Source organism: Primulina eburnea, chromosome 15, assembly GCF_022965805.1.
Source record: "Primulina eburnea isolate SZY01 chromosome 15, ASM2296580v1, whole genome shotgun sequence".
Taxonomy (NCBI): Eukaryota; Viridiplantae; Streptophyta; class Magnoliopsida; order Lamiales; family Gesneriaceae; genus Primulina; species Primulina eburnea.
In genome coordinates, this window is record NC_133115.1 from 30,492,095 (window position 1) to 30,604,256 (window position 112,162).

At 35.1% G+C, this 112,162-nt stretch overlaps 11 protein-coding genes, 2 long non-coding RNA genes and 3 pseudogenes across 17 annotated transcripts; 8 read left to right on the forward strand and 8 right to left on the reverse strand.

The window, feature by feature from the left end:
• Positions 1-16,854: 16,854 nt before the first annotated feature.
• LOC140815145 (uncharacterized) lies at positions 16,855-19,368 on the forward strand. Of its 2 annotated transcripts, none has more exons than XR_012114271.1 (3): positions 16,855-17,553; positions 18,665-18,726; positions 19,256-19,368. It is a non-coding gene; the product is annotated as an uncharacterized lncRNA (long non-coding RNA). The 2 variants fall into 2 exon arrangements; XR_012114272.1 differs by lacking the exon at positions 16,855-17,553 and adding an exon at positions 18,011-18,138.
• Positions 19,369-22,652: 3,284 nt separating this feature from the next.
• Positions 22,653-24,035, forward strand: LOC140814395 (endochitinase EP3-like; annotated as a pseudogene).
• Positions 24,036-25,110: 1,075 nt separating this feature from the next.
• Positions 25,111-26,940, forward strand: LOC140815010 (probable ribose-5-phosphate isomerase 3, chloroplastic). 2 transcript variants are annotated; one of them, XR_012114235.1, is made up of 3 exons: positions 25,111-26,084; positions 26,436-26,518; positions 26,730-26,940. XR_012114235.1 is itself a non-coding variant. In XM_073174105.1 (2 exons), exon 1 carries the CDS (start codon positions 25,239-25,241, stop codon positions 26,064-26,066), a length of 828 nt encoding a protein of 275 aa, XP_073030206.1. In that variant the 5' UTR covers positions 25,111-25,238; the 3' UTR covers positions 26,067-26,084; positions 26,679-26,940. The 2 variants fall into 2 exon arrangements, 1 of the variants encoding a protein (XP_073030206.1); XM_073174105.1 differs by lacking the exon at positions 26,436-26,518 and having other exon boundaries at positions 26,679-26,940.
• A 282-nt stretch (positions 26,941-27,222) lies between these two features.
• On the reverse strand, positions 27,223-29,512 carry LOC140815111 (uncharacterized). Its single transcript, XM_073174224.1, has 6 exons — positions 29,398-29,512; positions 28,979-29,140; positions 28,502-28,576; positions 27,970-28,095; positions 27,752-27,844; positions 27,223-27,360 (listed from the first exon to the last, which is right to left on the reverse strand). Exons 1-6 carry the CDS (start codon positions 29,495-29,497, stop codon positions 27,281-27,283), a joined length of 636 nt encoding a protein of 211 aa, XP_073030325.1. The 5' UTR covers positions 29,498-29,512; the 3' UTR covers positions 27,223-27,280.
• Positions 29,513-31,929: 2,417 nt separating this feature from the next.
• LOC140815634 (uncharacterized) lies at positions 31,930-33,958 on the forward strand. The gene is made up of 2 exons (XM_073174711.1): positions 31,930-32,625; positions 32,741-33,958. Exons 1-2 carry the CDS (start codon positions 32,230-32,232, stop codon positions 33,281-33,283), a joined length of 939 nt encoding a protein of 312 aa, XP_073030812.1. The 5' UTR covers positions 31,930-32,229; the 3' UTR covers positions 33,284-33,958.
• On the reverse strand, positions 33,744-36,241 carry LOC140815635 (signal recognition particle 43 kDa protein, chloroplastic-like; annotated as a pseudogene).
• A 1,076-nt stretch (positions 36,242-37,317) lies between these two features.
• Positions 37,318-38,085, reverse strand: LOC140815636 (uncharacterized). The gene has a single exon (XM_073174712.1). It carries the CDS (start codon positions 38,083-38,085, stop codon positions 37,318-37,320), a length of 768 nt encoding a protein of 255 aa, XP_073030813.1.
• A 693-nt stretch (positions 38,086-38,778) lies between these two features.
• Positions 38,779-39,694, forward strand: LOC140815637 (uncharacterized). Its single transcript, XM_073174713.1, has 2 exons — positions 38,779-38,910; positions 38,996-39,694. The coding sequence occupies exons 1-2, from the start codon at positions 38,779-38,781 to the stop codon at positions 39,692-39,694; spliced, it is 831 nt and encodes a 276-aa protein (XP_073030814.1).
• A 3,396-nt stretch (positions 39,695-43,090) lies between these two features.
• On the reverse strand, positions 43,091-59,525 carry LOC140813458 (multisubstrate pseudouridine synthase 7-like). 2 transcript variants are annotated; one of them, XM_073171926.1, is made up of 20 exons: positions 59,344-59,525; positions 59,186-59,264; positions 58,752-58,949; positions 58,433-58,647; positions 56,269-56,341; positions 55,919-55,975; positions 54,600-54,679; positions 54,458-54,520; positions 54,286-54,373; positions 52,326-52,429; positions 52,114-52,216; positions 51,230-51,303; positions 49,102-49,166; positions 48,491-48,657; positions 47,451-47,518; positions 47,226-47,286; positions 45,775-45,812; positions 44,526-44,594; positions 44,103-44,433; positions 43,091-43,639 (listed from the first exon to the last, which is right to left on the reverse strand). In XM_073171926.1, exons 1-20 carry the CDS (start codon positions 59,424-59,426, stop codon positions 43,613-43,615), a joined length of 2,043 nt encoding a protein of 680 aa, XP_073028027.1. In that variant the 5' UTR covers positions 59,427-59,525; the 3' UTR covers positions 43,091-43,612. The 2 variants fall into 2 exon arrangements, with proteins under 2 accessions (XP_073028027.1, XP_073028028.1); XM_073171927.1 differs by lacking the exon at positions 59,344-59,525 and having other exon boundaries at positions 58,739-58,949.
• Positions 59,526-59,675: 150 nt separating this feature from the next.
• LOC140813460 (uncharacterized) lies at positions 59,676-62,338 on the forward strand. Its single transcript, XR_012113957.1, has 3 exons — positions 59,676-60,210; positions 60,681-61,700; positions 61,838-62,338. It is a non-coding gene; the product is annotated as an uncharacterized lncRNA (long non-coding RNA).
• A 417-nt stretch (positions 62,339-62,755) lies between these two features.
• On the reverse strand, positions 62,756-63,933 carry LOC140813459 (uncharacterized). Its single transcript, XM_073171928.1, has 2 exons — positions 63,554-63,933; positions 62,756-63,479 (listed from the first exon to the last, which is right to left on the reverse strand). Exons 1-2 carry the CDS (start codon positions 63,914-63,916, stop codon positions 62,910-62,912), a joined length of 933 nt encoding a protein of 310 aa, XP_073028029.1. The 5' UTR covers positions 63,917-63,933; the 3' UTR covers positions 62,756-62,909.
• Positions 63,934-64,176: 243 nt separating this feature from the next.
• LOC140815639 (uncharacterized) lies at positions 64,177-66,151 on the reverse strand. The gene is made up of 3 exons (XM_073174714.1): positions 65,059-66,151; positions 64,739-64,964; positions 64,177-64,619 (listed from the first exon to the last, which is right to left on the reverse strand). Exons 1-3 carry the CDS (start codon positions 65,581-65,583, stop codon positions 64,177-64,179), a joined length of 1,194 nt encoding a protein of 397 aa, XP_073030815.1. The 5' UTR covers positions 65,584-66,151.
• A 4,508-nt stretch (positions 66,152-70,659) lies between these two features.
• Positions 70,660-88,843, forward strand: LOC140813525 (phototropin-2-like). The gene is made up of 23 exons (XM_073172041.1): positions 70,660-70,818; positions 71,161-71,638; positions 71,821-72,003; positions 72,857-72,948; positions 73,025-73,283; positions 74,196-74,409; positions 74,630-74,700; positions 75,102-75,208; positions 75,311-75,360; positions 75,457-75,561; positions 76,156-76,215; positions 76,443-76,532; positions 77,195-77,271; positions 81,300-81,384; positions 82,736-82,816; positions 84,001-84,104; positions 84,470-84,519; positions 84,932-85,038; positions 85,509-85,628; positions 86,644-86,695; positions 87,401-87,513; positions 88,141-88,281; positions 88,582-88,843. The coding sequence occupies exons 2-23, from the start codon at positions 71,187-71,189 to the stop codon at positions 88,690-88,692; spliced, it is 2,724 nt and encodes a 907-aa protein (XP_073028142.1). The 5' UTR covers positions 70,660-70,818; positions 71,161-71,186; the 3' UTR covers positions 88,693-88,843.
• Positions 88,844-89,658: 815 nt separating this feature from the next.
• LOC140813526 (uncharacterized) lies at positions 89,659-97,303 on the reverse strand. 2 transcript variants are annotated; one of them, XM_073172043.1, is made up of 9 exons: positions 96,918-97,303; positions 95,169-95,233; positions 94,348-94,396; positions 93,313-93,411; positions 93,087-93,168; positions 92,942-93,001; positions 92,612-92,693; positions 90,633-90,746; positions 89,659-90,160 (listed from the first exon to the last, which is right to left on the reverse strand). In XM_073172043.1, exons 1-9 carry the CDS (start codon positions 97,102-97,104, stop codon positions 89,990-89,992), a joined length of 909 nt encoding a protein of 302 aa, XP_073028144.1. In that variant the 5' UTR covers positions 97,105-97,303; the 3' UTR covers positions 89,659-89,989. The 2 variants fall into 2 exon arrangements, with proteins under 2 accessions (XP_073028144.1, XP_073028143.1); XM_073172042.1 differs by having other exon boundaries at positions 93,087-93,172; positions 93,317-93,411; positions 96,918-97,298.
• A 3,448-nt stretch (positions 97,304-100,751) lies between these two features.
• Positions 100,752-106,437, forward strand: LOC140813726 (aspartic proteinase 36-like). The gene is made up of 12 exons (XM_073172388.1): positions 100,752-101,532; positions 101,660-101,780; positions 102,324-102,751; positions 102,858-103,014; positions 103,402-103,484; positions 103,577-103,673; positions 103,821-103,893; positions 103,959-104,165; positions 105,106-105,230; positions 105,392-105,493; positions 105,584-105,681; positions 105,975-106,437. The coding sequence occupies exons 1-12, from the start codon at positions 101,288-101,290 to the stop codon at positions 106,147-106,149; spliced, it is 1,911 nt and encodes a 636-aa protein (XP_073028489.1). The 5' UTR covers positions 100,752-101,287; the 3' UTR covers positions 106,150-106,437.
• A 1,129-nt stretch (positions 106,438-107,566) lies between these two features.
• On the reverse strand, positions 107,567-110,832 carry LOC140813727 (uncharacterized; annotated as a pseudogene).
• Between the last annotated feature and the right edge of the window lie 1,330 nt (positions 110,833-112,162).

The window sequence follows — 112,162 nt, forward strand, 5'->3', positions numbered from 1 at the left end:
GATGATTCTTATTGCATCAGATACTTGGTACAAATGGATGTGGATCTTGCTGTTGGGTAGTTGAATCTTCATTGATATCTGAATCATCCTCTTATAGAGATATATATGGCTGAAGATTGCTCACGACCTCAACTTCTTCAGCGGCTTGATTCTATGCCATTACTTTATGTCCAACTGGACTTACTTCAGGAGTGGCTCCAACTGTTCTTGTGGAACCTATCTCATTATCATTTCTTGAATTAAGGTTAGTAGAATCCAATCTATTGTTTAAATAATGTACATCATTGTTATTATTATCATGACATATGGAAGATTCATCGAAAACAATATGCACATATTCATCAAGATTTAGAATTCTATAGTTATAAAACATATATGCTTTACTAATAGAAAAATAACCTAAGAACACATCAACATCAAATTTAGCATAAAAAACGATTGTATGTGTTTTAACATTATTGTGAATGAAGTACTTACAACCAGACATGTGAAAGTATGATATTTTTTGCTATTTCCATTCTAGATCTCGTAGGGGATTATCCATGATTCTTGTTAATCATTGATTTCTTATGTGTATATCATGAAATTTTCACATCTTCTGACCAATTTTTTTGAGAGATACCAGATTCAACTAGCATGATTCAAGCCGTTTCTTTGATTGATTTATTTCTTCTCTCCACAACACCATTTTTCTAGGTGATCTTGTAGATGAAACTCAAGATTGAATCCATTGTCATCTAGATATGTTGAAAGGAGTGTTTTGGTGAACTCAATTCATCTTTCTCTCATTATCCTATCCACCACTGAAATTCTCTCATTTTGAAGTCTCTTTATAATTTTGCTAAGCTGGGCAGCAGTCCGATATTTGGGACTCAGGAAGATGACCCGTGAAATCTTGAAAAATCATCAATAATCACCAAAGTGTATTTTTTCCCCTAGGCTCATAAGGTTATGGAAACGAATAGATTCATCTGAAGAAGTTCCAAAAATCGAGCCGTTGAATTGCTTCCCTAGTTCTTAGTTGTTAATCTAACATGATTTCATAACTGACATGCAGAACAAACTTTATATTTGGTAAATCAATGTTACGCAACATTGAGACCAATTTTTACTTACTCAAATCAGCAATAGATCTGAAATATAAGTGATTGATCCGTTTATGCTATAACCAGTTCTTATTACCTTGTAATGCAACAAAAAATGAACGAGCAACAAGATTATCATCATTCCAGATAACTTTACAAATATTTAATTCTCTTAATCTTGTTAGCATAATATCTCCATTTGATGATTTAACAGTACATGTGTGTTTGTGAAACTCAACAAAATTACCAATGTCATATAATTGATTGATACTAATCAAGTTGTTGCAAAAATTATCAACTAACATGACATATTTAACAATTATCTTTCCGTGGATAATCATATCTTTACGCAGAACATTACCCTTGGAGAAAGTGATTCTTGGTGCCTTTTGACTGATTATTTCAGACAACATCTTGATATTTCCTATCAAATTTCTGTAGCATCCATTGTCCAGATTCCAGATAGATTCTTTAAGAATCTTTTCTTTAATACTTACAATCATTCAAAAAACCTTCTCTACCCATGTCTATTTGGGTCCTGATAGGATTAACCCTCTCAGGACCACACTTGAATTGGTCTCACAAACTTATTAGTGTGTTTATCCAAAAGAGTGCATGCTTGTGCAAAACCATGTAATATTATGTGATGTGTTCTCTCTTTGAAAAGATGTATTTTAAGCCATTCATTATTCCAATTTATTCTGTATCTCTTTTGAACAACATGCAGTTGTGGTAACAGCTAGGTTTCTCTTGCGTAGAATAATGTCCGGTTGGACTTATTTTTGCGAGACCAATTCGAATCACTATAACAAGAATGTCATGTCTAGTTAGACTTATAAATCTTCGGTTCAACATATCCGAGACCGTGATGCTTTGACCTCTTCTCATAAGGCACATTCTAGCATGTTGAATTTATGGCTTATCATGTTCGATTGGAAAGAACAAAATTTATCATATTAGATTTGCCCTTATCCAGAAATTATTTGTTCCCTGCATTAGAAGATTTACACTCATTATTTCAAGCCCTAATCCATCTTGTCTCCGACCGGTTTTTGCAACTCATGCATTTTTCGATGGAAGCAGAAGATTTATTCGAAGAATTGATTAACTGCATCAATATTTTATTTTCATTAATAGTGACTTGGAGTAATCTACACAAGTCATCATTTTATGTTGACAATAAAATCAATTTTACCATCAGAATGTTAAGTTTCTTTCACCGGGAGCAGCTAGAGTTTCCTGAATTGTCTATTAGGCTTTTGTTTGCTGCCTTCACTTCCTCGAATGACTACGATAATGTTTTAAACTCATCTAGTCATGCAGTTTCATGACAAGATACTCTCATGTTAATTCACTAGAGTTGAAGTAAAATACTATGTCATCGAGAGTTTGCAGCTCGAGTTATTCAGTTTCTGGCTCAACATCCGCCATGAGGCACTGAACTTGTTCTTCTTCATTCTCACTGGAAGAAATTTCTGAGCTTGAATTTTCTGAAACTGTATCAACCCACTTGATCTTGATTTTCTCAAAAATGAGCACCTTTTGATCATTTTCTTCTTATAGTATCTTATTTCATCCTTGGACCATCTCTTATCAAATTGCTTTTTATCATATTTTTTGGGCCTGTGCAATATGCAATAAAATGCCATTTTTTCTCACAATAAAACAAACCTAATTATTATCAGCACGATATTTTTATGGTAAGAGTTAAAATTAAACTAATTTTTCCTCACAAATTTGTAATTTTTTTCACAAATAAATACATGACCTCATTGTTTTTCTGATCATCAGATTTTCTGCTAGAAGACTTTTCACCAACGGTCAGATTTGGGGTTTTCATGGCTAGAGCTTTGATAGGTTGTGCAATAGATGACTCCTCTTCTGTCTAGATCCCAGCTCGAACTCGTATGCTTTTAGGTCTGCAAATAAGTAATGAAGCTCGAGTTTGTTGAGTACCTTGGACTTCCTCATATCCACCGTCTTTACAACTCACTCTCTGGGTAGTGTTCTCATTACCTTCAATGCTAGTTCACGTTTAGAGTATTCTCCCAAATTTATTTTGCGGGTGAACATTTCTTGATATTGTTGAACATGTTCTTATCAAGGGTATTGTATAGAATGTCATTGGCCATGTTATCCAATTTTGTTTTCTTCGGTGGTCCATTCAATCTATGCTTTTAAATCATTTGAGGCGCATCTTCTAATGTTGTTGTTGATGTGTTGGATTTCAGTATCTTCAGTAGATTGTCTGTGATGATATACCACATGTCATCATCTTGCACTGCTAAGTGTGATTTTTGCTCTTACGTTATTCTATGATTTAACTTGGATTAGGCTAGTTGTTGAGAATATTTACGTGTTTTGGTAGTAGTTACGTAGTTTGTAGGAATCAAACCGTAGCACATAATTTGCGACCGAATGGAAGTGAATTAGAATGGAAACGATGAGCCGAGGAAAGGAAACCAAGTCCAAGATGTAAGAATGAAGGTGCATGAAAACAAAAAGTGCACAGCTGCGCGATATCCTTGTGCAACCACACACCCTTGCTACCAAGACGAAGTAGAACACAACACGTAGCCGCGCGGTTTCCTCGCGCAACTGTGGGCACATGATGAAGCAGTGCAGCACATGAATAGGAGTGGACCAGCGCACCATTGTTGCGCAACTACATGGCCAAATAAGATGAATACACAAAATAGAAAGATGTGTTCAATTGCGCGTTCTCCAATCGCACGTGTGCGCGACGCAAACCTACAGAACTAGAAATCTTGAATTTTGGGGGTTTTTCATGGATATAAAAAAAAGAAGCCTCAACTACACACAAGAAAAAAGGAGAGCCGCATACCATACAAAATACAGAGAGCAAGAAACCTGAAGAACGAAGACGAAAGGTGTATATTTCGAGGACCTAGTCACAAATTCGGACTCAATCTTTCTCCTTATTTTCCTCTTAGTTTCTATTTGACTAGTTGATGTTGAGAAACCTGATCTATTATTGTTTTTATTGCATCATGAACTAATTTATTTATCTAGGAGACGACGTAGCTTGGTCAAACCTATATTTTTTAATCATTGATTTATATATTCAATTCACTTCTTCGTTTATTTTGGTTTTCTTGAATTAACCGAGTTCACTTAATTGATCATTAATTAAATTGTAATATTTATTTGAAATCTATCACTCAGGAGACAGGATTTTAGATAGGACCATAAGAAAATTTTTCGTTGGTATTATAGAGTTCTGGTGACCTATAAATCCATTGAAACCAATGAAAAAATTATTGTGCAGTTTAAATTATTTGATATTTGTATTTTAATAGTGATATTGAAATTGATATTAGATGATTAATTTCTAATTATCACTTGGGAAAGAGAGTAGGAATAATTTCAAATTCTTGATTAGTAAACGGGTTGAACTAATGACTATAGATGTCAATAATAATTAATTATAGTAGAGATCAAGTGAAATAAAATCTCTAAATACTTTCTATAATTTATTTTTCAATGTTTGTGTGTTCAAATTTATTTTATTTATTAGTTAATAATCAAACAATATCCTTGTTTAATTTCTAAATAAAGTGAGACTATTCTAATTACAGTAATTAATATAATTTTAAATATTTACTCTCCGTGAAAACGATATTCATACTCAATTTTGTACTAAAACTTGACACCGTATACTTGTGGATAAAAAAATCGTGCAACAGTGTGCCTGCATGCGTATTTTCCAAATTATTTTCTAACCCATCATGCTTCCGTAAATATAAATTAAACATCATACGTTTTTAAAAAAAATTGTCATGTCATTTCTGTCAGATTTTACAAACTGCTCTTCACAGTCTAGCCACACAGTCGTAACTGCTGATTCATGTCATGGGTTCTTTCAAAAACATTACCACAACCTTTTTTCATTTCCTACCTCAAGATGTAAACTAATAGATTTAATTTAAAATGAGCATAACATGAGATGGATAAAAACCTGGTGATTTTATTCAGATATACATATTATTACATTAGTAATCTCTTGTAGAGGAGGAGATAACTTTGTAGCTAATAATTTTAGTTGAAAATATGATTTGCATAAAGAAAATTCAAGAGAATGATAGATGCCTTCAACTTTCCGTTGTCTTGACATATATAGATGATATGAATCTGTATGGATGATATGAATCTGATCGGGCATTATGTGCGAATATTTGAAAAGAATTTCAAGAAGATTTGTTGTCTCGAATGTACAAGCATGACAGTGATTGAAGATGAAACATCAAGCATATTCAAGCGATTAAAGAATTTCAAGGCAGCGCTTTGTGGTATCTTATCAAGAAACCAAACATTTGAGTCCAAATTGACTCGGGAGATTAGAAGCTGGTGCGCACTCGCGCAACACGAATGCACAGCCGTGCGCCCAGAAGAAGAAATGTGTGCATGGAAAAAACCAGACCCGCACTAGCGTGCCGCAGCCTGTCCAAGATAAAGAATTGCAGAACCATGCGGGCAACCACACAATTTCAGCATGCACCTATCCACGTGCAGCGACACGGATATTAGGAAGAAAGCACTAACTTTAAAGATTTACATGAATTATTGCCTTTCTTGTATATAAATAAATTGTAAACAATATTAGAACATGATTATTGAGTTTATCCTATATTTGAGAATATTTTCTCTCCATAAGGATGCAAATGTAACTTATTACAAGAGCTTCCAGTATTTTACATGTCTTCATCTTATGCATCGGGCCCATCATCTTTCATTCTTGATCTCTCACTATTTCTAATAATTACATTTGAATAGTCATGACACATAAGATATACATCTCATGGGGTGAGAACAAACCATAAACCAGACTCACTTTAATAATATCAAATATTAACAAAATGAATAAAACAGTAAAATATCCTAGCATGCACCGCACCAATCACATTGGTCAAAACTTTTGATCATCATTCATGCAGTTAATATCATATATTAAAATCAATTAATTAAAAAATTTAATTAATTGACTAAATCACGCATCTAGTAATTTTATTACTAACCATCACAATTATTAAAGAAGTTAATAAATTAAATAAAAATATTTTATTTAATTTCCAATTTATTAAATAATAATTGATTTTTTGTGAAACTCATTTACCATAAATAATCAAAATCATATTCTAATTATTTATTTTACCATAAAATTATTAAATTCCCAAAATTTGATTTTAAGGAAAATTTAATAAATTTTCAGAAAATAACAAATTTATTCAAAATTTCGTAAAATCAGAAAATTGCACCCTATGTTCGAACAATTCAAGCCCATGACCCAGGACGGTGCCCGAGACGTTCCCGGACACCTGCCCGCGCTGCCCACTAGCTGGGAGATCAAATCGGGCGCTGGCAGGCACACTGTGCGCGCCTGTGGACAGGGCCGCACACAGTCTGCCTGGAATAGTTCCGGGCAGTTCGAATTTTTTTTTTAGTTTTTTGATTAAAATCAAAATTTAATGGTGCATCAATTTTCTGTAGAGAACATGGCTCTTATAACACTGTTAGATCACCGTTTACTCACACCCAAGGCGCATCGAAAGTTTTAAAATTTTTGTTTCGATGTTCGAAACGCTTCTTGGGTGTGGTATGAAATAAACATCCATATAGTGTTTAGATTATTACATTTGCGTATAAAACACTGGCTCCAAGCTATTCTGGATTTCAATCGAAGATAGTCCTTCTTGTAAACCTCTTCGAACGGATCTTCCTTATCTTGATATACTAATTAAATCCACGATCAGAAGTTGTCTCTTGTTTGGATTGCACTAGTAATCACAAACAATTTTGCTTTGAGATTATGTTGCCCGAATTCCCAAAATCCGAAAGTGGCGCAGCGGCGGCGGGGCGACGGTCACCGAGGTGCATGATAAGCACGAATTCTATAGCATTTTAGGGACTTTTTTTTGTCATATTCATGCTTATCTGGCGTTTTTATTCCGAGTTTTGCGCTTAATTTGTTTTATTATTGCTATTTGCAGGTTTGACCAAAAAGTGATAAAAGCCAAAGAAAGGGAAAGAAAGTCAAGCTTCGCAATGTCATGTCAGTAATACCCGGAAAAATAGGAAATAACACAAAGAGCTGACACAGACCCCGTGTAAGGGTCCGCGTCATAGAAGCCCAAAGAAGAGAACTACAGAGTCTACACGGACCCCACTCCGAACCTGTACCCGAGGTCCGTGTCCATTATCTTTCGAGAATGAAAATTAGAGAGTCTACACGGACCCCACTCCGAATCCTTACAAGGGGTCCGTTTCCATGGTTTCTCGAACGAAATTTTGCAGCGAAGAGGCACGGACCCTGACCCTGAGGTATACAAGGGATCCGTGCCCTTTGATATCAGCTTAAGATTCGGTGCAGATTTTTAGAAATTTTGGAAGATATTGGAAAGTATTTATATCGAGAATTTCCACAATATTACACATGGATCAAATATGGAAAAAAATGGATTCGTCGAAGAAGCAACAATAAAGTGGTTGGAAGAGTATATGTCGTGTCGCTATCTGAAGGTGAAAGGTTTTATCTTCGTATCCTTTTAAATCATGTCAGGGGCCCTACATCTTTTGAAGATATAATGACTGTGAATGAGGTAACATATTCAACATTTAATGATTCTGCTCAAATGAGGGGACTTCTCCAACAGGATGATTATGTGAAACACTGTCTGCAAGAAGCACGCTCTGCTAGAATGTCATCTTCATTGAGAAGGCTATTTGTATCCATACTGATGTTCTGTCAACCAACAATTGTTCGAGAACTCTGGGATGAGTTCCATCCTTGATATACGAAGGTTATGTGAAGATTATGGTATTGAAATTTCATCAAGTAACTTAATCATCAATAAGTTATTGCTTGATATACGAAGGTTGTTGCATCAGTACAAAAAGAAACTTGATGATTTTGATTTGCCATCAATAAGTGCTAAGTTTTTAGATGACACGCCGCTACCCAGAATAATTGAGGACGAGCTTTCTTATCATAATTTTGATGATGATTTGAGATCTATTGAACGTTTGAATGCTCAACAGAGGATTGCATTTGATACCATCATAGAAAGTATTATGCATAACCAATCAAAACTTTTCTTCATTGATGGTCCTGGAGGTACTGGTAAAACTTTTTTATACCGCTCAATATTGGCACATTTAAGAAAAATGGGTAAAATTATAATTGCGGTAGCAACATCTGGAATAGCTGCGACATTGTTGCCAGGTGGAAGAACTGCACATTCACATTTTTAAATTCCACTTAGACCAACCGCATCAACACTTTGCAAAATAAAAAAACAGACATAACTTGTAGATCTAATAAGACGTGCATGAGGCACCAATGGAAAATCGCTATGCTTTTGAATCCGTTAGTAAGAGTTTTCAAGATATTTTGGAAAATCAAATAGCATTTGATGGGAAGACAATGGTTTTTGGTGGCGATTTTCGAAAAGTGTTACCGATTGTTAAACGAGGATCAAAGGCAGAACAAATTGCTGCAAGTTTTTCAAGGTCAACATTCTGGCAAAGCGTAAAGATAATACGACTTCAACAAAATATGAGATCTGCTAAAGATATTGACTTCTCGCAATTTCTCTTGCGCATAGGTGATGGATTACAACGTACTGTGAATCATGATTTCATAAAATTACCAGAATCAATTGTCATACCATGGGAAAGTGAACAATCAATTCAGATATTGATTGATTCTGTTTTTCCTGATATGATAAATCATGTTCATGATGAAAAATATATTGTTGATAGAGCCATCATCACACCAAAAAAATGTTGATGTCGACAACATTAATCAAATGTTCATTCTCAAGTTTCCTGGAGATGAAAAAGAGTATACATCTTGGGATAGTGTAGAAGACGATAATCACAACCTTTTTCAAGAAGAATTTTTGAATTCCCTTAGTCCAAGTGGTTTGCCACCACATAAAATCATATTGAAAGTAGGAAGTCCTATCATGCTCTTGAGAAATGTTGCGCCCGAACTTGGTCTGTGCAATGGAACAAGATTAATATGCCACAGTCTTGGTAGAAATTTTATATATGCCGAGATCATAACAGGTCCTCACAAGGCTACCATAATCTTTCTACATATAATGCCCTTGAAAAGTGAAGATAACTCTGGATTATCATTTGAGTTGACATGTCGACAGTTTCCCATAAGGCTTAGTTTTGCTTTGACAATAAACAAAGCACAAGGTCAAACAATCCCAAATATTGACATATTTTGCGTAATCATGTGGTCAGTCACAGTCAGCTGTGTGTGGCACTTTCAAGAGGAGTCTCACAAAATTCTACAAAAAATTTGGTAAAAGATGGGAATTTACAGCGTCGATCTGGTGTATTCACAAGAAACGTGGCTTTCAGAGACGTATTGATACCTAATAGAGAATGATAAAGTGTAAGTAAATCAACTCTCTTTATTGTACATTTTTAATTCATAAATTATGAACAAATAGATACAATAATCGTTAAATGCATGCTATATGTTAAATTTTAGAATTTGGGAGATGCTAATATAAATTCCATTATCTGTGTTAAACCACATGCAACTTATACTTGGCACCCTATATTTTGTCCATGTTTTTATATCTACAATGTTTCTCTATTTCTCATCATCTATCTTATCACGTCTCCCGAATAACCATTTTTGGCATGTGTATTACACTTTCTATATTTATTAATTCAAAATTGATCAGTACTTTGTTAGTGTTTAATGGATTAACATATTATTTATTATTTTTTGTTTGTTGGTATACGTTGAATTTTTTTGCTGATTATGAATTTGTTTTGTGTTTTGTTTTCTCAAAAGCTCAAGGATATATGTTGCAAACAAAGTATTTGTAAAAATGACATGCTCAATTCAATGGATCATATCTACTCGCCCACATCTTCATCTGGTTTGTTTGTATCAATGAATGAGTTTGTGTTCTATGAAATATTATGTTGCTTTATATTAGTGATCAAATTATTTTATTCGTTTTGATCTTGCAGGTGATAATATATTTAATACGATCTTCAAGTTATTATGATCTAATCTCTCACATATTCCCAACAAAGTCACTAAATTATTATCTTACGGCTTCTTATACATTATTTTATTATAAAATTTAAAATCAAATTTAAATTTTGGTAATAGATTTTAAACTCAAATGTTTCATGATCTAGCAAGGTTCCGATAAAAAAATCCAAACTTTTGTTGATATTTTGATATTTTTTGGACAATCTTTTGACTATTAATTTACTTTTTTTACATTGAAGTTTAACGTTATCTCACATGAGATGATAATACGTTTTCAAAACGATATTATTTTCAATGATAAAAAACTTTATCATATAAGGTAACAAATTGATGTTGACAGATTTATTTAAGTTTTGGAATTCATTGTCTTTCATGAATATATTCATGATACAAAAAATTTTGGTGTCATGGTGTTATAATATCATAAATATTTAATATATTAGGCTAATATATTCATGACACACGCAACACGTGTGCCTCGGTGGCTAGTGTTTAATTATAGCTGCTCATATTGTAGTGTCATTCATAATATTTTTATATTTTAAGATGTAATTTTGTAGAGAATAAAATTATTTTGTATTTTAAAAATAAAAACATATATAAATTCTTACATACTAATTCTATGACAAAATTAATTATTAACCCAATCAAAATAGGTAAAAAATAATATATTATTATTAATCCATGTTATTTCATTAGAATTGGAACACAATCCCTTGTGTTCTCAAATTGATGATTGAACAAGGTTGCTGACCAAATAGAATGTAATGCCTGAAGTAATTATCACAAGTTGTTGATTTAGTAATGTTATATTACTAAATAATTAATTATTTTTAACGACTGAAATATGACATATCTTGGTCATATGAAGTCCAAATGATTTGAGATTTGGATATAATGTAGAAAACTCAAAGATATAGAAGTTTCATGTTTTGAGTTTTGAAAAATTTGATCGTTTGACTGGTCCAAAGGAATGTACCGGTGTTAAAAAGTTAAATTTTATATATTATATTATATTATATTATATTATATTATATTATTACTATAATATAATATAATATTTAAAAAAAATTAAATTAAAAAAATACATAAAATGAAGGCGGTGGATTCATTTCCTTGTGTTACGTACAAGAGCGAGAAAGGTAGGGAGGAGAGAAGAAATAATAGGTTTTCGATTTTCTTTTCGATCGTGCGAGTTATCGGTTTATCCAATTGACGAACCGACTTCAGTTTTGGAATCGTTGACACGAGGTCTTCGATTTGAGGTATAAATTTTATAGTTTTGGTGATGTTTGAAATTCGTCGATTTTTAGAATCAATCTGATAAATTGTTAAATCATACAGAAACTTAAGATTGTTGAGTAGTGTATGATCTTAACGAAGTAGAGAAGATTATTGTGTGGTTGTTTTGAATTATTCCTAATTTCTTATAATTAAGGATTTTAATTGTTGGATTGAGATTGGAGAGTTGTTTGTCAGTTGTTATTAATTCTGAGTATGTATTCGGAGTCTACGAAGTATAGGCTACATTATGATATAAAATTTCCGTAATTTGACGGATGTTGTAAAATAGCCTATTATTTGATGTTAAATGAATTATAGTGTATTTGATAGTAGTATGGTGACTTAAATACACCGGAATATTAAATTGTTGAATAATACGAATTTATAATCGAGTTTTATATTTTGTTGCATTAATTGTTGTTGGGCTATTTGATGTGATATATTGAGGTTGTTATGATTGTGTTGCTATTGTGACAATGATCTGATAATTATTGTTGAATTATTTAGATACGTCACAAGCCTCAGGATCAAAGAAGTAGCCAGATTTTGTATATATACTCGATTATCAGGTACGTGTTGACGTACGAGCATATGTTGTTATTGTTTAGTATTGATAAATACTATTGTGTTGAACGACGATAAATCACTAAATTGGGTTATTTGATATTATAGTTGTTGTTGATTATTATTGTTGATGTTGTTGGCTATCGTTGTTGGGAGACGTTTCGTCGATATTGTCTCGTTGTTGTTGTTCGTTCAACGATATTGCTGTCGCCGGAGTTGGGGTGCGACGTATCGTTGATGTTATTCGTTCGACGATATTGCTGTCGCCGGTGTTGGGGTGCGACGTATCGTCGATGTTGTTGTTCGTTCGACGATATTGCTGTCGCCGGTGTTGGGGTACGACATATCGTCGATTTTATAGTCGCGATGTTATGTTGTTGAGGTTGTTGATGGTGCGATTGTCCAGAAACAACAATAGGGGGTATTTCTGTTATCATTTTCGTTATATTACTGTTGTTGATAATATAACTGTCATGTATTACGATGATGATTGTTGTATATGCTCACCCTTTAGGGGCTGTTTCTGTTGGACAGGTTACAGGACTATGCCGTGAGACAGGATAGTGGTGAAGGACTATGTGTGTCTAGTCAAACAATCCTGTAGTTGCTAGTAGATAGAGACATTGTAGTTTATTGTCTTATGTGAGTTGTGTGTATGTATTTATTATATTGTTTCTGCTGCACTGATGTAGATAGTGTGATGATTGCACTATTTTGTCGTATATGCATTATATTATTACGTCGTTTGAAAAGAAAATTTTTAATGCATATGACGTCACATGTTGTATGATTACGTGGCGAGGTTTGGGGCGCCACATTGGTGGTATCAGAGCATATGTTAGATGTCTGGGATGGTTAGGAGTTGGGTTTGTGATGAGGGAGTTGGATGGCGATATTATCTGCGTGTGTCTGTGCATTTGACTTGTTTTTGATGATTTATCGGTATGACTGATTGTTCTTTAGTTGCGTATGCTTTCGTGCGAAAGATGATGATGATTACTGGATTGTAATTGTTAAATGTTATGATTAACAATTTTATTTCCAGTGATGGCAGCTAGAGAACAGGTACAACCACGCGAGGATGCGGGAGAGGTTGACAGTGGGTTTGACAGATGAATCCATTGCCACCTCCTCCTATGGGACAGGCACCTGCAGATCAGCCTTTATTGCCTGGTGAGTTGACTTTGGCACAGTTTAGCAGTTATCTTCCGCCGACATTTGATAGCTCTGAGACTGGTGAGCAATCAGAGGAGTGGATTGAGAGTATAGAGCAGATATTTGTGACTGCTCCGTGTGCTAGGTCTGCTTGGTTATGATTGGCTACATTTCAGCTTTCAAGGAATGTCTTATTGTGGTGGCAGACGACTGAGGCCGGATTGAGAGCTCAGGGCCGTACTGTTGATTGGGATGTGTTTCGGTCTCGTTTTCTTGACAAATATTTTTCTATAGCAGCCAGACAAAAGAAAGAGAGAGAATTCGATGATTTGAGACAGGGTAGTATGTCTGTTGCTGAGTATGAGACTTGATTTTCTTCATTGTTGAAATATGTGCCACATGTTGCTACGAATGTTCATGCGAAGATGAGGCATTTCTTGAAAGGATTGAAGTTAGAGTTATTTGATCGTGTGCAATCAAATAACCCGGTGTCATTTGAGGATGCAGTGACGAGAGCTGAGATGACTGAGTTGGTTATGCAGGAGTATGGGGCTCAGGGACGAGTATCAGAGCCGACTAGGGAGTCATTGCGACCGCAGGGAAAGTCTTTTAAATATCAGAAGGGTTCATCTTCTTCTTCAGCATCCTCTGGGAAGCGCAGATTTGATTCACGACGTGTTGAGAGTCGTGGGGGCAGTTCCCAGTCTGTTCAAGGGCAGAGAAGGGAGTCCAGAGAAGTGAGATGTTTTCGTTGTGGTGGACCTCATCTGATCAGACAGTGTACACAGACCGAGATCACCTGTTTTGAGTGTGGTGGTGTCGGCCATATAGCGAGACAGTGTCCTAGTCGTGAGGGACAGCGAGAGCCAAGGGGTGGTAGAGGTAGATCCTCAGAGAGAGGAGGACGACAGCCTCAACAGTCTACACCACGACCTTCTGGAGGACAGCCACGTATGCAGGGAGCTGGTCCGCCTCAGGCACAGGTGTATGCTTTGACACGAGAGCAGGCAGAGGAGGCACGAGAGGAGATGATAGCGGGTAAGTGTTATTTAAGTTCTTATCCTGCTTATATTCTTGTTGATACAGGTGCCTCGCATACTTTCATATCGAAGAGGTTTGTGGTTGAGCATTATATGCGTTCATCTCCATTGTCTACGCCTCTTTCTGTTTCGACACCTTCTGGAGTTGATATATCAGTTGTATCTATGATAACAGATGCTATTATTTCTTATGAGGGTTACGAGCTGATATCTGATATGATTATTTTGGAGATGACTGATTTTGATTGTATTATGGGAATTAATGTGCTGAGGAGATATGGTGCGACTGTTGATTGCTATCAGCGGGTAGTATATTTTTACACCGATGAGAAAGAGCGTTGGACATTTTATGGGAAGGGTTCTCGTCCCCCTGTTCCGTTGGTATCTGCTATCCGGATGTCTCGATTATTGGCGCATGGCCATGAGGGTTATCTTATTTATGCTGTAGATGTGACAGAGAAGAAGGAGGTGGGAATAGAAGAGATACATGTAGTTGCTGAGTTTGCTGATGTATTTCCTGATGAGATTCCATGCTTCCCACCAGCTCGTGAGGTGGAGTTTGGAATTGAGTTGATGCCAGGTACTTCCCCTATTTATCGTGCTCCTTACAGGATGGCACCAACAGAGTTGAGAGAGTTGAAAGCCCAGTTACAGGACTTGCTGGACAAGGGATACATTCGTCCTAGTGTATCGCCTTGGGGTGCACCAGTCTTATTTGTGAGAAAGAAAGATGGAACGATGCGGCTTTGTATTGACTATCGACAGCTGAATAAGGTAACGATTAAGAATAAATATCCCCTCCCTCGTATTGATGATTTGTTTGATCAGTTGCAGGGAACCTCAGTATATTCGAAGATTGATTTGAGGTCAGGATATCATCAGATACGAGTTAGAGAGGAGGATATCCAGAAGACAGCATTCAGGACCAGATATGGGCATTATGAGTTTTTGGTTATGCCGTTTGGGTTGACGAATGCTCCAGCTGTGTTCATGAGTTTGATGAATAGGGTATTTCAGCCTTATCTCGATCGGTTTGTTATGGTATTTATTGATGATATATTGATATATTCCAGGAGTGAGGCTGAGCATGTTGGGCATTTGCGTTCAGTGTTACATGTGCTACGAGATAGAAAGTTGTATGCCAAACTCAGTAAGTGTGAGTTTTGGTTGGATCGAGTGGTCTTCTTGGGTCATGTTATATCGAGAGATGGAATTTCTGTTGATCTAACGAAGGTTGAAGCTGTGTTACAGTGGTCTGCACCTACATCTGTACCAGAGATCCGTAGTTTCTTGGGTTTAGCGGGTTATTATCGTCGATTTATCGAAGGATTTTCAAAGATTGCTAGACCTTTGACACAGTTGACTCAGAAATGTGTGCGATTTCAGTGGTCTGAAGCATGTGAGAGGAATTTTCAGGAGTTGAAGCACCGACTGACGACTGCACCGGTGTTATCAATCCCTACAGAAAACGAGAGGTTGGTTGTTTATACTGATGCATCATTACATGGTTTGGGATGTGTTTTGATGCAGGATCGACATGTTGTGGCATATGCCTCGAGACAGCTGAAACCACATGAAACAAGGTACCCTGTGCATGATTTGGAGTTGGCAGCCATTATCTTTGCCTTGAAGATATGGCGACACTATTTATATGGTACCTCGTTTACGATTTATACGGATCATAAGAGTTTGAGATTTTTGTTTACCCAGACAGAGTTGAATATGAGACAAAGGCGGTGGCTAGATCTGTTGAAAGATTATGATTGTGAGATTGAATGTCATCCTGGTCGAGCCAATCTTACAGCTGATGCATTGAGTCGGAAAGTGAGTTGTACTGCAGAGGATGTCAGTCGTTTATCAGCTATGATGATGTCTTGTTGTTCTTTGGGATATGATTTTGATATGTCGACGACTCCTATCCAGGTATCTACCTTATTAGCTGAACCTGATATATATGGTTGTATTCGTGATGCACAGATGACAGATGAGAGAGTTCAGGGATGGAAGGAGTTAGTTTCTCGGAGACAAGGTACTCATTTTAGAGTGGCTGATGATGGCAGTTTGAGGATGAATGATAGATGGGTAGTTCCTGATACACCTGAGTTGCGCCAGGGCCTGTTGCGACGTGCACATTGTAGTCGATATTCTATCCACCCTGGTGGCAAGAAGATGTATAAGGATCTACGTTCTCAGTTTTGGTGGAAAGGAATGAAACGTGATATGATTGATTTTGTACGTCGATGTCTAAATTGTCAACAGATCAAAGCTGAGAGGAGAAGGCCAGGAGGCGAATTGAGGAGTTTAGAAGTGCCGACTTGGAAATGGGAGCACATATCGATGGATTTTGTGACTCATTTGCCAAGAAGCACTGGAACTATTGATGCTATTTGGGTGATTGTTGATCGATTGACGAAAGTTACCCATTTTATACCCTATAGCATGAGTAGTACGTACTTGACGATGGCACAATTGTATATACGAGAGATTGTACGACTGCATGGGATTCCAGTGTCTATTATTTCTGATAGAGATCCTCGATTTACTTCTCATTTTTGGGAAGGATTGCAGACGGCGATGGGGACAGAGTTGAGATTGAGTACAGCTTATCATCATCAAGCAGATGGTCAGACCGAGCGTACTATTCAGACGCTGGAGGATATGTTACGTGCTTATGTTATGGATTTTAAATCTGGTTGGCAGTCATCTATTCCATTGGTGGAGTTTGCGTATAACAACAGTTATCAGAGTAGTATTCAGATGGCTCCATTTGAGGCATTGTATGGGAGACGTTGTCGATCTCCGTTATATTGGGATGATGTTGATCGAGCTGCAGTTACCGGTCCTGATATGATTCATGAGATGGAACAAAAAGTAAAGTTGATACAGCAACGATTGAAAGCAGCTCAAGATAGACAGGCCGCCTATGCAAATAAAAGAAGAAGACTGTTGGAGTTTCAGCAGGGCGATCGAGTATTTTTTAAAGTTTCTCCTTTTCGTGGCACAGTACGATTTGGTTGAAAGGAAAGTTGGCACCGAGATATGTTGGCCCGTATGAGATATTGCAGCGGATAGGCACTTTGGCTTATCGATTGGCTCTACCTCCATCTTTATCCGGTATTCATGATGTGTTTCATGTGTCGATGTTGCGGAAGTATGAGCCAGATCCTTCACATGTGTTGGATATTTCTGATGTTCAGTTAGATCCTGATGTGTCTTATGTTGAGAGACCAGTTTGTATTTTGGATCGATCTGAACGGAAGCTTTGTAGTAAGCTTATACCGATGGTGAAGGTTCAGTGGGAGCATAGAGGTGTCGAAGAGGCCACTTGGGAGACAGAGCGGCATATGAGGGAGCTCTACCCCTACTTATTCTGATGGTATGACGTATCATTAATTACGCATGTTATTGTTGCTTTTACTTAATTTCGGGGTCGAAATTCTTTTAAGGGGGGTAGAAATGTAATGCCTGAAGTAATTATCACAAGTTGTTGATTTAGTAATGTTATATTACTAAATAATTAATGATTTTTAACGACTGAAATATGACATATCTTGGTCATATGAAGTCCAAATGATTTGAGATTTGGATATAATGTAGAAAACTCAAAGATATAGAAGTTTCATGTTTTGAGTTTTGAAAAATTTGATCGTTTGACTGGTCCAAAGGAATGTACCGGTGTTAAAAAGTTAAATTTTATATATTATATTATATTATATTATATTATATTATATTATTACTATAATATAATATAATATTTAAAAAAAATTAAATTAAAAAAAATACATAAAATGAAGGCGGTGGATTCATTTCCTTGTGTTACGTACAGAGAGCGAGAAAGGTAGGGAGGAGAGAAGAAATAATAGGGTTTCGATTTTCTTTTCGATCGTGCGAGTTATCGGTTTATCCAATCGACGAACCGACTTCAGTTTTGGAATCGTTGACACGAGGTCTTCGATTTGAGGTATAAATTTTATAGTTTTGGTGATGTTTGAAATTCGTCGATTTTTAGAATAAATCTGATAAATTGTTAAATCATACAGAAACTGAAGATTGTTGAGTAGTGTATGATCTTAACGAAGTAGAGAAGATTATTGTGTTGTTGTTTTGAATTATTCCTAATTTCTTATAATTAGGGATTTTAATTGTTGGATTGAGATTGGAGAGTTGTTTGTCAGTTGTTATTAATTTTGAGTATGTATTCGGAGTGTACGAAGTATAGGCTACATGTTGATATAAAATTTCCGTAATTTGACGGATGTTGTAAAATAGCCTATTATTTGATGTTAAATGAATTATAGTGTATTTGATAGTAGTATGGTGACTTAAATGCACCGGAATATTAAATTGTTGAATAATACGAATTTATAATCGAGTTTTATATTTTGTTGCATTAATTGTTGTTGGGCTATTTGATGTGATATATTGAGGTTGTTATGATTGTGTTGCTATTGTGACAATGATCTGATAATTATTGTTGAATTATTTAGATACGTCACAAGCCTCAGGATCAAAGAAGTAGCCAGATTTTGTATATATACTCGATTATCAGGTACGTGTTGACGTACGAGCATATGTTGTTATTGTTTAGTATTGATAAATACTATTGTGTCGAACGACGATAAATCACTGAATTGGGTGATTTGATATTATAGTTGTTGTTGATTATTATTGTTGATGTTGTTGGCTATCGTTGTTGGGAGACGTTTCGTCGATGTTGTCTCGTTGTTGTTGTTCGTTCAACGATATTGTTGTCGCCGGAGTTGGGGTGAGACGTATCGTTGATGTTATTCGTTCGACGATATTGTTGTCGCCGGTGTTGGGGTGTGACGTATCGTCGATGTTGTTGTTCGTTCGACGATATTGTTGTCGCCGGTGTTGGGGTGCGACGTATCGTCGATGTTATAGTCGCGATGTTATGTTGTTGAGGTTGTTGATGGTGCGATTGTCCAGAAACAACAAAAGGGGGTATTTCTGTTATCATTTCCGTTATATTACTGTTGTTGATAATATAACTGTCATGTATTACGATGATGATTGTTGTATATGCTCACCCTTTGGGGGCTGTTTCTGTTGGACAGGTTACAGGACTATGCCGTGAGACAGGATAGTGGTGAAGGACTAGATGTGTCTAGTCAAACATTCCTGTAGTTGCTAGTAGATAGAGACATTGTAGTTTATTGTCTTATGTGAGTTGTGTGTATGTATTTATTATATTGTTTCTGCTGCACTGATGTAGATAGTGTGATGATTGCACTATTTTGTCGTATATGCATTATATTATTACGTCGTTTGAAAAGAAAATTTTTAATGCATATGACGTCACATGTTGTATGATTACATGGCGAGGTTTGGGGCGCCACATAGAGTATCCTTCCGTTCCATATAGGAGAAGGAAATGCTCTCGTTGTAGTTGTTCTGAAAGGGTTGGGCTTGAATTAGCGTGAGAAGACGCTAAATGTTGCTAGAGCTTGATACTATTATTTGTGATGTAAATGTCATGTTTTATTGATAAGGATATGAATATATCCATTCATACAGATATGTGATAATTTGATGATGCTGAACAACCGTCCCTCGAACTTTTCAAGTGGTTATCGCTTTTCGAGTGGGAAAGTCTGCGGTTATTGACTCGGGACAACGTCGAGGTTTTACGTATTAGCATGCACTTCGATCAATTTACCAAATCCATTGAGGGTCATTATTTGGTGAGATTTGATATAGTTTCGAAATGCGTAAGAGTCAATGAATTGTAGTCGGGGATTCACCGCTTACTCATAGATAAATATATCATATGTAATATGATGAGTTAATAGTCTAAGGAATCTATGGTCAGAGTAAGACATGTGCATTTTAAAAAAGAGTTTTCTTAGTTACACATACCATGTCACTATTATTACTCAAAGATACATCACATTGTTATCGAATTCATTCGCAACTCTCGATATACCAATAGTTGCAGATTCAATAGGGATATATGAGTTGAAGGCACTTTATTGTACACTAATCATAACTTAATGTTCTTGCAGATACTCTCAGTGATACCTAGAGGAACATGGGGCGATGCTACTAGACGCTCTTACGATGATCCAATGGTGCAATCAAACTTTAGTTCTGATGTTCTTTATCAAGGGGTTGATGAAAAGAATGAAGCTAATTGAGGTAAGCCCGAATGGGAACAAATGTTGCTCTAAATCACATGAAGTCGTGAACTCACAACTGGCTGTAATCATGAACCATTAAGGGTCACACAAGTATTGGATTTTGTGTTCCCGTTGAGATAGTTAAATTCAAGTTGTTGAATTTGGCGAGTGTAGTTTGATGGAGATTAAATACTTATAACAACTTGGTTTAACAATTTTTGTAAAGTAAATATGATATATCTGCTATAAAAACATTTTGTCGAATCGTGCTTGTGTTGGCCTGAACCTAAGACATAATAAAATAATATCAGACATGGTCACCGACCGGAATATCATAGAATAAGTGTTATGAGAAGGATATCGTATCGTTTCTGTAATCGAAAAAATGGAAAGGAAGGTTGTTGGCCAAGATTCGAGTAGTCGATGAACTGAAAATATAATGGAGAAAAGTCGTGCATGGTTAATTCGGAGGGTAACATCAGTTTCTACTCAATACTTGTCATTGTATTCTTTGTATTCCATTCCATTATTAATGTCGAAAAAGAATAGCTAGCAAGTTTTAAAATTGCCCAATTTGATCTTATTTTCCTTGTTCTTTCATTATTTTCGGTGATTTTAGATTTGGATTTGAAAATATTGAGTACATATAGATTTGAAATTTATATTATGCCATCTTCTCTTAGTTTTTGGAACAGATAGTTAAGCAAAAACGAAGTTAATATGAAAATTAAGAAAAACTTTTATTTGGGGTAATTGATTTCAAATAAAAAATATTTCGAAATATTATTTTATACAAAATATAATATTTTCTTCAAATTACCTTGACTACTATAATTCGAAAATTATAAATTTTGACTAAAAATATCAAAATTTGTTTGAAATTATTCTAACTTAATTCTTAGAAAACAAATTATAATGAGAATGTTATTAGTTAATAAATTTAAATACAAAATAATAATTGATAAAAAAGTAATACAGCAACATTAAATTAAATTAGTAAATTGAATACATTTTTAGTGAAATATAAAAAAAATTAGACACAATTTATGATTAAAAAATTCAAAATATTAATAGTTTTAAATCTGAATTCAATATTCAACAATGAATATATATGCTTTTAGTTATATGTGATCGTCCCATAAATTTCAGCATTTAATGTAAAAAATGATATTATATTATTTTTAAATATATAGATATTAAAAATTTTAATTTAAGAATATATTTCCTATTAAAATTTATACTAAAATCCAATACTAGACATTATATGAGGATGATTGTTGGAAAATTTTAAGATTTGATTATTGAACAAGGTTGCTGACCAAATAGAGTATCATTCCGTTCGTATAGGGGAAGGAAAGGCTCTCGTTGTAGTTGTTCTGAAAGGACTAGGCTTGAATTAGCGTGAGAAGGCGGTAAAAGGATCAAGCAGATCATTACAAAACCTAAACGAATTGAATTCAACGAGGAAAACGAACTTTCATAAGAAAAAATTTCTTAAGAAGTTTAACTGATTATAAAGTCAAACTGATAAAACATAAGTAGGTTATTGATAGCCAAACCGATTCAAAGTTGACTGATGAAACCCAACTGACAGTCTATCTAGTTGATCAGTCATTCCAAATAAATATATTCCATGAAGAATCAGCGATTAAAGATCAGAGTCCAGCAGAAATAGCGGATAAAACTTTCAGTGCTAACAGTCACTGAACCTTAACAGAATATCAGGTTTCGGTGCACTGCCAGAATATGCTAGAAATGACGATGACATGACAACAGCGATATCTGCTTTTGGAAAGGTTTCACGTGTTTTTGGAGCATCTTTATGTAAGTAGGCTTATAGAAATGAAGAAGAATGGCCCCGATGATGTTATTTATTTTAAATCATGTTTTTTTGTCCGATGTGTATTAGATAAGATTTATACTTTGTTTTAAATTTCCACTATTGTAAAACAATGGTAAAAGTTGTATCAAACAATGTATTACGATTTTATGAATGAATGGACTGATTTCTGAAATTTGCAATTATGAGTCATGATGTTTTCGAATGTATAATTGAAGAACGACACCGATGTCACACACGTCTCGGTATCGGAACATGACACGCAACATATAAAACTATATATACATATATATATATATATATATACTCCCCTCTCAAATAAATGTCAATTTCTTCATATAATAGATACGTAGCAAAGTTGTATTCGTTAATATTTTTATACCGATAAAAATGAAATAAACATGGGCAGCACACACCGACGCACACCACGTGAGTAGATAATAAATGAAATAACAATGGCGACAAAGATACACACACACAAGTGGATAAATGAAATAGCATGGCAACTAATTACTATAAATACCACACATTACCTCCACATAAACTCATCATTTTGTCTCTCCGATCAATATTTCTTTCTTACCAAAATGATATCGCCACAAAAAAGAGTTCTTATGTCACATTTTGCACGCTTGTAGCCATAGTTCTCGCACTTTCCGGAGAGACAGCTTTCGGCCAAAACTGCGGTTGCGCAACCAAATTCTGCTGTAGCAAGTGGGGTTATTGTGGTTTGGGCGACCTTTATTGTGGCGAAGGATGTCAATCTGGCCCATGCTATAACGAAACGACGCGGAATATCTCGGTTGCTGACGTAGTGACCGATGCATTTTTCAATGGGATCGCTAGCATTAATGATGGTGACAACTGCCCCGGGAAAGAGTTCTACTCTCGAACGGCCTTCCTCGAGTCTCTTGATCCCTATCCAAGGTTCGCTTCGGGGTCGAACGACGTTGCTAAGCGTGAGATTGCTGCATTCTTCGCACATGTCACCCACGAGACTGGAAGTAAGTTCATATATGCATACTGATTGCAAAATTCCTGTATAATTTATTTGGTTAAAAGTACTATCAAGCGATCAATTTTGTCGATCCAATGCAGGTCTGTGCTATATAGAGGAAACTAATGGGGCATCTTACGACTATTGTGACTCGGGTAATACACAGTATCCATGTGTGCCTGGCAAGAAGTACTTCGGACGAGGTCTCATTCAACTTTCATGGAACTATAATTACGGGGCAGCCGGCCAAAGCATCGGGTTCGATGGACTAGACTTCCCCGATATCGTGGCCCGTTATATCTTTCGAGACGGCCCTTTGGTTTTGGATGAACAATAATTGTCATAATGCAATAACATCAGGGCAGGGATTCGGGGCGACTATTCGAGCCATTAACAGTATGGAATGTGATGGAGGAAATCAGGCCACCGTTAACTCTCGTGTTAAGTATTTTAAAAACTATTGTAGTCAATTTGGAGTTGAGCCTGGTGCCAATCTATATTGCTAATGATCCCCTGGAAAAATAATAAATGAAATAAGCCAACATGGTATTTAATAATCCATTTAATTGCTTGCTTTCTTAAATTTTTGGTAGATATAATATCAATTATGATGGATTTGTCGTTTTATTTTAAATTCATGATCGTTCAAATATATCCTAACGCCTTGGAAATCTATTTTGAAAACTATGTCTATCCATAGCATACAAGGGGGAAAAAGGCAGCGTAAAAGTCCATACATGTTTAATTATAGGTGTTCATGATATTGTAGTGGCATTCATAAATAATATTTTAAGATGTAATTTTGTAGAGAATAAAATTATTTTGTATGATAAAAATAAAAACATATATATACATTCTTACATACTAATGCTATGACAAAATTAATTATTAACCCAATCAAAATAGGTAATATATATATATATATATATATATATATATATATATAATCCCTAGCTGTTATTTCATTAGAATTGCAGCATAATCCCAATAACTTGTTGAAAAGATTTTGTGCACCATCGGAATAGTATAGCTGTCATACCAGAGCTAGTCACAATTTGTAATTTAATATCTTGTAAATATATCCATTTTTTTAAAAAAGATAAAATATATTTTTGAGTGATGCTAAAGATACATCAAGTATATGTACATCAACTCTTACACTCATCTGTACGATAAATTATCTTGTTAAATCAAACAATTAGAAGTCAATTTTCTTAGTCGTTGTGTAGCCAAAAAACACACTCGCACTCAAGCATATGTCCCTAAAGTTTTTCTTCACTTATGATTTGCATGAGAAATGTGATATTGATGTTCAAGAAATTAACTCAATTGATAATATGGCCGATATTTTCGCAAAATCATTGCCACATCAACTTTTGAGAAATTGGCAAACAAGATCGAAGTGCGGCGACTTTGAGATTTGAAGTGATACTTGCAATAGGGGGAGTAAATCTAAATTGTATTATTCTTCTCTTGTTCATGATTTTTCCAATGTGGTTTTTCATGAAAAAGTTTTTAACAATGCAGTTAAGAAACTACTAAGGATGCCGTACTCTCTCTTCTTCTCTAGGTCTTCTTTTTTATCAAATTGAGTTTTTCTTCGTAAGGTTATAACGAGACGCATATGTTGAAAGACATCCAAAAAAAAGTGTTGCAATATTATGGATGTTAAGATAATCAAATATTAGGATGATCGAAGAAAAACGTAAACATGTTTTTGAGATATGGTAAAGAGTCACGATTATATCAAATTTTTGTAATATCATAGTTATCGTATTTGAGAACTTGTTGTACATATAAATCTCACTTATATAATCCTTTCATATATTAAATTTATTGTATTATTCTATAGTAAATCTTTAGTTTATTTTATAATAAATATATATTTATTTTGTTTGAAGTATATAATATTTTATTAGGAAAATAGTGTAGATATACAAAAATAAAAATGTTTGGATAAATTTAATTTTAATGTAAGAACTCCCCACCCCCAATTGCTCGGCCACCACCAAGAGGCAGATCAGATTCAGTTGTGCTCGTTATATATCTGATCAGTTATTATTTCCGCCACCCATTCTCCTACAATGGTCGCCGCCGCCTTTCTTCCCTCCGTCACTTCAACATCCTCCCTTCAACGTGCCACCTCCCGCTTCAACCTACGTACCACCCCGTCCAAGTTCTCAATCAAGTGCCTCTCCGCCCCAATTCTCACTCAAGACGACCTTAAAAAACTAGCCGCCGATAAAGCCATCGAGTATGTGAAAAGCGGCATGGTACTCGGCCTCGGCACTGGGTCAACCGCCGCCTTCGTGGTCGACAAGCTTGGAGCTTTGCTCAAATCCGGCGCACTCACGGATATCGTCGGTGTGCCTACATCCAAGAGAACCCAAGAACAAGCCGCTTCACTAGGAATCCCACTTTCCACTCTCGACGCGCATCCTCACCTGGACCTCGCCATTGACGGAGCGGACGAGGTTGACCCAAATCTCGACCTTGTGAAGGGCCGAGGTGGAGCCCTTTTGCGTGAAAAAATGGTTGAAGCCGCTTCGGATAAATTCGTCGTAGTGGTGGATGACTCTAAGCTGGTATTTGGGCTCGGCGGATCGGGTCTCGCAATGCCTGTGGAGGTTGTTCAGTTCTGCTGGAACTACAATTTGGTGAGACTACAGGAAATGTTTAAGGGAGAAGGGTGTGATGCGAAGCTCAGACTGGATGGAAATGGGAAGCCATATGTTACTGACAATTCGAACTATATTGTGGATTTGTATTTCAAGACTCCGATTAAGGATTCGGGTGCGGCGGGGAAGGAGATTGCGGCACTTGAAGGAGTGGTGGAGCATGGCTTGTTCTTAGATATGACAACTGCTGTGATCATTGCAGGTGGGGAAGGAGTGAGTATCAAAACCAAGTGAAGATAATTTTGATATTGGGTGAGAAGAAATTTTGAAGATTTTTTTGGGAATTTATTTGTATCTTTAATCTACATTGTCTCGATACAATTATCGTAGCTGCAAATTTTGTTGTAACTCAGGTTGAATAAGCTGATGAAAATGAAAAAGATTATCTTGTTGAAAGAAAATGCTTCGGATCCTCTGTTTTTGGATGCAATTTGTTCAGATTAACTAATGAGTATTTTCAAGAACATGGTTTCATTGACTTGTATTCTTGTGTGGCACACATCATTATCCTTCTTTGTGTGTCAAACATGTTCTGGTGAAAGGAACTTTGCTTGAGCCGTGGATATGTTTTAGTGAGTGAATTATGATATATCCATGCGGTAGGTGGAGGCAAGTCCGAAACTGCAGGTAGGTGATAGCCTGATAGGCGTCCACCAAGTCTGTGGATCCATTGCTGGGTGCCAACGGTACAGGGACTTGCGTTGGGTTACACTCTAAACCATGCGATGCACGAATTCCATATCTATCTTTGATTTACTAAAATAACGACCCAGAAGTGGCTTCTGTGTATGTAGTACTTTGTTAGGTTTATCACTAAAATCTCTGTGGTTCTAATATTCTTAAAAGGTTTACACATGGTGAAAATCCACTATACGAGTCAGAGGCCTCTTGACCCAGAAGAGAAGGTAAATCCAGAGATGTGCACGAGTAGGCAAAGATCCGAGGGAGAGGACAGCAAACACCGACCCCCGAGCATATTTCATCCATACGAAAATCGACCCATTAGATATTGGCACATATGCCTCTGTGAAAGTTGACAAGTTTTTGAGGAACTCCGATTGCCTGAAATTGTGGCATAATCGTGTAAAACCATCTACAGCATTCCAAATTTTGAGTTGCAGGAAGTAGTATAGTCGATTGACTGTCGTATATCTTCCACATGTTCGAAAAATGGACGGCATATAATGTGTATGGATCTCCTACTAAATTATCATAACGCAATGTGATCAGTACTATTAATTTATCCAGACTAAAATCTTAAACTATGAAATCTTTTGGTACAAAAGTGATATTTATTTATGAATCGAGTTTGATCGAAGACTTGTCTCATAAAATTAACTCGTACAATCGGTCTGAACATTATTATACACGAAAATTCTTTTTATTTAAATTTATTTCACATGCTGAAAAAATAAATAATAATGTGAAAATATAAAATAAAAGTACCCCTAGTACTTGAAGTAGATAAATGCAGTAGGTATAATCAACGTAGCCACCCAGCTTAATATTCCCATCGAAAGAGCTGTTGCTGCACATATGAAATTAAAGCAAATCAATTAAAAGTTTACTAATAATATATGATATTACTATTCAGATATACACATGATAAAAACAAAGTAATAATTAAAAAATAATATATTAATTCTGAGAAATTAATGATTATTGAAATTTATGGTTCTAATTTTTATTAATTTGAAAGTGACTAATCACAAAAAATGTCAAATATTCAAACCTAAAATATTCCGATCAATCAATAATATTTATATAAATGAATTAAATCCATGTTTCAAGAAACATTTTTTATATATGAATATGCATTTAAATTATATCTTACTTTAAATGAAATTCTTAGCTTATCCAATATAAATTTAATCTTGTGAAACTGTTCATATTATTTTAAAAAAAAAACGAGAACCGACCTCCGCTATCATCGTTCGAGTTCGAAGATGGAACCGAAGTTGATTTCGACACCCTTATTCCAAGTCTTTGACAGTCTTCTGCTTGTACAGCACCTAAATTCATTCGATCAAAATAAACTACACGTTATACTATTATATACATACATATATAGAGTTCGAAATATATATAAAATCGTGCGATAGCGAAAATATATAATGATGAATAAAATTAATCTTACAATCGGAGTAGCATGGAAATGCTGAGATATTCAGGAGATTTGAGTATCCAGGGTTGCATTGGCATGTGTGTGTGCGCGATGAGTTCTTCGTGCATGTCCCTTCTCCGCAATAGATCCAATAGCAAGCTGAAGCACTCAGATTTTTTTTATTATAAATATTTACTTATTTAAAATCATATATCCAACAAAAAAATCAAAAAATTGGATAAATAAATAAATTATACTAGCTACTCTGCACACGCGGTGCGTGTGTGTACAATTTTTTTTTATAATTATTTATGGACTAAAATGAAATTTGACAAATTATCGAGGTACTAAAGTGCTATTTGAATAATTGTAATAAAAAAAATAAAAACAAAAATGTTTTTTGAAATTAAAAAAAAAACAAAAATGTAATTTTAATATCAAATAGGGGCAAAATAGAGAAATCAAAAAACAGACCAAAGACACCAAAAACAGTTATTCTAATATGCTTAATCTTAATAAATAGTAAAAGATATATTTTGATTTTAGAGGTGGAAAAATTGCTTACGATCAAAGAAAGATGAGTTGTATGGAACTGCTGGTGCTGGCGGAGCTGCTGGCATACATGAATAATCAAGGGAGCCTGTGTGTATATATCACATGCAAAAATTAAAATGGTGTGGCTAAATTTCATAATATTATAAAGTTGGTCGCTAAATTTCAATAAAAAAAATTATTTATCTCGAATATTATATGTAACGATCATGGATCATTAGGCTGAACCAACATAAGCCTCACTCATACTCATTCACATAACGACCCATGACCAGCAGTGTTGCATGGATATGGGTTGAGGGTCATGTTGATTCAGTCTGGCTCATGATCATTACATTATAGTTGGACAAAATGATACGCAATATAATCAGAACTCTCCTAAATATTCGAAATTTCGAATTAAAAGATGCATGATTGATTAATCGTGCATTTTGAGTTTGATTATAATATAAAAAAAAGTTTATATATATATGTAGACACATATACATACAATTTGGTATGATGCAAGGTAGGTAGAGTAGATCTTGCTCATCGGAATCATCAAGCCTCGTGCGCTTCCAGCCAGGCTCGCATTCGCACTTGAACCCAAATGGGTAACTCCGGTCTGACTCGCAGCTTCCCTTTCCACATTGCACTTCATTACATATATTATCTAAATTTCACAAAAATAAAAACCACAAACTCAGTACATTTGTATGCAAAAATATAAGCATGAAACCAAATATAAATATAGATCCCTATACATATTATTTTTTATATCTGCACGCAAAATTAAATTCAATTCTAAACTCGGCTCGAATATAATAAATCTTCTCTGATTAAATGATCATGTACGAAAATCACATGACTCGAACCCAAAACATAAAACTCATAATCTTTTCTATTGAGGAAGTTGATACAACTTCTTACCGTAGAAGGGATCAAGAATATCAGCCTCCGTAATTGATATTATGGGTAATAAGAGGACCACCAATATTGTTAGAAAACGAAGAGAATTAAAGGAACCCATTATTATTATTATTATAAAGTAATCTTAAAATATTATTGTGTGTGCCTCTCTCGCTATATATATATATATATATATATATATATATATATATATATATATATATATATATATATATATATATATATATATATATATATATATAAACTGGACATGACTTGTAAAATTTCTTTATAGAAGATTCTGGGACCGTGCACTAATTTCAAATATAACAGCGATTTAAGTCTCTCCAAAGGTCAAGTTCATACAAAAATTTGTGATATTTTTATCAATTTATGCCAACTTTGTTGAAACTAATTAGTTTCATATATATATATATATATATATATATATATATATATATATATATATATATATATATATATATATATATATTGAATTTTGGTATTTAGTTGGTAGAGAAAAGGTCAGAGATTAATTAGCTATTGAAAAGCAGTGTGCAAATGTTGTAAGTAGGCATTTGAAATATGCCATACTATTTTAAAAGAAATGGAATGGGTCATCTCTTCTCGTTGGTGGATTGGAAAATGATGTATGATTCCAGAAGGTCGTCGTGGAGTACCATTACATTACACATGGAACAATCATATGAATTAAAGCCATGATTATTATTAAATTCCAATTTTGGTTGTGTATTTGTTCATGTTTTGATATTTTGATCATCTATGTTGTAAAGTTTTAGTCGACTTAGTATTATCATTCAATTTTTTGCTATTTAAGTTCTCTTCCAGTGTCCCTTGTGAAAGTAGAGTAAAATCATAAGGAAAAAAACAAAAATAGTATACTAAGACTCAAATTTAACGAATCATAATGAAACAAACAAATATGACAAAATTATAATTTTCTGTTAATAATTTAATTAATATATGTAGGTCAGTATTTATTTATGTGTATATGCATGTATGGAACAGAATTTGATCTCCAATTTTAAACTAAAGAATTTGTGAAGATTTGGTGTTATTTCCTAGACAATTTCGTCTTCGCGTCAACATACATAACAGATTGCTCTTCGCAAGATATGATATTTATATTTAAGCAATAAGTGATGTTATCATTTAAGTTTGCATTAGTTTTGTTTGTTTACGTAACCTTTGTTTTAGTTTCAACTGTTTGAGAATATATATATATATATATATATATATATATATATATATATATATATATATATATATAATGGGTATCATCTGAGACCGTCTCACATATCTTAATTTGTGAGACAGGTCAACCCTACCCATATTCACAATAAAAAATAACACTTTTTCATGGATGACCCAAATAAGAGACACGTCTCACAAATACGACCCGTGAGCCGGGTCGAGTGCTCCACCGAATCTACTATCAAGATGTTGGGAAAAATAAGAACAAGACATTTGGATGAACAACTTGCTTCCCGGGATAGATGTGAATCTGCAACCAAGATGATAACCACGCGAATGGGCGTCGGAGGGGTGTCCGGCGTGACCACTCCGATGCTTAAGTCAGTGAATAACTCAAGCAAAGAACCAACGTAACCAAGTGATGGTTATGAGATTGGTGTGGAAGGTGAGTAGTAAATGCACAATAAATGAGTATATTCAATATCTGAATAGGGAGTAAATGCAAAGAAGGAATCTGATATTTATAGTAGGAAATGTAATGATGACCTCATTCTTTGTGCTGCTCATTAATTATAGTAGAGCGACTGATTATACCATATTATTCTGACATGTCAAATCTCATACTAATCACATCCAGCCTACTTGACTTTTTCAACCACTTGCATTTGGTGTCGGATATAGGTCGACCGCACACACCCTACTTCATCGGCGTAATTAAATGGGGCACGTTTATCGAAATGGCCCGGGTAGAATGCCTCTCGGGCATTTTTATGAGAGCCCGGGTAGCCTAAGTCCGGGTGCTTTAATGGCTCGGCCTTTTAACTGGCCTCTCCATACATTCTCCTTGTTAAGTCATACTCCCAACGTCCCGAACAGTTTGAGATCTAGATTTCTACTCAAATTATCATATTATGAATCCGAGAATCATCCGTCTCCCTTACCCGAGCACCACTCATGGCCCGGTTTCTAAGGCGCGGGACATCACGGGCGTTATTCTTAACCCAGGGCATCCCGGGGTATCAATATATATATATGTTCAAATTCCATTTTTCATCATAGCTGCGAATTCCATATTCTGAATTCATTCCTCTTTCGTTATTTATAAATTTAATTTTTTTATTTTAAGGATATATATCACCAACTCATTAAATTTTAATTTAATATAATTGATAGATTTAGAGTCTTCCAAAGCCTTGCTGTTATCAAAGCCAAGATGAGAGGTATATTTTGACGAAGATTATTTTGCTAACTATTCCGGGAAAAATAAAACCTTCTCGGCTCAGCTAAGTAAACCAAACGAATGGGGGAAGTATATCAACAAACAACATAGAAGTGGCAAATGGCAGCTCAAAACGGAGAGTCACTGCAGGCCTATATTTTAAAAATTCTCTTAATTAATTAGTTAACATACATACATACATACATATAAGTTCTTTTTGAAAATCCCATCTCAGAATTAAATTCTTTGGTGTGTTGATTGGTATAATCTAAACATGGGCAAGGCAGGTAAATGGATCAGAAATTTGTTACTAGGGAAAGGAACAGATGAGGCCATTGTAGGAGAAGGGCCTAAAGTAATACGGAGATGGAGCTTCAAAAGATCACACAAAACCATTAAATCCTTTGATTCTGCCGAACATGGACACAACCACAACCTTGTCATCGTACCTCTTCTTCCATCAACTAATGCAGCTGCTACCAAAATACAAGCCGCATATCGTTCTTACTTGGTACGCGTATTCATATTTACTCCGGAACTTCCTCTTTTTGTCGGTGAATCATGCGTTCAACTGGTCGACATATGAACAGGCAAGGAGAGCATTGCGGGCTTTAAGAGGGTTAGTTAAATTGCAAGCCCTGGTGAAGGGTTACTTGGTTAGGAAACAGATGAATTATGTTCTAAGGTCTATGCATGCTGTCATGATGATTCAAGTTCGAGCCCGAATTCAAAGGGTTCAAAAAACAGACCAACCCAGAAAAATATCTTACAGACAAACATCAGCTTCTGATGCTCAGATAGCACAACAAACTAGAGTATGTCTTGTCTAGTTCTTTTATGGAAATTGCATCTTTGTTGGCAAATATTTATGTACAGCCAATTGATTAATTGGCGACAGAATAAGACGAGTTTTCCTATTGCTCGTTCTAATCAACTTCATTACAGGAGAACAGGGTTGATCATGGAACAAGGGAAGTACTTACTAGGAGGATAAGTGAGCGCATGGATCACAGACAAACTCAAAGAGTGGAAGACTATGGTTGCAGCCGTCTCTCAGTCTCGCAACGAGAATACAAGCTTAATCCGAGCCCTACTCTGTCAGCATTATCCTTCACAAATTCGAGTTCTTTGTCCTTTGATGGCAGACAAGAGACAATGGCACCTACAAATTCCAAACATTTCTCGATTTGGCACGAAAACAAACCATTTATTCCTAATCTAAGAGATTGCCCAGATCATGTCACATCCGACTCCAGCTTCCAACCAAATTACATGAGCAATACTAAATCTTCAAAAGCGAAAGCCAGATCGCACAGCGAACCTAAGCAACGACCTTTACCCGTCAATGATCAGAAAAACAGACGATCATCATCAATGAACTGGAGTGGCAAAAATCAGCGCCACTGGTTGATCAAGATTTACCGGTCAGGCAAATCCACTGATGACAAGACTAAAACCATTAATTCCATTTGAAGCAAGTGCTACTGCTATGATTGGAGACAGACACGACAAGGATGATTTCTCTCCCCTTTCAAATAAAAATATATAGACTCGCCCCTCAAATGATTTATTCTCTCACACACCCTTTTATCCTGCTCTCACGATTTATTGGCTAAAGACATTTCAAAGATGTTATTAAAATGGAAAAAAAGTAAATTGCTAATTTTGCTAATGTAATATGTGCTAGATTGTGGATTGCACCAACCCATTTTATGGTGAAGTAGATTTTTGAAATCCAAGGACATGCATGTATACACATATCTACATACGTATATACATAATTACATCAATTAAAAATATAAGATCAAGTATAAATTAATTTACGGTTACCCAACCATATTTCGGTATAATTATAATTGACCACCAACACAATATAGAGTTGCTCAATGAAAAAATGATTACTTTACATTAAACAACATGCATGGGAACTGCAAGTAACTCAAGAGAACACTTGCATAAAAAATAAAGCATTTGAATCAAATGCCGCACAGGCTTTGAACGAAAAGAATTTCGATTATGATTACATAATTCAGCTAGGGATCTCAACAAATAAATCATACTTCACAGGAATCACAGCTCAAGCACTTAGTATACAGAAGTAATTACTATTTTCAGGTGCACAGGCAGATATGGTAGTTGAGAAAGAAATTTGCTACACAATTATTTGTTTAGAAAAATTGCAGTTTATGCAAACTGCAATATAGTCCGAACATACCAGTGAATAGGGTGAATTGATCAGATTTTTCCCAAACAATTTAAAACGATGGCTCAGTAACCTGCAGGTACGAATGATAGAATAGAAGTTAGTTATTCATTTGAACTAAGTTAATTAAGCGGGAAAATTAGACATCCTCCAGAAAAGAAAGGGCCACAGGAAGAAGTTACATGGCTTTAGCATGCACGCATTCACTAAATTATGATTACAAGATTATGAAACTATTGTGTATTGAAAGCAGAATCCGTGCATCTTTTCAGTTCAGAAAATTTCACATTGCTCGTGCAATTTGAGGTCAATCTTTGAGAATTTTGAATCGTGTAAATCACAATGGGACAGTTGCAGTTTTCTATTTTCGAGTTCTTTGACTTTCAACCTCTGGAATATATTTATTTCCACATACAGCATAGATGGATAAACCACAAGATGCAACTAAGTCGTTAAACTCAGAATCTCTTTCCTGGAACAAAGGCTAATATCTCTCCACTCTGACGAAGTATCCCACAGGCCACAAGAAGCTCCCGGAACCAGAAGTAAATGTCCTCAAGGGAGAAAACAAGCTTGATCTCAGTGGCCAGATAGAGCAAGTGGTCATTGGCAGTTTTGCATCAACTGGTCACCATTTGCACTATGTGAGAAATCAGATTTAGTTAGTTCTCCCACCTTAGGACTGACTATAGAACGCTCATGACTCCAACATATTCGTCCATGTGGCACCGAAATTCATAAAACACTCCACAAATGTCCAGTTAATGTGATCGATCATCCATTAATATATCCATTCATGCATCATTGACGTAACCAAGAAAACTTTTGAGGTTAAAAATTAATGAAACAAACACAATTGATCAGCCAAAGAAAAGAATGAAACAAGTTTCAGCATGAAATCTAATTATCTGAAACTAAAACATTGTCTAGCTAAAAATTTGATTTCAAGAATCAAAATTGAATTTTTTAATCCCGTCACAATTTCTACTAAGATAATATTTGAACATAACACCAATATAGGACATGAAAATAAGAATCAGTCATGCCACACACTAAAGGCAGTGCTAATCAACAATGGCACCTACTTTACTTGACTGGCCCTTCCCGAACTCCATAATCAAATCAGGATCAACATTCTCCTCAGGTTCCCAAGTGGGCTCCTCCATATCAGTCCATTTTACAAAACACTCTTTCTTCCCTTCTTCTCCTTCCCTCTCATCCAAAATGCTTTCCGCCACGGCATATTCAAGCCCCGCCTCAAAATCTTTAACCAAATCCTCCCCTATCATACCTTTCTTCACCCACTCATTCGCCTCTCCATCTTTCCACATCACTAGATATTCCATATTCACGCCCTTCCCTCTTCTCTCTAATATCACCTCCACCTCCGAATACTCGTATATTGCATCCTCCAATATCTTTATCACATTTTCGAGCCCCAATCTCTTAGCAAACTGCACAGGATTTCCCTTTGGTGTCACCCTAAGAATACTCCTCGCCAACTCCAACGGAGTCTGCTTTCTACCATCTTCCGATTCCGGATCCGCCCCAAAATCTAGCAATAATTTCGCCACCCCAGGCCTCACATAGCCGGCGGCCATGTGCAACGCCGTCAAGCCGCCGCTGTTATCCCTATGGTTTATATTAGCTCCAGCCTTCGCCAGCAGTCTAACGCACTCTTCCGAGCCAAGCCCAGATACAAACAAAAGTGCAGTGCGACCATCTTGATCGACGGCATCAATGTCCCTTCCATAATCGGATTCAATCAACCGCTCCAGAGCTGCGGCGTCAGCCTTCTTGGCAGCGGTCCACTAAGGAGAGTCGTACTCTGCAACCACGTCTTTTGCTATATAGTCGGAGGGAACCCAAGTTGGAGCATGGTCGTCTTTCCACTCAATCAAATACTTCATTCCGCGGCCATTTTGAAGCGCTCTGCTGCCGATTATCTTGTTCACCTCACCATAACTTTCGTCTCCATCGTATTCATCAAATTCTTCAGCTGCAACAGCTGCTGATGCGCGGCTCTCTAGGGTGGCGAAAAGAGATAAATTACAAGTCTTGGAGTGGTCAAGACTAGTTTTAACGGAAATTGAGAAGTGGGTTTGGGAGGGAAGGGGAGATTGAAGATTGAGTGAGCAAATGTGAAGAGTTGCAATGTTACCACCTCGGTCTCTCTGAAACGAAGAGTTGATTTGACCAATGTCAACATTTCTACAGGTTTGAGACATTATTTATGTGGATAGGATCGACTCTAAGTTACTATCTTATCTTAGTGTCGCACTAATTTTAAAATAATATAATTCTTATAACAAATACAAAATTCATTTTCATCTCATCAACTCTAAATTCTACACTAAAAAAAAATATTCTCTATTATTTTATTAATAACAAATAATTTATTTCACAAAATATTTATAAACACAATAATTAAAATATCACTAACATCTAAACTCATTTCTATATTAAAATTCATTATATATATATATATATATTAATGAATTAAAATTTTAATTAAATATATATTTATAATTACTTTTAAAAAATTTAATATTTACTATTATTATTTTAAATACTTAAACTTATTACTTAATTAAATGTAATTAACTAATCATTCAAAAAAATTACAATCACACATATAAATATTTTGAACATAAATTACTAACATACAACCAATATTCAAATGATGCTTATAAAATAGAAATGACACACAAATATCCAACTTTTAATTAAGGGAATTATTATATAAATCCCATAAATGGTCGATTAGTGCATCTCGTAGTGCGAAGTGAGCCTCTCTGTCTCTTATTTTTTTATACCGAGCAAGAAATTCTTGAAATCTTATATTTTGATCTGTAGCCATTTCCACATTTGGAGTTGGTGCTTCCAACGCATCTTGGATTGGTGTATCCAAGTCACGCTCATCTTCGATAATTATATTGTGCATTATAATACATGCAGTCATTATATCTTGCAAGTGTTTCTTCTGCCAAGCACGTGCTGGAGATGCTACAATTGCAAATCGTGATTGAAGTATTCCAAATGCGCGTTCGACATCTTTCCTACATGACTCTTGTTTCATTTCAAAATATTTTTTTTTTGGACCGCGTGGATCATGAATTGTTTGCACAAGAGTTGACCATTTAGGATATATATTATCGGCTAAGTAATATCCTTGATGATACTCTTTTCCACCAATAAAGTAATTTGCTGGAGGAGCGATACCTTGCGCAAGATTTGAAAAAATATTTGATGCCTCGAGAACATTGATGTCATTGTTAGACCCTGGCATACCAAAAAATGCATGTCATATCCAAAGATCATAATCAGCAACCGCTTCCAAAATAATGGTCGGAGAACCACTACGACCCGCGTATTGTCCTGCCCATGTTGTTGGGCAATTTTTCCATCTCCAATGCATATAGTCCAAGCTTCCCAACATTCCAGGAAATCCAGGTTTTTCACCAACACGCAGCAGTCTATCAATATCAATAGAGGTAGGCGACCTTAGGTATCGCTCTGCAAACACCTCTACAATATCCCGACAAAAACGTTGAAGGCATTGAATTGTAGTTGATTCTCCTATCTTAATATATTCATCAGCAGCATCCGCCGGTGTAATGTATGCCAACATCCGCATTGCAGCAGCAACTTTTTGATTAGTAGAGAGTCCCAGCCGACCAAGACCATCTACTCGTTGTATGAAATAACGATCATGATTCTTTATAGCTTCAACAATATGAAAAAAAATGCCTCGTGACATTCGAAAACATCTTCGAAACATTGCTTCATTGTATCTTTGATTATCAGCAAAATAATCGTTGAAAAGATTACGATCTGCCAATTCTCGATCACGCGGAATTACAATATGGCCGAGAATCGACCCTCCATGTTTGACTTCAACTTCATGTTGCTCAGCATATGAAGCCGCTAAAATTGTGTTATTGGTTGCTAGACTCCCCAATAAATTTTCTGTTTCGTTGATGGACCCAAATTGATCTTGAACATGTGAATCAAATTCATCAGATGAGCTAGATGATGCTGAATTAAGAAAATGAAAATTTTGAAAATTCATGCTATATTGATAGTTGGAAATTTTGAAGTGCGAGTTGGATAACTTAATATGATTGATATTATATAACAAAACCAAATCTATTCACATTATCTTTATCATCTATCCAAAAATTCTGAACCGATTTATACACCGTCGGATTAGATTTCATTTAATCCGAACCATAGGATCTTTAACATATATCCAAAAAAATCTGATCTGATTTATTCACCGTCGGATTAGATTTCATTTCATCAAAACCATAAGATCTTTATTTATCATTTATAAAACTTATCATATTTTGATCCAATTTATACTTCGTCGGATTAGATTTCATTTAATCGGAACCGCAGGATCTTTAACCTATATACAAAAAATCTGATCTGATTTGTTCACCATTGGATTAGATTTCATTCAATCACAACCATCAACTTCATATCATCTAGTATCACTCATTCTATATATAGATATAACATAATTTCATTTCGAGTCACCATTATCATTCTCTATATAATAAATATTATACTTATCTCCCAACATATTTTTGTTTCAATGGCTTCGAATGCACGAACTGCTTCTTATTCATATCAAGAAGACATACACCTATGTCATGTTTATCTTGACACTTCCCAAGATCCTATCATAGGCATAAACCAATCTCGAAATCAATTTTGGAGTCGTGTCGAGCAAAGCTACAACAGTTCCAGAGCACCCGACATGACTGAAGTTCGTAACAAAAGATCTGTGCAATCTCGTATGTGCTTAATATTGACGGCGATTAGTAAATTAAAAGAATGCATCCAACAAGTTGAACAACTCCATCCAAGCGGTGCTTCAGATATGGATATTGTGAGTTTTGTTTTGATAGAATATCTATACTTATAGTATTATCAGTTTTTTATATTATTTAACTTAACTTTGATTGTATATACAGATAATTCGCGCAAAAGAGTTAATGAAACAGGATTCTAATTTCAAGAAAGGTTTTAAGTTTGATCATGTATGGTCTATTATAAAAGATATGGAGAAATTTGCAACTTCGTCAAATCATTCACGGTCAACAATTCAAAGAGGTATTGAATTTTTCGACTCTCAACAATCGGACACACAAGCAACGGATTCCCCCAAATCAGCGTCCCCTGGCTTATCACCATTTGAGATTAATTTAAGTGATGAAAATATTGGTGGTATTTCATCACAGCGGCCACTTGGAGTGAAAAAAGCAAAATTGAAAAAGGAAAAAGATGAATATATTTCACAGACAATTGAATCAATGAGATTAGGACAAGAAAAAATTCTCGAAATAATCCAAACTGGAAATGCTTATCGTGAACATAACAAAGAATTACAGATAAAACGTACGCAACAAACTGAACGAAAATTGGAACAAAATGGAACAAAAATAGAAAAAAATCGACAAATGTTGGATTTAACTAGGTTTCAAGAAGAAAACAAAATTTTGGTAATCGATCTCAACTCAATTCAAAATCCATCTTTGCGTGAAAATTTTAGGGCCAAACAGTCAAGAATTTTGAGTGAGAGAGAAGAAAGGAAACGTGCACGTGATAGTCTCGACTATGGAAAATATTTTGGAGACATTGGAGGATCTGGATCCAGCTTACCTCCGTTTTAAATTTAAGTGCTTGTCATCCTTATTTTATTGTATTGTGGTATGATTTTTAATAGTTTGTTGTTTATTATCTTGTTTAGGTTTATGTTGTATCATTATCTTTGATTTTAAGTGTTGTCATCTTATTTTATTTTATGTTGTATTGTAATGTCAATTTTAATAATTTAGTGTTTTTTTATGTTTGTTTATTTAATTTTGTATCATTTTCTTTGATTTTAAAAAAATTAGTGTTTGAAATCTTAATTTTTTTATACTTGTATCTTTGTATTCAATATTAATTAATTTAATTATAACTACATAATTAAGATATTCATGACATATTTTATACTATTTTATTTACTACAAGCAATTTATCAAAAATAATTTATTAACATAATAATATTATCTTTATTAATTATGTATGAAATTAAAATATCCAAGTTTTTTAAATCACTTTGTTAAAATTTATTGTTTGAAATAATACATTTTAATAATTAAATTAGATTATAAAACTAATTATATAATATTTAGAGTTTAAGTAATATAACATAAAAAAACAATTAAAAAAAAAAAAAAATCAACGCTATTGCTATAGTGTTGCACCAAATTTGGTGCAACACTGTAGCAAATCTTTATCTTGGCGTCAAACATAGCGCTGGGTTGAAGAAGGAACAAACTACACCATCTTGTTTTTTACGCTAATTTAGAGCTCGATTGGAGAAGCTCTTTGTGAAGATAGAAGCATACTTACTTAGACCATCATGATGGGAAAAAGAGAGGTATTATGTTCGTGTAGGTGTTGGAGATAAGAAATAACATCCAGGGTTTAAGGTATTTGCCGGTCGATCCTTATATTTATGGAAAATAGTTTTTTCTCACCAACTTGTTCAATTTTATATTTTGATCTACCAAACTGTAAAAGTTTAGTTTTAGTACATTAATTTTTTATTTTTGACTATTTTGGTTGACTTTCTTATTTGACGCGAAAAAATGATGATTTGACATCCCAAATTGCTGACATTAAATCATAAATTCTTGATTTTTCAGATGTCACGTTAGCAATTAAACTAACACAATCGAAAATTAATAGTTTATATATCAAACCAAACTTTTGACAATTTAATATACCAAAACTCAAAATTATACAAATTATTGGACCAAAAAATCATTTATATATATCTATATGTGTGTGTGTGTGTGTGTTTAGCTTTGTTATGCTGCCTACCAATCAATTAACTTTTGTGTTCACCAATAAGATGACACTCACCAATTAGATATACAATATTGATATGTTTCATCATATCCAATAGATAAATATCACCCAATTGATAGACACGGAAATAAACACGATTAGTTGACAACACAACAAAATGTATATATATGTATATAACAGATAATGACAAACTAAAATTTTAAGCCGCGTTTCAGGTTTTAAAATAATTTTATTTTGTGAATACTAAAAATGGACTATTATATTTTTGTTATGCAATTTACATGTTTTTCACTTTTCGTTTTGAATTTGATGATAGTAACCCCTACTTTATTTTAATTTTTTTTCAGTTTAATTATTTTTCATCGAAACACTAGCTTGTTTATTGGGTTAAGCGTGTATGAGTGAAAGTAGTATTGAGATTGATGACCTCCTAGGAAGTTCTCATGCGTCAAGTTGGTGATGTTATGTCGCTTGATCTGGTTGGCTAAGTGAGCCGTAAAAGAGTGACACCAGATCTTAACGGGTAATACTATCTCTGTTGGGGACAGGGCTGACGGTAGGAAAAGGGTTAGACTGATCTATGAGGTATATGAGACAGCACCAGCAGATAGACACGCACATCTCCGGACTCATGGGCCTAACAGTCTGATCCATTAGCACTCAAGTAGTTAAATTTTGCGCTGCCACAAGTATAAGGAAATAAAGTTGCGTCTTGGCTAACAACTATAGCTTTTGACCCAGTGGTAAGCGCTTGATCATAACAATTGGTATCAGAGCAAGGTCATGGGTTCAAGTCTCCGAAGAAGTATATGAAGGGGAATGTTGGGTTAAGCGTGCATGAGTGAGAGTAGTACTGAGATGAGTGGCTTCCTGAGAAGTTCATATGAATTAAGTTGCCAACGTTATGACGCTTGATCTCGTTGGCTAAATGGACCGTAAAAGAGTAATATCAGATCTTAATGGGCAATACTGTCTCAGCTGGGAACAAGACTGACGGTAGAGAAAAGATAAGAATGATCTCTAAGAGATATGAGACAGTACCAACAGATTGGACCCATGGGTCTAACAGCCAACCAATTAGCACTCTACGCTGCCACAAGTATGAGAAAATAAAGTTAGTCTTGGCTAACAACTATAGCTTTTGGCCTAATGGTAAGCGATTGATTCTAACAATTGATATCAAAACGAGGTCATGTGTTCAAGTCTCCCAAGAATCATATTTTTATACGTCTTGGGGGGATGTTGGGTTAAGCATGCATGAGTGAGAGTAGTACTGAGATGTGTGACCTCCTGAGAAGTTCTCATGTGTCAAGTTGCTGACATTACGCCGCTTGATTTGGTTAGTTAAGTGGGTCGTAAAAGAGTTACACCAGATCTTAACGTGTAATAATGTCTCTGTTGAGAACAGGGTCGACGGTAGGGAAATGGTAAGACTGGTCTCTAAGAGATATGAGACAGCACCAGCAGATAGACACGCACCTCTCCGACTCATGAGCCTAACAGCCCGACCCATTAGCACCCAAGTAGGTGCATTCTGCGATGTCACAAGTATGAGGAAATAAAATTGCGTCTTGACTAATAGCTATAGGTTTTGACTTAATGGTAAACGCTTGATCCTAACATTATAACTCAAGAATGTTGACATTGTATTAACATTGCTGGTGCATTCGATGTTATGTCGGATTTTGATGAAAAATTACTATTAAAAAAAGAAGTTGATGAATTGATCGATAACATAACAAAAATTGAAAAACGTGCAACTTTTGCATGACAAAAAACATTTGAGTTTTTAAGATTCAAAATTTCTTTTTCCCACATTTTGACATTTGAAAATTAATTATTTTTATACATTTATAATTACCCTTCATAAAACATCGACTATAAATAAGTATTGTATTCATCGCACATGAATTTCTAAATTAGTTTCAAGATTCAACCTTTTCCATCTAAAAATCTTGCCATTCGTCTAATTTATTCTTTTTTTATCTTGGCATATATTATTATGCGACAAATCTTGTTTTTAAATTTTTTAAAGCTGTTTGTTTTAAAAGTTTAATTGATTTTATTTGTTTAACGTACCTTTCTAAGAGCTCAAAAGACTATTCCATAACAAAGAGACTATTTCATAAATTATCGATTTTGACCGCGTGGAACACTTCTTTGGTACATGTTTTAAAGATTTAAACAATGCAAAGAATACAAAGATTCTACAAACTCCTTTTTATAATATAAAATGGGAACCAAATAATTATTTCAAATGATTTCAAATCCCATGTCTTCATCGTCGAATACCACACAACTGAAGAAAATCGAAACTTTCTTCTGGGGGAAGTAATTCTAATGTTTAAAGGTCAGATGTTAACATCTACATCTAAAAAGCATTGTTGACAGTCAGAGGGCATCAAACAGATGACAATAATTTAAATATTTTATAACATAAATAAAATGGGTAGGTACATAAGAATTCGCTAGTTCAAAACTTTGTGCCCATGCAAGCAATAAAGGACTTGCGCAAATCATACCTTAGAGCAGGAAATAACCATAATGGTAATAAATAGACTCTTATCTCCAGTTCCATTTTGACGTTTTCTTCTTCAGCAGCAGATTGTTTAGGGCGTGGCCGAACCAGTAATCCAAGTATCAGAATTTACCTCATAAAATAGCTCAGCATTACAGATTAGTGCAAACTTGATTAGTCAGGAAAGTGTTGAAATTTCTCCTTCGAGATCCTAATTTAATGTTTTGTGAAAGGCAACCTAAGCAGCAAAAAAGGTATAAGTCGTCCTTGCAGCAGTACAATGAAGCATAAACTAGACAGATTTTAATTGATCGTCTTATAAAAAACAATATCAGTATATCAGAAAAAGTATATTCTAAATCTACTGCTGTTGGAAGAATTTATGTTATGCCCATTAATAAACTACGTTTGATCACGTTTGTATACCAAGACAAGCTGCTTATTCATCTTTAATAATATCATTCATGTTTCATCTAATAGAGAAATGTATCCTGATCAAGATTACCAGAAAATAATCCCAGAGAAAGGAATTATGAATCAAACATTTGAATAAATCAGCTATCATGTAATTATAGATTTTTTTCGGAACAAGGATCTTATCCAATAAGTAGCATTTTATAATATAAAGAAACACATTTATATATGTATTGCCTAGGACTAAAATTTTGATACAGGGCTAAAGTTCAATTGCAGATGCTTACAGATGTTGATGTCTTCAGCAGTTCTCTTACTGCCATGGTAGCATAACAGGAAGATGGGAGAGTAAAGCTCAACTTGAGAGCTGTTAGGTTCTCCTGTGTCTTGGAGACATCCTCTGGTTGCATATCCTCCCCTCTATCACCCACCATTTCTCCACTTTCTGTAGACATCTCTATCTCATTCCCGACTTTGTATGGCTTCAGCTTCAAATCAGCTTGCCACTTGTTTTGTACCTTCTCATCTCTACCATAGGTAACTGGAAATGACTCGGCAACAATTTCCCAATCTGTCTTTGCCAAAGGTGCATCCATATCTTTGTATTTGACCAATTCCCTATGACAAATGAAAAAGAAAAATCTAGTAAAAGTAACCAACTTTCAGTAAATGATATTGCAGGAAAAGTAAACAAAAAAGGTCAAGCAGACCATTCAAAGTCCTTAGGCCTTTCAAATACACGCCTATATGCCCCTGTAATCTTAATCATTGAGAACTCCCTGCAAGAAGTAATACCAATTATCAGAAAAATGAAGCCAAACTCTACAGAAGCATTTGCTTGTCACAACAAAATGGAAAGCAAGCAAGTATTAAACATATAAGGAGATGTGAGATTCCATTCCAAGTTGAATATGATACAAATGTTAAGTCGATTATAAACTTTGGCTTAGAAATTTTAGTGTGAAGTTGGAAATCCGATTTTAAATGGTTCTTAAAATCGTGATCATTATAAGCCCACAAAAAATGTGAGTATGTGACTATGCTTATAAGGCACACGAGGCTGAGCCATTGTACTTACATGCATGCTAAGGTACAGCTCTACAATGAAGTGCATGTCTCGGACAAAAAACACTAGCTTTGGTATGCTTTAAAGATGCTTTCTAAGTGTGCCTTAAATGCAGGATGTTGAATCTAAATAGAAATGCAAGATGTTCTGTCGTTTTTGTCTATAAACTAATGAATTTATGTTTTATTTTGGTTAATTGTTCGTAAAGTACATATTTGATATGTGGTGAAATTTTCTTGTAAATTTTATATTTTATTTTATTATTTCTCAATGTGTTTCATTTCAATTAGCATGTGTCTTGCCTAGTGCCTAGACTCTAGAATACTATCTTATTACTTATACACCTTGCACCCTTTAATAGTAATATTTAGAATAGTTGAATTTCCATCTGTAAGAGATCCATAGATTGTGACACACACTGACCAATTCGTACCATTTCGAGTGACTGTTTGGTCCTACCACAGATCAAACGTGAATGAAAAGCTTGAGCAAGTTATACTGCCTGTTCAAGGAACTCTTTTGCGCACTTAGATTTCTAAATTGGTTGTGATTAACAAATGGAATTTCGGACTATAACCCCCAAATACTGAGGCAACTCGAATCCACGGACTTTTGTGGCCGAGTGTTAGATGTGGGTTGAAACTCAAAAGTATGGAGAACAATGAGATCCCGAAATGTTATGATAACTGGTTCCCTTTGTTAACATCGTCAGTCAAAGAAGATGAAAGATGATGATAGACAAAAGAAAAAATACCAAATTCAAGAGCTTGAAATGCTAAGTACATTCAGTTCCATTTTTATGCCCTTCTGTCCTCTCCTTTTGATGAATTAACTATCTACTCAATAACAAAATCTTGGACAATTTCTATGACCCGTAACTTTAACTAACTCACTTGGTATTGTGCAAGCTCTCTGTCAAGCTGATACCATCCTGAAAAGTTTAAAAATAAGAATAAGCAGGAAGTTGTAAAAAGAAAACTAACCATGAAAAGCAGGAAAAAAGGTCAATCACGAGCACTAATGGTAGAAATATTATGTCATGTGTATTGACATGTCATCACTACATTAGTTTGATCCATGTACCCAACAGCCATTATCCATTTCTCATACACATGCATAACATTGAGCAACCACATGTAAAACCCCAATTTTTAGAATCAAAAAATTTGTTTCTGAAGACCCTCCAGAATAAGTGTACCGTTTTCAAACTTGTAATACGGAAACGATGTCGGTTGGATTGGACCATAGATATATCAATGGAAATATAAAAATCTTATCTGTCTGTGGAATGATCTAAGCCCAATATAGTTCTTCGTGCATTCAAAAATGTTGGTATCTTCATTATATCAGTTAATATTATTGTGGTACCTTACCACAATCACATGGTTAATACCCAAGACAAGACCACATTAAAGATTCCGAATACTTAGGTCCTAAAGGATTTATAGTAAAATAAAAATAAAAAGTTAGATCCAAAAAAAAAAAACAAGCAAGCAAGAAGTATGTGAAGAGGTCTGATTCATTACTCCTCTTCTTATCTCCGCTTACTGCATAAACATTTTCTTCGTGAGATAAAAATAAGCTAATCTGATGTTGTGAGTTTAAAAAAGTTTAATTAGAAATGTTACAAGTGTCCAAAAGGAAGTAATAATTAAAAAAAGGTTTTTACTGTTGAAATAAATGAAAATGGCATTTATGATGTATTTTTTTCATCTAAGTTTTTATTATAGAAAAAATAATTTATAATACATTTAATAATAAAAATGGTAAATTAAATATTAATTTAGAATAATATAAAATATAATTAAATAAAATAAAAAAAAAATTATTTGTAGAAAAAGACATTCGTAAATGTATGAAAAACATCGTTATTTGTCAGTTAAAAAAAATTTGTTATTTTTTGACAACATTTCCTTAAAAATAATTTTGATAATTAGATCACTGACGTAATCAAAATATAATATTTATAAATAATAATAAAAAAAGAAGAATAGATATGGAATAAATGAAGTGAGGTAAAAAGAGTAAGATATTGGTAAAATTCGAAAAGGTAGACAACGCATTTTAATTAGTAAAAACAATAAATAAAAACAGCCCAACAACACGAGGAGCTTTGGTTCTATTCTGTTCATAAATGCTCTAGACATATGTTCCAAAACAGAACCCTTTACCTGTTCACTGTTCCTGAAGGAACAAAAAACATAAACAAATTGTTTTGGGTATTGTAAGCAGAACCAAAATTGTTTTTACTCAAAAATGGTAGATCTAGATCGGCATCCCAAAAAATGAATCTACAAACTGAAAAAACCAAACAAACAAACAAGATCAGAAACGAGTATCTCACCTTTTCTGCTAAGTCATGATAGACTTTTTCAATATCATTTGTTGGATAAGTTATCCTCGACCTGCCAATATCAGAGCATCAAAAAGGTTGCTGGCAACTACACCTCCTACCCTTTGTAAAAAGGGGAATATTTATGAATATTTTAAATAAATAATTAGATAAACTAGAGATTAGGGAAAGGAACTTTAGCCACATTACAAGGTGTCAGGTTCTACTAAACTTTACCCAGGTAAAGGAAGGATAATATCATCAACAGTGTAATCTCCGGTGCCTATATCATCTTCCTTAATTACCTGCTCAGAAGAAACATCTTAGATTCTTACAAGTAAAAATAATCATACATAGAGAATACGAAGACGGCCATTCCAATGTTATACAGCAGATTAAACGTGATAATTAATAGGAATGTTTAGTCTTGCCTATGGGTCACAAACAACCATGTTTAAACATCCTGATTTATATCTCGTAGAACAATAACAACACGAAGTCCATAAATTAATATATGGATGAAATGCAGCTAAAAGTACAGTTTGAAGAAATTTGGAATAGTTTACAACTTTAAAAAGCAAAAAGACTATTCCAACATATATAAGATCAATTCTAAACCCAAAAATCCTATTCTAGGTCCAGATCATCAGTGATACAGAAAGCCAAATCGACACTAATTCGATGGGATAATATATACTAAAGGCAGAGCATTTTCTAATTGTTTGAAAGATGATTTAAGAATGGGTATTCAACACAGTTAAACAATGATCGTTTCAAGGTTTCTCTTAGAAGATAATAATTTTTGGAGATGCCATCCATTTACCTTTTACTTCAGAATCAATTAATGAAATAGCTTATCGCAAATTTAAAGTAGATACCTTCACTATGATATATCTTTCACATGAAAGGGTAGAAATGATAAAAGAGAAGATATTTCTGTTTGTATTATATGTACATAAACTTAGGGTCGGTCAGCCATAGGTGGTATCGTACAGTGCCGTTGCAATATCAATACTTCGTATACATTAACTGCTTTCTGATAACAAAGTTCATACGCGGTTTAATTGTCTTTCATACAATTCCTACAAGCAAGTCCTTAAAGCCTAAAAGCAAAGAAAATTTACATATATGCCCAACACGAGTGCATCATATGGCAAAAGTGTGTGCTCTCATACTAAACAATAAGAAGATTTGAAGTGAATGAATAAGATTTGTTCCCAATTTTTTCGAAAAGATATTAAGTGAATAAATGAAATATGGACAGTAGAAGAAAATACCTTGATCAATGTGGATGTTAAATCTGGAGCATCAGTTATGCCACCTAGATCATCATCTACATGATCGCATCCGTCATTTTTACTCTCCAAATACAATATTTTTACTTTGTCCGCAGCATTTGCATCTTTGCAGTACACCAAATCACCCAACACAATCTGGTGAACCCCTACATAAGGATAATTAGCAAACAAAGAGATATAAGTTGAGGTCTCGGTTGTATTCTCCTTCTTATGCAGTTCAATATAGAAACTTCGCAACTAACAGTGAGCAGAAAAGGGAGGAAAGACAAAACGAAAAGGAGAAAGCGGCCAGAGTGAAGACGGTGGCTCCAGAGGAGAGGAAATAAAGGAATAAAAATGCTTTTTGCACTCCATTTTTGACTTCTCACACTCCAAATAAGACGTATACATTAAACGAGATGTCGAAACTATATCAGAACGATCATGGGTAAACCTAATGCGATTCATTAGAAGTTTTCCACAGTTTCACTTATAACAATCATTAGTAAACTTGCGGGAGTTTGTTAATCAAAAACTTTCTGCAGAAAACCAATAAAATATTATTTCTCCATGGCCAAAATATAACATAGAATGCAGAAAACTACACATACCATATTTTTGAACTCTTATACTTGCTGCGTGGTTCCATAGATAGCTCTGATAACTATGCACAAACCTAAAAGTTGAAAATGAAGCATCTTCACAGATTATGAGATGTAAATTTTTATTCGAAGGGACAAAAGTTAGTTTGCCAACAAAACACTGCATCAGTGCTTTGTCTACAACATTGTTTCCATTTTATCTAACCTCATATCATACCATACAAAGGCCTCACTGCATCAAAAATTGACGAAGCACGCACCATTGGAAAACTAACATCAAATAATATTGGCAATAATAATCATCAAGTCTTACGATGTAGACCAATCAAGTTCATATAAAAGTTGAAAAAAAAAACAGTCAATATGCTATCAGGTTGTTAGAGTAAAGGGACATGCAATCTGGAGAGTAAGCATAACAGAAGCTTTCTCAAATTCTGCCAAATCATATGACAAACGTATGCATGAGTAATGACTAAGAATTTGTTCTACACTAGAATACAAGGACTAATTATAATTTTTTAATGAGAGAGAAAATCATAATTTTGCCGCAAAATGTCTACTGCCTACCAGGGAGGTGGGAAGAAAATGTGGAGAAGGGAGGTATTCTGGAGTATATTCGGTGAGGAATAAGAAACTACAAAACCATTGACATATTTTTAGAATCAAAAGAGAGAACAAGAAAGATCCAACCAATAAAGATTCATAATCTTTCTAAGTTGATAAATCTCAACTATGGCATCCTCTCGTTAATTTGGATAGACTGCCCTATCCTTCCATGTCAGATAAAATTACAGAAGCAGACCGGGTATCAAAATAAAGTCAACATGCAGCATCTTCAAGCCATAACAAGAATGGAGCTACAACATGAATAATGTATTTTCATATTCATGATTCAGCAAAAGTGAAAATGATGGTAAAATGGAATCAGGCTGAAGTAGTTAAAAATAGGATACCATAATAACAGTTGCAGGGACAAAACAAGAAAAGAGGAAAAATCTTCACAGTTCATACAAACAATGGTACAAATGGACTTTACAGAAAATAAAGGGGGTACAGTTTTTTGTGAAGTTCAAATGGGCTGTTCGCAACTCTTAAGGAGTAACTCCACACATTCTCTCAGCTTAGGATATTTTGGAATCATTTCAAATGAATGATGTTTTTGTTTCTTGTTTCTCCGTATTGGAGAAAGCCTGTTTGAAGGCTAAAAAATCTTTAATCAAGAAAAGAAGTAATTGTTTGACAAAATCAGTAACAAAGCAAATTGTAATTTTTTGAAATGACTGAAAATGTCTTAAGTTATTAGTATTTTATTTCGTTAAACGGAACTTTTCAAATAAATAATTAACAATACATGTAATGAATAAAGGATAAAATTGATATTAGCAAATATTAAATTAAAAATATAAATTGTATTAAATAAAAACAATAAGTTAAATAACATCCAAAAAAAGATATATAAAATTTACGAACAAAGTTATATTTTATGAATCATATAAAAATAAAAAGAGGATGTTGAATAAATTTGTTTAAAAATAAAATATGTAACATTTGCAAACAAATAAAAGAGGAAAACCTATTTGTGAAATACATGAATTAAGTAAGGATAGTAAAACTTTTGTAAAACATAGAAGATTGAAAAGGTTTTTTAGCTTATAAACAACAAACAGCAATGGCTCACATTGTTTCTTGCTATAGCTTTTCCAGAAACAGAACTGTTTACCCATTTATTGTTTCCAAAAAAAATAGAATATAAACGCCCTCGTTTTTATGAGCCTCCCAAATAAACCCTTTATAGTTCTTTTTGATTCAAGGTGGTAATAATTTCCAACTTTTTAATCAGCACAAAACTTTAGACTACACCAACAAACACATAGCCGTAAACCACCAAAACCAAGCTGAATTAAGAAGAGATGCACTAGTACAGAAGTAACTAGCAGAACTAGGATGGATTGATTTGCTAGGGGGAGAGCAAATAGTAAGATTAGTAACAAATATAATCAATTTGTGGTCTTGCTTCATAATAACCATGAATCAAAATTACATGCAAACCAAATTAATAAAATTAGATTGTGGTAGTGAAAAAAAAGTAGACACGTGTAAGTTTTAAATAAAACCTTGATCAGTTAAAATCACTTACATCATTCTCAATGTCCTGGGTATAGCCAACAAAGCTTGCAAGTAATTTCCAGGAGATTTTTGGAAACAATGCAGCTGAATTTTCAAAAAAAGAAAATGCTAATTATGAGCAGGAAAATAAGTTATCTGCGTAAAAACAAAAAGGAAAAACTAAGAAGTTCACAATGAAAGGAGCTTATTGTTGCTTTTTAAGTAGAATGAACGAAAAAATATCAATGGTCAAACCAAAAAAGCTGCATATTTAGCCCAATACTTAACGAAGGTAATTGACAGGAGGAACTTCTAGTATTTTAAAACAAAACCTTGAAATAAACTAAATCCATTATGATGCCTCTTGACTCTTGGAAACTATTCATATACGAGAATTTTGGGGAGCATAACCAAATTCCATAGTATTTCAATGTATATCATTTAGGTGTACACTGTAATAATCCTGTGACTGGATTCCGCTATTTGAATTATAAATCCTATGAGGTTGAGTAGAAAATAGGAGTTGAGTCCTGCAGAGTCTGCGACATCTTCAAATTCCCTTCAATTGGCTCAACAACTTGGGCCTTGGCGTACATTTCAGACGCAGTTGTAAATTTTGATCTGGTAGACATAATTTTAGAGATCCAGCCCAAAATGTGTCATTTTTACGGAATTTGACTAGTGAAGGCAATATTTGATACAGATTGTAAATTCCAAAATATTTATAGAAAACTACTAGTGATTGTGATTTGATCCGACACATTTAATTTGTCTACACTTCTATCCCAAAATTTCCAAATTTTTTTATTCCCATCCAATGAAGGCTTAAACATTAACAAATAAATATTGGCAGGTGATAGTAAAATCTGTTGCATTAAAAAAAGGAAGACTGTAAATGCAAAACAGGATCCTTACAATAGCACGCTCTGCAACTAGATGACGAGGTAACTGTCTTAGAGTTCCTTCAATGTCGCCACTCTCCTTGTAATATTCCCGTATCTTTTTTATAGCATCCCTTTGTGATCAATATATTAGTCAAGATAAACCTATTGTCAAGTCTAGACCCAGAACCCTTCAAGTTAAACCATATATATGTATGTATGTGCAAGGAGAAAAGAAAAAGGATATCCCCTTCTCTTGGATCAAGAATCAAGTTAACCGCAGTTTTCCATTCTCCACGCAGTAATGCAGCTCCAATGAGATGAGTAGGCACAGAACTGCTTCCAAAACGCTAAAACATGTGGGATGAAATGAGATAACAATCCATACAGGAAAAAGGTAAAAAATCCAAACAATGTTCATGTTTACATTTTAGTAAACATCAACCTTCATGGAAATAAAGAACGACTCATATGCATGAGCATGTCCCACCAAATATCTCAGCAATATAGGTAAGTATTACATACAGCGCTGCAAAGTAAATATACAAGTACACAACTACAGTGGTCATCAAATACCAAGGCCATTCTCTTTCGACACTATTAATTGCAAAAATATTATGGCATGTGTTATGAAACATGGAATGTTGCAAATGTTATTTCAAATTTTAATGTAGCATATATGCAATTACAGTTCATAAACAAGTTTAATTAGCTAAGGCTTGTCTTCGCCTAAATGCTTGTGACTTTGTTCAAATCAGGCCAATGAATTACGAGAGTGCATGATATACTATGGATTTGGTTTCCATTGATTTTTTGTTGCTCGGGGACGGGTAAAGGTTTGACACAGTTCATTAGTATACCGAAAAGAATTTTCAGTCTACAACAGTACAAGAATATCATCACATGTGATTAACTTCAAGTTACCGTACATTAAATTATAACTCATTCGTTGAGTAATTTGCCTGGACTTGGAGGACTTCAAAATTTGGCACATACCAGACCTTAACTGAGACAACGGCCTGGTGTTCGCTTTTGCTCAAAAATAGGTATTTGGTTCAGCTCTGGTGTTTAGTGCCAGTTTAGCCCAACGCAAAGGGTTTATTTCTTTCTGGTTTTGTTTTTATATAAACACATAATATCACATTACCATAATAACCTCTATTATTTGATTACTCAAACGCATATTAATAATATCATTAGTAATTTTAAGGCAAGTATATCAGTAGATAAAGTGTTTTAAACTCTACGTAACATTTACAACCGATTGTTTGGTTTAGGAATTCTAAGTTAATTAGGATGAATGACGTTGCTAGATATGAATCCTCAATGTGTAACCAAAAATGTATTGAGTATTAACAGAATATTTGTAACGACCATGGGTTATCCCGATCTTCCTCTGAGGCCTTCTCCCGTAAACGGGCTCCTTTCTACGATATTCTACATCACGGGCTTTCCCATGCTTCACTAATCATAAGATATCCCAATCCCTGAAATCGGTACCAACTCTCTAGGAATCTAGGTATTTATCCTGAAGGTCATGGGTTTGAGTATTGGAAAGACGAAAGAAACTCATTCTCAAGGATGGGGATTGGAGTGCATGGGTTCAAGTGTTAGGCAAAGTGAAAGAAACTCAATTTCAAATGATGAAGATATACTATGAGTGATGGCGCGTGGCTTGCCCAATTGGTACTAACACTCATAGGTATTTATCCTGGAGATATTGGATTCGAGCGTCAGGGAAGGCGAAAAAAACTCATTTTCCAATGATGAGGAAATTATATGAGGAACGGTGCATGGGAAAGTCTGTGAAAGAGAAGGCTCCAGAGAGAGCCAGTTTACGGAAGAAAATCCCAAAAATAACCCAAGATCAAGATAGTACATGATCGTTACAATATTGGCCTTATCAAGTTCTTTAGACAACAAATTTCCCACCAGTTTTAGAGTGCTTGAAATTTAGAAGAGGCAGAACAAACATCAGTGAAAAATTTTCTTACAGTTCTCAATAATGTAGATTATAGACAAGTCATGGTGAAGCCAGCATCTATCACCAGAAACTATGATAAACTAACCTGTAGTACTATATCCTTACTCCTTGGTGTCTTCCAAATAATCATTCCGTTGTTCACGGTTATTATGATGTTCAGCATTATGTTTAGCCATTTAGAGTTTAATTTAGAGCAAGTAAATAATTTTATCAAACATTAACCTGCAAACCGAAGTAGTTGATAAATCCATTCTTTCCCAAGGCACTCGTAGATTCTCTGATAATATCCTCATTTTCAGCTATTACACTTCTGGAAGAATTAAAAACACAACCAAGGATTGAATATGCGTAAACCTACTGAAATTGCGCCCATACTAGATATTGATGTTCATACCTTAGAGTAATTGTAAATCGATTTCCTTGGAGTTGCCCAAGAAGAAGACCATCATGAACGTGGCTGTACGAGATATTCAAAAAGTTATAGAGTCAACTTCAGAAAATGCATGTGGATACAACTTGCATGGTGAGGCACGTACCAAAAGTTTCCGACTTTAATACCAATTAATCTTTCATTCAGTGCCGCTAATATATTAGCACGCTGCTTAAAAACGGTAACCTGTAAGCAATGACAAAGGTACAATACTTTGCATGATAAGAATAATAGAACAGCAAAAATTCCATAATTATGTTGTAAATTTAACTGTAAGCTAATGTAGAAATTACCTCATCTTAGATATCTAGAATGGGATTACCTTATTTACATACTTTCTAAGCTACGTATATGTGATCATTGTGTGTTCTTGGTTTAGTTTTATTGTGCAATCCATGAAATAACCTTCTTCTTCAAGAAGTTTTAGCCCACTAACACTCAAATAAATAGGTAGGGGTCTATCAAACCCCCTATTACAGCTCTGGCACCGTTTTTAAAAGAATAACAGCCAATGTGCAAAAAAAAGCAAGAATGTGACTTAGTTTTGATGGATGATAGAGTGGATATAATTTTTGGGAGACTATTATTTAGCCAATGTGGTCGGGGAACTAATGCAAAGAAAAGTCCTTAACTAGGCAAATGGGGCAAAGAAAGTGGAACTCTGGATGAGATATCACCAATATAAGAACAAACAACTCTGTCCACAAAGAGATAAAGAAGCCACCCCGTGCTCATCCACAAACAGCAGCAACGAAGGACTTGCTTTTGGTGACAATTTAGCATCTTGCTATACCAAGTGAAGCTGACTTCATGCTTCGCTACAAAATCTTACCATGCTCAACACCGTCAAAACAGGTTGGAGAAGCCCAAGTAAACATCAGTCTCAATGTTATCTATAACATAGATGCATAAAAGATCATGATAGTACTGCAAAGCTCAGCCTGCTCATAAAGGGATGTTATGGAGATGGGTGAACAGACCCAATCTTTTTATGCTAACTAAGATTTTTCAACAACAGGGATCTGGAAAATCTAAGTGTGATATTATAATAGATACACCAAAATGCTAAAACAACAAACAAACAAATAAAACAAAAATGAAAAAACACAAACACAGCTATCTGATGTCAACATAAAAAATGTGAAAACGTGTGACAACTATTCCAGGACATATGGCAGACTAAGACTTTTGTACATGATTAAGCAATTTACAGTTCCATTAACACTGATAGGTGAATTGCAGCCAACAGTTTTCCAGAATTAAAAGAATATGGGCAATAACCTCTTTGAATGCAAACTGGATAACATCTTTAAGAAAGTTTAACTAGTTATTATGTTAACAACTGGTAGTCCAATAATTAAAAATAAATAAAAGAGGATGAATATTTATGTCTGTCAAGCAAAAAATGAAGATGAGACAAATTACCTTTTGAGTAGACACGGACCGCTTATCTTTTGTTCCTGCAAATCCAAAAGACCTGGGCTGCAGAATGAAAACAGAAAAACTTGAGAGAATTGTTAACTTCACGGCACGTAGTGTAGGACTGAAAAAGCTTTTTAACCATAATCATAAGTCAAAGAAAACAAAGAATCGTGTCCATAGGAGAAAAGAGGCGGTAAATTAATGGAAGCATGTTTATCCTTCAAATGTCATCCATTCTTACCATTAGCCAGCAGTGAAGGGTAACAACTCCACACAGCAAAGTAAGTATTTACTAAAAGCTGCTTGAATACTAAAAGGAGATTGAATAAACTTGAATGATATATGCACATTACCTGAACGCCAAGCATTTTTCCAAGAAGCCCGAGGGCCTCCTGTGTATCCTTGTTCTCTTTGTAAAGATGAAACCTGAAAAGATTGTGCAAAAAACCACAGTAGTGGGTACAGCACAGCAAAACTCCATGAACATGATGCCAGGTCACGAGTGGAGTGCTCCAAATGTTGTAAATGGCAGAAGGCGATTGCAGGACGGTTAGTGACCGCATCTGCTGCCTAGGCGGTTGAAATTTGAATTTTTTTAAGCAATTTTTTTTTTGAATAATTATATATAATCATGCAATGTAATCACAAATAATCATCATTTTTTACGTAATATATGTAATTAAAAATTGTTTAAGGATAAAAAGTTTCATCCAATATAATAGAATCTAGAGAAAGTACAAATAAATATATAAATGCAAACTGACAAAATAATTAATGTGGTGGCTGATGGCGGCGGCGACTGGAGGCGGTTTGAGACAGGTGGTTACTGATGGCGGAGGACACTTGAAACATAAAAGAGAGTGAAAAGTGTTTAAGCCTTAGAACACTCGCATTATTTTCAACCTCCATAGTCATAAATCTAACTTCTTCAGTTCTTACCAGCCCAATTCTCCAAAAACTCGATCGTTGTTAGGGTTCGATCAATACGGCCACGCAATAAACGATGTTATAAAAATCATTAGCCAAATTGAGTTTTAAGTAAACTTTAATGAAACAAGAAAGTTGCATTACTTTAAGGTACTAGAATAAGCAAATCATTATTATTTGTTCAAATTGAATAGGCCATTTACATTGTATCGTTTTGAGCAGGCCTTGCTCTAAGTTTAAGACTACAATATCGTTTTGTGCATTATAAATCAATAAATGAAAAATTAATAATAAATTCCACTAATATGCAACGGATAAGATCATAACCATTTTTTCTTCTGATCCATCTCAATTGCTAATTGAAGCTCGTCAGAGCAATGACTATCCCATGCTGAAACACAATGATGTAGTTTTAGCTAAGTCTGGTATAATCTAAGGTGTTTCATTCAATAAGGTGAGGAAGTAAAAACATAAATACCCTTGCATTTTTCATGAAATCCACGGCCCATGGTTAAATCCAAACTATGCGGTGCATCAAGCATAATGCGCGATCAGTGTTCTAAATGGGTGTCGAGGAGGCCGCCTAGGCACGGCCCTCGACCGCTCTGCTTTTGTCTAAGGCGATCTTTATAGACGGTTCGAGCTATCCGGCAGGCGAACAGTTGGAAGAGGCGGCCGAGGCAGTCAATGATTTTAAAATCCTAGTCAAATTATTTTAAAAACCAGTCAAAGTCAATCAATTTAAAAAACTCTAGATATAAAAACATATTTCACTCTCTTTTGTATTTACTTTTGGTCTCAAGTGTCCTCCACCATCAGCCACCACCTCCAACCGTCATCTTAATTATCTTGTTACTTTACCCTTACATATTTATTTGTACTTTGTCTAAATTATATCAAATTGTATGAAGCTTTTTTATGCATAAACATTATTTAGTTACATATATTATATGAAAAATTATGATTATTTATAATTATATTGCATGATTGTATATAATTACATATAAAAAATTGCTAAAAAAATTCAATCGCCTAAGCATGCGGTATGCGGTCACTGACAGCTCGGCCACCGTCTCCCGCCATTTACAACATTGAGCACAATGACCTGTTAAGGACACGAAATGTTCAGAGCTAAAACTTTTCCACATTCTTGCATCTAAAGAGCAAGAACCTTTATTTCTCTTCATCCTTCAGAGAGTACTGTCAGCGAACTTAATGACCTAGAGAGCACATTTATTTACTACACATTTGGCAAACAAACAATCAAAAGAAATTAATCACTTATAAAATCAATACATACTTCAGTGTCAACACAAAGTTCAATCCTCGTATTACTGTAGCACTGAATGAGCTTAAAAATTCCCTATGTATGCCGCAAATTTGTTGCGTATAATTTCCATACTCATTTTCAAAAATCATGTCACTGATAATTATATTCTTTAAAAAAGTCACAATGATGTCTGGACTCAAAGACCCATTTTTCTAATATCTCCTACTTCTTTCCTTACGCATTATCTAGCTTTTCCCTGAGGATTTAGGGTCTTAACAATTAAATACATAATGTGCATTGAAATATTAAAAAAAAATCACCTCAGAAACTTGCCAAGGTGTTCTGGCCAACTATCTGAACCTCTACAATCATAAGGTCTATCACCTCGATCTTTTCTTTTCCTTGAGTCCCTTCCCTTATCATTCCTTCTACCTGAATCCAGCCGCAGTCTGATGCACTTAGATGAGGAATCTGGTCCGTCTATGGTATCAGAAACAAGGAATTTCAGTTTCTCCTTGAAGAAGTTATGAACCGCCTGAAAGTAGATAAACAACCTTTCTTAAGAGTTAAGACCAGAAACAATTAATATGATTTGAAACCAGTTACGTAAAATAAATGAGCAGAACTTGTCCAAAATACCGTCCGATGGGACTTATCAGAACTTGGAGAGAGAACAATTGATTCATTGCTGCCCCCGACACTGGAGGAAACTTGATCTATAAAAGCTTTCAACTTCTCTGCATCAATGTCACCAGCAAGAACTCTAAACTTTTCTATCTCCGGGATGTAATCTTTAGCCAATAGATCACATATTGTTTCTCTCTTTTCCTCAGCAATCTATTAGACCATGTTTTAACAGAAAAGGTCATGTTAATCAGGATGGGACCAAGAGTTGAGCTGACGGGCCATCGAATATCAGGGTGATTTCACATATTTCTGGGACAAAATTTGCATTTGGAAAACTAAAGTTTCAATTTTTTTCATTGCTTATGTGCGAAAAATCCCCTCAACTCACTTCCTTCCGATAATGTTAACGTAATAGACCAGAGTGATTAAAGTGTCAACTTCAGTACCTCTGGTGGAGCATCCAGCGACGTTAGACGAACAATATTTCCATCCAAATCGACTTCATTCACAATAAAATCAGAATATCTGGAGAAACAAAAGTTTCCAATCGAAAATCATAAAGCCTTTTACCTCTAGGAATTAGGTTTCTCATATATGTAATTACCTCTGCTTGAGAATTCCGCGAAATCCCGGGAGATTGGAGATGTAGCAAAGAATCCCTACATCGGATTCTTCAATGGATGTCATATTGATCCTTGGAGTGGTTAGAGAAAGTGGGAGAGGTTTAGGGAGGGCTTTACTAAGGTTCGATGAATTTCTTCAGCCGTTACGGACATCAACTCGGGCTACATCAAACTTTTTGAAATCCCTATGCAATATTAATAGGTTAATAATCATCTCAGGGTACGTTTGGTACGTGTGATGAGATAAATAAATGATTATTTTTCAGAATGATTAAAAAATGAGATCTAAGGATTGATATTGTGTTGGGATTAATAACATTGTGTTTGGTACGAATTTAAGATGCTGGATTAATTTGTTATATTTTACTCTCATGACCAAAATACCCCTACTAAGTGAGAGAAATTTGCTTCTTGTTGGGTACCAGATTTTGGAGAGGGATAACTTTCAGATTTTTCACGTGGAAATCTGACATTCAAATTGGACCCGCGACACTTGCTTCGTCAAACCATGTTCTCACCTTTACGTCCGTTGTTAGTGGTACACTCTCTTCCCCATCTCTGATTTAATCACCGTGGGTTCACCGAAATATATTGAGTGAGAAGGTGACTTTCTTGCAGACGAAGTGGTAAACATTTTTTGCCATACCGCAATTTCATTTTTTTCCCCCAAATACAGTTTTCATGTTTTTCCCCAATTTTTTGGCTTCACGACGGCTTCTTTGTTGTGCATCGTTTTGATTAGGTTCGGGCAAAGTGGCTTCGATTGTTTTCCACGTCTTTGCAGGTTTTGAAAATAACGTCCTTCAAGATTACCATCAACTTCTAACACATTCTTAATCGAAGAAATGGTGATGTGTTTTAAATCTATAGTACTCGAATATTTCTATTTTAATTAAATCTTTAAGCTTGGAGGATTTGATGTTGATACCTGCTTGTTGTTATTATACTTTTTTTGGGTGTATTATCTTCTGCCTGTTAATGTGACCATATTAACCATACCCACGGATTGTTAGATTCCACTTAAAAATCATTGTCCATTTTTTGTCTGACTGTAAATTAAAATGGACTAGTGTCCCTCTTTGTCTATTTATGTTTGATTGTTAATTTTTGAAGAATATCTTCAACGTGAGTACTTTTTTTTAACATCTACCATTTTGAAGGGTGATTTTAATATTAGAACAGTTTGGTTACAAAAACTATGTATCCTTCCTTATGGGTTTTTGTAGCTAACTCTTGTTTTCTTGTTGAACTCACTAAGTTGCACTTACTTGTACTATTAACTACTCGCTGGTTTTTAATGAACAATTTTTGCATGCAGCCTAAAACCTATGTCGTTTATATTGGAAGAAAACCTGGTGTATACAACAAGTGGTGTGAGGCAAACGCCGAAGTTTCCAGATTTCCTGGGGCTTGTTTCAAAGGCTACGAGACCAGGAAAGAGGCCGAGGAATCCTTTCAGAGTTATTTGAAAACAACGTCTGATGAAACTTCATCCTCGCAGCCAAAAGTTTTCACATCAAGTCCGAAAGCTACTGGTCACAGTGAACGTAAGCCTTTTAAGAAACGATGTGATGTATTGCAAGCTATATCCGATATAACTCGTGAAAATCGCACTCTATCGAAGAAGATTGAGCAGAACTCCCAAGACATAGCTATGTTGTTGGAGCAAATTAGATTGAGCGACGAGTAACAGATGAATTATGATTTCTAATTTCGCTTCGTTGTTAGTAAGTCCACGTAAGTATGCTTGGTAATAGTTTTTCTTTTTTGTTCACTGTGTGACGTACTTAAAATTTAGATGCACGTAATATTCAAGCGTGTAATGCATTTTGCTGCTGTCTACTGCCGTTGGAGCAAGATTTTATTTGAATTCATACTTTGTCTATGGTTCTACAAACCTTTGACTCATCACGAGCTTTATTTTATATAACCAGCATTCGTTAATAGTTGGATGTCCCTGAATTAGTTCCTATCGTATTGAGTAACTGAAACGTATCCTAACACTTTCTACTTCATTGTGTTGAATTGTCGGAAGTGCATGACTTCAAATTATGGATAGATTTATATGCAGATTACTGGTGAAAGACTACGTACTAAATACTGTGTGCGTCAACCTGTATCTCAGCATGTACAGTTTGACCAACAACTACTAAATTGGTTGGTTTGTAATTCTTTTTAATAATGTAAATATTTGACCTACTTATTAATGGCTAAGATCTACCATCCTGTAACCTTTCTGTCAAAATTATATGTACATATCTTCTTTGGATATCAGGTACAACTCTGAAATACAGCGGGAATTTGGAATTGATAGACGTGTAATTACTACAGCAGTTGGGTAAGTTGCTATTCATTTAATTTCTACACTTAAATACCTCTCCTAACTCCTTGTCCCACATACAGAGCGTCCATCTTGTTGTCTATAACCGAGCATCTGTGAAAACATGTCTGCTAATTTGAAGTTTGGTTCTGAAGATACAGTGACAAGCCCCTACACTGTACCGGTGATCGATCTATGTTCCGACGATGAAACCAACAAGGTTCACACAGGTGAGAAGTGTGAAGGGAAATGCAAGGGTGTTGACATGCTAAAAGCTTCATCTGATGACACCAACAGGAGGAAGAAAAAGAAGTTGGTTCACCCAACAATGGGGGTACACCACGGCTGCAAAGAAGAAGATGACACGAACAAGCTGAAAGTTGATCTTGGTACCGAAGGTGTACAGAAGAAGTTCAAATTGGATGTCCCGGGCGAGGCGTCCATTCTGGTAATTGATCTGACCACTGAGTCCAGTGGGGATCACGTTTAAGAGCACAAAACCTTTTGTTCTTACCCCACACTTTTGAATCCATGATGGTGTAGTAGTATCCTTTTTGCCGCCATGTAAGTAGATGCACCTTGTTAATACGGTCTCCCAACGGTGGGGAAGAACAGACTTTCTACCAACATTTTGTATCTAAACGTTGCTTGGTAATGAGAAAGTCGTTTTATTAGCCTAAAAGATCAAATATCCAATTAAGTTTACTGTTATTTTGTCTAGTTGACATCATACTTTCAGAGACGACATGCAACAAATGCATTATCTTGTATTAAATGTTGTGTACGCGAATGCCTCAACGATTTAACTAAGCTGAGCTACGACATTTTCATTATATAACACGGTGATGTGCTAAAGTTTCCAGAAATGCCAAACCTGTGGCAAACCAAAAACTGCTACGTCTTAAACAATGAAAACGTGGTCGTCCATTACACAGCCTAACGGACACCATGCAACACGTGTAGTTTCATGAATCTTAGGTGTGTACGCGAATGCATTAATGCTTATGGTAAACTGAGATATGACGATTTCTTTAAATACCACGGTGATGTGCAAAATCACCTTCAACATACAATGTGCTCGTCCATTACCCATACTCAAAATGAACAAAACACATAAAAAAAAGCAGGTACTAGTTCAGATCCACACGCAACGACTACAACCATACCGGTGACACACGTACAATTCAAAATGTTGCAACTTCACAAAATGCACATCTGCTGCATCCATTAGTGTTCGGCCAACAACCTATTCACCAAACAAATCTTTCCGCGCTTACCTAAACGTTGAAACAGAGCTAAGTCGTCGTGGTTGTTAAACAATAACTTAGCAGCAAGCACTTGGTCGTCCTCGGACAGATGATGCATCTCGTCCAATGCATTCAAAACGTGATCTTGTGCATCGGAAAGTTTGTCCTCCGACGCAAGCCTCTTGATCAAATCTTCCATAGTGTTTTTCGTTACATCGGCAAGGTTTTTGATGGCTGCAACAATAGTGTGCTCCTCGTCAGTGGTTTTCTTCCTTTTCTTAGGCTTCGAGGTTTCGCATTCCTTATTTTTGGATGACGGCGTTTGAGTCTCAGATTTAGAGTCCTCCGTCGCACCAAATGTGTCAAACGCATGTGTCTCGGAAAGCCACGCAGCAGTACATATGTCATTATCTATGTTCAGGACTTCGTTAAGTGCATTCTCGAAATTGGTTGCACGCTCACCTGTAGCACGATCATTTCCAAATATCTCACACCAGTCATGGTAATGAGTCCACTGCTTGTGTCTCATTGAGCGTAGCGTTGGGTCGGTCTACGACAAATCGAACAATTAAAAAAGCAATGTGAACAATTTAACGAACAATAAATAAACATTGACAATAATACCTTGACAATTGCCTCCCATGTCTCGTCAGTGACATCGATTGTGTTATTACAGTCGTTCCATCCCACACCACTTTTGCTTAGTAATGTCACTATAGCACTATATGTTTTCTTCCAAACATGGATCTTGGAATTGATGTGTGGATTTCCACGTAAGCTATTCCCGGGGATAGATGCTTGCATTGCATTCTCCAGCAGATTCAAATAACCAGCCTTGAATCCATTATCTGTTTTCCATCCTTTTGATACGACATCTTTAAGAGCTTGGATTAAAACTTCTTCTTCTCGGGCATTCCAACTACGTCGTGTCTTTTCTTGTTTTCGGTTCCTACCGACAACGCTGGCGGACGATGCTCCACTATCCATGTACAGTTTGTTAACTTGTTTCCCTGCCTCTGTACAAAACACAACATACTTGAAATGTGTCATATAGGTTGACGAAGAGTAAACCTATTGTAAAATGAAGCAACCTACATATGCCAAAGCTAAGCTGAACCATAATTTCAAAACATAGATTAAACAACAGAAGACATTTATATCGAAAATTGGATACATTCACGAGTTGTGGACGAAAACAGAGAACTTGAAACGACAGTCACGAATAATTGAAATGAAATACAAGCGTGTTAAGTGTTAATGTTCCACATGGACATTGCAAACTCGTCTCTCCAAGCATCCCAACCATTTGAAGACTCCAAGATGTTAGTATAAGAATTATGTGGGTCAGTAACCGGGCTGTCAACATGCTCTTCAACGTTGTCGATTGGATCTTCATCCATTTGAGTTCTTATGAAATTGTGTAATACAATGCAAGCCAAAATTATTTGGTTCTGAACTTTTAGGGGGTAAAACGAAGGACTTCGAAGGATGACCCATCTTTTTTTCAACAAACCAAATGCTCTTTCGATTACGTTCCGAGCCTGAGAATGTCTCCAATTGAACAACTCCTTGTAATCTTGTGGACCGCAAGCACGATTGCCCCAGGAATCGCGATGATACCTAACACGGCGATACGGTGTCAAGAAACCCTCAACATTTGCATACCCATTATCACATAGATAATAACAACCTGCATTTTGTTAACTGCAATAATTAAAATTCTGACAATTATTTGTAACCAAATCAGCACTTGAAATTGTTATAACAACACCAAAAAAAAAAACGATGCTAAAAAAATAGATGTAGAACCTCGTGGAACTATGAATGAATCATCCCTGTTTATCGCATCTCTTAGAACTCGAGCATCTGCCGCGGATCCCTCCCACCCAGTGAGTGCGTAGATGAAATTCATATTGCGGTCACATACCCCTAATACATTCACCGAAATAGTACCTTTTCTATTTCTATATCTTGCTTGCTCCCGTTTTGGGACATGTACACCTATATGGGTTCCATCCAATGCACCAAGGCAACCCTGTAAGAAATGTGTAAATAACATATATCACGTCAAACAACAAATTACGAAAAGCAAACTTCAGAAAAACAAAACGATTCAAATTATCGATTACCTTAAAACACCTCCACGCGTCTTTTGTACACTCTTCGTCGACAGGAGACGGCTTCACAAGGAGTAGTGGATGTAACTTGAGCAATGATTTGAGAACATCATGAAAATGAGCACTCACTGTTTGTCCACTACGTATGTAATCATGGCCAGCAACCCGATTCTTTTTATGATGCGCCAAAATAGACAAGAACATGGCCACTTTCTCTTCGAGTCGTACGTATCTTGAATCACCTAACCCTCCTAAGTTTGTTAACAAATAACATAGTCGTGCAAACGCGCTTCGAGTCATCCTTAAGTTATTCACACATTGGATATCTCCGACTTCAATAATCCTATGCAAATTCCTCAACTGACCATTTACTCTTTCGATCATGTTGTACGAAGCAGCTTGTCTTCGACGGACACGACGTTTCGTAAGTGACACCATTCGAGTATGCTCTCGTATTAGGAGACATAACACCAAAAAAGATCGACATAACATATGGTTGACCAGCAGAAGGATTATAATTTTTCTACGTTGCTCCATGTTGTCACAAAATTGACCGAAAACTGGAAATTTATGTTCAATTACCAAACAAATGACAGGAACTTTCTAAACTAACACATTTTATTGAATTTAGACGCGAGTAACAGACATGGATGTTAACAGAAATGAACATTGATAAATTGTTTTTCAGTTATCAGTTGTCGGAAATTAAAATCATTTTGTTGTGCGCAATGTGTTTTTTAAAAAGATCTTTCTAACTACAAAAAAATTAGACTTACCAATACAAATTACGTGCATATTGGTGAACACAAGAGATGAAATTAATTTACTCCCACTGTCATAAAAGAAGACATACATCGATTTTTTAAAAAATGTGTGTAAACATACAAATAACACAAACTCACTTGCAAAGCATAGCTAAAGGTTTCAGACCCAAGCAATTACAAACAAATGAGACGAAACTTCAGCATAAAGCTTTACTGTGCAGAGTCGGCGAACTCTTCGTCCGAAGAAAGCCATTTCGAACTAAAAGCTTAAAAACGAAACATAAGCTTACAAAAAGGATGCAGACGACAGAAAATTACTTTGCCTCCAACAGCATGGACGACTTCAGCAACACGAGACGCAACCAGTGAAGACATATTTTGAAGAGGTTGAATTTTTATGTTGGTGGGATAAAGGGTTAAGTGGGGTAGGTGAAGGTTAAATATGGAAAATGTGCATGTGAGGATTGTGTATACCACCAAGGCAGTGGGATTACTTTCTCTTCTTTTCATGGCCAAACAGTGTCCTTTTCACGGGCTGGAGGATATCGGTTCTCCGCTAAAAAACGAGACAAACAATGGATAAACAATTGTCTGTTCCTTAGTCCAACGCTAATCACGGCTACCAAACGTGGCCTCATTGTTTAAAAAATTAGGTCACGTGTCCCATCGAATTTAACTTGAATATTTTAATTATTTTTTTAATATTTTTTGCCCTACTGTCGACTCTCTCACAGTCGTTCCCACTTTTGTTCCAGAAAAAAATATTTAGAAAGAAACCCATAATCCCCAAATTATTGTAGCAGCTTCCGCAAATCTTTGGTTTTGTTCACAAATCCGGTATTTGTTTAGTGTTATGTTACCCTTTCATTGTATGGATATTCAAGTTCGATGTATGGTATGGAAGTAAATTTAAGGTTATTCTGAAAATACGTATCCAAAAATAGTTTATGTTTGATAGTTTACACACAAGAATGAGAATTTCAATAGGTTTAATTTTTCGGATTTAAGACTATCTTTGGTAAACGCAATCATGCTAGAAGTCATGAGAATATGATTGACAATTAAAAGTATTCGGGAAAGAGGATTCAGAAGATTGTCGGGGATAAACCTGACATAAAGATTGACTATCTAAAAAACGTGATAATGACAAATGTGGAGTTGATGTAAGCAAATGGAAGGTGATAAGTGTTAAAAAGGATGCTATTAAGGTGATTACGGGGGTTGACATTATAAAATATCATCTTTTATTAGACTATTAAGATACGGTGAGATAATTTAACAGTAAGTACTTTTGTCTTCAAGAGACAATGAATATTTTGGCCCCCAACATTTGATAAGATTTATATAAGCTTATACGCAATGAAATCTTCTTTCTTAGCACTTCGTAGGCCAATTATTGGACTAGATGGTTGTTTTTTAAAAAATACTTGTAGAGATGTGAATGATAATATGGTGCCCATAATGTTCATAGTAGTACAAGTTGATAATGGAGAGAATTGGGCCTAGTTTCTGACTATTATTTTGGAAGATATGGGAGAAATTATAGAAGATAGATGGTCTTTCATCTCATATAGACATAAGGAACTGGTAGAAGCACCGAAAGAAATTCTTGTTGATTGTGATCATAGATATTGCTTGAGGAATATGTACCAGAACTTTAAGAAAAAATTCGGAAGTTTAGAATTAAAAGACTTGGTTTGCAAGTGCATATGCCAGTGTTTGTACAAAAGCCATTGGAGTTGCAAGTGTCATAGCTACAGCTAATGCAACTGGACTTTCAAGAGCCAGAACCACTGCAAGTGGTGATGCAAGTGTTGCTGGTTTGAGCCAATGAACAAGTTCAAGTCAAGCTTCATATGAGGATACCACTTCTTCAAGGTTGTTAATATGGGGTTGTAGGATACAGATGACCCTACTTTGATATATTTTGTGTCAGACTTGATGTATTTTGTCAAGGACGTTCGATGTTTGTCAGGTTATTGAACAATTTATCTAGAATGATTATTGGATGTATGAAATGATTTATTTAGAATGGTTCGTTGATGTATGAAACAATTTATCTAGTTCTCCTTTTATCATTATCTTTGTTTAAAATTAAAATGAATAATACATTGAACATTAGAGAATCCCTAACATTTTCAACATTGAACTACAAATTCAATACACACTGCTACAACACAATTAAACATACATTATATCGCTTTCAACCATGAATGTAAACATCTTTCAACAATTTAACACAACGCACACTTTACTTCAACAAGAGAACAACCGACACTAGTAGGAAAAAAAAAACACAAGTAACCCATGACACATGAATGTAACCAACTTCAACTGCACCATGTTTTCTTTCTCGCACACTGGCATAACCTCTTCTTCATGGGGTATATCTCATATGTTAACACCACCCTAGGTGCTAAATGTGACGTCCAGAGCTGAAGAGGACAGTGGTTGATCGTCAGTTCCATGAGGTTTCACGGACAAGGAGCAACTCCTGACAGGCTTCTAGGTAAAAGGACATGAATAAACCGATCCCACACAAAAATGATAAGGATTCCAAAAAACTGTTTAGGTATAAGATTGTGCAGTTAAGGAGTGCTTAAAAGACTTGACAAGTACTACTCATATCAAGAAGTTACATCTTCTTTTCGGGACCTCATCACATAAGAACTTCAAAGTTAAGTGTGCTTGACTTGTGACAATTTTGGGATGGGTTACCCTCTGGAAAGTATTTTTAGTGTGCATGTGAGTGAGGACATAAGCACACTGGAAAGACTCATCTTAGTACAGTGAGGAAAGTTGTCGAATATGGGGCGTTACAGCTGGTATCAAAGCCGACCTTTCTTAGTAAAATGTAGTTTAGGGACAAACCAAGCAGAAGCTGTGGGCATGTGACGCTCGGTGCCAAAGAGGACATGGGTGATCGCCGGTGCCATGAAGTTGCACAGACAATTAGCTACTATTGACAGGCTTCTAGACAAAGAGAACATGAATGAATCGATCCTCACACCAAAATGAGAGAGATTCCAAAAATTATTCATGCATGAGACTGTGCAGTTGAGGAGTACTTAAAAGAAGATTTAATAGTTATTACTCGTATCAAGAATGTGCATCTTCTTTTCGTGAGCTCATCATATAATAACTCCAAAGTTAAGCATGTTTGACCGGGGTACTTCTGGGACGGGTGACCCCTGAAAAGTTTCTTAGGGTGCGTGTGAGTGATGACTTAAGAACACTGGAAAGACTCGTCTTGGTACAGTGGAGACACTAGTCGAATCTGGACGTCACGCTAAAACCCAGACCTCTTAAATCATCATAATATTCATTTTCATCTCCATTGGGAGGCAAAGTATAACAGTTAGGGTGACACCAAAAAAAAAAACCCGCACTGGTTCATTGAGCAGATGTAGTACATTAGACCCTTAGTTTTATTCTTTTCGGACAACAAGACCTTAATATCGGCCCTAATGTTGCAGGAACAGATTGGAGGCGTTGGGTACCTTAAATCCAAGCTATCCATAGTGGTTGATTTTTTTGGATATGTGAGAAGACGCCATTAATGTATGGAAGAAGCTAGCTCAAATGAAAAAATAGATACAACAATTTAAATATTGAAGTAAAGGGCATTTACTTTACTGTAGGTTAACAAATCTTTAAAAAACAAAAAATACTCACAATCACGACGCGTGCAATATATTTCATGGACGTAGGGGGTTGTGAGCCAATTTTTTAAACAATGAGGGCTTTATTATCCTATTAATATTACATAAGGGGTTTCAAGAACTTTTTAATGTTTCACATAAGGTTGAAAAACAATCAGCGTACAGACATTCTTATATGCACATGGCCTTTGCGGCTGTGTATGAGTGAGGCACCGTTGAAGAGTTCTTTGTATGCTCGATCAGTTTAGTCTTGCTAATCACCAATGATGAGGCACCGTGTGATGCTTGAATTGAGGGCATGGAACATCGGTATTGTAAGAATTCTGCTATTAGATATATTTGAATTTGATTTGAAACTCGAAAATTTTATTATTTTTTGTTTGAATGTTGTTTGAATCAGAATTGAGTTTGAGTTCGGTTCGAAATATTCGAACATGTTTGCAAGCTACTTGAAAATAAAATAAAAAAACTCAAAATGTATGTATTTAATATATAATTATATTAATAAAAATAAATAAATTCACGAGGTATCCGACAAATACTTTAAGCTCGAGTTCAATTTGAATTTTTTTGAATATGTTAGAATCCACCTCGAATTAGATAACTTTGAATATATATAAAATATTTTTCAAGATGACTAGAAATTAAGTTTGAATATGTTAAGAGTCTACCTCGAATTCAACAACTTCGAATGCATATCAAATATTTTTTAAGATGGCTAGAAAAACTCACAATCAACTTAATCTGTTTACACCTACTTAAGACTCGTACTCATACAGCTATATAATATAATCTATAAAAAAATGTTAATTCTGGGGCAACACAGTTTATAGACTTGGTTAAATCTAATGATATATTTATTTAATTTAAAAGCTTTCTTTTTATCATGAAATATAATTTTTATTTTTTTTTACATAACAAAATTATTCGATTCATAAACTTTTAATTCATTTCCTGGACAAAAAGTAAAACTAAACATGCCCAGAGGTGAAAGCGTAATTTAATGGAGAATAGTAGTTCTTAAAAGAGAACGAAATGAAATTAACCCCTTCCATTTTTTATTGAATTTATTTGAACTTTACCCCGAATTCAGCATACCGTTACAGTTGATATTGCTTCACTGATCCATTTTCCTACAAGAGACACATCTTTCTTTGTACCCGTTTTTGTGATCATATTTTCAACACACAAGTGTTTCGTATGACACAAGTGTTTCGTATGGTGTCCACGTTTTCATATTTATGTATTTGAGGCTGCAATGCATTCTCAAGTACATTATCCTCCCACTTATCCTTTAAGCTTGCACAAACACAAGAAGCGACTCAACGCCTGCAGTTCCACCCCAGGTTGTCGAACTTTTTTTGGATTGATTCTGGGACCCTTTTCAGTTATGTTCATTAATTTTAGTATCCTCTCATCTATTTGAGCATATTAGTTTAGTTTTATTTGGGCCGTCAATAAATATCATGCATACGGACTTAGCGTTAGTATATGTCACATTGGTTTATCATTCCTTTGGAGTGAGATGAGAAGATGATTTCTTGATTACCTTGTTCCTGGGCGGTTTTTTTTGTGTTGTTAGTTTTCAAATATGTGGATCGATTTCTTTATTTTTTCCTTTTTTGTTTTTGCTAGTGCTTCTGTTCTTGATTCTGTGATATATAAAGTCATTGATTTTGTTGGAACAGAAAGATAAGCGGAAGCTCATTTTGCGATGATTGGCATGATTCCTAGTCTTGGAGTCTCTGCTGGTACTATGAACGAGGAACGTGACGTGCAAGTACCTTCAGTGCATGGGGAAAATTTTGGGGATCAAAACAACGATACATGGATGGAATTTCAGTTAGACAGTAGCATGAAGGAAAGAACTGCAACAGATTCTTCCATAGCTGAAACAAGTGCAGCTAATGCTTCAGAAGAAGAAATTGCAGGAGGCAAGGATTCAGTAAAAAGACTTTCGGTTGGATCAAATAGGTTATCCGAGGAATCTATTGTTGGATCCAGACTCCCGAGGGTCTCTCAGGAGATAAAAGATGCTTTGGCAACACTACAACAGACGTTTGTTGTCTCCGACGCCACCAAGCCTGACTGCCCCATCATCTATGTTAGCAGTGGCTTTTTCACTATGACTGGTTATTCCTTGAAAGAGGTCATTGGAAGGAATTGGTAAGAACTAGCTGCTCCAGGAATTTTTTTTCCTGCAACATACCAGAATTTTTTCTTAAATATGCCATGAAGTTCGAAAATTTATCCCAATGTGGCATGTGGAATCCTTTCAAGCTTTTAGATCCATAATAAAATGGATCTTTGTGGAGAGTTCGGGGATGGTTATTTGTTCTTTGTTTCAGCCGTTTCTTGCAGGGACCTGATACAGACCAGAATGAGGTAGCAAAAATAAGGAATGCGACAAGAACAGGAACAAGCTATTGTGGGAGACTTCTAAACTATAAGAAGGATGGGACTCCTTTCTGGAATATGCTGACAATCACTCCAATCAAAGATGATGCAGGAAAAACCGTACAATTTATTGGGTAGTTTTTCCTCTCTTCGATTGTACGTACAAGTGGAATCTTGATAGTCACAAAGTCATTTTAATACTAGATATAGTTATCCAACAATAGAAAGTACGAATATGATGATTTCATTTGAGCCTCGATGCAGAACTTTTTAGAAAAGTTGAGTTAAAAATGAGTGGAGGATGATTACATTATGCTTGAAATCAGGCATGACTTATAATCCTAAAGTTTTATGTATCAACATATTTGTAAAATTATTGAGGTTGTAAGTTGTTACCATCCTACTGAATGATATATGATATTCCTAATATATTGTACATTATGTCATCATCTTACTGTGATGTTGATGAAATTGTTCTTTGTTTCCATGGGTCTGATGAACAGAAAGATATTTGAACATTTGATATTATTGAAGTGGAAAATGTAATTTCTTTCCTTATGCATAAGGTTTATACAAACAGTAATAGAAAACTATACACGGCATATGGAAGGTATTTTGAATCCAGTTCAATCTACTTCATGGCAAGTAGAGCAAAGAAGTATCATTTTCAAGACTAATTCCATGTTCTTCATTATCCAATTCTAAGTTCTGCTCCAAGTATTTTTTATGTTATGTAAATGGGGTTGAAGCTAATGATCATAAATTTAAAACCATTATCCATTTTCCTTGTCTGTCCTAGTGCTTGTTATTGCCTGATATCATCCCCTGAAGTTGTTTTAAAGTTTTTTCACTTGATATGAATTGACAGTTATATATCAACTTAACATATAATTTGCTAATATGCGGTATTTTCTTATACTTTGTCTTGGTAATGTGACAATTTCTCCCGGTCTGATACAAGTATATACATATTCCGCTTGTTGGCAGAATGCAGGTTGAAGTCAGCAAGTACACAGAAGGGATGAACGATAAAGCATTACGGCCAAATGGATTGCCAAGGTCACTGATTCGTTATGATGGTAAGTGCACCTATTGAGCCTATTCCCGCTCATAACAAACTCTCGTTTGGAATCTGACTTGATTGACTTGCTTCAGCTCGTCAAAAGGAAGAGGCTTTAGGCTCTATCACAGAAGTGGTACAAACCCTTAGGCATCCAAAATCCCATGTAACACCTGAGAGTCATGATACCATGACTAAGATTGAACATACTGGGCTAGCAGAATTGTTGGATAATAAAGGTACACCCGGCAGACAAACCCCTAGCCTAGATACAAGAAGTAAGTCACATCGGTCAGATTTTCGCTCAGACACAAGCCAAAAGTCCAGAAAATCTGGACGCTTTTCACTTATAGGGTGAGTCCTTTTCTCTCTCTCTCCACTTTGCAACTTTTCTCTTATTATCCGCTATTGCATATTATTAGTCCAGATATTATGTGAAGGAAAAAAGAGGTCAGTTTTTGTTTATATTTCTGGAAGTATTGATTTTTTGGAAAATAACCAAACATATAATATTTCAATTTCTTTTTCCAAAAATACATTTTCGAAGTCACTTTCACCATCCCTGTACAATCATTATTTGTTAATTTCAAACTGTCGTCACTCCCGATAATAGTTCTATGATTATATCGCGTTCAAACTAAATAAAATATCTTTTCAAATTGCCAATGTTAAATAACTACATCCAACATATTGTGACAGTACATGTATTGATAGAAAACGTTTTCTTCCTAAAACATGACTTGATAGACATTCTCCAATTCAACATTTGAAAATACTTTTCCATAAATTTTTTCGTTAATACCGGAAACATAACAAAAAGTACCTAGAGACAGTGGACATCATGCATGGTAGCGAAATGGGATCGCCAATAACCCTAGACAATTGAATACACTTTTGCCTTGGACTTTCAAATTTAAAAGTTGGAATTTTGAAAACTACTGAATCATAGGGTAACCTAAAACTTTAAGCTTCAGTGAGTAATACAAGTTTTATGACTAATCTTTTCTATCCACTCAAGTTCATAAATTTACTTTAGTCTGAGAACCCTTGTTAATATCAAAATATGTGGGATATTTCTCACTTGAAGATGTTGAACCTTCCATTTTGGGAAATATCAAAATGCATTGCTTGTTATGGGCTTTCCTCACTATAAATCTAGAATGATGCTAACTAGGAAACTTCCATCTGAATCTGTAGGATGGTTTGATTCGATTATCTCTGGATTGGATCATTCAATTATATTAAACCATTGAATAATTTATGCAGGTTTAAAAGTAAGTCTGTACGCCATGCTAGCAATGAATATCCACAAGTTATTGAACCAGAGATCCTGATGACGACAAACGAAGAACGGAGAGACAGTTGGGAACAAACTGAAAGAGAAAGGGATATACGTCAAGGCATTGACCTGGCAACAACCTTAGAACGCATTGAAAAGAATTTTGTGATAACTGATCCTAGGCTTCCCGATAACCCAATCGTGAGATAAACTATATAGTTGTGATAGTGTTGGCATTGTCTTCATTATAGTCACATTGTTCTCTTAATATAAAGTTATCTGCCTTGTGAAAATTCGAAATCCTATGCAGTAAATCACTCTTCAGTTTCTAGATATTCTTTTTCGTTGTTTTCTTGTTTGAAATATTAATATTTGAAGATACACAGCAGAATAATATCATAATACAGTTCTTGACTTGCAGATATTTGCATCAGATAGCTTCCTTGAATTGACAGAATACTCACGCGAAGAAATTTTGGGAAGGAATTGCAGGTATGAATATAAATCATGCTTTGTTGGTGTTTGAAAGTTATTTTGACATTACACATGATACTGAAATCCTTAGGAACTTGTAAGTTGGATCACTGAATTAAGCGTGCTAGCTTTCAATGATGAAATGTAACCATAGATTGAGCAAGATCATATGTTACTGTATACTTTTTGTGTCCCTCCTTCCTACACCTCAACTACAGACTTAAATGGCATCGATTCATCTCGCTATTCATCCATGGTTTATTGCTTGGAATGACATAAAAGGCATAATGGTTTTCAAAACTTATTGACATTCTGACTGTTTCTTCTGCAAACTTTCATCTATAGGAGTCATGCTTTTCTGTTTCATTATGTCTAAATCACTTTCAGCTTTCCTAATGTTGCTGAAAAATGTGTGTCAGGTTTCTTCAGGGACCTGAAACTGATCAAGCAACTGTTTCAAAGATAAGGGATGCCATCAGGGACCAAAGGGATATTACCGTTCAGTTGATTAATTATACAAAATATGGTTCGTAGCTTTTAATATTATTAAACAGACTCAACTAGACATCTTATTCTTCATTAAATTCTCCCCTTAAACTTGTCATTTATTAATTATTAAAAATTTCAGGGAAGAAATTCTGGAATTTATTTCATTTGCAACCTATGCGTGATCAGAAGGTGGGATTTCCATTTGAGTCAATTTTTCTTGTGATCTACAGTTGAGACATTAACTCAATCACACCAAGATTTGTTTGACATTTCTTGGCATGACAGGGTGAACTGCAATATTTTATTGGTGTCCAACTAGATGGAAGTGATCATGTGGTACCCTTGAAGAATCGCCTCTCAGAGGAAACTGAGCAACAGGGCGCTAAGTTGGTATATCTGTTGCTGTAATTTAGTTTTATTCTCCTTGAAGATAAGGCAGCATGCTCGAACTAATCTACACTCCAATTATATTATCCAAATATAATAGCTTAAAAAAAGAGACTAGTGGCCTTCATATTGAGTACTAAACAAAACTTTCAAGATATTTTAACTTCCGCTAATTGTTGATGTCAGGTGTTATGTTCTGCCTGCCCTAGAGGAAAGTATTTTAATTCTAGAGGCTATTTTAACTCTTTCTAAAATATACCTAAACTCAGCACTTTCTTGTTGATCATACCATCAAATTGTGCCATAAAACTACGAATACATAGGAGAGGGGTGAAACAGGCTTTGCAAATGTTCAATCTTGGAACTGAAACGCGAATGAAGTGTAATGTAGTGTAAGAATTTTTAGGTACTCTAACATCATGATTCCCAAATCAATCGTGCCAGAATGAATAGTTGAGGTGATGTTAATTGACCTATTCTATCATTCTGACATACAAATGATAAAGCAAGCATAAATCTTTGATTAATCTTTTGTTATTTTCCAATTTAGTTCCTCAACTTCATGTTAATTATCAATGGTTGAATTTTCTTTACCAGGTCAAAGCTACAGCAGAAAATGTTGATGAAGCTGTTCGAGAACTTCCTGATGCCAACTTGGTAAGGTATTCCTTTCTCTCTATCCTTGAAGTGCCTCCAATGATAAGCTTCATATTAATATCCCTACATGTTTGATGCATTTCGATGTGAATACGTGGGAAATCAGGCTTTTAATGCAGCGAGAAACATTTTCATGTTAGGATGTTAAGATTGTTGGCAGAATGCTATGAAAAGATGATGTCTCGTTCTCTTTCTTGCTGATGCAAAATATATTGTGTCAATTTCAGAGACCAGAAGATCTGTGGGCTATACACTCTGAACCTGTACTTCCGAAGCCCCATAAAAAGGATAGTGTTGAATGGGCATCAATAAGAAAGGTATAAAAATGTGAACTTGAATTCAAGCAAATCTGGGGATATTTTCTTCAGGATGCTATGTGAAGAATTGGAATATCACTATCCCAAAAGTTTATTATGTTGGAAGTTAGTGATAAAAAATTTATATTTTTTCACCTTTCATGCATGGGTTGAAGACACAATAATGAAGGCTCATAAATTAGTATCCATAGTGTTCACATGGTGGTGGGTTTTTGTACAATGAAATCCTCTGAAAAAATATATGACCAACTGATGGAAATTTATATTGGGAGTGTGGCTGTAATTTGACTCTGCTACGATACAAAGACAAATTTTGAACTTCATGGAGAATGAAGACTATTAAATATAAACAAAGATTTACCCGGTTTGGTTACTTGGCCGACATCCACTGTCATGTGACCAAATAACTAACACTTATTCTGTGAAGAATATTGAAAACAATGATCAACTCTATATGTTCGGTGAAATTCATAATCTATACATGAAAATCGAGGAAATTTCTCGAACTAAATCAAATTAAAATCCGACCAGATATTTTGCCTCTCCAAGTATGGTTTGTGAGGAATGAAGCTTAAAAGTTGAGTTAATTAGGTAAAAGCACAACAATATAGTTATTTATTGTCTGTTAGCAAGTATCTTACATCTACATTTCGTTTTTGTAGATCGTTGAATCTGGTGAAACTGTTGGATTGAATCACTTCAAACCAGTACGTCCTTTGGGATGTGGCGACACTGGAAGGTGATACAAGTGAAATTGATTATAACTATTTTCTTAATCATGAATACATCTAGTTTTCAGCATTTATACTTTGATACTTCACGATTCTCCTTATTAGGTTGGGACTTATCAATGTTAGGAGGACTCATGCAGCTTATATCTTGGTTGCTTAAGTGTTGGCTTTTTGTTATGCATAAAATCTTTATGAGATATTGTGTGTGTTTTATCAGCCTTGTTGCCTAGGAATTTGCATTTTGCCAATTATGTTAGAAAATGTAATAGGTATATATATTCATTGCTAGTAACAAATAATAAGTAAATCTGACTACCTAAAAATGCTATGGAAGTCTCTAATGTGTAAGAATTTGCATTTTGTTATTTATGGTAATAAAGAATAAATTGTGAGAGAAAAAGTATTTCCCGTATCATATTCAGCGTAGAGTCAACAATTATATAATACAAGGCTACAATTAATCCCATTAAATTAATATTCCTACCAAAGATAAAAGATACAATACCAAAGATAAAATATACAAAATGCATAAATGACAATCAAATATTTTTTAAATATTTAACCATATTCATTCTATTCTTCACTCCCCCTCAAACTTGGCTATAGATGTCGATGAGACCAAGCTTGCCTACAAGGAACTCGTGAGCTTGTTCCAATAGTCTCTTTGTTAACAAATCAGCAAATTGGTTAGAACTGGGCACATATTCAACATTAATGATGCCTTGCTCCAACTTTTCTTTAACAAAGTGTCGATCAACATCTACGTGTTTTGTCCTATCATGATGAACAAGATTGTGAACTATGTTGATTATTGATTTGAATAACTGCATAGGATCCTTGAATTTTATTTTCGATTATTTTATCACGCATCTTATCCAAATGAGTTCATATTAGATGTGTAAACGAACCGAATCGAACTGAATATTAGTAAAAATTTAAGTCTTGAGTTCGTCTCGAATTAAGCATATTCGAGTTAGAGCTCGAAAATTTTAAATTTTTTGGCTCGAGTTTGAATCGAAATTATGTTCGAGTTCAGTTCGGCTACAAATGTTCGAACATATTCGCGAGCTATTAAACTATTTCCCAGACATTAAGGTTCGAGAATGAAGGTTTGAAAGCTCAAAAAGTCCGAAAAATTCAGAATATATATATTTAATATATAAATGTATTATATTAATAAAATATTAAGGTTCGCGAGCAGCCGCGAAATGTCGAACAAAATAATTTTGGCTCAAGTTCGGCTCAAAAAAAGTTTGAACATGCTCGAGTTCGATAAGTTCGAATACAAATAAAATATTTATCCAGTCGGCTCAAAAAGCTCGCGAACCTGCTCGATTCGTTTATAGCCTTAGTTCACATACTCCTTGAGCATGGCTCTATACTCTGATTATGCACGGCTTCTTGCAACAACAGACTGTTTCTTACTACGCCAAGTCACCAAAGCTCCAGTATGCATGAGTGAAGGTCTTCACCTCTCGATCGCTGTTTTTTGCGGAAAAAAACCTATGTCTGGAGTCTATTTTAAGTATCTCAAAATTTTGTATACAGCATCTAGATGACCCTAATATGGGGAGTGCATATACTGACTCACTAAGCTTAATGCAAAAGCAATATATGTGCAAGTATGAGGCAGATATATGTGTTTCTTAACAAGACGTTGATATCTTTCTTGATCCAACGGTTTTCCTTCTAACATCCTCTTCTTATTCCCTAATTCAATTGGAGTTTTACTGGGTTTGAAGTAAAAAATATTAGTTTCTTCTAGAAGGTCTAGAGTGTATTTTCGTTGGGAAACAAAAATACCTTTTTTGTTTCTAGGAATTTCCATCCCTATAAAGTATTTTAGTGATCCAAGTTCTTTTACTTCAAATTCTTTAGCCATCATCAACTTAGTATCTTCAATCTCTTGGCGAACATTCCCTGTTACAATGATGTCATCAATGTATATTATAAGAATAGCGATGTTTTTTTCCTTTGAATGTTTGACAAATAGTGTATGATCTGCTTGACTTGGAAAACCTGTCAAACCATGCACATGGTGACTATTTTATACATAGATAGATTTGTTGAGTTTACAAACAATTTAACTTCCCCATCTTTTGGTTTGGGTTTGGGATATATTTGTTTGAGGAATAAGGTACTTTTAGGGAAATGGTGGTAGAGATATTCCGTGGAAAGGGATTCCTTGTGGGAAAAGGTTAATAAGAGCATTTATGGTCTACAAGATAATAGCTGGAATGTGAGGTTGGCAAGGGACGTGATTTTTAGAAGCCCCTTGAAATTTATCTCTCATCCTTACCAGGCTTTTCATCTGTTAGTTAGGGCGGTGCTCAAAGGGGGGAATATCATTCGTTTTTAGAGGTTCCTTAGGCAGGGGGGTTCGTCGTTGAAAGAGCGTTTTCCATCTCTGTTACAGATCTCCTTGATTCTTAACAAACCTGTCAGCAATTTCATCAGTGCGGGGACGGACCTTCTGGTTAATTCTAACTTTGCCTGGGATGTGCGTATCAGAAGAGTTTTAAATGAGGTCGAAATTGTTGAGCCCCTGGAAATTTATCTCTCATCCTTACCAGGCTTTTCATCTGTTAGTTAGGGCGGTGCTCAAAGGGGGGAATATCATTCGTTTTTAGAGGTTCCTTGGGCAGGGGGGTTCGTCGTTGAAAGAGCGTTTTCCATCTCTGTTACAGAAGGATTCTTAACAAACCTGTCAGCAATTTCATCAGTGCGGGGACGGACCTTCCGGTTAATTCCAACTTTGCCTGGGATGTGCGTTTCAGAAGAGTTTTAAATGAGTTCGAAATTGTTGAGTTCAGCACTCTACTAAGGATCTTAGATATTGTTCCTTTGGAGGTGGGTATGGAGGATTTTAGGGTTTGGTTGGGGCTCTTCAAGATTTTTTCTGTTAGTTCTTTTTATGACTCCTTTTTGCCGATCAGCATCTTCCCTTATTTCTCGTATTTTACTAATATTTGGAAAGTACATATCCCATATAAGGTTCAAGTTTTCTCGTGGACTATGGCTTTGGGAAAGTTGCCGACTTGCAATTCGTTGCAAAAACAATGGCCTAATTGTGCTTTATGTCCGAACTAGTGTAGCCTATGCCGGAACTAGAGTAGGATCAAGACCATTTACTTTTGCATTGTTCGTTCACGAACGGAATTTTGATCGAAAATATTGCATGAATTGGGTTTCGAGTGGAGTTTCCCAAGAACAGTGAATGAAGTGTTTCTTTTTTAGCCAAGCTTACATACCGGGAGGAAAATTATGTGTTTTTGGTATGTGGTGTTCATTGCTTATTTTGGTCCATTTGGTTGGAGCGGAACAAAAGAATTTTCATCGACATAGCAGAGTCTAGTGATAAGGTTTGGGAGAATATCAAATTCAGGATCGCTAGTTGGACAACAAAGTTGGTAGAGTTTAACCATCTACTTATCGTAGTGATGGATTGGAAATTTCTATCTATTAACGAAATTGTAGTAGTTTTCATTCTTTGTGGTTTTTTTAGATTTCTCATCCGCCTATTTGTACTTGTTTTCCTATTCTAATAAAATTTTGTTTCTAATAAAAAAAAAAGAGTTTATTGCGATGATGGTCATGTACATGAACAAAGGCCATACACCCAAATGTTTTAAAGGAAGACTATTGGAGTTGGACAAATGTGGATATGTTCTGCTAATGAGAGATAACGGGGTGTCAAAGTGGATGGTTCGACTGGGTAGGCGATTGATGAGATATGCAGATGTAACATATTCACTAAAATAGTTCTTGAAACAAAGGTTGTTTCTCCGATTGTCTTCTATAATTTATTTATTTTTGTCTCGGAAATTAATTAATTATGTTATTTTTTTTATAGTTCACATGGTTATCTTTTTGCTCATTCACCTTGTCTTTTGCAGTATAAATTATTATTTTGTGAAAACAACAAAATAAATTTTCAAAAGGGTTTTATGTTATCTTCCTTAAGAATGTACCAGACCTCTCAGTGATGGCTTCGACTGAATTCTTCAATTATGCAAGCACAAATGTTTTTTTGCAGTGTTCATTTGGTGGAACTAATAGGTAGTGGTCAACTATTTGCTATGAAGGCAATGGATAAATCCATGATGCTTAATCGTAATAAGGTATAGTATTTTGTCCCTTGGGTTCTCACCGGTATTATCGTGCAATCTGTTTTAATTTAGTTAATGATTAGCAAAGGTTTGTTTGAAATTTTCATTAACATGGGCCCAAAATCATGACAGTTCTCTTAAAATCACTAATAATAATAATATAATGAATGTTAAATTACCATATCACTATCACTGTAACTTATAAATTCATGCCAATATACATCTCATAATATGATTATACTTATATAATAACCTCGGGATATATCTTGAATAATCAGAAAGATCTGGGACAACATTATAGTTCTCAAATGACATGAAATGCATAGAATGATAATACAAGCCGAGATCACGAAGTCAACCTTGACCTCCTCCAGAGCTCCTTTCATTGGTGTCTTGGGTCCTAAATTCTCCTGTTATGATTCACATAATGAAAGTAAAGTCCCAAAGGTGTGAGAACGTGATAGTAGTAATAGACCAAGATAAAACCGACTAAGAACTATAAAAGATGTATGAAATTCTAAACAATACACGTCATTAAGGTACAACATCAAACATAGTCTGAAGTATCGGAAGTCCATAACAATATAGTGCTCGAGCATATCACACTCAACAAGATACGAGGACTGGTGTCACCGCTATAATGTCCACTCCCCCACCAGATTATTACCGTACACCAGATGGCTCGCACAACCGGATCAAATACCCATTATACCTGGTTGACCACCATCCATATCATAGGCAATTCATGGTCCAGACAATCACCGATACCTGCCTTAATTCAAGAAATATAGTCATGTTCAGACAAGGATCGAAGCTCGACATGTTGGTGCACTATACAAAAAGTGTTTGTTACCAAAACATATTTTAATTTTTATGAACCATAAATTTCCTATTCCCTTAAATGTGAAAAGACCATGTAGTCCTTGATAAATTATAAAATTCTGATAAAATATAAGAAATACTAACAAATAAACAAAACAAATATGTCAATTATAGGTTTTTAAAATACTTGAATTTTTTGTGAAAAATAGGGTGAAGCATCACTTCAAAGGTTGTACAATACAGTCTAAAAGCTTAAAGACCCATAAAAGTTATAAGATAATATGAAATTTGAAATCTAGTAACCTTGCTAGAAAATAAAAATATCTAATTAAGAATGAAATTTTTAGGAACTAAATCAAAAGTTAATGTTTTCATTTGTTAGATTTGATGGTAACAATAACGACGTTCCAAAATGAACTTGTTATGATCAAAACGAATACACTTAAAGGATAAACAGTTAAATTTCATGAGCACAAAAAAGGATGATCCTTTGTTATTTATGATTACGATCAAACTATACTGTGGTCTTAAATTTGTGCAGGTTCATCGAGCATGCATTGAAAGAGAAATTATCTCACTCTTGGATCATCCATTTCTTCCCACTTTGTACACCTCTTTTCAGGTTCTCTTTTCTAGAAATTTGATTGAAAATGTTTTATTTACATTTTGGTAAAGTGATATTGGCATGAACAATAAAAGTGTGTGAAATGTAAGAATTCAATATTTTTGGTTTCATCTCCGACATTTACTTGTAAAAACATAATTTTGAAAATTGTAATAGGAAATGCGATGCATATTTTGTGTTATTTTAAAATGAAACATTTTCAACTTTAGATGTCAAACCATGTATATATAAGCTGGCTTATATAATCCTTCAGTAGCTCATGGGGTACTTAAAAATTTTAAAATATGGTTTTTGGGTTAGGGTATCAAGTAATGATTGAGTTTTCTTCGAAAATAGTGAAAAATTGAAACGAAAATAATTTTTGTTAATGAAAATGTAAAAGGCAGTGAAAATTGATGCTGAGAAATGAATTGGGAATGAGGTGAAATGTGTTATTCTTATTGTTGGAAACGATAATGATTTTCTTAAAATGAAACTGAACAGAGCCAAAAATTCTTGTTCTCCCTAGATTTAGGGAGTTTCTAGAATCCTAAAAAGTCCCAGACAGTATGGGTCCTATGTCTGTCGAGTCTGTTATTAGAGGAACAAAATCTATGTTGCATGGATACGGGTACGGGTAAGTTCAAAATATATTCATGACCTCTCAATCATGAATCAAGAGTTCAGTACGCTGATTGCAACAACTTCAGATATACATATACTATATAGTTCATAATAAAATTCTCATTTTGTGAACTATTGCTTAGCCTTCGATGCATACTAGAGTATGCCATGTTGTAAATCAAATACTGCTCAGTGAACACGTACCAGTTTGAACTCGTTTCTAGCATATCTTAGAGAATTATATCAGATATGTGAAAAAACCCTTACATTCTTTGCTTATCCTCAGATAATAAGTTCATTTTAGACAATATTAAGCAGCTTCTTTGGAGGTGCTTTAATTTCTTAAGAATCAAAAGCAGGCAAAGAACTCAAAGATCCATCAAGCTTTCAATGTTATTATATGAACTGATGCAGCTGACTGTTTCAAACTAACTCAATGGACTTTTTTGTAATTTGTGCTAGCTGAAATATATTATCTCCGTAACATGCCTCGTGCATCACCCTCTCTTTACTTTGATTTTGCTCATAATTTTTTTGATATTCTTTACATTCTAACATGATATCTATTTTCTGTCCAGACACCTACACATGTTTGTTTGATAACAGATTTTTATCCCGGAGGAGAGTTATTTGCACTGCTCGACAAACAACCCTTGAAAATCTTAAGCGAGGACTCAGCCAGGTAGTTGATTAAATGCTTAGTTTGAAATTTACAGATAATGGCTGAAATTCTTTACCATGTTTAGCACAAACTTACATGGAAATAAATTGCAACTCCATTCATGCCTTATTGAAAATTCAGATTTCTTTGTGGTTGTTTTTATGGAAAGAGATGCCCTATGGAATTGCATACTGGTATATAATACCAGCAGATTGGCTTGCATACACTGTCTATCTTATAGAGCTACCATAGTGTATAATGAGTAAAAATTTTCCAGGACACTCTCTCATAAATTTCTTAGCACATAAGACTGATTCATGTTAGAATATTGAAATAATTTTTATGTGAGTTGAAGGATGCTGAAGGTTGTATATAAAATTCTCCAGGTTTTATGCAGCAGAGGTCGTCATTGGCTTGGAATATCTTCACTGTTTAGGTATCTTCGTGTCATTAAAAAATTTATAAATACAATTCAGTTTTGGATGAAGTTGTGTGAACCATGTATGTGAGAATCAGTCCAGTCCTACAGTCTTGCTAAGTCACATCTTTCAACTGGTATTCATAGAATATATGTTGCTGCTTAGTTCAAGTAATTTAGTTCTGCCACCTCCTATCTTTCAGCTCTTCCATGTTTTTTATGTCAGATCACATTCTTATTTATCAAATATATACTGTTGTACTTTCAAAGACTCTTTATCACACTGTATTACCATTAACAAAACATTGAGGTTACTTTTACCTGGTTCCAGTGACTGGTATAGAACATGGTTAGTTCAGGGGCATGTAACGTTTCTGCTTAAATATTGATTGTAGATATTCATTTGATTGTCCTATGTGGACCATTGCAGGTATTCTTTATCGAGATTTGAAACCAGAAAATCTTCTTCTTCAGAAGGATGGACATATTGCATTAGCTGACTTCGATCTATCTTTTAAGACAACATGCAAACCTCAAGTATGCGTACTACTAGCATATTAGTTTCTGTTGGATGATTCAGAATTGCTTTTTTTTTCCTGAACATTACTTTTCTGATTATTTATGACCAGAAGTTTCCATTTTGTAACACTCTTAAAATGCTCCACTGATCTGGAACTGATTGAGTTTCTCTCAAACTTCGATTGTATTGATTCTTCATGGGTCTCTCAAGTATATTTCGTTCTGGAGGAAAGTAAAAAAAAATGTTTACCCGTTTATAGCTTTTATCTTCTGTTGTTGAGCGCGGGGTTATACAAGGGTAAAACCCGAGATATATAAAACGAGAAACATCTAGACCTTTTGTCATGTGACATAACCACGCTCTAAATGCAGAGTATCAGGATATGAAGTCTCCTGTTATAGTTTGTTGTTTATCTCACGAAACCTGTTCCTAATAAATTCTAAAATCGAGCTAAGTTATTTTGTACTAAAAGTCTTGCTACTTCCAGGTCATAAAGCATCCTGCCCTGAAGAAGAGAAGCTCTAGGAATCAACCTCCTCCAATTTTTTTTGCAGAACCAAGTACTCAATCAAATTCTTTTGTTGGAACTGAAGAGTACATTGCTCCAGTATGGGCTTTTCTGTGTCCTGATTGTATCTGCTCACTATCTTTAATTCATTGGCATGCTCAGAAAATTTTCATAATTCATGGCTAGTTAATGTTATTTCCCATAGTAGTTATTGCCTGCTAAAGATGCCATTAACTGATTTCAAAGATTTTAATTTGATCAAAGTACATAGCACAAATTGATTTCTACGCTTCAAGCAATATTGTAATATATATTCATCAATAATATGCGGAGCTTCCATATAGTCTAAGTGCTCCTGTTCAGTATTTAGGTGAAGTCTGAAACGTCTTAAATATGCAAATTCTATCTGATCAACGAGCCACTTCTAAGTGTCTATTCTAGTTCTAGATATTCAATTTTATTAGTAGAATGGTGTGTTAAGATTTACTTCGGAACAAGCCTCAGTTTGCTTGTGTTATAGGCATACATCTCCTTCTTCCTTTTGAAAAACATAGTTAAGGCATTTATCATATTCTGTGGAACCAAGCAAGGGATGAAATGTGCAATTCATTAAGAGCTCCTAGTCATGAACTTGAAGTTAGTTTATGCTTTCACGTCTTTTTTTCTTCATTTTGGCATGATGATCATTGAGTATGAGATCATAATACGGCATTGTGCGATGAGGGTTCTTCATGACTTTATACAAAGATATAAACGCTATCCAATTTTGGTGTGCATCCTATTAAAATGCATCTGATTCCAACTCATTTGGATGATGTAACTTAACCTGTAGACAATACCAGTTACACGGTTTTAATTTTGTCAATTTGCCTTACTTTGTGAATAGCCTCCTTTCTCCAGAGAAAATGTCATGTTCATCATCGTATTTTTCCCAAGTTTTTTAGCATTTTACAAATTTTCTTGAAAGTATTTTTTTTTTCCTTTTGTTAACAAGTTTTAGGATTGGTAAAGTTTCTCAGTGTATTTGATTCGAAAATATTGATAATCGATATCATGGAAAGCACTTACTGTGCTTCCAATCTCAATACTCATTCTTATGTCCACTTGATTGCAGGAAATCATTACAGGCTTAGGTCATAGTGGTGCTATAGATTGGTGGACCCTTGGTAAGTATGTGAAAATAAATTATTTCTGAATTATTTATTCACGGTGATAGATAGATGAGAAAATTATTTAGAACAATATCACAATCTTCGTTCTGATTGAAGATAAAAGGATAGGCTAATTCTCATCAATCTAATGTGACTATAAATGGAATTTTTTATTGACTATTGGTGATGGCAACTTTATTTTTGGACCAAGAAACATGATCCTTATGTGTAAAGAACCTGCATCTGTGCGACATTGACCGGTACTTTTGGTGAAAATAAAACATTTTCTGATCTCGTCTCAGAATATGTAATTCGGTTTGAAAACTTGTATTGTTTTCAGAGATTAAAGGATTGGGGGAAGTAAGTGTATAAATTTATAAGCATTTAAAGTAAATAATTTTCCAAGAAAATGTGAGTTTTTGTTCTTTAATTTATCCCACAAAATCCGTTCAACAAGTTATCTTCTGAGTTTATATAGGGCCAAGACAAGTTGTTGAGCTTTCTGATCTTTTCTGGCCCTCCTTTCTTGTCATCTTTATCAATTTCCTCCTGTTTCTAGTACAACCTATTTGGATAAGTTTTATAGAATTTGTCAATATATCGTATGCTGTGGTGTTATGGCTTGAAAGATTAATTTCCCTTCAGAACTTCACTGTAATAGTTAATTATGATACTAAGCTATGCTAATTTCTGACCTTATAAAATATTTTTGACATTCAGGTATTTTGCTCTATGAAATGCTTTATGGACGTACACCATTCAGAGGAAAGAATAGGCAGAAAACATTTGCCAACATCTTGCACAAAGACCTAACTTTCCCAAGTAGCATTCCGGTAATACTATATACTGCAGTAAGCATTGCAGTTGAGCAGGTGTCAAGTAACTCTTCGGTTCTTGGAGGTCTAATGATTTATGGGTGTTTATGGTAGTAAGATTAGTGAATTTTTGTTTGAATTTTGTAGAATGTAGTGCATTTTAGGAAGCCATCTCCTAATCTTTAGTACATTGCATCATGGAGAAATGAAGGGAAATGGACAACTCCTCTTAAAAAATGAGAAAATGTTGATGACGACTACTACGCTTGTTTTAGGAGTATTTCTCTTTTTGAATCATAGGCTTTCCAAAGAAATTAGATTAGACTGTTGAAATAGGTCAGGTGAGCGACTTAATGGATGTTAGTTGTGGTATTTATATTTTAGAAAAATTTATATTTACAATTTTAAATTTTTGCTCATTTAATAGAGAAAAATATGATGGATTAGTTCCTGCTTAAAACTAGATGTGTTTCAAAGTCGCATAAGCATAACAATTTTACAATCAAAAAGCAATTATAACAAGATAGAAGGAACGAAATATGCATGTATCAGAAAGTCTCGTACATATGAGAGTCAAATAAATTAGATTTGTATGTAAAAGTATCCAGTTCTCGAAGTCAAAGTAAATAGGAAAAATAATTGCAGGTGAGTCTTGCAGGAAGACATTTGATTCATGCATTGTTAAATCGAGATCCAGACAACCGTTTAGGATCAAATAGTGGTGCAAATGAGATCAAGAATCATCCTTTCTTCCATGGAATAGATTGGCCTCTTATTCGCTGCATGGTAACACCACCTCGCCACTTTGGCTTTTACTATCATGAATGAGTTCAGATATATAAGCTATTAGCTTAAGTCAAAAGTGTTTAATTTTTCAAAGAGAAGCTGAATTTGAAATAATGAAAATTATATTTTCTGGCCTCTTGATTTCAGTTTTTTAGAAGCATTTAGAAATTGGAAAGGGCAAACATTTATAGTACATGTAAATACACCTTCTTTGAAAAATAAATTTTTTTAATCCTGTCTATATCCAAAGATAATGATAGTAGCTGTGAACAAAAGTTGAGTACTGTTTCTCTCTTACAGACCCCGCCGCCCTTAGACGAGCCTCTTCAATTAATTGGTAAAGAATCAAATGCGAAGGAGGTAAGTTGGTCGGACGATGGAGTACTTGTGCATCCCATGGAAATGTTCTAAGGCGTCATTTAAAATGTATATGTTGTCAAGTCTTCTTTGTTCTTTGTGCTTTCGTGGTGATTAATGGCAACGTCAGCATACTTGGTTCCATTCTCTGGAAACCATTTTCATATGCAGAATTCAAACTAAATGGTAATATCTCACTTTCATATTCTTTCCCAAAACTCATTCTTCAACGCTACATTATATTTTAAGTTAACTTGAAGAATATTAGGAAACTAAGGATACGCTGCTACACTAGTGATATTACTCGACCAACACATTTTTACTTGATGGTTGATATTATGTTTATTTGCTCCAAAACTCATCAATATATCATGTTCTCTAATATAATATCTAAAACACATCTGAAGATCTCTAATATAGTATCTATAACACATCTGAATGTGTTGTTGGTTAGTGATTGATACAAACTGCAAGAATCAACCGAAGACGATATGGTTTTAAAGATGTTCCCCGATTCCAACTAAATTGATTGTATCAATCAAATCTTCCGTTATAACAGCACAAGCAGGAGGATCACACACGACACAACGGCTATTACCTGCGACAATTATCCATCAATTTATGTGGACACAAATATTAAAGATATCACAACATAAGATCAACAATTCCATAAGCTTGGGCTTCTGTTGCTACATAAAATGTCTCTTTCCAGGTCTCCAGATACAACCCGTAATGGTTTGCCCATCCTTTATACATGAATCCTTGTGATGATTTCGCGTAGTTTCAACAGCTCTTCAGCTTCCAAGAGAAATTCTCCCGTTTGCGTGTCATACAAAAACCAGCATAGCAGGCTAAGAGTATCCAGCAGTGTACCAACCACCCCCGACATGGAGCCACCCAAATAGAAGGCAGACGCGGTAGAGGATCAAAGCCCTCCGCCCCAATGTTGTACTAAAAATATACCTTTTCTAACACTAACTATAAAGAAAAAAGAAACAACAGAAAAAAAAGATGAACAGATTAAAATAAAATTTTATCCAAGCTTCAAGTTCAGTGAATAAATAATAAATTACTAGGACCGACCTCCAGGAAAATCATAGAACTAAAACCTCATCCTTTAGAACATATGATGTACTCCAATCATGAAGTCTAGTTGAAAAAATATATCCTCCTAACATATTAAAGAGGTAAATAGACCCTGGCCTGTCTTTCAGGAGTCTCAAATAGGAACTCGACATTTCAACCAACAATGATCGAGCTAAAGCGTTGAATACATAATTATAACGACTTCAAGTCTCTCAAAGGGGAGTTTCTTATTCCAGCAACATCAATCATCCTGAAAGATTGGATATCATAATGGCACTTTCAAACTTCTCAAACAGGAACTCACAAGCGTAAGTTTGGTAGGCGATTTCTGTTTGTAATCTTTCTCCAAGGCAACAGCTGAGAGAGCTTGCAGTTCCAAGCTCTCTTTATCCTCCTTGTTACGCCCTTTTGCCAGCTGCCCAACGGCAGAAGCACACTGAAACAACCACCTACTTTTTCAGTTGCATATCATGGTTACTTGCAAGAAAGGGAGTACCAAAACTTTGTATGGACTATGGCAAACTCCTAAAACCATGTTTATTACATTTTCTTTAGAGAGGGTAAGAGAGGAATTCGAATGGTTTGAAGCTCCTCACTCAAATTTATTTACAAAGCCATATACATATTAAATAAACTTGTGTACGGAAGTACTAGTCAATTTTTTAACAAAAATGGCCTTTATTCTAATTCAGAAGTTAACTTTAAATAGCAATTTCATAATATTCACTTTCATAATGAATGTTAGACGCAGAGGACTAAATGATGCATCAGACCATCAAGAGAACCATGAGTTACGTGACCTATACAGTACACGAGGAAAGTGTGGGCACTGTGAAATGAACTCAAATATTTGGGCTGCTTATCTTTATATATATATTTTGGAGGGCACAAAAGAGAGAGAGTCTAACCAGGCATATGCCAAAAAGAGCTCGAATGTTCTTGCCACCAGTTAAATCTATCGTAGCTGCATAATATTTCTTCGCTGCTTGAAGATTTTCAAGTCCGCCAATTGTATAAAGCACCTAGTCGACCCAGAAAGATACAAGAAACAACTGGTTCCATAATGTGATCATAGTTATACCAAATACAAAAACAATATATAAACCAAAATTACAAAAAGTTTGCACAAGCTCTAAAACTTGAAATATCAAAAAGTAAGTGGCCTTTGCCAGCTTCAGCGTCAGTATTTATGGAACATGGTCAGGAGAAATTTAAGATAAAATCAAGCCACGTGCAAATTTTCAAAGAACGGCCATCTTAACTGCATACACCAAAATACTATTTGCCACTCCAAAAGTGAAGTAAAATCACAATCTTCATCATCATCCTAGCACATTCTCGTTAGTTGCCGGTAGATTACATAGATATTAGTTATCCAAACTAATCGATTTTCTCACTTGTCATCTTTTAAACCAAAATATAACATATCATCTACAATGACCCGAATCCTTGTTTTGAATGAAGTATTAATTAAGAGATAATTAATGAGTTGTTAATTAAGTATTATTAAGAAATTGATAATTCGGGATCAAGCTGTTGGAATCCACCGAATTTAAACAGGGATAACCCGATCTACTTCAGATTACATTATCTCGAGAAATCCAACTGGACAAATGAGATTCTGACACGTGGCAGATAAGATTGATTCGGATTTTCTGAAATATTCCGGATGCAGCTTCTAGCGCACTTTGGTGTCTGGAAGTTTCGGAGCTAGTGTCGACTCGAAGAGGGATCGGGGAACTGAGATCGAGACATCATCAACGGGCTGACGACGGACGCAGGTATAATTCTAAAGCTTTAAATAGTGATTTAAGGATCATTAGGGAGAACCTGTAGCATGTTTGATCTGGTTTGATAGTGATTTCATAATGTTGGTATTGTCTAGGTTCAGAGCTTTCTGTCAGATTGTTTTAGTGAGGTACATGATATACTAACTGAGATATCCAAGCGTAATATACACTCTTATATGCTGCATATTTATCTGTTACATGATACATGTTTAAGACTGCTGTTACTGTTCTGTTTTCGTTTGGGTTGTAAGATGATTAAGTTATTTGGTTTCCGCTATTTAATTGTTGTTATTAAGTTTTAATGTCGCATGCTTATTAGTCTGTTTAGTAGTGGCTCGGGTAAGGGCGCTACATCATCCTTAACCACATTTATACAAATCTTTTATGGTCTACCCCTCCTCCTTCCATTAACCTGCCAATCTATGTCGGATTTGAGCCTTGTTTGATCTCCTCTTCACATGATCAAACCGTGTTAGACTTCTGTCTAATCTTATCCTCTACGAGGGCTACACCTTTCAGCAATAGGTTTCAGTTTATATTATGGACAGTTAAATTGACACATAAGTAGGTATAACAGCACATGCAATAAATATAATTCAATCGGACCCATAAAAAAGTCAATTGTGGATGAAATAATTATGGTTGTAAGGTAGGCTCCAGACGTATTTCATGCGATCTTCCATTGTGACCAAATTAGGATACATTTCTTCATGCTTCAGGAGAAAAACTGGTTAAACTTGGCCTTTAAAAATATGTTTACTAATGAGATTCATCTAGTTACAGTATCAGTTATTTTCAAAGTGTCTTGACTCTTGATCATGCAATCTGGGTATTACGAAACTGTTGATTTTTCATATATATAGAGAAAAGGTTTCTACCTGGCCCCTTTTTTTTCTTTTTCTTTTTTCTAATTGAGCTATGTATTTATAGGTTGGTCAAGTATGCATTTTTTTTAATACTGAAAGCAGCATCACGGAAAAGCTGCTCTAAGCGATGTCGCTATTTTCTCTCTATGGTCATTCATTTTCATGCTTCTAAATCTCAAACTCTCTTTCTGATTGAAAAGAAAATGAAAAGTCTTTAGAAAAGCTACTTACATCAGCATATGCAAGGTGATACAATGGAACTGTTGGCTGAGCTAAGATAACTTCCTCATAGCAGAAGGCAGCTTGCTTATACCTAAAATGTAAGCAGAGAGAAAGTAACTTAAACAACAGATAGAACTTAGCAATTTCTCTGGAGGACAAGATTCCCCTCACTACATTCCAGTACTACCTCAGGAAGAGAAAATGAAAAAAATAATGATAATTGTAGAGATAAGTATATTTCAGCTAGACAAACTAGAACACGGCAATTTGTCTGGAGGACGCGATTCCTCCATACATTCACTCCTACCTTGAGAAGAAAAATGGAAAGAATAGGCTTACATTTGTAGAGAGACATATATTTCAGCTAGTTCCCTCCATGCCTCATGATCTGCCATGAATCTGGAAAATGGTCAAAACTCTCCATTATGCAATTTGAGATCATTTTCATATTAATCAAGAACAAAATTCTTGGCATCTTACTTACATTTCAAGATACTTGTTGAGCAACTCAGTTGCCCCAGAAAGATTGCCTTGCGCCTTCGCGATTGCCACCCTCCTCTTGTGTACTACCTGAATATTTAAATCATGAGAACTATGAACATGCATGCACACTGTTCCTTTCAAAAACACAACAAAGAGAACAAATATTTTCTACAACAATAAAGAAACTTACTTAAAAAATTTATCCAATAAATGATGAGTCCCTTCACCAACCTGATCGAATTGATTATCTTCTAACAGACTCGTGTAAGCCTCTTCGGCCTCTGACCATAACCCCTTGGCTTCAAGGAACATTGCTTCCAGCCTACCTGCAAGTGTAAAAAGGTAAAGCGAGCCAATATAAAACAAAATAAAATCTTACATTTAAATGCATATTGAAATTTTAGTTAGCATGATAGGAAAAAAAATGAGCAGCTAATATACGAAGATGAAAAGCTGGTAGTGCACTCTGCACACAAATTACTTCACTTTTCATCTCCCTAAAAGTTGCCAAAGAATCTGCAGCAATTCTTTTAAAATTGAACAAGGTGGAGACTGGGGACTGGTTTAAAGCTGAAAAACAAGATTGGAAAATACATATTCAGCAAATAACATGGAGAACCACTAAGTGGTAGCTCCATCCAATTTTATTAGCATTATTGATACAAATACCATTACCCTTCACTCGGATACACAAACATAAACCTGAGCATTGCAAGTTGATGTGGTATGATGCTCAAGAATAATCAATTCATATGCGCTATTTGACCCAATGTCCAAAAGAATTGATAATAAAACCAATGCCAGACTAGATCATGTTCACTCCATTTGATAGGAAGAGGGGAAGGCAATGATTATTCAAATCCTCAACCTGGAGAGGGATTTTACAAACCTCTTATGTCGCTTGGTATTACCAGGGGAAATGAAAAACGTTCCCTTTGTCTTGGAAAACAAAAAAAATAAAAGGAACAGAAATAAAATTATTGAATATACTCATTTGCTAATGCACTAACACAGAAAAAGAATGGACAAGAGGGGGAAATAGTTCATAACTTCATTCGATCCAAGAGCATGCAATATAGAAGCGAAATTTAATAATAGAAACAGCTTGAAATGCTACAAATTCTTGCTTTTAAAAGCGGTGGAATAGCAGAAGTAATGGTTATATATGACAAAACAAGCCGCTATGAGCAAGATAATGAAAGACAATCCGACTCCTAGAAACATACAGAATCATATATTATCTGAAAATTATTTCAACTCACCAACCCTTCTACTCCCAGGAAACTTGTTCTTTAAAACCTTTATACACTCCTGCAACAAAATTTATGAATAAACACATCAAGTTCATGCTCAAGAACTATAAGAGTTTCAAAGTAAACAACACATAAAATACAAAATTCCATGTTTCAGAACCCCAGTAAGTGCAGTTTACAAGCCAAAACACCAAATGCATGCCATTACAGAAGCCCCACGAGCCACTTAATTCTAGTTTATAAGAAGTGAAATCACAAAGTCAAAGTCAAATATACAAGTCAATATGTTGTGACTAGAATTTCCAAGAAAATCGGGTAGCCTTCACTCTCTAGAAACTACAAGTGTATGAAAATAAATCAGTTAGTGGCACCACACTCCACAGTGCAACAGGAAAGACTAAATTTCCCCTCTTTATCCCCCAGCATATTCCTATCTTTCCTTGACGAGAGGCAAGGTCTTCTCCAGCAACACAAACAGTAATTTAATAAAACTAAATTATGAAATCCATACCCGCGCGAGGGTATATACTTCAATACATTGCAGAAAATAAAAAGAAAAAGAAAAAATTATTCCATAAAGGTATTTGATCCCTTGAGAGACCATACGTTTGGACTCTGAGCTCTTTAACTGATATCCTGAGCACGCTTGTAGAAGCTCAGATGCAAGAAATGGCTAGCATAACTACCGCAACAGCAAACAGTCCGAGAGGAAAATGTTATAATTCTCAAAACAAGAAAAAAACAGAAGCCGGGAGCATCGCAGGAACTCCTGAATTTAATGGTTGGCATGCAAAAATATATTCAAGTATTACAGGTGAAAAAAGATATACCTTTGACAAATCAAGCAGATGGCAGTCCAGGGCTGCAATGCATACTTGCTCGTATAAAGTCCATTCTACATCATTTAAAAGACAAAACAAAGGAAAAGGTATTATTCAAAAGATATATAGCACAAAGGATGCAATTATGAAACCATCGCCTGAGAAACATGAATACTAGTCAGCATTACCACATAAAATATTTAATAAGGAGTTGAGAAGTTGTAAAAAGGTGATGCAAAACAAATGGCATGCATGTGCTATGTGTCCAAATTGGTGTGTGATGTGCCGGAATGAGGTGCACGATCATCTACTTATTCATTGTTCTTTCACGAGTTATCTTTGGTTACGAGCTTTGGAGGAGATGGACTTGGTTTAGGTAACTACAAGATCTTCGCACATGCTATTTGCAGCAGATCTTGGACGTGATATCGGTAGAAGGGGTAGAATTATTTTGTACAATAATAGTTCATTATATTTATTGGTCAGTATGATTGGAACATAATAAACAGATTTTTTACAGTTTAGAAAAGTTGATTGAAGACTGTTGGGATAAGATAAGCTTCGGGCATCTAGATGGATTGGGAAGCGTGTGGACTTTAAGAACTTCTCGATTTCAGACTTAGTGAGAAATTGGAGATATATATGTTGTTGATTTGTGAAGGAGTTATGTCTGTTTTATTTCTTTCTATGCGGATCACTTGGCCAATATCTGTAATTATTGCTTCCAATTAATGAATATAATATAGTTTCCTATAAAAAAAAGAGAGAATTTGTAAAAAGAAGTGCTCCAGCACACCAGGAATGAATCATGTGAGCCGGTAAATTTACTTCAACTTTCAATTTTTGATTGGAAAGAAACTTTGGTTATAACTTTCTTTGATCATAGACATTAGTCAAGAAGCATGCTTGAGCAAACAAAAATAACTGAAAGTAATGTATTACTGCTAATTGACAAGACATAAATATTTTGAACCACACAAGAAATGTGATGATTAGCACATTCCAATAATAAAAAATCTCAGAAGATAAGTGAATCCTCATCTCTCCTCAACGTCAACACGTGAAAAAAAATACTAAATAAAAAATCACAGAAGCAAAGTGAATCCTCATCTATACAACAAGATGTGAGCGTTTTTCGTAATATTAGAGTTATAAAAGTAAATGTAATAAATGTTCCAGAAAATGCATAGAACGTGAACCTATCATTCACAACCTGAGGCTACTAAGAACTCCTAGTTACTCCTGCAACTTCATAGCAAATAGAATACTCATGTGAGAGTACACTAACAAAAGAAATCAACCTCCACTTAATAAGATCTGGAATATCATGAAACTCACCTTGTTGTAAGAGTGTCACCGTTCATTGACATTACACCACGTAAAAGTTAATAATACAAATATCCATCGCGCCCGCAGCATCACAGATATAAACATTTCCCGAGAGAATAAGCAGAGGGTCAAACAGTAAATTTCATGAAAACAATATTTCCAACTGCTCACACACCCAATCTCTACTTCAAAACCATGGAAAGATGTTATCTTTGTTTCTTAATAGAAGCTGTCGTAACATGATAATCAAGATAATGATTGACGATCAGAAACCCACTTCTTTTTTTCTAATTCTCGCTATAACATCGACTTATAGTAAATAAAAAGCATTCTAAAACTTCAAGCAGGCCTCAAATTGGTTAGAAAGATAAAAAAAAATAACATAAACCCAAATAACCAAAACTCTTGAATTTTTTTATATATATCCACCTTCAGGGCCAAGAGCAGATCTCTTCTTGTGGTCGTTAAGAATGGGGACGCCGTGCTTCAAGACTTTATCAGAGCGGCGGAGTTTGAGCTTTCTGAGGAGGCAGAGGTAATCCCACGCGCCACCTCCTCCATTATCCACTTGGTTTTCCAATCTATTCAGTTGTTCCTCCTCTGTTTTGCTCACCATCGCTGCTTATATATATATTATATATCAACTTTTCTGTGTCCACTGGCAGCCTCTGCTTATGTATGTATGTGTATAAGTCCGAGTTCAAGCCGGCAGGATATTCTACGGACTGGTGGATCTTATCGAGGGCAGAGAGCAGCGGAATCGGAGAAATTGTTTAGAAATCCCACCCCACGGATCCAACAAACTTCGATGAGTTGGAGTTTTCCTATCTGCTGTTAATTTCAATTTGACCCTCCAACTATGCTCCACACCCACTTCAATCATTTGTTTTTTCGTTTTTTTTTTATTAAAGTTTTTTTTTCAAGGCCTTTCTGTTTTTTTAATAAGGTTTAATTGTTAGAGTATGTCATGTGAGACCGTCTCACGGATCACAATCTGTGAGACGGGTCAACCCTACCCATATTTAAAATAAAAAATAATACTCTTAGCATAAAAAGTAATACTTTTTCATGGATTATCCAAATAAAGATCCGTCTCACATAATACGACCCGTGAGACCGTCTCACATAAGTTTTTGTCTAATTGTTAGAGAGAGTCTTACTACGGTCATAAATGTTCTTCAAGATATCAATAGATTAATCGATCTATCATATTTTTTAAAAAAAAAACTATGCATAGTAATCATGTGTTAGAAAAATTCAAACGTATTTATTTAATTCATAAAGATTCTACATTTGATCAGTTCTGAGATGTCTTCAAGTCTATTAGGATATCAAGTATTTTGCACATACTATGGTATTCGATAACTTTAAGTTACAGATTCTCAAGAATATATGCTTCATTGAGAAACTCTGTAACAATCTTGGTCCTGACCAGCTCAAAATGAATAATCAAGCTGCAACAATGAATGACAATCATCACAGATAACACAAGTGAAAAATCATATGAATACATGCTTTGATCACATTTATACTACATTTGGTAGCCAATTGCAAGAGATTCTTGAGCTTATGTAGCGTGGTGATGCTAAAAAAAGGAAACATATTACAAAAATCTGGATAAACAAAAGAAAAAGTCAAAGAGAACCAAATATGAAAAGGCAAAGAGCTCTGAAAAGAGTAGAAGGCAAGATGATGAAAATAGAAGAATGAGATGTGGTGGAAATTACGATCCAAGTCTTAAGAGACATATTTTTGTTTTGTAAGTGTAAAAGGTTTTAGTTTTCATGTACTTGTAACTATATCATTTCGTTTTCTCAATGAAATTCTTTTTCTTTAATTTTGTCTTTCATATTTAGCTATTTTTTTTTAATAAAAACAGTTGTATTTAGTCTTGCAGTTTGATTTTATCATAACCGAAAAAGAGATTATTGTTAAGTTTAAATTACATTAAGTTTTGGCAATAGCAAATTAACTTCGAGTTGTTTCAGGTCCAATTGTTAGTCTCATGTAATTATAGTACTCTATTCGCTGGACAAGCCAAGTCGCTCATACTCTATCAAAAGTTCAAGATGCAAATATTATCAAAATATTATCACTTGTATTTGTTTCTAACCGAACCATTCTATTGAATAAATTCTCATAGTTTGGTCATTCAAATCTAACCAGTCAGACAGTAACAGATCAAGATGGATCCAACAACTCAAGTGTTCAAGACTATCAGATAAATTGACTAGCACAGTATCCTTCAACTATAGATTGACTGGAATGTTTCTTAAAATATCAAAAGTCAATCAAATATTCAGAATCTAATAGTTGAATAACATTTAATGTTTCTTTGTTTTTACGGCTTTGACTCTTAGATTCTGAAAATTTGATCGACATTTGAATTGTATAATGAAAAGAGGTTGACAATATCAATCTATCGGAAGATGGTACAGATGATTGTTTATAAAAAAATTCTAATGCTGGAAGAATTTGGGTATAAATATATATATTCATTATTTCATAACCACGAAGAAATCATTATTTTCAAGCTTTCAAATTCTTCGATATTCAAGAGCTCGAGTACACTTATTCTTTTTAAGATATCAAGCACGAGCCTATTTATTCATATAACATCATCAATTATCAATTTATGATACCCTACCAAATCTAATCGTTTAAAGCTAACCGTTGGAAAGTTATTGCTTCTGGTGAACCGAGAGTACTTAAATAGCCTTAACTTATTGAGATATTACTAAAAGTTTCGATTTAAGCAGCGTGATAAGTCCTAGTCGAAGTAGGTTTGTACAAGAATTGTATAAATCAAAGTCTTTTAGTGAATTCGTATCTAATTGGAAGAATGTGTGACGTAAGAGTTGTTATCTCTCCATTTAAACTACACATTTACTAATCTAGCCATTTCCGAATTGAAATTCTTTTGGTGGTCCAGTTAAGTCTAGTTATTCAAGAAAAATTTCTAACAACTGATGTAACAATCATAGACCATTAGGCTAAACCAACATGAGCCCAGTCCATACCTATGTACCACTATTAGTCAAGGGTCGTTAGGATGACGGCTCATGCCCATGCACCGTACTTATATAATATCTCACCTCTGGGAAGTGATTTCTTTCGCATCTCCCAACACTTAAATCCAAGACCTCCAGGCTTAAGTACCTAGATTCCTAAAGTGTTGATATCAGTTGGGCTACGGCTCATGCTGTACCATTCTACCGACTAATGACCAGTAGTGGTGCATGGATATGGGTCGATACTCATGTTGGTTCGTCCAAATGACCTATAATCGATACAAAAAAAAAAAGCATTGAGCATTGATTAATATGTATATATGAATGAAGAGAATTTGTTTCCCTTGAGCGTTGATATCCAAACTGGGATAAATGCGATAAAAATATTTATAACTAATTAGGTAAAAATAATACAAATAAAGATCATGTTGATATGTTTTGACAAATATTTATTAACGAAAAAATAGCAGTCTATCATTCGATGAGCCGAATTTTTTAAGTTCAACTCATACCTAAAAAATTTCAAATATGACACTGACTAAGTGGTCTTGTGAAGCCAAAGTGTGTGCATGAGCAGTGAGGTGTCATGGTGAATCGTCCAAAGGATATGTGGATACATTTATATGTGTTGGGTTTGGCTCAATATTTTCCTCCGGCCCATTACCATAGCCTTTTCCCTTCCATCACATATGGGCTGTAGGGCTTTAATAAGATTCACTTCCTCTTATTAATAGCAGCAGCCGAGCATTTCCTCCTTCGGAAGAGAGTGAGCAGCGTGAGATTTATGAGAGAGGCAGTAGCTTGACAGTGCCGTTCTCGTCATTCTTCTTCCAAGCGTAGTGTTCTTTGCTAGGTGCTTGTGAGCTATTCTATTCATCTTCTCTTCTCCTTTTCTTCTCTATTTCTCAAGTGATATCAGAGAGTGGTGAGATTGGAAACTGTCCTCGTTCTTTGTGCGAGACAGTGTCGTTCCTACTGTGTCTAGAGTGATCGGTGTTTTGATCGGGAAACCTTTGTGATCTTCGCCTTAGTTCACTGTGTATTTGGAGAGGCCAAAATCAGTTCGTCTGAGCTCGATTTTTTATCCTAATACATTATTCTCTATTGTTTCTTGTTGTGGTTGAATTTGCAGGTTCGCCAGCGAGAAAACAGAAGATACGGCATCACCGGTGAGCACTCCTAACAATATGCATGATGTGTAACAGCCCAATCTTTTAAGAAATGCAAATTGTCGGGAAAAAAAATAAATTAAATCTTGATCATATTGTCATAATCTAACTTCTTTCAGACAAAAATACACATAAAAAACAAGAACTAGTTGTCTAAATGGAGCCGGAGAGCCTCCAAACTTTCTCGTATTAACGTAATATCGAAAATATGTCTTTTGTGAAACAGTATCACTGATTTATAATTCTTAGATATGTCGATACGATCCATGTCTATAACAAAAAAATTGAGTCGATCTAGTTTATATTTGTAGTAAAAAAAAAATATTTTTGAGATAATAATAAATTAATTAAGGTTGTTGGACAAGTCCCAAATCTTACAAACAAAGAAGCCCGTTCCACACATAAATGTCAGAAAAACCAAGAGCGCAAGCGCATGACCCCAAACAAAGCAACGTCAACCCCTCCCTTTCCACGCACACACACTCAGAGGGAAGAAGAGGGAGAGGAGCAGTAGCACTAGAGCCAACTCTGCATTTCTCGCCGTGATGCATGTTTTGGATCGATTCGCTATCGGTGCCTCTCCATAATACCAGATCCCTTCTAGTCAAGGGCGATTCCAATGGCAGGAGGAGCATCGTTCGTTCTCTTTCTCGCCTCCAGCATTCTATCCATGTTCTTTGTTCCTATTTCGTCAATCCCGAATTCGAAAAGTGATCGTGTTCGTAGTAATGCTACCACCATGTTTCTGCCTCTGTTTCTGCACAACAACCGGCGCGAGGTCAACGCATATCCCCAGCGCCATCTCCAGAACAGCTCCCACCGTACCGCCCGCATGTTTCTCCACGACGATCTCCTGCTTAACGGGTTGCTCCGTGATCTATGTCTTTGTTTTCTGGTTTGATGTGTACCTGATGAGTCATTTCTTGAATTGTTATCTGGTGGTTAGATGGGATCTGATTTTGAGTGTTTGATTTGTTTTGTGGGTTTGCAGGTATTACACGTCTCGCTTATGGATCGGGTCACCGCCCCAAATGTTTGCGCTTATTGTTGATACGGGCAGTACTGTTACTTATGTTCCCTGCGCCACTTGCGAGCAGTGTGGCAAGCATCAGGTCAATTTCTTCTTTCCGATTCGACTAAAAAGTGTTGGATTGAGGTTGAATATGTTCTTTACGTCACTGTATCACTTCTCATTCTGATTGATTACAATGCTACTCTCAATCATGATAAATGTAAAGCCTTTTTATATTATTAAATAAAGAAAATCGTTCAAGAGTCGAATGAATTTTGTGATTGTCACGTAATGAGCAAATTGCAATTGTTTTGCATTCAACTTAGCCAACTCGGAGAGATTGAAATTCAAGTGACTTTTTTTGTAATCACTGGTTATCTTCATTGAACTTGTATTTCCATTTTATAGTGATCACATTCTCGTTTTCAATTTTTTTTTGGATATTTGATAAATGTCATAAGTGGAAATGAATGCCTGAAACTCTCTCGCGACAAAATAACGGATGAATAAGTAACTAGAGAACTTAAGAGTGACATTTTTTGTCTTCTTCCAGTCGTCATATGCTTTGATGCCACTCATTTAATTATGTTGCATTTGTCGATTTAGTTGAATGATGCTGGTTTCAAATTTTTTAATTTAATAGGATCCAAAGTTTCAGCCTGATTTGTCGAGTACCTACCAACCAGTGAAGTGCAGTATTGATTGCCCCTGTGATAGTGACAGAAAGCAATGCACTTATGAAAGGCAATATGCAGAAATGAGTTCTAGCAGTGGGGTCCTTGGTGACGACATTGTGTCCTTTGGTAGTCAAAGTGAACTGGAACCCCAACGAGCTGTTTTTGGTTGCGAAAACATGGAAACGGGTGATCTTTACAGCCAACATGCTGATGGTATAATGGGTCTGGGCCGTGGAGATCTTAGTATCATGGATCAACTCGTTGACAAAGGTGTAATTAGTGATTCATTTTCTTTGTGCTATGGTGGAATGGATTTGGGTGGCGGTACAATGGTTCTTGGAGGAATTTCATCCCCTGCTGAAATGATTTTTACCCGTTCTGACCCTTTGCGCAGGTATGTTTAGGAAGATTTATGGTATAATGATGGAACGTTAGGCTCTTTCCTAACAAGTACACTTGATGCATCTCACGCATTTACTCTAGTTTCGGGATGGCAACAGTCCATATTACAATATCAAGCTGACGGAGATACATGTTGCCGGGAAAGCACTGCCTCTGCATCCCAAGACTTTTGATGGTAAACATGGAACTGTGCTGGATAGTGGCACAACTTATGCTTATCTTCCAGAATTTGCATTCCGAGCATTCAAAACAGCCGTAAGATATTTAATTTTTGGAGTTTTCCATTTATCTGTGGTTTTCCAGGAATTATGCTCTCTTAGGTTGTTGTACCATTTAGCTTTTCACATAATTTCCAGCTGTATTGAAACGCAAGTATCTGCTCTTCTTTGTTTCTTCCATTCTCACACAAAAGGCAGCTTGTTCTTGCCATTTTAAGGCTTGAAAAAGATCATATAGCTTTCTCCTATATGGAGTCTTGTGCTTAAAACACGTGCAATCACTTAAGATACCACGTTTGAAGCTGGGGATAAGATAGCATTTAAAAGCTCCCTTTTAACAATTAAACTTATCCCGACAACTGTTAGAAAAATCTTCATATTTCAGTTTTTCTCAGTGCTGATGTTTATCATTTTCGTCTTGTAGATCTTTAGGGAACTCAAGTCCCTTAAGCGAATACAAGGTCCTGATCCTAACTACAATGATATTTGCTTCTCAGGTGCTGGAAGGTAACATGATTATCATCATTGAGTCTTTAAAGAAATCAATACTTTCAGCACTTTTTTGTGTGGCCATTAATTGACTGCTAATTTTGTTTCAGTGATGCTTCACAACTCTCGAAATCATTTCCATCGGTTGAAATGGTATTTGGCAATGGACAGAAGCTATTGTTGTCCCCTGAGAACTACTTGTTTAGAGTAGGTGTTACCTTTCAAGTCTTTCCTTCGAGCATATACCAATCTATTTCAACCTGATGCATGTACATTTGTTTTTCTGCTTATTTGTGTCGCCAGTTCTATATAATAATATTTTCAGGGTCTTGTTTTATCAACTTTTCTGTCTAGCATTCGAAGATGCGTGGTTCATACTGCCTTGGGATTTTTCAGAACGGGAAGGACCCAACCACTCTTTTGGGGGGTAAGCTCGGTCTTTAAATGCTATGGTTTAATGCATGTATATTTGCTTATATTTACTGGTAATAGGTATTGTTGTCCGTAATACTCTTGTGACATATGACCGTGAGCATGAAAGGATTGGTTTCTGGAAAACCAATTGTTCAGAGTTATGGGAGAGGCTCAACATATCTTCTGTCCCTCCACCACTACCGCCAAGCTTGAATCTGACTAATTCCAGCATGGCTACATCTCCTACATTAGCTCCTAGTGAACCTCCACCATTTAAAGCCCCAGGTATAACAAATTACTGTGTTCTGCTTTCTGTTGCATGTCATGCTAACCTCTGCCGCTTGCAAACCTTTTCTGCTTAAGTTATAAATCTTAACAAGTTATGTGATTATTTTGTACTCTATTCAGACTTTCCTATTGTGCATGATCGAAGCTATATTATTAATAATGATGCTTGTTGTTGTCTTCTTCATCTTCTTCTTCTTTTGGAGAAGCAAAGGAATGTGAGAGCTGTCTGGCATGATTAGTTTCTCGAAGTCTAAGATAAACCATCGGAGACACCTTTTAGGGGAATGAGAGCTTACATGGTGAGTGCAAATACTTTAGCAGGATGTGATGATCAATGGTTAAATAGCAAAAAATGATTCATAAAAATGGGATGGATCATGGGTTCGAGCCCAAAAAGCCCAACAAAGTCAAGAGGATAAAAAAGTTGGAGACTGATCATCATTCCAAACCAATAATTTAGGTGTCTCAATTGAAATCCTGTAACTGTAATTATATTTAGAAACTTGTATACTTGCCTAAGTTGGCAACACCACACACTACACAGACTAATCAAAGAGACAAAAAGAATATTTTACATATAACAATCGCACAGAATCTCGTTTTTGCAGAAAATACTGTTATGAGAAAGACTAGGAGAGAGGGGAATCCGTTACAGTAAGAAAATATATGTAGTTTTCAAGTATTGAAGTCATTTTCTTTGTAAAAATAGACACGACTCCATTTGATTCGATTACAGGAGAAAACGATTCCTTATTTTTTCTTTAGACCAACATTTAAAAAAACCAGCAATTTTTAGCTGAAAACACTCTAATTATTTGGATGACTTCCTGTATCTGTACTGTTTCTAAGAATTTTTATTCTAGTATTCCTTTCAGCCAACTGGCACCAATGACACTAAGCATATTTTTGGCAATTTTACGCATATGTCTATTTGCAGGAGACATTAAAATAGGGCTAATAACGTTCTCTATACTGCTGAGTGTAAAGTACTCAGATTTGGAGCCTCACATCTCGGAACTCGCTCTGTACATTGCAAAAGAATTGGACGTTAATGCTTCTCAGGTACATCATTACAAATTGTTACAATCACCACGGAATTCAAAAATTGAAAATTAGTTTAATTTCTCATTGAAACCTGATATTTTGGTTACTCCTCTGTAATTTTTGCATGGTACAATGACTCTCGTCACATTGCTGTTCACTTCTGAGGTGAATCATTGCAGGTTCAGTTGATGAATTTTACTTCAAGAGAGAATGATACACTCCTAAGATGGGCCATTGCTCCAGCAGAATTTTCTGATTATATCTCAAATAGTACTGCAATGGTAAACTTTGTTGAACTGTGGATTCCCTTGTCTAAATCTTCGTTTTAAGTGGCTCAAAGACATTTACAGCTGTATTTTTCTTTTTACCAGGATATTATTTCCAGGTTGATTGAAAACCGCTTTCATCTTCCTGACAGCTTTGGAAGTTTCAAATTGTTTGAATGGAACATTGAGCCCCCACAAAAACGGTAAACCAAAATATGATTCCTTTGTGTCCCTGTACTTGGTAGACTTGTTTTTTTCTCGTAATTATTTTAAATTCATAAAAGATGATTTTGAGCATTCTATCTAGAGCAATGTCAATCATGAATATAAATTCAAAAAAGTGACGGGATAGTTGATTCATGGTGATTTTTGGTACGGAAACTTCTTCCAATTCTCAAAAGTGTCCAGTCTCAAAAGCTAATGACGTTACAAATCTGCCATAAACTTGAAAAACACTATAATAAACTCAGCAGTTGATTTTTCTACAACAATGCAGTACATGGTGGCAGCAACATTACTTGGTAGTAGTCTCGTTTTCTGTAATCATGGGAATTGGAATTTTGGTGTCTGGGGCGTGGTTTATGTGGAGGAGAGAGCGATCTACCAATCCATACAAGCCAGTTGAGTCTATTGCAGCCGAGCAAGAACTACAGCCTTTGCAGAACTCCTGAAGTTTACTTGACTTTTGTGGTCATGTATTAGCCTAGCATGTGTTGTCTGCTGTTAGTTTCTGCCACTGTCGTATCAATGGAGTCCTTACACTGATATGCCACCTTGAAACGTCCCACACTTGTAACTAGCTTATCCAGTATACGCCTGTCTGTGTGAATAGCAGAAATTCTCGGCCTGTCTGTGTGAATAGCAGAAATTCTCGGCTAACTTGAGTATCTCTGCTTCATATTTTCCATTTTCATGATATAGCTAGTATTCTCATTTTTACATGGAAATCCATCCTTGCTGGTTGCTACAAAATGTGAGTCAGTTAGTTGAGTCAGGAGTCAGGACTTACCTTTATGATGATATGGTCAGTTTAAAAATTATAAAAGTGGCTTTACATTTTATAACAGTGGCTGTACATTTTTTTTTTTTCAAATCCTAAAAAACGAAAATTATTTTTTGTTCTAGTAATTTGAGATCTAATACAAAGATGACAATGAGTTGGGTCTACTAGAGTTCGAGACTCGACCCCTTAAAACGTTGAAGGACTCGTGCTTGTTAGAACTTAAACTCAAACCAACCCGACCTATACTCGAAATTTAACATGTTGGATTCGTTATATCCGTAATATAGTTATATTTTTATTCTATTTTGACATCTTTAATTTTTAATTAATAAAGCCATAACAAAAAATATACAAAGTAGTTGAAGTTAAAATCTTTATTACAAAATCAATTAAATTAAATTAATTAGTCAACATATTATTCTTACGATTCTGTTTTATTGTCAAACATTATAGGATATACTGATATATTTTTTATATTGAATTTTTACCTATTAATAATAATAAAAAATTATATAAAACTTATTAAATGATATAGTTTGTTATATTAATTATAAAAGTACTAAAGTACAATCATATATTTATCATTTATATCGTTTTTGTAATATTACCTCTATATATATATATATATATAATATTAAAATCCTAAACGGTCAGTAATAAGACTTGTATCTGTCAGAATCCAAAATTCAGGACCCGTACTTAACCCGATGCCATCACAAGTTGGACCTGTTCAAGCTACAGGAAAAAAAAACATACATTCTACTGCCTGAACAAGTAAAGTTGATTTATTCAGGGCCTTGGTATTCAGCCACTGTCCACGAGTTCAAATTCTAACAGCCTCAACCCACACTACCTATCGATTTTAAGTTCTACTTTGCAGCGGAAATACACGGTTTTTTCATTCGCTCTTCTATATTTAATCAAATTGACGTTTATCTCTATTATACATTATGTTTCGATCTGAGTAACAAACAATACGTGTTAATTACTCGAAACATATACACGTTCGACCAATGTAAATTTGATGTAGTACCTAAACTTATTGATCATTTAACGATAGAGAGAGAGAGAGAGGGTGGGGGTGGTTAGTATACAATTTAAAACATAGTTCACATGAAATCGCTTACTTCTGTTATACATAACTTCCATTAGTATAGCTAGAATTGGTAACACAATGTAGGAATAAGAGTGAAAAAAAACTTCACAAAGAAGTAAAACAGGAAGCATTAAATTTCATTCCCGATTATGCCCGAACCTCCTCAGGCTTTTATACGAACCACAAAAGAACCTGAAAATTACAGAGAAGGATTAAGAGCAAAGATTTTAGCCTGTTTTATGATGTCGTGAAGTTGTTCCTATGATTTATAGTTTCTCTAAAACTTGAGCTCTCAGAGACTACTGGATTTTTACTATTTAATGTCTAGAAGAAACATATTGCTCTACCATGCAAGATTTATGACAGCAAGACTTATGACAGATGAATGTGCTTGATTACGAAATCGGGTCGTCTAGTGCCTCAAAAAACCGCTATTTTCGTGACTTACATTCTACAATAAGGTGGATAGACCCTCAAAAAGGCAAAAGCAGACAAAATCAAGCCACCTCACAAAATAAATAGTGAAGTTAAAGATAATCTAAGATGCATGTCTAGCAATTAGTCATTATTTTAAAAATATTGATAAATTGTTGGCTACCGTAAATGGCAGTATAAAAATGACAAAATGCCAATTTTAGTCATGTATGTGTTGAGGTATACCATTTTTAGTTTTGTTAAATCAATTATAGCAATATAACTAAGTTATGATGATCAACTTTACTCCTCCTCGTCAAAATCATGTAATTAATGGACTAATTTCAATGTTATTTTTTTTATAATTACTTTGCTAAACACATGTACACGTTACGAGAGATTTTCTTAACAACGTAGTTATAAAAAATCAACATAATACTAGCTGTTTAATCACACGATTTAGATGAGAATGACTAAAATTGATCGTTGGTATATAGTTAAATGGCTACAATTGATTCAATAAAAGATATATGACTAACATGATTATAAATGATTCAATAAAAGATATATAACTAAAAATATCAAACATCAATATATATAGCGCTAAAATTGATAAACATACCAAGAAAATGAAGGTAGTGATTGTGTGTTTCTCAATTAATAATACAGTGCAGATAAAAGAAGGCCAGGAAAATCTTTAATAGTTAAAGATAGTTTAATATTATTGATTTTTTTTCCTACCAAGATCATTTATTATATGTCATATCGTATACATTCAATATATAAATAAAAATAAAATTCTGGTTGTCGGGATTACAAATTCGTGAACAATTGTGTGAAATGCTCGAGATCGGCGATAATCGAGTTAGAGTCGAACAACTCATGAACCAGTTCTATTCATCTCAGTACCCTAAATTCAAAAGTCAATGGAAGAAACTCGGTTCCTACAATCTATTTTAGCTTTTGAAGTACCAAAAGTAGTAGTTAAAAAGCAGGTACTGCAAAACATGTGTAAGTTTTGACCAATACGATTTCCAACATGTATGTGAGACAACCAAAGTAAGTTTAACCACCTTTCCTTCAAATTACCGTTTTGAAACATTGAATAAGATAGAGAATGGAGTGACAAAGGCTACCACCTTATTTATTGATACATGTTTTTTTTTTATGAAAAGTGAATTTGTGATGATGATGCCTTTGAACTTGAAAATTTTAAAAAAAAAAGTCTCCATAATTATTTTGCTCTATCATTTATCTTTCACTATTCCTTTTACTTTAATACATCCCAAAATGCAACAAAAATTAAAAAACAGAAAATAAAAAATAAACACTTACATGCTGGAAGGTTGGATATATCAGCCGAAACTGCACAAGGTATGCCCAAGTTTGAAAGTGCTCCCCTTATTATTCCACGAGGAAAGTAAAGATGCATGCCGGTAGCTTGAGCTTCCTTGTTGTCTGCCATTGCTGAAGGATCTTGAATAGAACCAGCCGTTTCTACCGACAGGTCAATTGACATATGTGCAAGCCACCGAAACTGATTATCTTGTAATACAAAAGTTCCCTGCAAGGAAAACATAATCGGTCACACACATCATGTGAAATTATCTCACTAGTTCCTTCAGATTCTCATACGCACTATGTGATTTGTCTTTAAGTTATCAATCTGCTTCTTGAATAGTTCAGACCAAAAGTCTTTGCAAATGAACTTGATAGCCTCCAGATGATCCGTGAACCTTGGTCGATCCATTGTGTATCTGGCACAAAACCAGATGAGATTAAATGAGAGTCTTACTCAATACATGAAAAGTAACACCAAATATCATGTGAATTGAAGATTCTGCAGCAAGATGAAAATTTTTCTCATGTAAATTGTTTAATCTTTGTAAGAACTGGCACTGATAGGATCAAAATATAGGCAATGACTGAGAAGTTGGCCTTAACTCCACTATAATTTTGTTCGTAGCATTTCACTTTTAAAGCCAAAAGATAGTTTGCATTAACAAGCTATAAGTGAATTCAGCTTGTCGAAAACACCTAAGCTGCCACCAATTTCTCATACAAGGTTACCCAACTCCTTTCAAACTATCAGCTTCCACCATCAATCAAATTAGTCAAATCATGGAGGAATGATAACCTTTTTCTAGCGAAGAAGCTTTCAATACAAAAACTACGCTAGGTTCACTACAAAAATAAATAAACAAGATTCTGCTTGTTTATGGAGAAAAATGTAACAACAGCATGTCACATTCAATTCAGAAAACTCTACCTATAGCTTCCATTACAAAGATTTCTCCAAGACCCTCGATCACTGCTTGCGTTTAATTATTAGAGACGGAAAAACCTCTACTGGTTCATTCAATCGATAATCACAGACATGCGACTAACAAATTTTACAATTTCCCATTTTGCATTAATAACCAAGCATCTAATCCGACATCAATTTCAAGGGATATGTATCTATCTAGCTCACTAAATAATCACAAAAATAACAACGAAACTGCAATCGATAAAAATGCATATCAGATAACAATACATGCAGAAACAAACCTCTCAGACAGTTGGTGGCCACCCTGAAAGCCAATGGCTTCTATCCTTCGAGCGGCTAGCTCGGGCTTGTTGGCATAGAAGCCATTGCAATACGAGGAGACGATTTCCGTGAGCAGAAGCAACTTTCCGACACTTCCCTTACCATAATGTTCCTCTTGCCATGTCTGATTGCGAAGAATAGGCAGGGTAACTGTAATTGGGGATCTACAAGGGTTTTGATTAGGAGATCAATTCAAATCGGAATCTCTGTATCAGAGAACCGATCGGTTTTCTCGTTCACGTGGTTCGGTTCAATTTCTTTTCTTCTTAGCTAAAAAAATGAGGCTGGGTTTGGTTGTAGGATAAAATAAACTAATGATTAGTAAGTAAATGATAAAGAAATGATTGTTGTATAAATGTAATGTATGTTAGTATGTTTGGTAAGATTTTTAAGTATAGGATAATTTTGAATTTTTTGATGAAATGACAAAATTGCCCTTCTTCTTTTATTTTTCTTCTTCCACTCCGATGGCGGCGGTCCGACGGCGGCTGTGCAGTGGTCCGTGAAGGCTGTGCGGTGGCGTCCGGCGAATTTCCGACGAGGGCGGCGACGGCGGTCCGGCGAGAGCGGCGGCGGCGGTCCGACAGCCGAGGTGGTTCAATAGCGGTGAAGGAAGAAGGGATAAAATAGAAAAGAGAGTAGGAATAGAGGAGGGATTAATAATCTTTCGAATGAAGGAGATATTATTTAATCACACATAATACCACCTAATCACTTGTAGGAGGGATTGAGCTGGATAAATAAAAATTGTACCAAACGCAGGATAAAGTGTGATAAAATAATCAATCTTACCTAATCCTATCTACCAAACGCAGCCTTAAAGTTATACTTTTAGTTTGTCTGATTTTGGATTTTTATCTTGTAATTTGTCAAAATTTATAGTGGTACTAGGATTTTTTTTTTGTTTTTGTCATATATCATATCACTAAATCCATCGAATATGGTTGATTTGACATTGATTTTTTCCTTGACGAGAATTAAACTTATTTTACTTAAATTAAAATTCATCTGATAAAAAAAAAAGAAATATAGAAAAAAAAAACTGTCGGTTTTTTTATTATTATGTGTAGTTTAATATGTGTAATATAAACTTTATTCTTATCACATTAACCTCGTATTAGAGTATGAGTGAGTCTCATGTGAGACCGTTTCACGGATCATAATATGTGAGACGGGTCAACCCTACCCATATTCACAATAAAAAGTAATACTCTTAGCATAAAAAATAATACTTTTTCATGGGTGACCCAAATAGGAGACCCGTCTCACAATTACGACCTATTACGCGGGAATCAACTGTCCATCGGATTCTTTGATACAAAGAAATCAAATTTCAAATAGCCCCGTAACTTCGGGAGAAGGGGTGTAGATACGAATCGAGCAAGAAGGGGGGGAAAACTAGTAAAGAAAAATTATACAATTTCATATGTGGAAATTCCGTCAAGATCCCTTCGTTAGTTGGGGGAAGAATCCGGGCTTTTTTTTGGTTCAACGAATTATAGATAACCCACGCCATACTCCCAGGAAAAGCTCGAACGACCTTTAAACATAAAGGGTACCTGTACCCGAAACCGACACAGG

Excerpts from the sequence above, each read along its gene's own strand:
- LOC140815010 (XM_073174105.1), top strand. The coding sequence starts at position 25,239 with ATGGTCGCCGCCGCCTTTCTTCCCTCCGTCACTTCAACATCCTCCCTT.
- LOC140815111 (XM_073174224.1), bottom strand. The coding sequence starts at position 29,497 with ATGGGTTCCTTTAATTCTCTTCGTTTTCTAACAATATTGGTGGTCCTC. Across the intron at positions 28,096-28,501 it reads CAACTCATCTTTCTTTGATC|CTTGCTATTGGATCTATTGC; the intron begins GTAAGCAATTTT and ends TGAGTGCTTCAG. Across the intron at positions 27,361-27,751 it reads CTCGAACGATGATAGCGGAG|CAACAGCTCTTTCGATGGGA; the intron begins GTCGGTTCTCGT and ends TCATATGTGCAG.
- LOC140815634 (XM_073174711.1), top strand. The coding sequence starts at position 32,230 with ATGGACACAACCACAACCTTGTCATCGTACCTCTTCTTCCATCAACTA. Across the intron at positions 32,626-32,740 it reads AGATAGCACAACAAACTAGA|TCAACTTCATTACAGGAGAA; the intron begins GTATGTCTTGTC and ends TGCTCGTTCTAA.
- LOC140815636 (XM_073174712.1), bottom strand. The coding sequence starts at position 38,085 with ATGAATTTTCAAAATTTTCATTTTCTTAATTCAGCATCATCTAGCTCA.
- LOC140815637 (XM_073174713.1), top strand. The coding sequence starts at position 38,779 with ATGACTGAAGTTCGTAACAAAAGATCTGTGCAATCTCGTATGTGCTTA. Across the intron at positions 38,911-38,995 it reads GTGCTTCAGATATGGATATT|ATAATTCGCGCAAAAGAGTT; the intron begins GTGAGTTTTGTT and ends TTGTATATACAG.
- LOC140813458 (XM_073171926.1), bottom strand. The coding sequence starts at position 59,426 with ATGACATCCATTGAAGAATCCGATGTAGGGATTCTTTGCTACATCTCC. Across the intron at positions 51,304-52,113 it reads TAGTTGCAGAGCGTGCTATT|CTGCATTGTTTCCAAAAATC; the intron begins GTAAGGATCCTG and ends TTGAAAATTCAG. Across the intron at positions 45,813-47,225 it reads ATCATGACTTAGCAGAAAAG|GATGGTATCAGCTTGACAGA; the intron begins GTGAGATACTCG and ends TAAACTTTTCAG.
- LOC140813459 (XM_073171928.1), bottom strand. The coding sequence starts at position 63,916 with ATGGATAGTGGAGCATCGTCCGCCAGCGTTGTCGGTAGGAACCGAAAA. Across the intron at positions 63,480-63,553 it reads CATGGGAGGCAATTGTCAAG|ACCGACCCAACGCTACGCTC; the intron begins GTATTATTGTCA and ends GATTTGTCGTAG.
- LOC140815639 (XM_073174714.1), bottom strand. The coding sequence starts at position 65,583 with ATGGAGCAACGTAGAAAAATTATAATCCTTCTGCTGGTCAACCATATG. Across the intron at positions 64,965-65,058 it reads ACGCGTGGAGGTGTTTTAAG|GGTTGCCTTGGTGCATTGGA; the intron begins GTAATCGATAAT and ends CATTTCTTACAG. Across the intron at positions 64,620-64,738 it reads TTCATTCATAGTTCCACGAG|GTTGTTATTATCTATGTGAT; the intron begins GTTCTACATCTA and ends AACAAAATGCAG.
- LOC140813525 (XM_073172041.1), top strand. The coding sequence starts at position 71,187 with ATGATTGGCATGATTCCTAGTCTTGGAGTCTCTGCTGGTACTATGAAC. Across the intron at positions 75,209-75,310 it reads GATTAATTATACAAAATATG|GGAAGAAATTCTGGAATTTA; the intron begins GTTCGTAGCTTT and ends TAAAAATTTCAG. Across the intron at positions 77,272-81,299 it reads GGATGTGGCGACACTGGAAG|TGTTCATTTGGTGGAACTAA; the intron begins GTGATACAAGTG and ends GTTTTTTTGCAG.
- LOC140813526 (XM_073172043.1), bottom strand. The coding sequence starts at position 97,104 with ATGGTGAGCAAAACAGAGGAGGAACAACTGAATAGATTGGAAAACCAA. Across the intron at positions 93,412-94,347 it reads TCCTGGGAGTAGAAGGGTTG|GTAGGCTGGAAGCAATGTTC; the intron begins GTGAGTTGAAAT and ends TTACACTTGCAG. Across the intron at positions 93,169-93,312 it reads TAATCAATTCGATCAGGTTG|TACACAAGAGGAGGGTGGCA; the intron begins GTGAAGGGACTC and ends ATATTCAGGTAG.
- LOC140813726 (XM_073172388.1), top strand. The coding sequence starts at position 101,288 with ATGGCAGGAGGAGCATCGTTCGTTCTCTTTCTCGCCTCCAGCATTCTA. Across the intron at positions 103,015-103,401 it reads TCCGAGCATTCAAAACAGCC|ATCTTTAGGGAACTCAAGTC; the intron begins GTAAGATATTTA and ends TTCGTCTTGTAG. Across the intron at positions 103,485-103,576 it reads TGCTTCTCAGGTGCTGGAAG|TGATGCTTCACAACTCTCGA; the intron begins GTAACATGATTA and ends ATTTTGTTTCAG.